At 40.2% G+C, this 119,342-nt stretch overlaps 3 protein-coding genes across 4 annotated transcripts; 2 read left to right on the top strand and 1 right to left on the bottom strand.

Moving 5' to 3' along the window:
- The first annotated feature begins 4,368 nt into the window (after positions 1-4,368).
- arhgap29a (Rho GTPase activating protein 29a) lies at positions 4,369-44,066 on the top strand. 2 transcript variants are annotated; one of them, XM_038725089.1, is made up of 23 exons: positions 4,369-4,602; positions 5,833-6,244; positions 22,608-22,751; positions 25,821-25,917; positions 26,765-26,837; positions 27,285-27,345; positions 27,802-27,948; positions 30,710-30,774; positions 30,863-30,973; positions 31,084-31,164; positions 31,893-32,075; positions 33,576-33,713; positions 33,848-34,038; positions 36,540-36,706; positions 37,432-37,560; positions 38,717-38,815; positions 38,925-39,088; positions 40,044-40,232; positions 40,585-40,722; positions 40,993-41,234; positions 41,392-41,695; positions 41,838-41,946; positions 42,100-44,066. In XM_038725089.1, the coding sequence occupies exons 2-23, from the start codon at positions 5,932-5,934 to the stop codon at positions 43,050-43,052; spliced, it is 4,098 nt and encodes a 1,365-aa protein (XP_038581017.1). In that variant the 5' UTR covers positions 4,369-4,602; positions 5,833-5,931; the 3' UTR covers positions 43,053-44,066. The 2 variants fall into 2 exon arrangements, with proteins under 2 accessions (XP_038581017.1, XP_038581018.1); XM_038725090.1 differs by lacking the exons at positions 4,369-4,602; positions 5,833-6,244; positions 22,608-22,751 and adding an exon at positions 24,158-24,776.
- An 882-nt stretch (positions 44,067-44,948) lies between these two features.
- Positions 44,949-82,567, top strand: abca4a (ATP-binding cassette, sub-family A (ABC1), member 4a). The gene is made up of 50 exons (XM_038725088.1): positions 44,949-45,045; positions 45,678-45,771; positions 45,887-46,028; positions 46,225-46,364; positions 48,690-48,817; positions 49,669-49,866; positions 53,022-53,111; positions 54,926-55,160; positions 55,692-55,831; positions 58,555-58,671; positions 59,607-59,804; positions 61,367-61,572; positions 61,656-61,832; positions 62,155-62,377; positions 63,432-63,653; positions 64,116-64,320; positions 64,443-64,520; positions 64,690-64,923; positions 65,708-65,885; positions 66,056-66,187; positions 66,355-66,494; positions 66,654-66,791; positions 67,508-67,686; positions 68,389-68,491; positions 68,969-69,174; positions 69,574-69,628; positions 69,803-69,883; positions 70,939-71,114; positions 71,415-71,539; positions 71,646-71,744; positions 71,845-72,034; positions 72,579-72,673; positions 74,899-74,931; positions 75,116-75,221; positions 75,342-75,416; positions 75,584-75,753; positions 76,222-76,399; positions 76,593-76,708; positions 77,668-77,815; positions 77,904-78,027; positions 78,282-78,411; positions 78,579-78,699; positions 78,825-78,887; positions 78,982-79,088; positions 79,210-79,351; positions 79,953-80,087; positions 80,235-80,338; positions 80,431-80,523; positions 80,677-80,926; positions 81,754-82,567. The coding sequence occupies exons 1-50, from the start codon at positions 44,980-44,982 to the stop codon at positions 81,871-81,873; spliced, it is 7,005 nt and encodes a 2,334-aa protein (XP_038581016.1). The 5' UTR covers positions 44,949-44,979; the 3' UTR covers positions 81,874-82,567.
- Positions 82,568-82,582: 15 nt separating this feature from the next.
- LOC119907318 (very-long-chain enoyl-CoA reductase) lies at positions 82,583-96,000 on the bottom strand. Its single transcript, XM_038725087.1, has 12 exons — positions 95,894-96,000; positions 92,787-92,838; positions 88,736-88,780; positions 86,139-86,242; positions 85,703-85,818; positions 85,153-85,258; positions 84,747-84,819; positions 84,609-84,652; positions 84,464-84,521; positions 84,182-84,270; positions 84,036-84,081; positions 82,583-83,920 (listed from the first exon to the last, which is right to left on the bottom strand). The coding sequence occupies exons 1-12, from the start codon at positions 95,915-95,917 to the stop codon at positions 83,793-83,795; spliced, it is 885 nt and encodes a 294-aa protein (XP_038581015.1). The 5' UTR covers positions 95,918-96,000; the 3' UTR covers positions 82,583-83,792.
- Positions 96,001-119,342: the final 23,342 nt, after the last annotated feature.

Here is a 119,342-nt window from a genome sequence, read left to right as displayed (position 1 = left end):
TAAATTAAGTATTGACAATTGGAGGCCAATTAGTCTGTTAAATAATGATGCCAAGATATTTGCAAAAAGATTAAAATTAGGATTGGATAATATTATCGATGAAGAACAATCTGGATTCATGCCTGGTAGGAATATATGCAATATATATATATGGATTGTAAATAGTAATGTATAGCACATGGCACGACCCCTAGATTTGAAATTTGTCGTTGGATAAGACAAGGTTGTCTCCTTAGCCCCCTTTCTGTTCCTTCTTGTCACACACATTATGGCTGTACACATTAAAAGAGGGCAGTTTCAAGGTAAACTGAAATTTAAATGATCTCAACTGGCGGATGATACAACTATTTTTCTGTCTAATAAAGAGGAAGTGATCAAAGCAATTGGATGTGTTGAGGATTTTAAGAATGTGACCAATCAGAAGTTGGCGTTGTCCCTGTGAAGAACACAGTTACATACCTGGGTGTAGTCATAGATAAGAATGAGAAACTCCGTAGTAACCTAAACTTCAGCCCTATAACTGAGCAAATAAAAAGAAGGTTCAACATGTGGTTGATGAGGGATCTTTCACTGTATGGTAGAGTTCTACTAAAGCTGAGGGAATATCCAGATCTGTCTATGTATCCTTATCACTGGATATGCACAAAAAAATTTGATACAATCCTATTTAATTTCATACAGAGGAATAAATGTCTTTAATTATTTAAAGAAAGATATCCAATGTGACACAAAAAGAGATGGAGGTCTGGAGGTCTTAAGGTTTGAAACATTAAACAATACTTCAAAGTTAAATGGCTAACTAAGTTAATTAAAGAAAAAGATAATATTTGGAATACCTTCCCTTTGTATTAAAATGTGACTGTAAAATCGATAAATTACCTGTAAAGTGACCAAATTTTCATAAACAAGCTCTGCTGACCTGGAAGTTAGCATAGTTTTCCACCAACTAATTTCTACATTTGAAACTAGAATAGGCATTTCCTTAAGAAAATGCGTGTGAGAGCTGCCAGCTGTTTTTTGCGATTGCTACCGCTGTCGGTGCAATGTGCGGCTCCATCAGCTAAGAGACTCAATGATGTGCTGCACACTTGTTCAGCAAAAATATGCATTATAAGTTTGCCCCCCTTTTCGTTAACATGCTGTGAGCAGGGTTTTATCCATCAATCTCTGGATCCGGAGCAAGAGCAAGACCTCAACCACCGGATTACTCAGATACATTGTGAAGGGAAGGCTTTCAAGTTTCTTTGTCAATCATGTCTTATTCTGACAAAAAAAATGGCTCCTAAGCACCAATAGAAAGCATGTTTTGCTTATAAACATATTTTCTGTGATGGCTACTCCACTGTTGAAGAATAAACTAAATGAACAGCCAAAGAATTGTGCTGTGAAAGACTTAATATCATGTTAACAATGATTGCATTTAGAAAGACTAACAACATAGAATTTTGAAAGTAACCACTGAAAGTGAGTAAGGACTCATCCATTCATTTTTAAATGCATGCAAATATTAATATAAAATCAACCATTACAGACTAAACATTCTTTTAGCAAACACCAAATACAACTTTGAAAGATCAACATCTTTTCTGCAACTTCCAGCTGAAAGTTGAGTCTCTCGCTGCATATATGCCAGAGCACTAAGCTCTTAAAGTTGGAAGAGTGGAGTCCCTGCTCCCATAGGAACCTATTCATTTTAAAATGCATAAAATAAAAAATATTAATATAAAATCAACCATTACAGATATCAACAACACAGCACCCATCTCATGAAGAAGATGTACAATTTGAAGTTGGAACCAAGTTTGTAGGCCAAAAGGTACCGGACTAGCTAGATGCCAAACAACGGCGGAATAAATAATAATAATAATAAAGAGCGAAGAGAACAAAAGTGTGAGAGCTGCAGCGTTTGAGAGATTTAGAATAAATGTTGAATATTCTTGCACTTTCTGTCAATTACATGAAGAATCCATTTGTCATTTGTTTTATCAATGTAGCCTACTGTAGTTTGGTTGGATGTTGAACTTTATATAAAAAGGAAAACTGGACAAACATCTTCAGGAAAAAGACATTCTTATATGTTTTGAAAGAAATGAGAAGGGAAAAGATGTAATTTTTTTGTATATTTAGTATTATTATTGGGAAAATTCCACATCCACAAGAAAAACTGGACTGACTCCTAACCACACTTTGGACACTTTCTCCAAGAACTGCATCAGTATGGCACCACGATTAAAAACATTAAGAACAAGAAGGCAATCAAGACTAATTATGTTTTTGACAAATTTCCTTTGGACAGTGGGTATGTATTTTGAATCCACTCTACTCTTTTTATTTATTTTGCTATGTCACTTCTTTTGCTTTTATTTATGAATTTTACTCTTTTTATACATGTAACCCTGATTGGAATTTTCACAATTTCAGAAATCTGATTTTCAGAATCTGAATTTCAGAATTTTTTTGTTAATAAATATCTGGAGAAAAAAATAAACTTTTTGTTGACGCAGTTGTGCAGTAATCGGAATTTTGGTGTTTCTGCGTTTGCTTACGTCATTTAAACACCGTTATGCTGTGCGATCATGCGCAGTGTACGCTGGTGCCGACAGCAAGTAGCCCTGTAGTGGTATTTTATTGGTTCAAAACTGGCTTCACTGCGCTCCATTCAAATCTGCGGGGTGGCTTCGTCCAACAAGCAGGAAAATGCCATCTTGCAGTGGAAAAAGCCTGGAAGATCCTTGTTACTAGACACAAGATGCCTTTGAGTGAACATACTCATACATTAAGTCAAAAAGTCAGACAAAAAAAGTCTTTTCTAACTTGTATTTTCCGTCATGTCTGGCAAATACAGTACACAGATGCAAAAACATGGATATCATAATGGGGGGAAATTGTTCATCTCAACTGTGTGATTTTATTGCCTTAGAATGACTTGTGAGAGTAACAATAAAAACACCAAATGTACTTAAGCTGCAATTAGCAATGGGGGAAACAACAGACTCTATTGTATGAAAGGAACACATTATGGTCTCTGAATTTTGATAATGTTGGACAAAATGTTTTGTAAAATGTTGTTTTTCTGCGAGAAACACCGTATGCAGAAATTAAACAACATATATCCATATATAAAGCCTAATACCCAAGCAGAGCTATGCCTTATGTATTGTGAAATAGATTCATAGATGATATAACGAGCTTTGCTTTATTTGCCGGCACTACATTAATTTCATCAGCAGATGTCAGTCATGTACACTGTGTTACTTGAAACCTCTAGTTCTGAATCCCTTTTCAGAAATCCTTTTTTTTCCTTTTTTTTTTTTAACCATATAGAAAGTCATAGATGGGAAGTCAGTATCATTTAGGCTACTGTAGGCTATCAGAAAAAAGGTTGGTCCTGGTGTAAAAGCACCTGTTTTCAGCTTGAGAATAACTTCCAATCCTGTGTTGTGATTTTTAAGTGCTGTGGAAGATTTTGCTAACTGGATATAGCTGTTTGATCACAAGCCTCTGTGGACAATCCTATGAAGGCAAAACAAGTGTTAAACACACAGATTTAAAACTTCACAATATTAAATTAAATTGTTAAACCTTAGTTAGCCTACATTCACACTGTGCATACATGATACATAGTAGGCTATCGGTTGGTAATATTTTGCACTAGTGCAGTTAATATACCAAGTTCAGTTCTCTTCCTGTAAGATAAACCACTCCTTTTTATTCTTCAAAACGATAGAGAGTTTTGTGTCTTTCTCAGGGGAATGTCCCATGTTGAAACGTTTCCTGCTCCAAAGAAAGCTAATGCGGGAAGAGCAGTGCAGAGAAGTGCAAACTGTAGCTGCAACACAGAGTTGCTATTCAAGTAGGCCTCTATATAAACTGCAGGGATTTATAACCCAGGCAAACGCAATAAACTGCTATTGCCTCTTTAGCTGTAGCGGCATGCATCTGTATCACTGTGCTTCCTGTGCACAGTAAAGTAAAATGCTAATCAGGCCAACAGTTATTGGACATTCATCGAGTTTGTTATTTTTAACAACCCTGATAGCAAAAACTAGGCCCGATTCGAAAGGTTTTAAGATAACCTATATCACAGATTTCAGGTTGGTCGAACAAGATCAAGTCTGTCAGAATAATACCGGAAGTAAATTTATTTTTTCTTTATTTTGGGATAGGCACCATGGAATGAGGACATATATTGTATTTTCCTTTCTTAACTTCTTTCAAAGTTACACCAACACACGGACACACAGCAAGTTGCTGCGAGCGTCTTTCCAGGGCATTTATTTTGAAAGGTATAACCGGAGATTTAGCGTTTTATTATGGGTCACTTGACACTTTAAAAGTCCAGACACCTGTAGTTAGGGGGCGACTCCACACAAAATCCCAAATACACACACAAACCGCAAGTTACAGCCTACATCACGTGGAGAGAGGAGGCGATTCAACACAGAGGAGCTGAGCCGGGACAGCGAGGGGTTTGGGATAAGGCTGTGAGAAATAAGGATAGCGCAGTGGTTATGGATTAATTTGTCTTTCTCAAGACTGGCCATCGTTCACTTCAACGCTTCAGGATTTTTTCTGCTGAAATGTGTCAGGATCCAACGACCGGTGTGTAATTTATTTGAATGATTTGTAACCTTTGTCTGGGTTGGTAAAAGCGGATTGCTGCTGGTAAATAAAGATTTTATGATAGAGAAGTGTCTTTGGACGTTAGTTAAGTAAGCTGTGTGCTTTTTACAGTGAAAAGCGAACTCCGTTGACATAACATAACGTTATAGTACGTTAACGTTACTTTAAAGCTAGCGAATAGCCTAACGTTAATGTTACTTGTTCGGGAGGGGGGATTAACTTACAGACCTTTTCTTTCCATTTAACACACAAATTCGGCATACCTACCAAGTATGCATGACTTCAACAAAACCCCAAAGTTTTGCTTTTTCGAGTCATTCTTCCGAGATTAAAAACGCTGACGTTAACGTTAAGCGCGGATGGTGGCCGCGACCAGTAACGTTAAGTTAGTCAGAACTGGTTGCAAAAAGTCGAGATTTTATGACAAAAAGTGTTGCTTGGTAGATTTTATGGATGCCGAATTAACTAGTCCACTTGAATGTGTCGACGGTTTAAACATGGGTCAAGCTCGTTCTGTTTTATTTAGCAATAAGCAATATATCGTCACCCTTTCACATTTTAACCAGTAACGTTAGTGTCGTGTTCTTTTAATTTCTTAAACACTGGGAGATGTGCTTAGACGCAGTGGGGATGGGAAACTGATAACCACCTGTGTTTAACTCTTCTCTATACTGTTTTTGTTCCCCCTTGCCGCCTATCTGTATAACGTAAATAAAGTTTCATGTCCTGTGAGTGTTGCATGGTATTCAGTGCCAAACATAGGCATATAGTGTAACTGTTGTAGGATAACTCCATGTTTGGTGTAACAGTTGAAGGCTGGTTTGCTCTGTCAGACTGTGGTTTGGGTTGTAATTTGTGACATTATTGTGTTAAGATCAAGAGAGACTCATTTAGTATTACAAGTACTTGATTGAATTACCCCATGCATTGTTCAACACAGAACATCATTCAAACCCCCTGCAGATTCATTGTTGTTAATTTCAAATGGAAATATGGAAAATGCACATGTTGAATATCATCAACAAATGGCATAGTAAAAGTGAAGCATGATGGTCCAGAAGAGTCCACTTTTGCCTGTTGCTGGCAGGGTGTGCGCCCTGCTAAAACCCAGCTGGAAATGTGCCACACCTGTGAAACAGCCAGTAAAGTCATTGTATTTCAAGTGGTTCTTGTTGGGATTAAGATTGCAGTCTTCTCTCTCCTTGGCAGTATCCTTCATCCCTGTTGTGGTGCAGCGCTGGTTCTGAGAACGGAGTGGATCTGTGGGATAACAATCATCAGGCCTAAGGGCCGCTGGACCGATAAGACATGCTGGCTGCCATGCTGCGCCAGAGTGCTGGTGGAGGATCAGGAGGCGGTAGTGGCAGCAGCAGCGGTGGTGGTAGCGGTGGAACCAAACTGTCTCTAGGCATCTCCCGACTCTCCAGCTCCAGCTTGGGTTCAGCAGGCCCTCCCAGTGTGTGCCCCTGGGTGCCGGTCAGGGTCTCCAAGAGCGGCTCTGTGAGCTCGGAAGGCCCAGACATCCCCGCCTCAGACCCAAACTATATTATGCAGCTGGTCAGTGACGTGCGCAAGTTTGCTGATGTGCTTCTACAACTCAAAGAAGTTTTCAACTCCAAAGGTATGTTTGGATAAGAGTGAACACTGGCATTAAGAGAAATGTGGCAAAATATTTTTGTTTTTTATGCTGCTGATTTTCTTTTTTTTTTTTAAAAGGGGCCCGCAACACATGCTCCTCTAACTAAGCAATACTTCTATGAGATATCAGTATGTCACACTAATAGATTCAAATGCTAACCTGAGCTGTCTGCTACGATTTTGAGGTAACCTGTTAAATGATTTGTTGCCACAACATTTGGCCATTGTGGATGTGGGCTTTTCAAAAAGTTACACATGTGAGTACTTCCACGTATTAGCCATGACATGTCATCTTGTTACCTGGTTTCTTGTGATTACATGAACCCTACTCTCTCTGCTTTGTGATGAGTTTTTTTTTTCTCTTATAAACAAAATGTGTACGTCCCTAAAAGTGTAAGCAGCCAAAGGGATTTATACCAGGCCGTACCTGCCAGTCAACTCTTGTGTACACACTGTTGCTTTCCCCACAATGTACACAGTCCCAGGTCTATCTACCTGTTCTGTACCGCTGTGGCCTTGGCTGCACGGTCAGTCAACCAGCCTTATCTCACTTTTAGTTTGGTTCTTGCCCTCCTTGTTTCTTTCTGTGAAGTATAAAATACAAAAAAAAATATTAATGAAAGCTTTGACCAATTACTTTAGATAATTCTCAATATTGTGGTTAGTTCTCAGGTCATGGCAAATTCAGGTAGAGTGAAGACATTTTAACAAGATATAATAAGGACTTTTTTACACATGTTGTCTCTTTTTAAATGTTCTAAATTAAACTGAAGCCACATTAATCAACAACAGCATTCCAGCAGGAACTTTTGATGCTCACGTTTTTTAGATGGAGATAAAACACCCTCTAAGGCAGTCATTTATAGGCTTCCCTTTGTCAGTGATGAAATTGATCATTTTCACACTATAAGGAAATTTAGAGGCGGGGCTAATAAGTACTCCTGTTTGATTGTGTATATTTTGTGCAGGTGGTTATTACATTCCTGACTTGGGTATGTTGGCTTTTGGACCAGACCAATATTTGTTAATCCCCAGACCTGGTAATGAAGGTCCAAATAAGATGAGCTGAAGGTGTATGTGGTGGTCGTGGAACCCGCCCCCCATTACAACTGTGCCATGACACCCAATCCTTGGAAAAAGGAATCCCAGACTTTGTTTTTTGCCTGGAGAGGTCAGTAAAGGTGCTTGACCCGGCTGGACATGTCAGCAGCGTTATAGAGAGTGGGACGTGCAGCAGGCACTTTTCAAGCTTGAGAGACTTTTCAGTGACCTGTCAGCATGCCTCGGATCAAAGCAGTTAATCATCATGTGCAAGAGATCGGCGTCTGCAGCTTTATGTGTCAAAATAAGGCTCGATTTAAATAAGAAATATACCATAGCTCCACATTTTCTGTAGCAGACTAAAGGTGATGAACACACACAGCATGCACACACATGCTCTGTGACGTGATAACATAGCTGTCATACTGGGCACTTTTTTCCTTGCTCCTGCTCTTAAAAGACACATCATATGTTAAATATGCTTAAAAAACAAACCCATGAAGAATATAATTCAGTGACTGTCATCCCACTCTTCTGCTAATGTAACTGCACACAATTTAGAGGTCCAGTAAGCAGTACCTCAATTATGCAAATGCAGTCCCTGAGATGCCAACACGTGATTGTAAAGCAAAGTATTCCCATTAGACGGCTTATTTTGGCTAAATACAGGAAAGAGCAGATTTGGGCAAATAGGCCGATTACGCTGTAGAAAACAGACCTCTCCACTATTGAGGAAAGTAGCAAAGAGACCATTGTGCGTCAGAGTCATTACAAACTCAGGGAGAAAAAAAAGTGAAGTTAAGGAGAATGTTAGATAAATCAGTGATTTCACACCGCCACACTTGACCCCATGCGAACACGGACCTCATATTGAGGTCTTTGGATTTGATTGTTGTGGTCACATCTGGTTGGTTTGTGCTTGTCATCAATGAACATCTTCAGAGTGTCATTTAGCAAGGTTTAGTACCCTAGTGCTTGCTAACAGATTGTTGGGAGGCACTGACTTGTGCTGTGATTGGATGTGATTTACCCCCCACCCCCTAATTTATGGCCATATTGTCTCTACAACACTTAACAATAGTTCAGACCTCTCATTACCTCGGCCACTCACTAAAAAGTGAACCCTCCGGATTTTTTTGTTTTCTTTTGCTTCACCACACTAGGGCCAATAGTCAAGAGCAATATTGAGCTTAGAGCCTTGTACCTCTCGCAACAGTGCCTGCATTCATCGTCAACCATGTGAGTCTGACACCCATTGTCCCATGAGGCATCTCCAGACTAGCATGCTGGTGCTGCTAACTGGCAGCTTTTGCAGAAATGATTCTTTCCCAAGTCAAGAATAGCTGTGGCCTGTGGGATTGGTCTCTGGGGGGTTTCTTCAGCCAATTCCATTAAGAATGTTTTATTTATAGAAAAAGGTTTATTTTTCTAGCAATGCACATCAACCTTAAATGGTAATTATAACGCGGTCGCTGCTCAGTTGTGGTCGGAGTCAATGACGCATGACTGATTTTTGTTTTTTTGCAAATGCCTGAGAAGAAATTGTTTATGTGCCTTTGTTGTTGTGAGACTCTCCACAGCATCTCCACAGCGGGACAGATATTTACATTCTCATTTAAGGTTCTGACCTTGTCCAGCGGCCACTTGTGAAGAACATGGCAGTAATTGGAGGAGATTATTATTTTGAAGGTTAGTCTTAACTGGGGTCACAGAGGACGTTTGGAGACCAAATGAGCTACGGAGATGGTCCCTGTGGTCTTTGTGTTTGTGGCGGTGAATGGGGCCTCTGAAGCCCCCCATTATAAGATTAGTGAAACCAACATTTGGCCCTGCCTAGCATGTCTTCATTCAGCAAACAACAGAGTCCACCACTGCTTTGAAGTTGCTGTGTTTTGCAGCAGCTCTGCCGAAGATTGTTGTGTATCTCATCTCTATTTTAGATGGTGTGAGGCTGTATTGTTGTGGCTACCTGTCTGACTGGGACAGGTGTGTCATCAGTGTTTTCATGCTGTGATGCTGGCAAGCAGAATGATAGCCAATTTTGTGCTTCAGCTGCCCAAGAATGAAAACTGCAACAGCATGCCGTTCACTCAGCAAAGCTGAGGAGAACAGGGTGAACACAGGAAAAATGTATAAAATGAACTGGTATCTGAGTCTTTTGCTTCTGCATCTGTCTGTATAATTAATTAAAGATTGATGTTACGTTGAAACGGGTCAGATGTGTGGGATTCTTTTTTAGGATTTTTAATTTAATAACTTGATGCGTTTCCCTTTTCAGTAGAACGGGAGTATCTCAGGTCAGAGGCAGCTCTTTGTTAATTTGCTGCTGCCGGACAGTGTATGTTTTTTCACTTGTGTGTTCATTGCTTTTGCACACACAGTCACCAAAATCAATAACACTTTCCCCTGGGATATCTTAAAATTAAGTCCCCCCCCCATCTCACGTACCCTACTTACCCACAGAACAAACGTCCAATGGGCTCTGTCCATTGCCACTAGGCCATCCTGCAAATGAAACTCCTAAATATTGCACAATCCCAGGAAGGATGGCTAGGCTTAATTCACAGCATGCATGAAAGCAAGGTTTTGGCACAGCTCCGTCATCATTAGTCACTGGTTTTAATTTGTCATTGTTAATGTATGACTCATAGCCCCCCTTTTCTGCTGTGTGTTTTTCTTTTGGTCATAAGCATTCAGTCATAAGTGTCCTTAGTTTATCAGTATAGGTCTTGGAGGTGGTTTGGGGGTTTAATGATTAACAAGTGCCTATTAAAAAGGTTCTGCAGGTGTTGTGTGATGTTCAGTGATACACTGTAATGCACCTGACCACTTGTTGATGATTTGGCAGTAAAGAAAATCATACGGTGGTCGCATTGACTTGACGAGTTGGATTTTGGCTTGATTTGTGTGCCTATAGTTGAAATATGCCGTAAAGAAGTGCCTTTTCTCTTTTTGGGAGCCCGTTGAGTATTCTTCCATAATACTAAAACAGTGTGGGAAAGCGATTCTGGTCGGGGTCCTCAGAGAAATCCTAGATGCTATTTTAGTGATTTGTGTTCTTAATCACCCCTTGTGAAATACCAGCCTAAAATAAGCCCTACTTGGACTTTTCACTAACCATTCCAGACTTTCTTAATGACTGTAACTGTGCTCTGTTTAGACAGTCTATCCCATTGGGTCTGGGATCCACTCTGGAGCATTGCAAGCTTCTTCTTGACTCCAAAAAGTCCCTTTTATGGTTCTTTTACTGTGCCCATACTTAAAGCTCCTGTAATTCCTCACAAGCACAAGACAACTAGCCTTCCTTACTTTAAAGATCAAGTTGCATTCATGGCTTGGGAGTCTGGTCTCTAAATTAAATTTTCCAAATATCTCTATTTAATCATACTGTACACGTATCTTGCTAACTAAGCTGCTTAACAGGATTTATTACATTACCTTAATTGTTTTGGGTGATCTTTGTTTAAAAGCACAGCTATTATCTTGGCATAAGTTGATTCAGTACTAGATCTTTGTCTTGTTACTACCCCTGGGATTAAAGTGCATTGCATGAAGAGGATTGTGACATATGGCAGGCCCATTTATCCCCACTGCCTGAGGAAACAAAACATGAAATCATATACTGTACAGAGCACCATCAGCATAAAACCTGTCTTTTGTCCACGCACAATGCATACAATAATGGCACACTGTATACAGGTGGCAAAACCATGTTGACGTGTCAAGTTTTATAGCCCAACTGCACTTGAAGATTTGTTAGTTGTTTTCAAGTCGTAACCCAAAGGAGCTCCCTCTCTGTGTCTGTCTCCTTCCCTCCCTGTGGAAAGATTTGTGGTCATGGGTACTGTTTTTGCTGCGGCAGCTTTGTTCCAGGAGGCTGTCGATGTCTGCCACACAGTAAGATAAAGCTCTCGCACTACACGTGACGAGCCATGGATGAGGGGCTACCCGTTAGAAAGTTAGTACTGGATGCTTCTTACAGTTGAAGCTTGTTGTCCAACTGTAAAGTAATAGGGATACTGAAGACGGCATTATTCTTTACTATTGTTACACATAAATCAGAACAAAGATGGCAGATTTAACCAACACCCATTTGGTTGTGTGATTAGATGACCTCCCCTCGCACTTCTTGGATTAAGGCTTTAAGGAAACAAAGATGGCAAATTTATCCTCTGAATAAGCTTAAGTAGCCCTTGAATCTGTAGTCACTAGCCCTGCATTAGATTAAAGTCATCTAGAATTAGGCAGCATTCATTTCACATCCTGCACTATTATTAAAAATATATACTGTAGTGCTTTTCAGGACACTCAAAGACACTTTACAATAAAACCAGTACATTAAGTAAGCCTACAGTAAAATAGATTAAATGGGTGTAAATTAAACAACAAACAAACAATAGATTTTAGACAAAATGTGTGGTGCAAATGATTGATCCACTTATACAGTCATTTGATTTAGATACATCCACTAGGGATGCAACATTTATGAACTGTCCTTATTGATTTTTGGCCATGTTTTGGGTTAATAACTCAAGTACTATTAAGAGAGTTTTTTTGTGGTTGAAACCCTAATTTAAAAACGATTTTTGCAGCTGAAGTTGAGTATAGTATATGAATCATAAATTAATTCAGCTAAATTATATCAATCAACATCAATAAAACAAATGCCTACAGTACAGATACTACTACTCTGGCTCTTCTTTTGCCTGTCGTTATTCAATAATAAATATAAAAATAATGATTTTTGTGGAAGAATAATTAGATAAATTAAAAGGACTCTAAACATGCAATGCACTTAAAAACAAATCAGAATCAGCTTTTATTGCCAGGTATGTTTACACATACGAGGAATTTGACTCAGGATTGTACATTGCTCACGATGTGCTTACTCATACAAAAACACAAAATCACAATAATAAAATAAAAACAGACACAGACTTCTGTGTAGACAACACAAATATACACACTACGAACAAAAACAATATAGACATATTTACAAATATTGCAGTGAGCAGAGTGCAAAGGATGCACACTGCAGGTGGCTGATTAGAGACATAGTTACTGGGTTATTGCACAAGAATTGTTCCTGACACCGTAAGTCAGAATCAGCTGTTCATCAGAGTGGGAAGAAACTATTCCTAAGTCTGTTGGTTTTGGCGTAAATAACCCCATTCTTAGATCAGCAAATGGGCAGTATATGGAAAATCCCTATATCAAGAAGTAAAATAACCGAGTGCTCTGATATTTGTGTTTTGCTATTTAAAAGCATATCTGTGTGGTGAGAGAGCACCGTCTGTTCACTGTAACTGTGTGGTATAATTTGGTGACTAAGCTTAGCAAGGGGGAATTTGTAAAGAAGAGTCAGCCATAGTGAACTGGTTAGATTCTGCAGGTGATTATTTCAGTTTTAGCATGTCATCAAGGTAAGTAATGGGTTTTAGCTTGTTGTTGTCATTTGGAAAACCACTTGGCCATTTAAAGCAGCACAGGCACTAACTGTGTTAACCCAATACAATGCACAGGTATCCCAATTCACTGGTCTTTGAGTGAGATATTGGTAAATGGGTTTTAAATCTTAAAGGTAATGTTACTGTAGAGTTGAAATGAATGTGTTACACTACATTGCGGTAGTAGAGAAGATTCCCTTAATTAAATAGAAGCAAGACATTCATGGTTAATGCACAGAAACTACCAAGGATGTTTCCAGGTAACACTTCACTGCATTAAATTTGTGATTTAGTACCTTGAAACAAAAGGGAATTCTTTGAACATAACTGAGGATACATTTATCCATTATAATGTGGAAATTACCAATTTTGACGTAATGCGATTTTAAAAGTATTACACTGATAGTAACCTATCCGCTTATCCATCCATCCATCGTCAACCACTTATCCTGCGTACGGGGACGCAGGAGGCTGGAGCCAATCCCAGCTGACATTGGGCGAAAGGTGGGGTACATCTTGGACAGGTCGCCAGTCCATCGCAGGGCCACACATAGACAAACAACCAGTCACACTCACACCTATGGACAATTTAGGGTCGGAGAGAACCCACGCAGACACGGGGAGAACATGCAAACTCCAAACAGAAAGGTCGGGGCAACCGGGGGTTTTAGCCATTTAATGTCACCATATTACCATTCTGATCAATATATAGCACTGTTATAACTATTCTGTGTTAGGTTACCATATTGTTATCAAAATATTACTATAATGTCAATAAAAAGTTTTGCCTCGTTGTGTTTCCCAATTATTACCCTTTGGTTTGGGTCTTTTTTTCAGTCTAATATTATCTAGAAATACCCACTGGTAATACCTAACTATTACCTGGCAATTACTTTAGTAATGTATTACTTAATTATTACCTCTTTATCATCAAACTATTTCCCTACTGTTACCACGTTACTACCGAGTTGTAATGTGAATTGCTACCAGTTTGGTATAGGAATGCAGTTGCTGTGCTCAGTGAAAGGAACAGAGGCCCTGTTTGATGTGGAGGTAAACAAACTGAGCGTGAAGCATAGCCAGGACCAATTGGGGTCTGCCCTGTCTTGTGAGACTCAAATTAGGTCCCACTGGAGTGTACAAAGGGCAGGGGAGGAAAGCAGAGCTATTGGGGTATGATTGAACTTGCCAAGCATACGTACAAGCAACAATACCCTTGTCTTTCTTGATTTAACTTCTCCAAACTGGTAATGGATTCTCAGAGCAAATAGTGTCTTTTCATCTAATCAATTGTTAGGACAGAATTTCTGAACTACAAAATCTGCATATTTCATAACAGGCAATGAATGGAGATGAGGCCCATAAATTGCTCTTTGGCATGAAAATGTTTAGTACCTTTAACAAGACTTGCAGATGTAGATCAGCATTGCCTCCACACTCCTGAATACCTTCACCCCCATGCAAGGCCTTTGTCTGCTCAAGCTGTTAATTGTACAACAGTGCCTTGTGCTCACGGATTGTTTTACTGGAACTGTTGAGATGATCTTCCAACTTAACATACTATTGAAATGCTAGACGTTTTTGTCCCATTTACTTTTTTTATAATCAACATTGTTCCAGTTAAATGCATTAAAAAACCTCCCTTTATGCTGCCCAAAGTTGAGTGATACTTGGAATTAGAAAGTGTTTTTTTTTACTACGTTTTACTAAATTAAATGCCTTGACAGTTAAGAGAGTACAATCATACAAAACCCATTCTCACCTAATTAGGATGCCTGTAAAGTTAAACAGTGTCCTCTTGTTCTTAATGCTGTGTTTGCCCCCCAACATCAGCCCCCTCACATCCTGGCTCTGCCCCATGACAGGTGTACTAAAGGGGCCCATCTTTGTACTTGTTGGACGGCTCTCCCAGCTCTCTGACCTGCTGATGTTCCTTTGCCTACATTACACAGCTTGGGGAGCAACTGTAGTCTCTTCAGCCTAATGCCGGACCAGTTTTGCTGCCAGCAAGAAGTTTTGTGGTGGGGGGATTTGCAGTTTCTCTTAGTTGGAAAGCATAGTTGGAATGCCAACCTTCAGAGCTTTGCATCAACAGTAGGGGGTGGTGGTGGTGGTGATGTGGGGGATATCTAGAGAGAAAGGTTGCCTGTCTTTCCTCACTGTGACAGACAGCTCCAAAGAGAAATGAAAGAGGGGGAAAAACAAATTCTTCACTCCACACAGGGTATCTCATTTATATGCGAAGGACTAAAGAGAGAAATATCCAAGGGCAAACTTGTCTGTTGACTAGAATAGATCTTGGAACATTTCACAATTCACCCTTGGATTTTAGGATCATTGTCAATTCCTTATCAGATCTGTATAAGTGGAGTTTGCAACATGTGGTAATATCTTATGTTCCTCTCAAGTAGTCAAACTAAATGTTTCCAAACTTCAGCCTTCATTGAGCATCACTTTTCCTTCACTTTTGGTTTCCTGAGCTAACAGCTAACAAGCCTGACAAAGGCAGTAGCCTGCAGAGTGGGAACATAAAAGCCCCCCACCTAGGTGGAAGGTGCTGTGTATGTAGCATAGGGCTCTTTTTTAAACGCCAGCTCTTTGTGCATGCAGTCATGGGAAAAAGAGCTTCAAAGGTGAAGCAACAGGGAATGAATCGGAATGAGCATAGAAGTCTGGGAAGGCAAAGTTCCCCTGCCTTTTACCAGCTGCATGTAATCTGCTAATCCGTAGAGTGGACCGCCGGTGGTCTGTCGACAGACGTGGACCAGGGCCACTGACCGCAGGAAGTATGTTTAGGAGGGGGAAATCAAGCCATGTGTAGGCCACCCATTGCAGTGACCCTGCTCAAGTGTTAAAGGTTAAGTGGACCCATTTTGCAACCGCCTTATAGTCGGCAAAGAGTTCAAATTTGTATTGAAAACGATTGGTTAGTTTTTAGCATTGTGCACAAATACCCTATTAATGGTGTGCTACTGGTGAGAGTGTTATGTGAAAGAATGTGGCATTTCACTTGGCCAATTATAGAAAAAACCATTTGAACTAAACAAAGGTTATTGAGTTGCACAGTGATTGATTATTAGACCCACGTTTTGTTTTTTGAAGAAGGGGACAAGTTTGAAAAGAGCCCCTTGAAAGCTAGCCTAACGCTTTTTTTCACTCACGATTTTGATGAATGCAGAATTTCTTTGAAACAATTGCGACAACAGAGTCCTGGCTGGTTATTTAAGGGTGAGTAGCTAGAATGTCCAGCTATGGTCTGACTCGGTAGGACACATCGGGAGGTTTTGATTGACACTGGTCATGGCTGGCCTGTCCAACATCCTATTTAGCCCTCTCTGCCATGAGCTGCTTCTATTTGATCACACATCTGCAGACTCAGTTGTGACATGTTTAATGATTTCACACTTGCTTTGTGGCAATAAGCACCCCTCCGTTCCCTAAAATGTTTTGAAGCATAAATAATACATTGCTCCCATGATTTTCAGTGCATGACTGAGCATAGCTAGGGTCAGAGCAAAAGGAATGTTGCCAAGTCATATTGTGTCAGGCCCTTGTGGAAGTTTTGTGCTTCAAAGAGTTAAGCCATTGATGTCAAGTCCTAAAAGTAAGGGCGTTTTCTTATGGTACACATCAACACAGAGCATCAGCATCTTTCTTGTATTATTTCTTGTATGGTAGTCTGTACATTATGTGAAAAGGTTTAGTATTACATAAAGTTTTCACATTAAATGCTTGAGTGTAAAATAGTTTGTCTCACCACAAAACAACTTTTTCTTCTTATCTAATTATTCTTCTGTCTCAGTTTTAAGAGGTGTTTCAGTTTGGTTGCACAGGACTTTCTGCAAAAACCATTTGCACATACAGATGAGCAGAGAGTCTTTAATAGCTCATAAGGAGAGTATGTTCTTGGCGTAGCCTTCTTTTTAGTAACATTGATTTGCAAAACAGTTTGGTATTACACATATTACAAGTCAGAATAGAACAAGCTCTTTCCGAGTCTGTTAGATGCAGCTCTGTTGTGCTGTGTGTTAAAACTGGACAGGTACACAAATAAGCTTGACCGTGCAGGTTAACATCGGACCAGCATAAGGGCTTGCAATTTGGTGGTGTACCAAAGAAATAATTTCACATAAAAAAACATTGTAGTGACCTGGCTAAGGGTTTCATGGCTCACCAATATTGTGTCCCCGTATACAGCGCTGACTAAATCAACAAATGTAACGTTCTTTATACATCAGATCCTCAGGACAAGATGTTCAAATGGGAGTCTATGCCCTTATGTTTGTATATTGTAGGTCCATAACATGGAATGTCGGAGAGTCTGTCGTCCAAAAAGGCATCAGAAAGTTTTGGTACTGAGGTGTCATCTTGATGGTGAATGATCTGACAATGTTTTCATTATGGATCCCCCTCCACCCCTCGCTCCTGCAACTCCCGTCCCTGCTCCCAAACAAGAGGCTGGAATGTTGGGTTTCCATGACGCTAATGAAGTAAAAACCTGGCAATGTGTTACTGGCAGCCTCTGAGCAGCTCCTGATCCGCGGCCTCCTTCTCATCAGGATCAGAGTCTGATCCCCCTGTAGCCTTCATTCACCATGGCTTATTATGCCCAGGAATGTCTCTCACTCTCTCCCTCTCTCATAACCCCCACTGAAGCAGGGAAGTGGGGTGCAGGGGTAAATTTGGGACATATCCCAAGGGAGAATACTACACCAAATAACACACAACCCCCCCATGCCCACCAAACTCCTCCCACCGATAACCATCACACATGGACAAAGACACACAGACACACACACACACACACACACACACACACACACACACACACACACTACAATCCTTCTTTCCTGTGAAAAGTGAAAAGCTGCAGTTGTGATTTATTGTTCCATAAATGCTTCATGTGGCAGGGCCATGAGGTGACCAGTCCCTCTGTTTGCTAGTGGCCCCAGGGACAAAAGTGAGTTTTCGGCACTCAAACAAGTCCTCACACGAAACGCAGTGGTCTTCCCTAGGGAAAACAGAATGATCTTCCCAGCAGTTTGTTTTTGTTTTTTATGCCAGTTTACAGATAGCTAATATTTGCAAATTGAAACACAAAATGTTCCTTTCCAAACTTCCTTTCCCGCCTTAAACATGACACAAAATACACTAGTTAGATGTTCCTTTAACCTGCCCTCCCTGGTGGGAACAAGTCTTCTGCTCTTTGTGTTTCCCCCAGAATGGCAGTTGAGGGGTTAAATAATCAGTCTCTGTACATTATCCAGTGTCCTGCTGGGCTGGTGGACGCAACCATAATGTCTTGCTAATTAGCCTCCATTTAGGATGGTCCAATAGGCCACACAACCGCCATTGAAGATTGAAGCCCATGCAGCTTTGCAAAGGAAGACCTTCTGTCTCGTGGGCATTCATGGTTTAGGATCGTTCTTAATAAACCTCAAGCTTACCCAGGCTTGATGCATCTAGGACTCAGGATTCAGTTACTCAGTTGATGAATGGGATGTATAGCCTATGTGGGGATGATTTAGGCCATTGTGTGTATTTTGTCATTGAAAGGATAATGTCCATAAATGGGATCTAAACTGACCAGGACCAATTAAGGGCTTAAGAGTTGAAGCGGCTCATTGTAAACTTTGACCCTTATCAAATTATTGTTTGTTGGGATCCCTGTATAAGGTTGTGAGAGATAAGGTCTTTGGGAAGACTGGGTTCTGTAAATGATAAACACTGGAAAAATATTATGTCAAAGGAAAATATGTTATGTATATAAATATGTATATTAACATTTTGAGTCTAAGGTACTAGGAACTTATTCAGATGTTGTTTTTAGCATTAACTCCAAATAATCTACAAGATGTGTGCCTTTTCTTTCAAGGCAGAATTCCTGTTGAGTGTTTTTATTTTGTAAATTTGATCCAGTGGAAATGGGAAAACACCATTCAAAAGATTTGGGATGGGGACTGAATACAAGAGTACATGTCATACCACTGTGAAATCATGTTTTTTCTTTACTCATTGTATACAGTCATTTACAATGACATAGTAATCCAGGCTACTAACAAAGAGAATGACCTTCTCTGTACGCCCATGTGCATTTATTGTATAGAAGTATTGAGTCTCACTTTAATGTGTGGTTGTGCCAGAAGCACACCGCTGGCCCTTTTCCTGCCTCGTGGGGAGTTGGGCAGCTGAAACAAAAGGACGAGAGGCTTTCATCATCAAAAACCACTAGGTCCTTGGCACTAGAAGAAGCTGGGCATGACATCTGATGAAGATGGATGAAGGTGGTTGCTATAGTGAAGGATAGGACTCTCCAGGTCCTGTGGAGTAATTTTTGGTGAGTTGGAAGCAACAGGGCATGTTGGCATGGAGTAGTTCATTTGGTAGCGGAACAGTCTGTGATTTGCACTTGTCTTGTAATAATTTTGGTGGTATTTAAGCGGTCTGTTTGCCAAGATAATGTTTTTGTGTGTGAATCTTTAGCAAGTGCTTGATGCTCACCTGAAATTACCTATTGACCTTCCTGCAGTGTTATTGCACCTTACCCAATCTCTCTAGACCTTTTGGGTTCATATTAAGAGGCCCATTGTTGATTTGCAGGGTGTGCTGATTGGCTGCATTTAAGTTGTCAGTAAAGCAGCAGCATGCACGACCATTTGGCACATGACTTGGCATATGACTGCTGTGTCTTATTCATTGTGGCCTATGAATGCTGCTAGAGTCCTATGAGAACGATTGAAACATACATTAGACAAAAAACGCATACAAACACATAGACTTCGTGTGGTAATCTAGCTTTATTGGACAGGAAGAAAGTGACTTTTGTTGCACATTTTGGTATTTTTTTTCAGTGTGTCAAACTGGTTGTTTGATTATTGTTGTGACCTGTTGGTCAATGTGAACTTGTCACCTGCTGGTCAGTTGGCTGGATTTCCGGGTCAGGCCTCAGCTAGCATTGTCATGGCGGCCACACAGACCCAGCATTATTAGCCCCGCTGGCGGCACTATTTGTCCCACTCCAAAAAAGAGGGCTAATGAATAAAAGAAAAAATGGGAGACAGCTAAAGTCTTTCTGATCCCCCCTTCCATGAAGGGGTAATCCGGGGGTGATCGTCAGCACAAAATGTGGCTTTGACTGCCTGCATCCATTCTTTGCGTGTGTGTGTGTGTGTGTGTGTGTGTGTGTGTGTTAACCTGTATACTAGGAAGTTACAGAAAGATCTGACCAAGAATAAACATATTTATACACGTGACTAGGATAATCACATTTGAAGCATGAAATGAAAACAAGTCAAGCAGCCTACTATGTGTATATTGTAATTACAGCCTAGGACTGGAACCTATTTCAGTCACAATGCCAATTGTGTGTGTGTGTGTGGGAGAGAGAGAGAGAGAGGAGCAGAGCGATGCCTTCCTGCTGTCTTTCACTTCCCCAATTCCCAATGTATCAGTCATCATTGGGAAAGCAACCCATGGTAGCTGTGTCAGAATCCTGTCACATGTAGTACTGAGTGTGTTTTCAATAAGCAGTAAAAAAACACCTTAACTGTAGATCATGTACTCATTGACATTGTTTCATTCATGACCTCATTCTTCAACAATGCCAAGAACACATTATCAAGGTTACTTGATAGAAAAGTACATTGTGCCCCTTTTGTAAATGGTGGTGACTCACTGATGGTAAAGTCACATTTAGTACACAGAACCACATATTTGACATGCCATGTTTTCTTTGGTTAATTGACTAGCTAACTGTTAACTGCAGAGAGAGCACAGTGAGTCATGTTTATTTATGCACTTGGCTTAGCAGTTTAGTACTATTTTGGATCTAAGTGTAGGTTTGTGTCTAATCCATCTGCCATCTCTGTTGCCATCTAGTTGCCTGGACAGACCATTGATTACTACAGTGTTGACTAGAACTGCTGCGAATGGAGGGCAGTAGTCTGACATGGCTGCCATGGTCACTCTTTCGACCAACAAAGCTGGAATGTCATGTACTAATCCTGTTTCCAATGAGGTTGCACCGTTCATTTAAAGCAGGCCAATTTTAAAGTAGCTGGGTTCTAAGTCCAGTCTGCTCATGATTAAGCTTCATTGTTTCCTGAACTGAATACACAATTCATAGCATAAAGTAGTACCTTGAAAGCTTATTAAAGCCTCTACATAGCATGATGTATAGCAGGGGTTTTCAAAGTCCAAGACTGAGGGCCTCCCCTCTGACAATGCTTTGAAAAGGTGCCCCTGCACCCACTCCCTTACTGTAAAGTTTTGCTGAGTTCCTAGATTCCTATGGGAACATGATTATGTTATTTGATCCTATAAGCACTCAACAATCGAGCCAGGATAGCCTAATAATGCTTCAGACTGCACAAAATACATATAAAAATGTTTGGTTTCAGCCCTACTTACAACATTCATCGATAAAATCGATTAATAAAATGCTTCGACACAAATTCTTTGCATCGATGCTTCGTTTAATCCATTTAACTATATACCACAGTGTTTCGCACGGACATTTATTACCGTTGCACATTGCGCTTACCTGTGTGAACACGACGTGATTATTATGGAGCTGTTTGCAAAGTGGAGGAAGAGAGAGAAAATAGCAAGGGACAAAGAAGAAAGTGTCCAAAGTATGGGATTATTTCAAGCTAAAGAAAACAACAACTCTGTAATGTTACTGTCCATCCACCGTAAAACTAAACTTATGTCACCTTGGCAACAGCACGACGGCAGCTGGAAAAAAAGCCACAGTTTTCTGCCAGCGGACCACAGACAAGGTAACAGCAACTTTAGCATTTAACTGAAATCACGATTGATTGTTGAGTTGAAGCCAAAGTAAGCCGCAGACCTCAGCTGAAAATGTACACGTGCGTTTGTTGTTCTCCTTTTTGGGCCGTGAGTTGTAACATCACAGTCATTTGTTAACTGGGTGTCGGGGAGCTGCACCTTTTAACTCACCTCCAGCTCTCTCTGTAGCTCAGACAATCCCTGCTACCTGCGTATGCTAATCCGTCCTTTCACCCATATTCTTTGTCTTTATTATCGCTATCTTTATAATAACAAACAGCTGTTTTGTGTGCAGGATCGCTCATTTCCCGTTTCACATTTCACATGTGTTTTCTTGACAAAAACTGTTTTGGAGACCAGTGTCTGGTGACACAGCCGCTGTCAGCTCCTGTAGTGTGTGTGTGTGTGTGTGTGTGTGACCCGCTGTCACCCATCAGTCACCTAAGTGTGAACGCCACAACGACTTCAAGACTCCCGTCACATTACTTGCAAGTTGTGTAGTGTGAACGGCACGGCCATCGGCCGACGCTGAAAGTCGTGCAGTCTGCACGAGCCTTTAGTATAACTTGTAGCACTCGGGTGATGTTTGTGTTTGTAAAGCAGATGTCTGGTTGTTGTTCTGATGTTTGCTGTATGACACACTATGAATTTCGGAAAGGACCAATAAATATTTATCACCTATAAACGTGCACAGCTGATCCCGTTACGGTGGGGGGGGTGCCGCCGCCAAGCAAAAGCACTGTACTTCTTAAATGACACATCGATGAATCGTTAAAATAATCTATCGAAGCTTCAAATACTAAAAAGTTAGCTGCAGCCCTAGTTGTAAGGCATTTAATGGTTTCTGACTCTGGCAATGTGGGAATAGCAATAGAATTCTCCAAAACTACTGTATCTCTGAACTTTCTAATCTCTATAACCAAATCACACACATTCAGGCTATTATCTGATTGGTCAAAGGTTAATGGATAATATAGTAGCTGTCAATGAGATCCAGTAGACTCTGTTTGGCAATGTTTAACTGCCTTTACCAATGCCATCATGTTAAGTGTGTTTGTAACTTTCCAGAGCACCAGGACTGCCTCCATCAGGCTGCCCACGAGCGTCTCGGGGAGCTGCTGCGAGTCCTGAAGGCCATTATCAGCAAACACCAGAGTCTCAACTCGGTGGATATCCTCAGTACAGCTGGAACCGTCATCGCCACGGTCAAAGGTGAGCTATGATGACCAGATATTTAAACGCACATGTACACACAACTCACAGCTTTCCTGTAAAACATACCAGCTACTCCTCCAATCGTCCTTTGGTCTGCTTTCTGTCTCTGCTTATCTAATCCCCCCCCCCCCCTTCACACTTGACAGTTTTATCTACTGGACATCCACTATTACTGTGTCCTCTCTCTCACACTGTCTTCTCAAGTCTTAAGAAGAACTTCCCAGGGAATGTTTCTGAATAGTTTTCTTATAGCTTCAAAGCAACACAGCTCTTCAGAAGTCATCCAAGTGCTTAGAATGCAGCAGCATGTGTTTAAAACCCCATACAGAGGGTAAGAAAATAATATTTGGGAGTCAGATACCTGATTCAAGAGGCAGGGAGAAGCGGGTGTCCTTTGTGCTTTGTCTGCCAGTCCAAAGGGAACTACACTGAGGAATCCTATTCAATCTCTCACTCTCTGAGATTATGATCTGGCGTGCAGGTCAGTTCTTAACTTGGCCGCCTCACAAGAATCCCTTGAGTATACCTCTTCTCAATTTGCATTGCAAAGAGGGCCGTAGAGGGGCTGCACAGCTTTTTTTGTAAGCTTTCACTTAATAAGGAATGGTGACATGGTGAAGTGAACAAAGCCAGAGAAGGCTCTGCATATGAATGTAGCTTACCTTCACTGAGATATTTGGAATGAGTCCACACACATGGGTGTGTGCATGTGTTAGCCATAACAATTATTAGGTGCATGCAACTCAACTCTTTCATGCAGTAACTTGACTATTTGTGTGGCATTGAAACATGCTGATGCACAATAGAGGCACACAGAGTAGCACCTTTTCTTTAAGGAAGCCTTAGAATTGTCCGCTTAAATGTTGTTCTATAGAGGCATTTAATTTAGGCTTTTTTTTAGCTGAAATGTTCAGCTGTCTTATCTTATTTAATAGGGACAAGTTTATATGACATGTGTTAGTGATATCTCTGTACAAGTGCATTTGATAAATAGCAAATAGATAACAGATTTAGCATTTACAGTAGCTGTTATTATCTTGTTTTATGTGCAGTGAAGCAAGCCACAACGTCTTTTCTGCCACTAGGTGGCCAGAATTGCTCACTTCTTGACTCACACATTGACAAAGTGGTATCAGCTGCACACCAATATTTCTCCTGACCTAATCTCAAAGCTGTTGATGTTACACAACATGGAAATGTAAAATTTTGTTCTACTACTATTTATGGAGTTCTGTCTGTTTTAATGTTTAAAAAATTTAAAAGATTACTGTTTGCTTGTAGATATGAAAAATACTGTGAATTATGTATTGTATTGCATTTCTACTTCATTACACTCTAAGGTACACTGTGACACTAGATCAAATAGTTGTTCATACAGAGTTTTGTCACTCTCTCCATTATGAAACTTCATATCCAGTCGTGTACAGAGTTGGTACACCTTCACATGATTCTTTATTGGAAGAAACACTTTTCCTAGACCTGAGTTCTGTGTAGGACTTTGCAGCTGACGAGTGTTTCGACAGTGTTGTGCTTTTCCAGTGAAACAATACCATTTTTCCCCGATGATGTAACTTCCACGTTTGGACCACTGGTTGGGGCCTGAGCGAGTACTGGCATTGTATTCCAGCAAGCCTCAGGATGTCCTGTTGGGGGTAGGGGTTAGACAGAGCAGGAGGAGATGTAACAGCATAAGAGAGTTGTGTGCTTTGAATGGTGTTGGCTACAGTAGCTGGGCTGGAGTTGAAAGAGGCTCTCAGGCCCCATGTACATTGGACCCTGTCAAAATCCTTTTTTGCACCCTTCCGACAGAGCCGTAACACTTCCTGTGCCTGGAGTTTTTACGTTGGATTTATTTCTCTGTCAAATGTTCCTTTTGCTGGATAGAGGAACATATTATTGGACCCCCTAAAGAGCAGTATCTTCTTCAGTGAGTGACATGTTTAGGTTCTTTGGACAGTTACTGGGCATGATCGAGACAACTTATTTCTGATAAACAGGAGAAAAGATAAACAAATGCTTGAGGTGGGTAATTGGTTGTTTTACCATTTGTAGCACAGTATACTTCTCTGACAACGCTTTCCAAAAGACCTGGATGCGATGCCCATTAGCTACCAAGGAAGCATCTTACTATTTTGTAGGCATTAGTGGGTGCTTCTCAGTCTTTGTTATGTGGCACACAAATGGAAAGGCCTGGTTAAAGAGTTAGTGAGAAAACATTTTGAAACAGGTTTTTTTTTTTTTTTTTAAATGGTTGAGAAAAGATTGCTTCAAAAACGAGTTTGGGCTGTTCCGAAGTTGTGGTTCATCCATAAGTCTCTTCTTCTATTTCTGCTACAGAGACAAGATCCTCAACATAAACTTTCAAAACAAAGTCACTAGATAAAGCTCAGTAACCGAAGACTGGAGGTTTTCTATTTAAAATGTCTACTCCATTTGGGTCTTTGAACTCTAGAAATCTCCATTGTTCTAATGGAAAGGAAAGACTGAGGAAATCATGGAGACAGCAAAGTGGTCAGTGACATCACTGATTTATTGCTTGGTGTTTGGTCTCATTTTCTGAGCATCTCCTAGTTTATTTTCTCTCTGCTCAGTCAGGACAGGAAGTTTATTGTGAAGACTGATTACAGCTGTATTTAAACTGGTGTTTTTCCTCTATTCTGTCCTCAGTCATCACTGTGTTTAGATGTACAGCAGGAAACTACTGCCTATCCAGATTACAGCTAAATATATACACTTGCAGTCTTTGCTTATCTTTTCTTAGTTAGGGTACAAAGTTGTTTTTGGATGCCTCTGAGGGACCTTTCAGTTTTAAAATGTCTGCACTTTTGAGATATGAAGTGAACAGTTCCTTAGCTCTCAGTGTGATGTGAGGTGTACAGCATGACTCAAAAAGAGATTTTCATTGACTCCATACTTGACGTCATGCACAGGATGATGAATCATGCCATGGGATGCATGCCTTAAACACAGCAATATCAATGGCGCCAATGCAGGATGTCTTCAGTATGCAGGATTTAGGTTTGCTACTCAAGCTTGACTTAATCCTACTTCATCACAATTTGACAGGGGTAAACTTTAAGGAGGTGAACGAAGAGAACAAACAGAAGCTTTTTGGAGAGATCTACACCGCTATCGACACATTGGCATTCACCTTTGGCAATGTGTAAGTATGTCATCACTGTGATTGCAATCCTCATGGCTCATTTCACTTTTGTGTGCTTTTTTACTCCATCAAACTGCAGGTAAGTTGACTGTACTGTACTGTTCTTAATCAAGGCCAGGTTTTTATTAGGCCCACTAAGTAAAAAAACACATTTTCAACAATAAAGTGCAAGACAGAATAAAATGGTACCATGACAGCAGAAATGAAGAATTAACAATAGTCACAAAAAACAGTAGGGATAATGTGGAAAATGATAAAAGTGAGCCTTAAAATTGCAAATAAAAAAGGAGAATAGATCTAGAACTAGATAAGAAAGAATCATTACAAATATTTCTGTGTACCCTGGTAACAATATGTTAGGTTTTTACATTTCAACATTAAGGAGGCACTCCAGCATTTTTACACAATCATGTGCTGTTTAAAAAAATAATAAATAATTAATAATTTTATTATAGTAATAACTGTTTTTTGGGCTTTCAATAATGGCTATTTTCAAGTGTTTTGGGCTTAAAACCTGTTTAAACATTTTAAACAGAAATCTTAGGGGAAAAAGCGGGCATTTAGGAGGAAGGGAAGATCTAATATAAGACACTGTTGAGTTGCCTTATGGAACTGTAGGATCCCATGTGTTTTGAGCTTGACCAATGCTACAGGTAAAGTAAGAATATCCCCGCCACTGCTGCATCTGTCTTTTACAAGTTCTCAAAACTAAAACACTAGAATACTCCTTTAAACTAAAACACCAAGATGATTTGAGTTAGGCCTATGTTTTAAATTCCTGCATATGCTTTCTCTGATCAATTTCACCCTTTCCCAACCCAGTCTGTTGATTTGTGTTTTCCCTCAGAGTGTCTGACTTCCTTATGGGAGATGTAGAGAATGGATCAGTGTTGGGGCTCCCCCTGACTAAGAGGAGCAGGGTAAGAAAAGTACAGTGTATATAATGTGTAGTTTTGTTTATCACTCACGAATAAATGGCCTAATTAATTCAGCAGTGAGGAATCAAATTGGCACTTGCCATCAGAACTGTAGTTAGCACTTCACATAACCCCATTCTTAAACACACATTCATCAATAGTTCAGTGACGTTCATGAACGGCAGGATGTGGCCTACTGCCCTTCAATTGTCAAGCAAATGATAAAAAATGACCCAGTAGAGTTCAGGGGATGCATGTTACCGAAATGGCCTCTGCAAATGATGAATTGATGCTATGTATTGTTGTTTTCCTGCAGTAAAGTCATAACTGCTCTAAAGGGGAAGTAAGGTTCTGATAAGCCTCGTTTTAGGCATGTTAGCAGAGTGTACAATGCTTTAAGTAGGAAATTCATTTTTCATTTTTTTTTTTGTCATCTTTTCTGTTTTTTAGTCTTTTGAGAACCTCTCTGTGGAATCTGGAGGATCCGGTCCCGAGAAAGATGATCCGCCAGGTAAGAAAGGACAACACACAGCTACTGTACTCTGGTGCTGCTCTGTGAAGTGTGGGGAGAAACTTATCCTGGCAAATGTGTTGGATAAAAGCTTATTTATAAATCGGTCTTGAGCTGACCCATTGTTGCTGCTTTGTCATTTGGGGTTATGGTTGTGCTGTGTCACTGCCATTGGAGTGTTTGTGTGTGGTTGTGTGGGGCTAGCTCTCAAGTCTTGATGATCAGTCGCCTTAACCACTTATTAATATATCCAGTAGTCGGTCTCCTGTCAGCATTACTTATCTTCAAATGGTATTAGCTCATATCACGCTCACCCAAGGTCAGTGTGGGCTTTTCTCTCTGACTCACAGTCACAGATGTTGCTAGCTTAAACACACTTGTAGTACAGGTCGCTGGCTGTCATGTTTAAGCCCATCTTCTATAACATCCCTCACGGGATTCCGGTGGTTTTTACAGAGCTATCTCCGCCAGTTCGGCCAGAAGAGGTGGACAGGACGCTGCAGCGGCAGGACAGCGGGCTGGAGTCAGCTTTGCTCTATGCCAAGGCCTGGTCCAAATACACCAAAGAGCTGCTGGCATGGGTGGAGAAGCGTCTCAGTGTGGGTGAGTTAGAGGACAGGTGGAGGGATAAATACAAGAGTATTTCTGAAGTGTAGGGAGGCAGCAGCTAAGTAGCACCTCTCACAAGTCCATAAGTCAGCTGTCGTGTTCTAGTGCCATTGACCATGTATTAAGTATGTAATTAAGTACTAAAGTTAAGTGTAGCTAGTCATGTCAGGTTATCTTTTATAAGATGTTTTGATGTACATGTCATGTACATTTAAAGTCTTAAAAAGCTGTGGCAAGATCCCCTCCACAAATGTTTTAAGACACTTAAAAATGCAGGGTGGTGATGGCGCAACGGATAAGACCATGCCTTTGGTGTGAGAGACCCGATGGTGACCCATCCACCATTGTCTCCCTGAGCAAGACACTTAACCCCTTGTTGCTCCAGAGGTGTGCGACCTCTGACATAAATAGCAATTCTAAGTCGCTTTGAATAAATAAAATTAATAAATGTAATTTGGTGTTTGTTATAGTTTCCCTACCCCAGAAAAGTCAAATTACTGGTTAAGAATTCTTAAAGTTGTATCTTTAAAAATTAATAATCTATAATTTTGCAATGTTTTTTCAGAAGTTTAACTACTTGACACAAAATTCTCCTACTTTACTGAGAAGTCCGTCTTCACTGTACGTGCACTGGAGTCCTTCCACATCACACTTAGAAGAAGTTGGCCTCGAAGCTACAGGTGCTGGTCATATAATTAGAATATCATCAAAAAGTTGATTTATTTCAGTAATTCCATTCAAAAAGTGAAACTTGATATTATATTCATTCATTATATCAAATGTTAATTTAATTTTGATGATTAAAACTGACAACTAATGAAAATCCCAAATTCAGTATCTCCGAAAATTAGAATATTACTTAAGACCAATACAAAAAAGGATTTTTAGAAATGTTGGCCAACTGAAAAATGAGTATGTACAGCACTCAATACTTAGTTGGGGCTCCTTTTGCCTGAATTACTGCAGCAATGCGGCGTGGCATGGAGTCGATCAGTCTGTAGCACTGCTCAGGTGTTATGAGAGCCCAGGTTGCTCTGATAGTGGCCTTCAGCTCTTCTGCATTGTTGGGTCTGGCGTATCGCATCTTCCTCTTCACAATACACCCGTCTTTTGGACAGCTGTCAAGTCAGCAGTCTTCCCCATGATTGTGTAGCCTACAGAACAAGACTGAGAGACCATTTAAAGGCCTTTGCAGGTGTTTTGAGTTAATTAGCTGATTAGAGTGTGGCACCAGGTGTCTTTAATATTGAACCTTTTCACAATATTCTAATTTCTTTTGAGAAACTGATTTTGGGGTCTTCATTAGTTGTCAGTTATAATCATCAAAATTAAAAGGAATGAACATTTGATATAATGAATGAATATAATATCAAGTTTCACTTTTTGAATGGAATTACTGAAATAAATCAACTTTTTGATGATATTCTAATTATATGACCAGCACCTGTAGCTTCGAGGCCAACTTCTTCTAAGTGTGATGTGGAAGGACTCCAGTGCGCGTATATCAGTCTGTGTGGAATGAATGAATATAATATCCAAGTTTCACTTTTTGAATGGAATTACTGAAAAAAAATCAACTTTTTGATGATATTCTAATTATATGACCAGCACCTGTAATTGTGATGTCACAAAATCCTACTTGCACGTTCACGCATCAAACTGTGCTTTAAGGTGAGCACAGAGAAACTGCCCTCCTTTTGCAGGTGAATATGAAAACAGCATTCTAGTGTCAAACTCTGCACAGACATCAGTCTGCACAGTGAAGCTCAAACATCCAAGTGAACTGACAATAAGCAAAACACATTTTAATGGAGGAGGGCTTTAGTTTTCACTGATAGCTATCTGAAGCAGAGTTTGAAAATAAGACGAATAAAAAAAGAATTACCAAGAAATACACTACCATTAGACTGGCAGTTGTCTTAATTTACATTATTGAACTTTGTCTATGAAGATTCTCAGTCATCCAGGTCATAGTTATCCATTGAAGGTTAAAATCAAGTGCAACTGGACTTGGTTGAAGATACAGTTCTCAGGAACTTCTTCAGTTCCTGAGAACTGAAGAAGTCCTTTGGATGAGGGACGAAACGTCTTCCAGTATCTTCAACCAAGTCCAGTTGCCCTTGATTTTAACCTTCGTTGGATATTATTGAACTTTGTTACATTTAGTTTAATCTAATTAAATCCACACTTAGCTTCAACTAGGACAAACTTTTTGGAAATATTTACTTACTAATATAGTTTTTTACAACTATACTCATGTGGCATGCTGTGCTTAGCATTTTGGCTAGAGCCACAAATGTGGGGCTTAATTAAGGGCCAATTCGCTGAGAATTTTTTCTCGATCACCTGAGCTGGAGTCCAAACAATGAAGTCTTATCCAGACTCAAGGTTGAGTGTGCAGTGTGAGAGCTTTTGTTTGGCACACCGGTTAATGACTGGTTTCATTTGGTCTGTCAACACAGTGGTACAAAGCACGCAGTCAAAGCTGTACAGTATGTTTGTTATCAGGCAAACATACATGTTTGTTTAGCACATCCCCTTTGGTTTATGCCTTATTTACTAATTTAATTGTATAGATTTGTCTCACGTCTCTCAAGGACATTGTGTGATTTAACACACACAATGCTTAAATGTTTTTTAGCTTGTCTTGTATTTAAGGAAGATCCAATGTGCAAACATAACTGACAAGTGGTATGCCAGTAGAGAGCACTAGATATGGTAAATTCAAGTAAACTTTAGTGTGGTCTATTTGCAGATATTGAGTGTGCAAAGAGTTACGCCAAAATGGCAGAATCTGCCAAGACGCTTGCAAGTCAACAGGTGAGTAGACTTGCACTGGCATTACAATTTTGCTCCCACCTTTTAGCTGTTGGGGATCGGCATTAAGACTTTCTCTTCCTCATTTAAGGAATTCATGCCTTTCCGTGAGGTCTACATGACTGCTTTCAAAAATGATATTGAATATAGCCAGCTGGTACTTCACACCGCAGCAATACTCCAAAGCAACAAATTCATGCAGGTAATCCAACAAAGCAAAAGATGCGTTTACTGAAATGGGACTTGGGTTAGATAATGGAAACAAGAGGACTTAGTGACTCTTTGTGCGGTGGGTTGTGTGTTTCTTTCCAGCCCCTCTTGGCCAGGAAGAATGAGCTGGACAAACTACGAAAAGAGGTCAAAGAGCACTGGCAGAGAGAGCAAAAGAAAATGGTGAGTTGATTGCATTTTGTGGAGGGCCACACACAGACGCATACAGAATCTAAAGATGTTTCATTTCTCTTTGTGTAACCTGCCAGGACACTCCTATGACAGAATAAGCATAATTAACTAAGCCATATAATATGGCTATAATAAGCTATATAATACTTGCTAGTAATAGTTGTACATGATTATGACTATTTAAGATTAGATTAGTTTTTATGTTAAGTACCACTAGATAAGCTCCCACGCAAAACAATCATTGAACATTAATGATTCATTTAATACTGTGATACTATACTGTAATGTAAATTACATTTGTCTCTATAGCATTATTAAAATGTATTACAGATTATTATTAACTTACATAAGGGTATGAACCGAAATGCTATATTTTTGTGTTAGCTTTGGTTAGCATCATTGGATTTGAGGGTATAAAACCCATATATAGGTTTGTACGTACAGATTTGCACAATCTGTATATTTTCCTGTGTTTTAAAGCTTCCTGTGTTTACCACAGGAAACTGAGTTAGTATGGGAGTGGTTTTCATTTAAGTTGACAGACAGTGGAAGAAAGACAAAGGTCCACTGGTAGACCTGTTAACAATGTTGCAACATTTGCACTTGTATGTGGCATATCTGGTCTTTGCACATACTGTAGGAGCAGTATGCATGGAAATGTTTGTTTGTTTGTTTGTTTGTTTGTTTATGAACTTTAATATGTGTGTGTGCATCTCCAGCATGAGGCAGACAGTGCTCTGAGGAAGGCTCGGCTGCTGCAGGCCCAGCGGCAGGAAGAATATGAGAAGGCCAAGGTGTCCACCAGTCGCCTGGAGGATGAGCAGATCGGAGGAGGAGGTGGAGCGGCCGGTGCCAAACAGCTCGAGAAGAGGCGCAGGCTTGAGGAGGAGGCCCTGCAGAAGGTACCTCACCTTCTCTTTAGGGCCTGTGGCTCTTTGAATGATTACTGTGGGCACTGAACTAGACTCATGGGCCTTTTCTGATGTTGTTTTAGCTTGTGCTAGATTATAGTTGTTGTTTTTTTAATGTTAATTATTAGATTTTTTACTTCTGCTTACCTATTTTTTTTTTACTTTAAATAGCTTTGTTTGGCATTTTAAAAGTTAATTTTACTCTGTTGCCTAATTTTTGTAAACATAATATCAGCCTCTATTACCCACATCACCGCCTTTGGCATTAACTACTCCCACAGAATAGGAAACATTTCTGCCCAGTAATTAAGACACACGCAGTCCTGTTCTAATGCACTTTTGTTGACATTTATTGGACACTGAAAGTAGAGACAGAGACGTACGAAAGGCACAACAAGAGTCCTGGGCGGGACTCAAACCCGGGATGCCATGACCATAAGGCAGACTAACCATAACAAAGACTATTCAAGGTCTATTATTCAAAGTTTGTACTGTCAGTTAAATTGTACCTTGCCGGGTCAGGTATAAAAGACAATGACAGTGTTTCCCCTAGGATTTTTTTACGGGGGGGTAGTCCATCCCCCGGAACTACGAGCGTTGCAGAGAGGGCGTGTTACGGACATGTGGTGTCGTTGTAAATGCGCCATACTTTCTCCGTTACTCTTAGACATTTTTACAGCTAAAATTACTACCTCCTGATGGAGCTTGCTACAGTGATGCTACATTCACATGTTGGGCAACGAGACCATGAATAGAGCCCTATGAAATTTGTTTTAATCTGCTTCCAGATTCCGTAATATTTTTTTCCCAAATTCCATGTTTTCTGTTTCTGTGTTTGACGATATAAAACACATTTCGTCATCAGAAAGAGTGTGTCAACCTGTGGTGGATGAATAAAATTTCAACAATTCAATAATTTACAGTGAATGCATTGATGCATACATGCACTGTGAATTGTTCCCTATCACACAGGGAGTTACCTGACAGCCTCCATATGCTGCTTAACACACAGTATAAGTAGGTCTGACGGAGGCTACTCACATGTGGGCATTGCTCCTCCTTGTTTACAAAGCCTGACCGTACTTAGCTTTTTATTTTAACAAAATATCTGTCTCCTCCCAAACAGCCACGAAAGAATGGTAGGGGAAACACTGATGTATTGATTAAGGCCTTGTTTTTAGCACTAAGCTCTACTTTGTTCAAACAATACAGGAATTAGAGGGAAGATCAATGACGGTCTGTTTGGGCGGCAGTCAATCAGGCTTAAGGAAATTGCTCTCCTCAGTTCATGTCCAAGACCATTAGCCTCTCCCATCACTTAAGCTTTATTATTTTAGCACCCATCTGAGGTGATCATCAACTGCTGCCGCTCATTTGAATTTCAGCAGTTGCAACGAAACTTGCTCCATCCAGAGTCAAAGCCTCCATATTATTTTTTTTACTAGCCAGTTATTTGAGAAGTATGATGGATTGTATTTCTTCTGTTGGCAGGCTGAGGAGGCCAGGGAGCACTGCAAAGCATGTCAGATTGATGTTGGGGTGAAGAGAGTTGATCTGGCTAACACCAAGAGTGAGATCATCACACAGATCCGAGAGATGGTCTCCCAGTGTGACCTCACCCTCAAGGCTGTGAGTTCAGATTTTTTTTGCTGTAAATGTTTATCAGACATTTTTATATAAAATTTAGGCCAACTTGACTGACAGAAATAATGAACTGCATTTTGAACAGACTGATGGTTAATGTTGTTTGTACCTTGTTTCAGGTGACTGTTAATTGGTTCCAGCTCCAGCAGGCTCAGGTTGTATCTCTCCCTGTCAACCATCAGAGTCTGTGTGAAAATGCAAAACTGTACGAGCCGGGCCAGCGCTATATCGACTTTGTCAGGGGTCTTCCCACTGATGGGCCTCGCCTGGAGTCCCACTCGTTTGATTCAGCTTCCGTGCAAAACACAGGGTGAGACATTAAGATACAGCTGCTGAGAAACACTTGGATTCAGTGGCTTATGTTGGCAAGTGATTTCAGCAGTTGGTCAACTAAAAGACTGCATTTTTCCATTACAGTAGTTAAGCTCCACAGTAAAATTAATCTTTTACAAGTAGGTCTTAAAAGAAAGCTGACAAATGATTAGGAATATTTAGAAACATTCTCATCCTTATGAACAAAGTCAGAACAGATATTAACTGTAAACATAATAAACTGAAACCTGATATTATTGTGGGGTTGTGCCTAAACTTAAACTTTAACTACATCAGCCCCCTTAGTTATGAGTGTTTGTGTTTACTTTCTCAGATTATATCAAGGAAATGACAGATTAGATCAAGGAAATTAGTTATTTTTGTAAGACCGATAAAGTGGTGGCTCTCAGAGGAGTTCACAATCCCAGACAAAGTTGTAAATAATTTTTTTAATTATTTGAAAAGTGTTTCAGTCTGTCCACATGTAATGTTGACCATCGTTTTAATATCAACAGCTTAAAGCTTGCATTAAATGATTCTGTGGGAACATGAATATTTATTTATGGTAAACAAGTGGTTGTAAATAAAGCGAAATGGGGTAAGATTTCACTGGTGAGAGGTGGAGTGATTGAGTGAGAGAGCTTGTTTTGGAAAGCGTGAAACAATTGGGTTGGCCCGGGGCTTCCCGCGGAAATGACTGCGGTCACGGGAGAGAGGAGCTGGGGCAGTGGGCTTATCATGAATTTCACTAAACCTCTGTGAAAGTTTAGAGTAGCTTTCAAACTATATACACATTGTTTCTGACTGGTGACTGATGAAAAACAGTACCCAGTTCTTGTGAAGGCTTTGGCCAAAAAAGTGTGTTTCCTTTTTGAGAGAGTTTTGTTGACACAGGTTTGCGGTGACACATACACAGATGTTAAAAAGAGAGTGCTTTGTTCTTATTTAGTTTTCTCCCTCTACCCCTGACCCCCCAACTCTGATGCCACCGATCAAAAGAATTCAGCTTGGGAGAGAGGAAGTGAAATTTAGACACATGCACATGTATCCTCAACATTGATCTAAATATAGGCTACTGACCTATATATCGTATATTGTAAGATATGGTAGGAGGCTTTCGCTTACAATGGTTGGCATGGTTTGTACATCAGCCATTCGCAAGCCTATAATCTAGGGATGCACCGAAATGAAAAAGCCAAATATAATGAAAAAAATTGCCGAACACAGAACAAGTACATTCATATTTTTGCAATTGTGCTTTTTAATCAGTGTTTCCCACAGAATTTGGAGAGAGGTGGGTGTTTTAAACTTTATGTGAATATAATCCAATTAATCTTATTTCCAAGCTGTATAGACACCTTCTTTTCAAAACTGGACGTTGTCACATGTGTATCTTCTCGCTAAATTCATACTGCAACACTTGTCTTTGTAAGAGAGAAACTGACAGGATAAAGTTGCTAACCTGCCTGTCTGCTCACTCTGGTCCGTTTCAGTTACTAAAAAGGCTTGAATACGTGTGCACTCCAAATTTAGGTGCGGCTAGCTTAATCGCCCTCTCAGAACGGAGTGACAGAATCACTCAAAGCGGGTCAGACCACATGTTGCCTTTTCTAAGAAGTCAGACACAGATGGAGTGGATGTGCTAGGAGACAATTCAGCAGAACAGTGTCTGCAAACATCATCTTTCTCGGACACTTTAAAATGCTTCCACACTACCGACATGTCAACATAATTGTTAGGTAAAATTTAATCAGTCTTTTGACTTATTAGGCCCGAACAGAGAGAGTGCGATTTTTGCTGTTTTCGGCTGATTCATTTCAGTGGCTGAACATTCAGTGCATCCCTACTGTAATCATTGTTAATCACTGTTTAACTGCTACCTTTCATGGTAAGGTGTGGCTGATCTCATGATCATTCAGGGATCTTTTCAGTACAGATGGAAGTAGAGTAGTAGTTTTAATACAATTTGATTTATAGATATCAATCTAACAAAAAGAGAGAAATCTTATTGCTAAACAGGAGTCTTATACTGTAATTATTCCTGGTCTTAAAGGTGAATATGGTCACTGTTTAACATACCAGAAATCAGTAGTTTTCTTAGGTTCGATCAAATTGTCATTTAAATTGAGAGCTTTAGGTATCTATCTAGCAACGCACAAGATTTTAAGGATATGATTTTACTCAACAGTGTTAATGAAAAGTTTGGAACGCAGTAGAACCTTTATGCTGCCATAGTCATGACCTTAATGTTTCATGATAATGACACACTGTTGTTTTAGAGGACTTTCTAACCTCCCTACAATACAATTTGGGATAAATCTTGCAGATTCAAAGATAATGAGCAAAGATAAAATATTGTACATTGTGGGTTTAAAAGTAATAGGATCCATGTTACACCCTTCAGAAATGCATGTTGCTTTAACTTCAGTAGCTCCGAGGCACTGTGAATTCACTATCAACAGTATTGTTATTTTCATTCCATCATTTTCCTCCCCCCAGGATGCCGTTCAACAAGCGCTCGCTAAGTGGCAGCCACTCAACCCACAGCAACCTGTCACAGGCATCTGTGACATCTGACCTCCTTGGCGCAGATGACGTGGACAGTCCCATCAATGCACACACCAAGATTGCAGAGAGGCGCTCCAACAGTAGCACTGACATCCAAGGTACACAGGTTGAATCAGATGGCAAAGCCAGTTTCTAGTGGTCTAATTTTTCAGTTTACAGGGCAAATGTAGAACAGACAGGGTAAAACCTTCCACATTTCCATTAGTCGTAGACCAAAATGTAGTGGAGCCACACACAAGACAAGTTGCTTTGTGAGTAATATGCAAAAATAATGTGAAGGAAACAGAAGCTTTAAACTGAAGCCAATTTCCTTGTGTTGTCATCTCCTTTTGTTTTGCTCTACTTATGTGTGAACATTGGTTCCACCCAGATCTTTTTAGGCTAATTGCTTCATCAGTGGCCAATGGGCTCACAACTTTAAGGCCCATTAGATGAAAAGTTAGTGGTAGTAAGCTCCATAGGTAAACAATACAAAAGTGCAAGTGTCAATTGGCCAATGACACTCTGCAGGTTGACGTGTGTGTGTGTGTGTGTGTGTGTGGGTGTTGTTTCAGAGGTTCAGTGCTTAGATCAAATGATGTCAGAAAGGAAAACAAATACTTTATGTAGGCCTCTAACCAAGAAATGGCATCATTTAAAGCATGTACATGCATACCCACTGAGGCCAGTTAACTATTTTCATTCAAGGGTCATTAAGTGATCTATGATTGTAATTGGAGACCAAGATCCATAACGATGTTTTATGTATAGTCTATAGTCAACATGACGTGTAAAAGTTTTTACAACATATTCACATACCCTGTTGTAATATGTTTTTATCCAGCACTTCGAATTCAGGCCCCATTTCGTCCTTGGGCCTCAGGCAGCCAGGGTGGAGGGATGTGCAGCGATTCGGAAAGTGCTGGAGGGAGCAGTGAGTCCCGTTCCATGGACTCACCCACTGCAAGCCCAGGTAGGGCCATTCAGGCAGCCAGCTTCCTTTTTAAGAGTTCATTATCCAAAGCTTACCTCACTGCCTACCCCAATTTCATCAGTTTTGTTGAGCTTTTAATTGAATTTAAAATCACCTTGTTAACCCCAGCTATCTCAAAATATCGGGCGTTATAAAAGAACCACACATTGCAGATGATAGACAGGGGGAGCATTCCTCAGCACTGACTGAAGTGCCCCTAGGGCTGGCCAATATTTTTTTTCCTGTGAAGTTGATGTTCACCCAACTTTGTTAGCGTGTTATGTCAAAATCAAGTGGCTTAGCAACCACTGAAAGTGGTGTCTCTTTGTTGAACATTGTGCAATTCTGGTAGTCTACAACACACACACAGTTGTAGATTTGGTGCAGCAATGTTTCCTCTGTTGCTATGCAACAGTAGATTTGTGTCACAATGTAACGTCCTTCTACAGATCTGCTTCCTAAAAATCAGGATGCAGAAGGCCACCACCCAGTGTTTACAGAGGAGCTTTTTATTCATTCAGTATTGTCTTATGTAGTTTAAGACCTTTTGATGTGTTCCCCTTATCAGATGGGCAGTGGACACTTAACCTGTGTGTCCACTTTCACTAATCAAAATTTGACATTGATAATGGATCTGTTGCAACTTATTATAGACATACTATTGAATACGTTTCAATATAAGTATCAACATATTTTGTGGTATTTGTAGTGTAATTTGGGTGGTAGATTGTCAGTGCATTATTAGCAATCCATCAAAATGGTGAAAATGAGAGTTTCAGTTGTACTGAAGTACCTGCAACCCCACCCACCAACCCTCCATTCAAACCCCAGAGTGTAAATGGTGTAGGAGTTTATCCCTGATGAGCCTCCACATTGGGCTCATTAGAAAATCAACGTTATTTAAATTAGGCCTATTGGAAGTAATTGATCAAACCATGGAAGTGTGAATCACCAGCAATCCACCACTGGGTATTTGATCATGAAGTAGACCACGCCTTTTTGGTACATTAAATTCAGAAAGTTGTCTCAGTCCAATGCTCATTCCCACCACTGTGATCGAGCCTAAAGGGTGCAGGAAAAAAGAAAATTGAGCAGAATTGACACAAGTTGACCCGGGAGAAGTGGACTTACTGGTGTGTTCTGCCTTACTGTTCAGGAGACTTCAAGAGGAGATTACCCAGAACCCCCTCAACCGGCACCATGTCGTCTGCTGATGACCTGGATGAGCGAGAGCCTCCCTCTCCCTCTGATAACGGTGAGTCAAATTGAACAAATTTACTATATAATATATTTTAAGAAAAGTGAGTGTCTTTTGCCGATGCTCTTTGTCCTTCATTTCCTCTTTCTCTCCTTTCATTCTGCAGGTTTAAGTGAGATGATAATCGAAACGGCCAGCTCTCCAGGTCCTTTTAGAAACACCCAGATGTCCAAAGCTGCTCAAACTCACAAACTGAGGAAGCTAAGAGCGCCATCTAAGTGTCGTGAGTGTGACAGCCTGGTGGTGTTTCATGGAGCAGAGTGTGAGGAGGTAACCTTGGTTTCTTTTCTTATTATTTTGTTTTAGAACTAATAGAAGAAAACACGATCCAGCCATGATCCTCTGTTTGGACCTTCATTAAATGTAGTGAATCCACAGCATTCAGAGTATTACAAGTTCAAGATGATCTTTGCCAAAGCTTCACAATGGCTTCTTTATCACTCACGGTCAGCAAAATCAAACAAAAACAAATGAGAAAGAGCACCTCTTCCCGCATCAAAATCTTTGAACAAAGGGAAAAGTTGAAACTGGCCACAAGCTCTCCTCAGAGACCAAATCCACCAACTGGTCTCAGTCGGGGAACAGGCAGTGGAAACTGAAGACCTTTTGTTCGTCTTCAGAGCAGTCGCCTCCATCACCCCTGTGCCCCCCACCCGTTTATTATTAAAGATCCAGTTTCTTTCCATATTTATTAGATACACTAACGATACACAAGAAAATAACAAAAAGGTTTTTGTTTTGTAAGTTTTTTTTCAAGACTCATTGACAAGACTTAAGAATGTAGCTCTGCAGGTTATTGGAATTATTCCATGGCAATAGTTCAACGGGTTACCAGACGTGAAGCTTTTCTCTTTGGCTTTTTGGTCCTAATTCAAGGACTAGTTCCCAACCAAACTACTTTTGAGTGCATATTTTAGTGCCCACGCTGTAAAAAGCCTGAACCAACTGGAACTGATTGCTTGATTGGCTTTAGAGAGATCTAGAAACAGGGTGTCCATTGATCCTTACTACCATGCAGCTTCAACTAAAGATTTTGAATGGGATATATTGGCTCATGTTTAGTTTTTTTTTTTCATTAGTTTTATCTACTTTGTATATAGTCGGTCAATAAGTGTTTGTTTGTAGTATTCGTTTGATTGTATATAATCATTAACTTAATAGTTATCCTGGTATTATCATATTGCTTCTGCTACTATAATGATCCAACATATCAACTTGTTTCCAGTGTTCGTTAGCCTGCCATAAGAAGTGTCTGGAAACCCTGGCCATCCAGTGTGGCCATAAGAAGCTCCAGGGGAAGCTTCACCTCTTCGGCATTGACTTCACACAGGCAGCTAAGAACAGTCAGGACGGCATCCCCTTCATCATACGGAAGTGTACATCGGAAATCGAGAATAGAGCCCTCAACATTAAGGTATTTTCAGTCAAAAATGAGAGATGAAATTGTTATTGTCAGGTTTATAGAATGTTTGATTGCTATAAAAATGCTCACAGTTAAAATCCTGTTGCTTCTGGTTGCAAAGGGTATTGTTACTTCTTCAAACATTTTCTCTTTGGCTTCAAAGAGGATCCAATACTATGAATCAAAATTCAACTTTCAACTTAAAGTTTGCAGCATTTGCTTTAAATGCAGATACTGCATGATGTTTGTTCCTTTGGTGTATCTTGTTAATATTCTGCAGCTGTTACCCACTTTTGCCATGGTGATCCTGAAAATTGCATCTAATTTTCCTGTGTTGAATGCATTTTGTTTTTGTGCTCTGAAGGGGATCTACCGCGTGAATGGTGCCAAGTCTCGGGTTGAGAAGTTGTGCCAGGCGTTTGAGAACGGCAAGCACCTGGTGGAGCTCTCCGAGCTTTATCCCCATGACATTAGCAACGTACTCAAACTCTACCTGAGACAGGTGGGCTGCTTTTGAAACCGTATTGAGGTGTTGTAAATTTACTTGCATCTAAGAAGAGGGTAACACAAATAAGGACATGCAATGGTTAAAAGTGTGCTCTACAGGATAAAAGCCACTGCAGTAGTATGTATTTGTCTTTGTTTATTGTTAACACTCAACTCCCACCTCTCATCCCCTAAATCTGTCCCACTTGTCTATTTACTTACATATTTCAGTTGTTTATGTTTATTGATAACTTCCTTGTTTCATTTGTTTTTCTGGTTTCCTCAGCTTCCAGAGCCGCTCATCCTGTTCCGTTACTATAACGACTTTATTGGTTTGGCCAAGGAAAGTCAGAGAATCATTGTGGAGGAACTGGAGGCACTGCGGCTCAGTCCCACCCCAGTAGCCCCGGCCCCTGCCCAGGTCAGTGTGGAGCTCAACCGGGTCCTCTTCAAGATAAAGGACCTGCTGAGGCAGCTGCCACCCGCCCATTACAAGACACTACAGTTCCTCATAGAGCATCTGCACCGGTATGGCCGCCTCAGGCAAATAACCCATAAACCACATTTCTGCTGAGTACATTATTAAATTGGTCAGTTTACAAGTAGGGATGTGAATCTCAAAATGTAAAAAGCCATTCAGTAGAGAAAAGTTCTTTAAAATTGATGTCCCCCTTCCTCTCTCCAGGGTGACCGAGCAATCGGAGGAGAATAAGATGACAGCCAGCAACCTGGGAATCATCTTTGGCCCAACGCTGATCAAACCACGGCAGGCGGATGCTGAAGTTTCCCTTTCCTCTCTGGTGGATTACCCGTATCAGGCACTCATTGTTGAGCTCCTGATCAGACACTACCAGATGGTCTTTGACACCCCTCTCAGTCCCCTGGTCAGCACCCCACCTACAGAGATTGATGCCCAACCCCGCCTCATCCACCAGGAGAAGGAACAGCAGCTGAGCAGGCACTCCAAGTCGCTGGGAGACATTAAGGAGGTGAATAGTCATTTGTTTTCATGCTAAAAATGTGATTGTGTTATTTTAATGGAATGTGGTAAGATTTTACATTAATATAATATACAATTTGTCCAATAAATGGTGTTTTCTAACATTATTCTTGTCTGTCTTACCTTTACAGCAGAGCTCTAAGGTGTATAAGAGACATTCCTCCATAATTCCTTCTTCCCATTTATTGGCTGAGGTTCAGGAGACCATGCCAAGCCTCGATGGAAGTGACTTTGAACCTGGTCAGTATTGCAATTGGTAATCGATAGAAAGCATTATTGCTAGGCCAATATTACTCTAGAAGTACTTTCTTTCCTCCTGGTCACTGGCTGCTGGATATTGTCTCCTGATTTTACTGTTGATATTTAACCTGTTGTTAATCTCTCTATTCAAAGCTGATGAAGTGGATTCAGAGACCTTCAATGGGGTTTTATCTTCAAGCGTCCCTGAGGTCCCAAAACCTGTCGAGAGAGGCCTCTGTCGTTCTCAGCATATCACCGTCACCAGGGTCAAGCTTCGACACACTCGCAACAAACTCTCCTCCCGGCCAGTGAGCATGCCAGCCGAACAGATCCTCAACCGAGGCCAAGTAGATGAGAATAACACCCGGAACAGCACTGACCAAGATGACAGGAAAGGAGGTAGTAGCGACCAGTCCATTGAAGAAGTGGACAAAACTGAGAACACAAAATTGCGAGTGGGCACACATTACCGGAGTACATTTATTGACACCCAGACGTTACGCAGAACTTGGGACAAACAGTACAAGCATGATGTTGCTTCCAGAACTGTCAGAATTGTGGCCAGCTCGTCCACGGAGAGTACAGCATTAGATGCCAGCAATTTATCAGCTTCTGTGCCATTGTCCTCATCAGCTTTCTCCCTTGGAACTGCTGGGAGCACTATAAGCACCATCTACCCAAGTAGACCTTACACCGTCGCAGTGCGACCCAGCAGGACTTTAAGAAGGGAGGACAATGTCCAAGTAAAGTACAACCCTGTCACAACAGCTTTCAGGGCTCCCAGAACTCTCCAGCCTCCCCCAGGGACCTTCTACAAGCCCCCGTCAGTGAGCAAAGCGAATGCGCTGCAGAACTGTGCACTGGCTAACAGCGCTGAGGAGGAAGAAGAGGATGATGAGGATGAGGATGAAGAATTAGGGATTGAGATAGAGGTGTCTGTAGATGAGCCTCTTGAGGAAAACATTGAGGCCGAGCAGGCAGCCATGTCTCAGTCTCCCAGCTCTAGCCCTGAGGATCTGGGCTCAAACCAGGCCAAACCAGTGTACCAGAGACTAAGACCCAGGCGCCTCCAAGAGGTAGAACATCGAGAGGCTCATTTTGTGTGAACATCTGATAGTCAGGGGCTATCAGAGATCTAAAAATGTGCTTGAATGTGAACAATGTGTGCCATATTCTCTTGGACAAAGAATAAAAAACATCTGCATTGACTCTGCAGAGGCAATTCTCCAGATGTACTATGACTGTGGGCACTGTGTGGAAATGTACCTTTGATCCTCAAAAGACAAACACGATGCACTTAAAAATGCTGTATATTTTTAACATGATTCATCAATATTTCATATACCAATCACTTGCTCAGTACAGTCTGGCATCTGGTCAGAATATTTATAAGTATTTTTGAAACTGTGCAATCACATTTTGAATATTTGTACAAAGTTCTTACAGGCTCACTATCTATGTATGTCTATATACCAAAAAACTATGTTTGAATCGTTATAATACTGCATATAGCCACAACACTGAAAAAAAAAGTTTGGTGCTCTTAGTTGACATCAATACTCTTACACAAATCTTTTTCAAATATTGTGTTTCTACCTACTGTGAGTCAGAATATTTTAAACTGTTACATTTAGGTTATAATTAATCATTTTGCTAATAACTTGTGTATAAAGCAATATAATGACATTTGTTACATGCTGGGTGTCTGTATTGGCATTTGGATATTATGAAGCACCAGTTGCAAAGGGTATACATCCACTTGTTTTTATACTGTTTAACTTGTATGGTGTCAACTTAAACTGATCTGAAAAGCTTTTGAAATGCCACTGGATTGTATAATGGCATTATCTTTTTTTTATTTTAATAGAATATCTACATTTCTTTAATAGCCAATGCTGATTTTCTTTTTTATAACTGAAGTAGTTTTATCAATAACCTAAGCCTTACAGGATCGTTGTAAGTAATAGGAAGTGCATCATTTATTTAAATGATATCAGTTTTTCATGGTAAGGTAATGTAAGGTTGACAGAATGTTGAAAAGTTCAGTGTAAAAGAACAGGTACAGGAAAACAAACACCCTTTTGTAACTTATTAAAATATATCTGACAACTCCCAACTTTCATGACGGTGTCTTTTTTTCTTTTTTTTTTTTTTTTCTTGCAGCAGCTTTTATTCAGCAGGAATTATTCTGTTATGCAGTATTACTGTATAGCAAGAAAAGCTTTATCCATGTCATACAGTCTGCTGATTATTATCAAGCAGCATGATAGTCAGTGAATGCTGAGGTACACATTTTGTTGAGTTGTAATTAAAATGTGCATATTTGTTCTTTACCAGTGGTAGGATTATTATAGAGGTAGGATTATAGGGTAAAACATACGCCAGGTGGTTAGGTCATGTAGGCCACTACAAATGGATAAGCAGTCCCCCAGCACTGAGGGAGGAGATTAAATCAATCTGCTTAAGTATTCACAAGGTCTGGATCCTAGCTGTGTTAGCAACCCCAAGGAGCACTCGGTAGAATATGTAGTGGTATGCTTTATTTATTGGGTATCAGTCTGCAGTGCAAGTGTTCCTGTGAGGTAAGTGAAATGTTATGCTGGACTTCAGCCATGCTTTGAAATTTAAAGTATATAGTGATGTGGTAACTGTAAAATAGCACAATAGCTGTAACTGGCCTAGGTTAAAGTTAATTTTGTTACATGGTCTGGGAATATGCAATAATGAGTGTTTTTGGTAGTGGCACTAGCCATAATTAGTACTGAGAGAATGTTTATAGACTGGGGAGAGGCTACAGTTGTTATGCTGACTATGTCAAGTGTCTTGAGCTCATTAACCTCATTAGTTATTGTTAGCATTCACATGGTCTGTGTAGCACTCACTGGATGAAAGGACCTCCATGATCCACACAGGAGTTCACCCACAAAATGTAGCCTTCCAAATGCCAATTTGTCAGAAATGGTTACCTTAAAACTGGTTATACACAGGTTTGTTGGCTGGTGCCAGCCCCTGTGGGGGTGAAAAGGAGCAGTCATGGGGGCAGCAAGACAGGTCAGACTCCTGCTGTGGAAGAACTGGACCATCCGCAGGAGGCAGAGGGTAAAATCCTCTCATCCATCAATTACACACTACATGCATCTCCTTAAGGGTTGCAGTTAGCTTAAAATACTATAATGTGTCATTCTTGGTGACACCAACTAATTTACTAAAACGCAAACATGGGACCGTGGTCAACTGCAACCTGTTTATGTTATGGAATAATGCAAAATTGCTATAATGAGCTACAGCGATAACCTTTGTAGTGTTTACAACAGGAAACTGACATTGGCAATGTTGCTCACTTGCAAAATGTTGACATTATCCAACTTTTTTCATCATATACTTTCTATTGTAGCTATTCACCTGTGAGTATTTATAAAATGATATATTATCTTTTTTCAGTATAAAACAACATGAACTTGTTTTATATATAACATACTCGAACTTAGTTGTAACATGCAGCACAATAGGGAGATTCATTATTAAGCGTGAACATATTGCTTTATTAGCCTTTTGTGCCAGTTTTCCAATCGTCAAATTATAGGCCTACTTACTGTATCGGCATTGACTGGAAGTCCATGTTTTTGCTTGTTTTTCATACAACAAACATCTGAACAACTCAATCACTACCCTCGCAAAACATTCAGAATGAAAGGAAGATTTGCAAAGTTTATGTTGTGCTCTTCCAACAGGTGCGTTTCTTCATGGAGATCATGTGGCCTGTTATACTGTTCATGGGGCTAGTGTGGCTAAGAAGAGTGAATCCACTCTACCGTCAACATGAATGTAAGCAAACAGCTCTTTTAATCCACAGAAAGAGAGAAATGTGTGGTCTCCAAGTGGTCCATGGCATCATCATTCATAAATATCGATAAAGCAAACAGTATTTCCTCTACCTCAGGCCACTTCCCCAACAAGGCCATGCCCTCCACAGGGGTCCTGCCATGGATCCAGGGAATCTTCTGTAATGCCAACAACCCCTGTTTTCAATACCCCACCCGTGGTGAATCTCCTGGCCTGGTGTCCAACTACAACAACTCTATGTAAGCATCACCCTGGGCTGGTGGAGGGAGGTTATTTTAAAGCAGAGGTGTTGAATTCTTATGGACATTTGATCTGAGATTAGATAGCAGAATTATGTAATGGAGTCAAAGAGTATATGTTTAAAAGTGATATGATATGCTGTTGAAATCTTTTGTTAAGCATGACTAAATGTCTGTGGTTTGTTGTTGACCTCAGATTGGCTCGGTTCTACTCGGATGCCCAGGAGCTTCTTTTTAGTGACCCAGAGCTTCTGCAGCTTGGTCGCTTCTGGGGAGAACTTAACGCCATGAGTAACTTCATGGACACCCTGCGCACCCATCCTGAACAAGTCTCAGGTCAGTGCTCTAGCCTTCATTCACATACTGCGGAGACATAAATGTCTGTAGAGGCAAACCCAAGGTCAGTGAGTTTATTCTGGTTAGTTGATGTACAACATGAGTGTACTTAGCATTGTAAGCGATTCTTAGTGTTGTGCTCCTGGAATAACTTAACAAAGAGTTTGGTTACTCCACCTTTTCTCTAAATTGTTTTGCTGTTGTATTTTGTAAAATATAAATATGATCTCATGTATTATGTTAACACATGGGCTTTTGCTGTGTTAATCGTGAGGGATATGGACAATAAATATCAAGTTGATTTTTAAAATTTTGGAACATCATCTGATCAACAACAGCATCACAGCTATATCTCACACCTTTCCCAATCAGTATGTCTGTATACCTGTACAGCATAACAGGATTACATCACGTGGGATTAAGAAAGGCCCGTAACGTAATCTGTTTATTTTCACCACAACTGTGTTGTTTATTTGGTGGGAAAGCAATTCACATGCTCCACTCTCTATGAGAACACATAGAAACAGTGATGCCATCTAAAGAAACACCATACAATCAATTCTCTGTTCACATCAATATACACATTACATGTAAATCTACACTTTATATACAGCATGTTTCCCTGCAGGCAAATAAACCTTTGCAATGGGAGTGGAATGAGGCTGAGTGCATTCCAGCCTGTGAAGGATTATGTCTAGTTGCTCTCTATGCTGCCACTCTCATGGAGAAATATGTAGATGGACTAACAGAGCGAACAGAGATATGGATCCACATTCCACACAAGTTCCCATGAGCCCTGGGAAAGAAAATTGAATCACGTTGAGAACCAAGTTATGTAATTGTTGAAACTGACTCATCATAACTGGTCATATCAAACAGAAAATGTCAATTGTTTGAGTGGATGTGTGCATTTCATGTGCAAGGCTCTTGATTATGAGTAAGTGTATGTATGTGTGCGCGTGTGCATGTCCCATTAATGCAGTGGTTCTCAAGCACGGGGGAGCATAGAGCCAATGCAGTGGGGTAAGGCATAGGGTTGGGGTGGATTGTTGAGCAGACCTAAAGCTGCATGATTCATCTGGTGACATAGAGAAACAAAAGTGCTCTGATTCTAGCAAGGCTATTTGTCTAACCTGAATCATTTGTTTATTTCAATTGCTTGAATTGTTAATGATTGATAAAAGTGAAATCCACTATTGCTGAGGTAGGGGGGCATGACCTTCTTTTGGTTCCTGAAGTGAGTGTGACAATGGTGTGACTGTGCAATGACAATAAAGGAATCTGAATCTGACAGAAAAACCTTGAGAATCACTGGATTAATGTGTGCATGCACCTGTGCCCATGGGCCAAGGTTGATATTCTCCATAATTACATAACCTCAAACAATGGGCTGCTGTCTAATGACCAGTGATGGCACCTTGGGTATTCTTAAAGGAATTGTTTGACTTTTTGGAAATAGTTAACTGGCTAGGCTAGCTCTTATTTCCAGTATTAGGCTAAACCTAGCTAACCAGATGCTTGCTGTAGCCTTATATTTAATATACAGATATGACACTGGTACCAATCTGACTCCACCAGAAATTAGCCATTGTGGTAGTTCAGGCAAACACAGAAGTTCATGTCCATGTCATTCATGTCCACAACCTTTTCTATTAATTTAAGCGACCCATATAATCTGTCCAGATCTCATTTATTCTGCTTGCCCCAGTGTACCAACTGCTCGCCATTCTTGCATCAACTACTGCCTGCAAGTAGTTTTCTTTTAGGTTTCTGAGAAATTAATCCACCGTGTATTTTATGATCTATGATGTTCCCTAAAAAGTTTGATTGACAGTTGCTATGCTAACGTGCATATCTGTCTGAACATAAAACCAAACATTGAGGTGATGACACTTTTTGGTTTCCGGTGGATGCATGAGAACATCTTCACAAGGCAAACCTGGACGCAGGCCACAACAGCACTTTGCTTGGCAGAACAAACTTTATTCATGCACAGACAGGTCAAAGGAAATAATGAGGCAGTGCAGAGGTGTCTTCACCCTGTGTTCCTATCCTTTCAACACAACAGATGTGTCGCGACTTGCTCAAAATATGTGTCGAGTATCGAGATTTTTTTTAACTTATCTATTATCCACAGCCCGATGCAAAAGGAGTTTTAATAATTGCGCGTTGCTACATAGTAAATGAATGTACAATGAAATAGAATAGGGTGTGCTTTTGTGGAGCATATTAAACAAGTAAATTTTCATTGTGGTGGTCACCCGTTGTTCTACCTGGAACAGTGCCATTGTCCTTCACATGAACTCCCTTTGTCTCTCTGTGTAGGTCGAGGAGTAAAGGTGGAGACTATCCTAAAGGACGATGAAACTCTGACATCATTCCTGCTGAGAGACATTCCTCTGACAGAGTCTGTAGTGGATCAGCTAGTCAATGCCCAAATCAGGCCTGAACAGGTACACATACACACACACACACACACACACACACACACACGCATACACATACACATACACAATAGGGTTGAAGAGTGAATTAGACAATGTGTGGTATTTATTCAACATTACTTCTGAGACATTGCTGAAAAGACTGTCACTGTACTTGACCCAACGTTTTGTCATACACACCACACTGTAGATGTCAACAACAAGTCATGTTGAGGACTCAAAAGCATTCTACAAGTAAAGACTCATCAGGAATGAATGACACATCTGATTCATGTAATGCTTGACAGTAATGTGAACTACAAATGAGTCATCAACTTTGAATTCCTGAAGTGGAGGAAAGATGGGAGTTCACATCTCTACTGATGGAGGTTTTACCATAAAAACAACTTTCATCTGATCAACATTTCACAAATTCATCAATCACCTACAGCCGGGTCACCTATTCTCGGGGCTCCAGCCTATTCCTGTATGCATTGTGCAAGAGGGTACAAGCTGGACAGGCCGACATACTGACACTGACATCTATACTTACACTTATGGGCTATATGGAGTTTCCTCTTAAAATAACCAGTTAATTAAAGAGCCAGCAGATAGAAAATATACAGCAAAGCACAACTGGCATTATGACATTATAAAGGAAACAAAGACAAAACATATGCTATACTTTCAACTTTATATTCTTTGATTTGGAGTGCATTGGGAATTTCTATTCAGCGTTTAATGCTTTGTTTTAGGAAACAGAATAGAAAATGCTAACCTGTGAAATTTAATAAAAGACATCACAGTGCAGTGATATCTAAGTCCTTGTTTGAAACCAGCCTAACCTACGTACATCTCCTGTCCCCTTATATTTTATCCAGTTTGCCTTTGGGGTTCCTGCCTTGCATTTGAAGGACATCGCCTGCAGCCTGACCCTGCTGGAGCGATTCCTCATCTTCCCCAGCCGACGAGGACTCTATGCTGTCCGCAATGCCATGTGCATCCTTACCCCGCAACGGCTACAGATCATTGAGGACAAATTCTATGCCAATGTTGACTTTTTCAAGCTCTTCCGGCTGGTCAGTGTTGGCAGGGATTGAGGGGGCTAATAAGGATGTTAGTTTAGTTGTAGGATTGAAATCTTGTCAAAGGTGTACATAACAACAATTACTGTACATACACAATATATACAAATATTAAGTTATATTATGTTCCAAGGCTCATGCTGAACGCCACAGCCTCTGGTTTACCATTTGTACTTAACCACAAAATGTGTACAATCAAAACTCCATTCTGCTAAAATGAAATTGGGAGCCCTGTCTCCCCATTTGAACACTGCTCACACCAGTGACAGTCTTTTTTAAGCCATCCATTGTTGTCTGACTGTATATGATTGGGTTGCATTTGGCAGACCCAAACTTACACAGGCACAGAAGGAGACATTTAAGTAAAAGGTTTAATGAATAATAATGGATAGGGCAAACGAAGGCATGAGGAGGGCAGGCTGATGAGTGTGGAGAATGGCTGGAGATATACAGGGAAAAGCTGGAGCTGCAGCCATGACAGTATAAAGATCATAAAAACATAATTTTAAATGATTGAAATGTTTACGAATAGGGAAGACCAGTATATAGTTGTGGTTGGATGACTCCCATTTGGGATGTTGCCATGTTTATTAGCTCATTTGCAAAGATCTTTGCTGGCTATTCACAGAAAGCTGAGCCAACCGTTGGCTGAATGACTTGAGGTTAAGCTGGCATAAGGGAAAATAGTATTTGGCAGGATATGACATTTGCAAAATAGTTATCAAACAGTGTCAGTGTTAGCCACAGTATGTGTCTGATTAATGCATTCATCTGGTTGACAAGTTAATTTATAAGAGATTTTGTTTTTTAAGTGATGTAACACACCCATGAACATAAATCACAACACCATTTTGGAAATTAAAAATGCCCCATGCTTATTTTGAAACCTTATTTAGGTTCTAAATATTTTAATGGCCTACATTTTAGAGCCATGTTTGTTATACTAGAACAAAAAAATATATATATGTAATTCCTGCTGTTTGATTAGACACAGCCTTTCTTGTGCAAGTTCAGATTAAATCTTACTAAAACTAAATCAGTTCTGCAAATCTTAGAAACAGAGATAACAGTAGTGGCTGCAGACACTGAGTGCAGGTCAAACTCCAACTGCTAACCGGGGATTTACTGTCGGAGTGATGTAATACTTTTCTAAATATAGCTTCAGACAAAATTTCAAACTGCAAACATAACAAAATTACCTCCCAAATCGAATGAACTGACATCACTGAGTTGAAGTAATTGCTTGGAAGACCTTATTCCATTTAAGCATCGGCTTTATTTATCTGCAAGAGACTTAATTGAGAGTGTGCTGTATCTCTGCCAATGTGCTTCAAATAGGTAGGGAGGATGCAGACAGCTTGCGAAACAGCCATGAGCATTAGCTGAGCTGTCTGTAAATAGCTTAGTGAAGAGACACTGCTCTGTTGAGCAACCACAGGGCACCGAGTGTAAACATGGGCCACAATGACACAGACAGCAACAATGGCTGCACTCAATTTCATCCCGGCACAGTCATATGGGACTGGGCCAAGTGTGTTGTCTGTCTGTCTCTGATTGTGCTACAGCGGCACAAAGAGAAAATGCTTTCTGACCATCATTTCTTGTGGGTTCAAACTTCATTCTTTTTTTCAAGTGCACAGTAAGCTGTCCATTATCACCACAGCCACTGAAATGGCTTAGAATATAACCCCTTGACTTTTTTAACAGGCTTTTGTCCTATCACACAATCTCCTTGTATGTATGGGCGGTGCTTTTCTTAAGCTGCTGCCATATTGTCACAGCATATATAGATATACTGTATGTCATAAAAATATCATAGCAACTGTCAATCAAACTTTTTAGGGAACATCATAGAGCACAAAATACACGATGGATTAATATCTCAGAAACCTAAAAGATTAATTTGGTACCTCATTTAATCCATACGGTTCAATTATGTGTAAATACAGTAGCTTTCTATGTGCAGCAGTTGTTTACAACGTCCCCCCCAGGAGACGTGGAAATCTTTTCAATACACAGAGTTTAGAATTTGAGGCCGATCCATATTTTGCATTCACACAATGACGTGACATCTCAAACTCAAGATTTTTGCTGCGAGCCTTTATGTTCTGCGATACCCATTTTAAATTATCTGTTTTAATGTTCTTGAGACTACAGGGACATTTATAAATAACATGCATGCTACAGCAGTTTATACATTTTGAATTTTTCAGTGGAGTTATCGCAGTGAGCACAGTCACCACACCGATAAAAGCTGGCAGGGTGAGCTGGTATCCAAGTGGACAATGGAGGCCTGGAAAGACTAGACAGCCTTTTAAATTACATGCTCGTCTAGTGGGCACTTGGAAAAGACATCTCTAAAAGAAGGATCGCTTTGTAGGACGTGCCAGTGTTTAAGTACTGTATTGTTTGTTTCATCTGCACAGATGCTGGATTGTAAACTGCTGAAAAGCAAACTCTTGAGGAAGTTTGGTGTTTGGGCTTTTTGTCCCATAGGGAATGTCGATCTGTGCTCATGGCTCTCTCATGAATCTATATGCAATAGGGAAGGATGTCTCCTTTGGCAGTTCTGTGTCTTAGCCTTGTGCTGCTTCCTGGACCTCTAGCCTATTGTGTTGTGAATTGGCTGGAGGGCAAACCAGCAGTTCCTCAAGAGAAGCAGTGCTCAGCAGATATAAGTAAAACACATAACATGGGAATGATGAAGGCAATTTTCAGGTATTTCTGTGTGGTCAACTAAATAGGTTTGCCTCTGCATATTTAATTACCTTCCCCCCCCTACATATATACAATATGTTTATTTATAAATATGTTGCTTCATGGTACTAAACAAGAACTTTTTTATTTTGTCAGACAAAAATACAAAACAGAACTTTATTTTGCACTTAAGTATGAATGTGAGACTGTATTTTGACTGTTACCAAGCCTAATCACCTCTTATCCTTTATGCTCTTCAAAACAAAGTGATGCCACTGTGCGGGATAGTAACATCATCTGTGAAATATATAATATGGGAAATATGATAATTGTGAGAAACAATTGACAGTTCACAGCACATTGACAGTTTGGAGATGAAATGTTAACACTAATTAAAAGTGAAAGTAACGTTATTCATTCTACAAAATGTTGTTTTTTTTGTTTCTCTCCAGCTTCCTCTTGTGCTGGATAATCACTCAAAAGGCATAGACATTCACCTCTGGGTTCGGGTCGTCTCTGCCGCCTCGGACAAACTGAGAGAGGTAATGGCAAAGCCCAATTAGCTCCAGTCTGTCTCCATTCAGAAGTGCACCGCCTGCTATTTTTAGCTGTCAGGAAACAGTTGCTTCCTTTTGCCTGAGTTTTTACGCAAACAGACAGTAGAGGGGATATCATTTAGTGCGCATGAGGAAGGCTAAATCCAGAACCGGCCTCTTTAGCTTCAAAAACAGATACATCATCGTTATGGAAACAACACTGAGGCTGCAGAGGCAGCTAGCCTCCAGACATGGAAAAACGTAGACATCAGTGGTGACTGACTGATCTGTTGTGTTTGTGTATGTCTTTGTCTCACTAACATGAAGTGCATGCACATTCTTATTCTTTTGTTGGGATTGCCCTCACCATCTCTTGTCACCCCGGCGCTGTGTCAGCTAAATTAATGAGACTGGGTTCGGTCCTGTTCATGTCATGTTCACTGGGAAGCTACTGGGCGCAGTTTCGTTGTCTGCTCGCCCTGCGCTGCTCCCCGCAATCATTCCCCACCGGGACCCTCACCGACCCTGGCCTGAAGACCTCCAGTGATTGAGTAACGGTGTAAACCTAAACACACACTCGGTGCTCCGAGCTCCCAGTATGGGCAGAGTAAGCTAATTTGACCAGTAGCTGCAGGCTAACTGAGCTAATTAAATAATGCAGTAGTTAGCAGCAGTTAGCTCACTTGCTACAGGAACAAGTAAAGCAATCTGTCCATCGGGAAACTCCGTAAATTGCAGAGTTGAGGCTTTCCTACAGTGGCACCCGTTCCCAGAAACACTAATTTTCAGCAGCGTCATAAAAAATAAAAAAGCTTTTCATTGGACACTAAATGAATGCAGGTCCCCCAGTGCAGGATGATTCATCAACATTTTAAAATCGTTTCCAAGAAATGAAACATACCAAATCAAGAATGCCTTCAAAACCAAATTTTTTTGTCATTGATGGGCCAGATCCTGCTATAGGCCTAGTGCATGTCATCATAAAAAAAACATTTAGGCCTAAACTTCATTTCATGGGAATGGGATATTTTATAATTGTATGTTCCTCTAAAAATACACTAAGCAGACAATCTTTGATACCCTCTTGTCTTTATTTGCGTATTTTAGTATTGAAGCAATCCAAAAGTACCTAAAAGTAATCAGGTTACATTACTGTTGTTTTCTGCTACTTGGATTACATTACTGATTACATTTTCTAACAAGTAATTGTACCGGATTACATTTTTAAAGTAACCCTCCCACCCTGCCCATTGTTTACCTTAGTATTAGCTTGGTCACTACTAGATGAGTTGTTTGCAATGGATAGAAGGTTCAGTGTCTAAATAATTTGTATTTGTTCAACTTTAACCATGCAATTTTTCGTTTACCTTTGTTGAAAACATTCAGCTTTGTGTTAAACTACTGTTTTGTTTGTTTTGGATTGTTTCCATGGTAGATTTAGTGTAGCTGACAGTCTGACATCCTGTTGGCAGGACTCTCTGTCTCGAGGATAGACAGGATCCTCGAGACAGATGATGTGAAACCACTCAGTCATTCCTGGCCTATTGAATCAAAGGTGGAAACTGTGACCATACAAGCCCAAAACTACAAAAAACAAAACGGTTATTGTTGCTGTTAGAATATAATTATATCTTAAGGAGCATAGTGTCAACCATGTGACCATATCTCCAAAATGTCAACTAATCACAGCTTAAGCAAGCTCATATTGCTACTACATATATCTTTATCATAAAATAACTTTTAAGGATTATTTGTCATGTAAAAGCTCACACCTCTCTGTTCTTATCCAAGCTCTCTTTTCCTTCCTTATCTCTCCACAGTTGTTCCAGAGGAATAGCTCCAGGGAGCTTCTCCAGGTCATGACTCCTCTCTTCCAGAACAATCTGTCCTTCAGGCAGGTGATGGCCGCTGCCTCCAGCCTGGTATGTGGCTACACTGAGGGCGCTTTCTCCCGAGTCACCTCCTTTAACTGGTATGAGGACAATAACTACAAAGCCTTCCTGGGCATCAACAACGGCAGGGCACAGGACCACTACACGTATGACAACAGCACTAGTGAGTAGACCATATATTAGTATAAAGGTCTCAGGATTTTCGTTTTTTTGGAGTAACCCTAGTCTAACTTGTCGTAAATATCAGTGGATCTTGTGGTTTAGTTTGACAGAGTCACTGGGTTGTTACACTTCAATGAATTCTGTTAGTTTGCAAGATATCAACAAACTTAAACATTTGGAATGAAATCTGGTGGAAAGTTAGTCCATGTGAAAAACAGAACAAAACAACAGCAACAAAAATAAAAAGATTCTGAATATAGTATCATCTATAGAATCACAAGGCCATTTCTCAATACTATTATATTAAATCCTTTTCCGTGTCCATTTCTTCAAGATGGATGGCTGGTGGTATTTGTATTGCAAAACAGTTTTTTCTCCTTTTCACTTACACATTTCCACCAATCTTCACCTTGTCAAATATGGTACATGGTATACAGTAATTTGATGAGCATAAAAGAAACGTATTCATTTGCCACATACTCAATATTCAGTATGATTTATCAAGTAAGTAACGCAGAACCTTTCCCTGCAGCTCCCTTCTGCAATGATATGATGAAAGAACTGGAGTCCAATCCTGTCACCAGGATCATGTGGAACTCCGTCAAGCCCATGCTGATGGGGCAGATCCTCTACGCCCCTGACTCGCCGGCTGTCAGGCAGATCATACGAAATGTAAGCAGCATTGGCCACATTTATCCAAAGCATGGTGTAGTACCATGTACCAATACATTTAAGATAGTGGAAATCAAATGCTTAACCCTGTTAATATAATATTCAAAATACAATTCTGCACATACACTGAAAGGCTTTCAAAATATATATATATTTTTTACTCTATTGCTGATTGATGGAACACAAAAGTGTTATATCAAGTTTGTATTAGAAAAGACGTGTTTAGTTTTCGGAGGTTATAAATAGTGAGAAATCTAGGGAGTTGGCAGGGTCATTAAACAAACAAAAAAAATGCGTCATCTATAGAGAAACACATTTGGGGAGATAATGAAAAATGTATAAAGAAATATAAAAGTTTCCCTTAAAGATGCTTTCTATTACTCTATGACATCCATATCTTTGATTTTCTTTGGTGAAAGCAAGCCAGTGAAGAAAGGGGATCAGCTTTCCTCATGTCATGTCCAGCCCTTTGTATCTAGATGTAGATACGTGTTGGTCAAAGCCCTTCAGGGGGGCAGCAGTCATGGATGGCTTGGCTGCAATGGAAGAACACAAGCTGATTGGCTGTGATGACTACCACACGGTCAACTGGCGCCATGGCTTTTTCAGTGTTATGTAAGCAGTATGAGTCTGTCCTTCAAGATGTGTGCTCACACACACAAAAAGAGACACACAAACACTCGTGTTTACTCTTACCCGACCTTTAATGCCCTCTTTGTTTTCCTCTTCCTTTTGGGTCTTAATTGCACTGAGAAAGTAATGACTAAGGGGTTAATCCATTACTTTACAAGACCAAAAACATGACCTCTTTTTACTTCCTCTTAAGTCTTGCACCACTTTATTTCATGAGAAACTCCATATGAAGCACCATGTAACTAAACATATGTTGTCACGCTTTCTGTAATGATGAACTATGCAGGTTTTTATCAGCATCCTGCCATCACTGATCTTTTATCTTGTTACTCTCGACACACACCGGAGAGAAAAAATCACCTTAAAGTCCACACAGGACATGTCATTCAAATTTGCATAAAAGCAGAAAGCATGACAATTCTTCACAGTTCAGTTTGATAAAATGGACGTTTTCAGAATCAATTAATTATGAGGTACAATGACAAACTTTACAGCTTAATACTTCTGAGCCCTCATTGCTTTTGGGTTTTGCGCTCAGACATGGCAGTAGCCCAACATACTGTAATATTAAGATTTAATTTAAAATGTGAATCTTTAAACCATTTTTTCTCTTCTGTTATCCAACATTTTAGCAGTTACTGGCTTTCACAAATAGGTTTGATCTCAGATCATGTGTTTATGATACTACATTTGCATTCACCAAAATGATGACTGTAAAAGTACTTCTTGGTTATGTAATAGGCATTTATTCAGGTGTTTTACAATCAGAAGTCAAGCATGCTGATAGGCACCGTATTTTCGATGGTTCAGAACCTTTCAGCAAACTACCTGATATGTTCGTTACCCTCTGGCATAAAGGTAAAGGTAGATAACAGGACACCACAACCTGAGCAGGTTGGCCGTTAATCGGAAGGTCGGTGGTTCAATCCCCGGCTCCCCCTGGTTGCATGTCGAAGTGTCCTTGGGCAAGATACTGAACCCCAAATTGCCCCTGGTGGCTGTTCCGCCAGTGTATGAATGTGTGTGAATGTTAGTTTTTAGGCTCAGTGTGTGAATGTGTATAACTGGTGAATGCAGATGTAGTGTAAAAGTGCTTTGAGTGGTCGAAAAGACTAGAAAGGCACTATACAGATACGGAGCATTTACAAGTGTTTTATTGAGTTTAAAATATAATACTTATGGAACTAAATCTGTGCTCACTTTGTTTCAACATATCTATATATATATATATATATATATATATATAGATATATATAAGTTAGGCACAAAAAACTCCAAATCTTCACCAACACCAAGAGCCCTTGACTGCCCCTTGAAGAAATCACATTAAGGAATCCCCCAGTCCTCCTACTGCTTTTGGCTGCTGTTTTAAACTGCCTCAGGGAATGAGGAAGCGCTCACTTGTGGGAACCTGACTGGGATTCACTGGGCAGGCTGAATGCATTCGGCCAGTTGTCACCAAAGGCCTCCATTGTCACCCCGGCTCCATTGTCCCCATTGTCACCCAAAATCAGACGCACACAAGAGGAAGGCGTTTAATTGGGTGTACTCTTGAGCGCTTTCATCCCCCACTGCACATGACTGAATACTGGAATAGCCGGCCTTTGGTATTTGCCACACAAAGCACTGTACCCACACACATCCAGGGTTTTAACGATAAGCGTGCAGTAAATATTTGACGATTTGGCACAGAGTGCATTTGTTGCACAGTTGCTGGTTATCTGAACAGGCCCGCGGGAATTCTTTGTGTGAGAATGTGTGTGTTGTCTTTGCAAAGCCTGTTTTCACAGAGAGTTTAATGTGGGAATGGTATGTAGCAGGAGATTAGCAGAACTGAGACAATGTGTGTATTTGAGCTTCTGAATGTTGTGTACACATATGCACGTGTATACATGCAGGTGTTCCCAACATGTTACTTTCTTCTATGCATGTGTGCAAAATGTTTGTATTTGCATATATTTCTGAATGTTGTGCATCCAGATATGGACATTTGTGAGAATAGTTGTGTGTGCATTTTTGATAATAATTTCCTGTCCTTCCTATCTTGATACACCAACACATGCAAACACACATTTCCGTCTCTTCTGTAGGCAAACACTACATTTGAGGAGCTGGAGAGGCTGAGGACGATGGGGAAAGCCTGGGAGGAAGTGGCTCCTCAGATCTGGGCTTTTTTTCAAGATGGAGTCCAAGTCAAGATGATCCGGGTAGGACAACAGCACTATTTTTGTGCCCCACCAGATATTTGACAACTCTTTCTTTGATTGGCTAGTATTCGATGCCTCCTTGGTTAGGTTGATTAAGTTTAGAGTTATGGGGGTTTAGGGTTAGCCAATCAGAGGCAGAATGGGGGGCAGGATGGTTTATCAAGTCATGTGTTCGTGGTAGAAACTTTAACATACAAAAAAATTGGAAGAATCAGTGAAGAAAATACAAGACATCATCAAAGATCACTACATTTAAATTACTTTCAACCAAAAGTTGGTTTAATATTACATTCACATACCAGCTCTTCTGTGCCTAATAGCAGATCCACCTTTGTGTTGCCATTCCAGCTGACATCCAATGCCAAACATCATCCCTTTGAAATTAGAAGATTAATGATGTTGTTGTTATTTATCCTGATCCTCACGGATCATTTTTGCTGAGATCTAAGAAGTTCACAAAGTTTCCTGCTTGAATATAGAACCATATCTTACCAAAATATTCCATCTCTTTTCTTTTTCCATCCAACCCCCTCTTTAAGTGTCTATCTTTACCTCTTCTCTTCCCTTTTCTGCCTCACTATAACTACCTATCTTTATTGTTCGTCATTGTTTGCTTGCCTCTTACATCCTAATCCTCCTCATTTTGTCAAATTTACTTTTCTCTCTTATTTCTTTTCAGTGGTTATCCTTCTCTTAACTCCCTTTCTTCCTCGAGACTTTTTGTGAAAGACAAATCAAAAAACATTGTTATTGCTTGGATTAAGTTGATGCTGCATATGTATTGCTTTATCTTTCCTTTTTCCTTGTTGTGAAAGGTTTATTGTGTTCCTACTGGTGTCTCAGCAACATCTTCCTTAGGAAAAAAAAGCTCTTGCTGTTAATGGAAAAAGGAACAGGGTAAATCAAGCTTATTCCCCTACTTCCTTTTGTTTCAGGATACCATCCGCAATCCATCTGTGATGGATTTCATTGACAGGAGTCTAGAGGAGGCGCCGTTCTCCTCCAAACACATCCTCAACTTCCTGCACAACGGCCCACCAGAGGACCGTCTACCCAACGTGCCGGATTTCGACTGGCGAGACATCTTCAACCTCACTGACCGGGTCATTCGGATGCTTAACCAATATGGGGATGTGAGTGGGCATTTCAGACATCTGTCCTTTTAGCATGTTCTTCATCTTGTTGGAGGTGAAATACCTTGCCAAATTCCACTGACTGGATTTTGTGCGTGTGAAATGTGTATCCGCATGCGTAATCATACCGACAAGTCAAAGGGAGCTCCACATTTCCATATGAAGATGAGGTGTCAGGGTTGTATTTGCTAACTTTCTTACCTTCTCTCCCATTGGACTGAGAATGTGGACTGTTTTTCCACGTTTCACTTCACCTGAGATGTCAAGCTCTAGGACAGACCCATTCATGATATAATTCAATTAAGCACAGGTCTTGTCACTTGTTGATTCCAATACCTTGGTTGCCAAACCACTATGTGGTCACTACCATTCTAGACATGATGTGAGCATTTAGATGAGCTGTCTTTGGGCTCTGCAATTTGTCCCCCCGTCCAGAGACATGGAAATCTACCCAGGTGGGCGAGAGCCAGAGCAACAAACTAGCTGTCGAGTCTCTTTTGTTTGATGCTGATGGAGTGGAGGGTGAAGAAAAACGAAAAAACCCCCGAATACATCACAAACCTTCTCTTGTGAGGGCCCTCCACATTTAGTGGACCAATGCATTTGAAACAAAGTTAAAATCACCCCTTTCCCTGAGGAGGCTAATCGGGATGAGAGGCCCATCGCACTGGGGGGTGACAAGGGGGCCACCTGGGGGCATGGCTGGGTGGATGGTTGGTGCTCTTTGTTTTTGTCCAGGTTGAAGCTTACAGCACTTGAGTGTGACAGGGAGAGTGGGAACGATTGAGGCTGATTAGATACAGCTGTCACTCCATCCACCGTCCTTTATAAAGCCACAACAATGACCGTGGGCTTGATGGCTGCTTGGCTGCCCGTTGGTGGCATGCTCGTGTATCACAGCACACAGTGGGGCTGCAGTGTCGGTAGGTGAATGTAAATGAACCCACAGTCTTTGAGGTTTGAATAATTTTTTCGGCATGTGTACATTGTGTCTGTAAATACATATATGTGTGTATTTTGGATGCACGCATGTGTTTGAACTGCTAATCGTGTGTATGTGTTTTGAGTTGGGGTGGGGGGGTATCTGTGCTTGGGATCTCAGGGGAAAATTGTTGTTTTGGAGTGTTTCCTTTTGGATCATGGCCCTCCCTATTTGCATTAACCTACAGTGAATGGCTATGTCAGACACGCTTTGCACGGAAGAGACAACCACTGCTGGAGTGTCACTGCAATTGTGGGTGCAGAGTGTGGATTATAATGACTCGAGCCAACACTGGCAACTCTGGGCTTTTCACCTTTTTAAGGATGGCAACGTCAGTCAGTCCAGACTGAAATATCTCAAAAACTATTGAATGGATTGCCCTGAAATTTTGTACAAACATTCATGTACAACAACCATATCAGTTTACACTTAATTCTGTAGATTTTTAAATGTCAGATTAACACTTGCAGTTTTCCTATGCAGTTCTGCTGATGCTCTGCTCATACACAGGGGTTCCCCTGTCTAACACCTGTCCATTTATGTGGCTGTCTCTCTCTCTTGTTTATTCTCCCTCACCCAGTGTGTAATCCTGGATAAATTTATGGCTCAGCCTGATGAAGACGCCATCACTCATCGGGCCTTGGGCCTGTTGGAGGACAGCAAGTTCTGGGCGGGCCTTGTCTTCGTAAATATGTACCCTTGGACCACCAAGGTCCCGCCGCATGTTAAGTTCAAGATCCGTATGGATATTGATGCAGTGGAACGCACCAATAAGGTCAAAGACAGGTTAGAATCAAAGTCTAAATGGAAATTATGGTTTTAGTTCAATGATGATACATTTAGAGACTAAATATGTGTCTATTGCTCAGGTATTGGGACCCTGGCCCCAGAGCCGATCCTATGGATGACCTCCGCTATGTTTGGGGTGGCTTTGCTTACCTCCAGGACATAATAGAGCATGGGATCATCAAAGGTCAGACAGGAAAGGAGTGGCCACTGGGTGTTTACCTACAGCAGATGCCCTACCCTTGTTATGTGGATGATCTGTGAGTGGAAAACATGATAATTAAGTAATGTTAAAAAAAGTTCAGTCACATTTAACAGCCATAGCAAAATTCATTGTTGACTGTCTTTTAGCTTTTGATTTTGTATGTTTTGTATAACATGTTTTTATGTGAAGCACACTGAGTCTGCATGTATGAATTGTGCTGTATGAATAAAGTTGCCTTTCCTACTTAGTTAACTACTTTTTTTGGTAGTAAACCTGATAGATTGTGAGTGTCACACAATTGTGGTGCCCCTCTTCAGTAACTGTGTCATTCTCCTCGTTCTCTCCATCCCCCTTTCTCCGTCCCCTTCTCTGTCCAGCTTCATGCTGACATTGAACCGCTGTTTCCCCATCTTCATGGTACTAGCCTGGGTCTACTCTGTGTCCATGATAGTCAAGAGTATTGTCCTGGAGAAGGAACTCCGCCTGAAGGAGACCCTGAAGGCCATGGGTGTCACCAGCGGTGTCATCTGGTCCACCTGGTTTATTGACAGCTTCCTCATGATGGGCACTAGCACCGCTCTCCTCACGGCCATCATCATGGTGAGAAAAGATTCAAGGATTTCTAAAGGTCCTTGTTCCGGTGTTATCTAATTTATTTCATGCAAACATTTGTTTGTGCAGAACACAGCTGTTTGTGTTCCCACATTGACAATGCAATGTATACATTATATGAATGGGGCAACTAGAGTGCATGTAGGCTTTCTTCTACTAAGTTCCAGCACATTTCTGATTTCCTTAATGTTTTTCACTTAATTGGTATTTAGTCACCTAGACTATTAAATGTACTATAATCCAGAAACACTTAATATACATGTGAATCTTTTTAATGATTAATCCAGTGTGTCTCTGATCGTGTTGACATCTCTGGATATAAATGTCAGGATATCACCCTGTTTTACTGTGAATCATTACCAGATTCTTGAGATAATTAACTGATAACATATGGGTTCACCGATTGCATATGTAAATCATTAATGAAACAACTGTAAATACCCTGACATCATGGGAATTATGTCACTGACTTTGCAGGTGTGGGTTGATCAATGATGAACTCTTACACAAGTCATCTTTTGTAGACAGCCAGTGCCTCATCTGACATGTTACTGCAAAATAGACTGTTGTGACCTCTAATGGAGGATTTGTGTAGAGCAATGTTTTATACCAAGATTACCCAAACAATGTCTACATTGCATTCTGAAAACACTGTGTCCTGGAGTTGAATATTTCATTCAGTTCAATCATTATGTATAACTAATGCAGCTACAAAATACCCCGTATATGTTACATTGTCATACAGTGTGGGGGGAAAAAAGTCTTTTCTAAGTTTAAAGCTATTTAAGGGGAGATTTAATAGGGAAAATCAATGTTTAAGAACCTAGCCAGTGTATCCATTGCAACTTGCTCCAAAGCAATCAAATCTCAGTTTTTGGGAAAACTTCCCCTGCCAAATTATTTACAAAAGCATTTATGTAAAGACAACTTTTTTGTCTAGTTCACAACATTAATCGGCATGTCCTTCACATTCCTAAGAAGATTCTTTGCATTGCAATTGAAAACATCACCCTGCGTCTTTGTCTCTGTCTTTGACCTATAGGGAGGAAGGGTACTGAACTACAGCAACGCCGTCATCCTCTTCCTCTTTTTGCTCACCTTTACCATGGCTACCATCATGCAATGCTTCCTCTTCAGCGTCTTCTTCAACCAGGCCAACCTGGCAGCAGCATGCTGTGGCATTGTTTACTTCACCCTTTACCTCCCGCACATCTTCTGCTTCGCCTGGCAAGACCGCATCACCAAGGACATGAAGATCCTGGTGGTGGGTGTCACGTCTCAGCATCTCTCTCTAACAGGGGAGTGTGCTTCAATTGAAAACATGCTACCAAATGTAGAGTAATTATTCATTTTTAGCTACAGCACAGGATTGCCTGCTCAGAATCTTCAACACTTGTCTCTTCTCATGTACATTATCAGATATAGGAATTGATTTTGGTATTTTATCAGCCATATTTAAAACACAGCTAGTTGTTATTCCTTAATTATATTACAGACCCATCAGATCGCAAGACACTGAAGCATTAAAACTATGCTTGACTAAACTCAAGACTAAAAGTAACTGAGTGAGTCACACAGTCTATTTTACTAACTAGCATAGCATTTCTCAAATTATGTAGTGAGGAAAATGTAGTTAAAACACTGAATACACTTTGGACAATAGATGGTTGAAGGACAGGCTTTAAATGTAGAACAAAGATGATTTTATCATTACTTCTACCCTCAGAGTCTGCTGTCCCAAGTGGCTTTTGGCTTTGGCACAGAGTACTTGTCGCGATACGAAGAGCAGGGCCTGGGTCTGCAGTGGGATAACATCCAGACCAGCCCCCTGGAGGGAGATGAGTTCTCCTTTCTTACCTCCATCTGCATGATGGGCCTGGACACTATACTGTACGGTGTGCTTGCTTGGTACCTGGACAATGTCTTCCCTGGTCAGTGCATTAGAGAGAAATGAAGGGTTTGGTCACAACTTCTGCTGTAAAAACAAATACTATTTTGATTTATTTCCAAATTTACTGTAACTACTACTATATTATTTTGCTTTTCGTCACAGGACAGTATGGAATTGGTCGACCATTTTACTTCCCCTTCCTGCCCTGTTATTGGCTCAACAGTGTGGCACCAGCTTCAGGTAAGCTTTCTTACTTAACATTTTTCCTGAACACTAATATGTCTATTTATTTATTTATTTATTTATTTATTATTATTTATTTCTAAAATAAAGAGGACCTAGACTGTTAAAAGCTTGTTGTCCAGTGACATGAGTCAGTTTTAAAATCCATCTTTGTTTTTCACCAAAGGCGGCAACAGACAGAAGTTGGATAAAAAAGCCTTTGACAACCTGGCAACCAAAGAGCAAGGAGAGCAGCAGAAAAAAGAGGAGGAGGAGGAGGAGGAGGAAGACCAAGATCAGGAGAAAGATGAGAAGAAACCCAAGACTCTGGAGGAGACAGCCTCATGTGAACACCAGGATCAGCGGGAGAGGCTGGAGAAGCTGAACCAGGCTGAGGCAGAGGAGAACCAGGAGAAAGACGGTATAATAATTACATATTGCTTGTTGTTTCATATTAAAAAAAAAAGCTTCAGCACAACTCTTTCATCACATTGAGGGTGTACAGGGCTGTTTTTTTACAGATAGGTGCAGTTTGTTAACTTCATAGCCAAAACATGTTTACGTGGTAACTTCCTGGAAGAGGGACATAATAGTTCTACAGTATCATGATTTTATTTTTACACATTGTGGCTGCATTTGATTATATATCACCATATCTGCTACATATCAGTAGGACAAATTACAGCATGATTCCAAATATAATTAATTACACATGTTAATGTAATATTTCTCCATACACTTGATTTCCATTTAGGGCTGAGGTCATCTCTCTATTTGCACTCCATTTCCCTCTCTGCCAATCAAAGTCACTGTGTGGGAAATCAATGTCCCTGTGTGTGTTTGCACTTGCTGGCATATGTGAACACACATACTGCTAGTGTCTCAGTTTCATGTTCACTTAATAAGTGATGGAAACACTTTTTTACACTGTATGACAGTCCAATCCGCTGATCTCATATGTGTCTTGCCTCTTTCATACACATTTGAGAAATAAAATTACACCTCTGTTACTTTCTGAGATGTGACGTTTGATTGTCACGTAATTTGGTTGACCTTTTTATTATTGTTTCTTTGTTTACTTGAAAGACACGTCCGCTGTGGTAGATTTCATTTTGCTTTGTAACTACGCAAACAGTCCAGAGGCATATTTACTCCTAGTTCAGACAAATTAGTAACATACATGTGGTTGTCTTTGCTGTATGCAGGTCAGCCGTTCTTTGAGGCAGAGCCAGTTGACCTGGTGAAGGGAGTTTGTATCCAGAACCTGGTCAAGGTGTTTGGCAGTAGCTCCAGACCGGCCGTGGATGGTCTTAGCATCAGCTTTTATGAGAGCCAGATTACTGCCTTTCTGGGCCACAATGGGGCTGGGAAGACCACCACCATGTACGTCACACAGATGCTGTACATGCAAGCATGCTCACCTACAACACCCATATGTGAAGTACTTCACATGTAGAAAATAGTCTCTGCAAATTACTTTTGCAGTGTCAATATGTAGCTTGGGGACATCCTGTTCCACTTTACTCATTTCTCTCTTTCTTTCTTTCTCACAGGTCCATTTTGACCGGTATGTTCCCTCCTACCTCAGGGACAGCCACCATCTATGGCAAGGACATTCGCACAGACATGGACACCATCCGACTCTCTCTGGGAATGTGCCCTCAACACAACATTCTTTTTCAGTAGTATGTAACTCTCCTCAGACGTAGAATTTCGGATTCAAATAGTTTTGGGGCATTTTACATTGTACCATAATAGTAACCACCATACAGAGTGATAAAAACAAAACAAAAAAAGGGTGGTAGTGTGTAAAATGTAATAGTTCCCCCCTCTTTTTCTTGTTTTCTATCAGTATGACTGTAGCGGAGCATATCCTCTTCTACTCGCTGTTGAAAGGCCGTCCAATAGCGGAGGCCGAGGAAGAGGTGGAAAACATGCTGCAGGATCTGGGTCTTCCCCACAAGAGGGATGCGCTGACCCAGAACCTCTCAGGTCTGTCTTATTTTGCAATAGATGATCCACACTTAGTATGCAGGTGTATAGACTAATGTATTAATGTTTACTAGTCACTACCAATGCAAACCACACACACAAACACACACACACTCACACAAATGTACTCTGTCACTACTTTATGATGTTCTAATCCAGGGGGCATGCAGAGGAAGCTATCGGTTGCCCTGGCGTTTGTTGGTGGGGCTAAGGTGGTGATCCTGGATGAGCCCACTTCAGGGGTGGACCCATACTCCAGACGCTCCATTTGGGACCTGCTTCTCAAATACCGTGCAGGTAACACTGACCCCTGCTGGCTAGAAGAGTGTACAGAGCCCTACGGTGGAGGTTTTCTACATTAGTCCATCAGACAGATTAAGACTTAGAAAAGTATTTTCCAATATCAATAGACCAATAACATACCTTTACACTCTTATATTTCCTCTAATTGTTATCATCATGCATTAAATGTCTTTGTTTTTGTCACATAAACCAACCATTTAACATTATGTTGTATTTGTAATAACTGCCAAACATGTGTTGTCAGCTAAAGTGTTTGCTGGCAGGAGGAAATATTTTGCAAATTAATATGCAGAAAATTATGAGTTAAGTTTTATTATCAGGTTTCCTTGACAACTAGTGTTATTATACATGGCATGAACTTTGCTTATAACATGATTAGAAGAGATCTGAGGTGAAAATAATTCTAAACAAAGTAGCTTGTTATGCTATATTACATCTAAGTTTTATGATGGTCGGGCCACAAACAATTTAACCAGGATCCTTCACAAAACATTGATGCTACTATAGACAACAAATCTTGATAGTTTTTCCACAAAACCTGATTGCTAAAGAACTGGGTAACTTGGAAATAACAAATGCTTCATGTCATATATTCTTGAGCCTACTGAACTTCAGAAAAATGGCAAAATCTGAATCATCAAACATCCATCCTTCTTTCATTTCTCTCTATTTAGCCATTTTTCATTGTCCATCACTATCCCATGTTGCAGGGCGCACAGTGATCATGTCCACCCATCACATGGACGAGGCCGACCTGCTGAGTGACAGGGTGGCCATCATCTCTCAGGGCCGCCTCTACTGCTGCGGCTCCCCCATCTTCCTGAAGAACTGTTTTGGCGCTGGCTTCTACCTCACTCTTGTGCGACGAATGAAACATGACACTCCAAAGGTGGGAAGTCGTGAAATGGAGCCTTGTGTATATTTGTGTGCATTAAGGCTTTCAACACAGTGGTAGCTTTAAAAGTTAAATGATACATTTGGGTTGAAGGTTGGATTAAATATACTGCTATAATTGAATTATTGTTTGGCTAGAACATCATATTAAACAGCCATTTGGCTATAGTAAATTATCAATTAAAATCCTGGTTAATAATATATAAATAGACAAAAAAAGAAAAAAGCTTACTGATATATAGATAATATATTCATACAGTGAATACATTTACAAATATATATTCATTCAAACTATATATAAATAAGTACAGGTAAAAAAAGGCTTGAAGATATATCTCTCAGACTGCAACTGTGAAACTGAGTGTAGAATGTACATTGTCATTCATAATGAATAGGTATCCTCTCCCTGCCCAGAGGGGTGTTTTATAGGGGATATTAATTGCAGAGGGCAGGAATGACTTCTTGTAGCAGTCCTTATTACTGTTCAGCTGTTGTGGATTTATCCAAGTTGTACAGGAAACGGTTACAGATATTTAACATCAGATGGACTAATACAATGGTTTCACCTTTATGATTCCCTCTCTGATTTCTATGTAAATGAATCCCTGTGAGAATAAGGGGGAGTGAAAGTGCTTGCAGGAGAGATATAAGTTAAGGAGATATAATAAATGGTTTCTGATAACATTTTGTCCTGCAGGCCAGCTGTGACTGTACAGAGGATTGCTCCTGTCAATGTTCAAAGTGTTCAAAGTTTAAAGTGAACCAGGAGGAGAGCCAGACTCCAGACAGACAAATGGATGGTAAGGTCACCATTAGTTCTACCCTTGTCTGGTGAGTTTCTGTTTTGCCAAGTGCATTGTCAGTCTTCTTTAAACTGTTTTAGTCTATTCAACTTCTAAATTAAAAATGCAATGGATCATAATGTGTTTGTCCTGTTGATGAATAGCACTTCTCTCAGTCTACTTTTTGTACCTGCAGCCAACACACGTAGAAACACCCTTTACTTACTGTGCTCACTGTACTACTGTAGGCCCTCTGTAGAACTATTAAAGGTCAATTGAATATGCAGTATGATTTATCAAATGTTTACCCTGCTGTGGTTTTGCACACCCTCTTTTTTGTGGTTTTTCTTAAAGTAAATTTCTACTTAACATGCCATGTCTCAGTTGTCAGATATATGCATATAAAATAGGTAAAGGGCAGGTAAAAAATATATTTAATTAATTAATTAAAAAGGGATGCAAGTCTGATGATTTAGCCTTATCACTTGTTTCCAGGTAACATGGAAAGCATCACAGCCCTTGTCCATCATCACGTGCCAGAGGCTCGTCTCATCGAGGCTATTGGCCAGGAGCTGACCTATCTGCTGCCCAACCGTAACTTCCAGCCTAGGGCCTATGCTAGCCTCTTCAGGGAGCTGGAGGAGACCCTTGTTGATATCGGCCTCAGCAGCTTTGGCGTGTCCGACGCATCGCTGGAGGAGGTGTGTGGAAATAATAAAAAAAGAAATGGTAGCAGTTCTAGTAACCATTGGACTGCTTGTCTTTACCAACTACATGCAGTTGTGATCTATTAGGAAATCAAAAAAGTAATTTCCGTTTTCAAATTTACATTATAGTCCCAGGACTTAAAAATATTAAACAATAGATCAAACTGACAATGACTACCCCCTCAATACAAGTAATATTTTCATTTTCAGTGCTAAACAGCAATCTGATCGCAAGTACAAAAGAAAGCAAGGAGCGTTTTATTGAGGCAATCTGTCATCCAGTCGCTGCCTGACGTTCACCTTCACAGTGATTACTCTGTTTCATAAGGATTTGTAATCAAGAGCATCTGTTAATCTTGGGTCCTGAAAATAAAATAAGCTATTTCCTTGTAGATCTTCCTAAAGGTCACTGCTGATGGGAATGCAACCAACAGGAAATGTATACAAGGTAAAAAAAGAAAAACGGCACAAAGTTTTTGTAGTGCTATCCCTTAATTTCTTTTTCTCATCCTATTGATTTGTTGTGTGTCTAAATGTGTAGTTGTAGTCTCTTGTAGGCCTCTTTTCTATCTACCCATCATGTAAATTACATCCTTTGTATCCCATTCTCTAACTCTCTCAGACAAGAAATCATTGCAACAGATCTTTCGAACTAGTCTCTGTGGATTCAACAGAGTGGCTGTTGATATGGAACTACAAAAAGGTGACAGTGGCTTTCAGCTTACAGCTCTGGACAAATGCTGCTCTTGTGGGAAAAATACATCAATATCTGTAATTTATGAGGGTTTACAGTCTATCATGGGTTGTAATATATTGTTTTGAATAAATAAATATTGTTGAATAAAAAGAATATGTGAAGGTCAACTGAGAAATTAACAGAATAGCTCGACATTTTGGGAAATGCCCTCTCGTTCTTGCTGAGTTAGATGAGAAGATCAATACAACTCACTATTCTGTAAATATGAAGCGACAGCCAGCAGCTGGTTAGCTACCTATTGCTGGCTGAAACAGTGAAACAGTACTTTCCTGTCAAGTCCCAAGATTAACAGCTAGACTGGCTACCAACACTTTAAAGCTCACTAACTAATTAGCATGTTGTTTGTCACCTCAAGTGGACAACAAAACTCCAGGAAGTTACTGTTTCCGGCCAAGAAATGCTCTGGTAGAGAAATCCCTGTAAAACCACAACTTGGCGTTACAAGATATAACAAAATTAGTGAGTTGAGGGCTGCTGGCTCTTTTTTTTTTGGTTACCTTTGTACAGAGCCAGGCTAGCTGTTTTCTCCTGTTTCCAGTCTTTGTACTAAGCTAAGCTCACTGGCTGCTGGTGATAGCTTGATTACTGTACAAACATAGGAGTGGTATCTATCTTCCCATCTAAATCTCAGATTTTCCCCAGTGTCACATTCATCTTTTAAGCATTCTTTAATTCATTCCTGAACACATGTTTAAGCAAAAGTGTTTTTCCTGGCAATGACAGTGTAATGCAGAGAGCTTCGGCTTGGGAATTTCAACACGTGTCCAACTGATGTCCATCCATCATAAATATATTTTGATCCAGAGCTTGTACTGGCACACTAACTCTAACCCTAACCCATATTAAGATTATGAACTACATCCCTAAGGCTAGCGGAGCACTGCTAGTTTTGATCACGGTTCACAGACCACTAAACATGCTTGGCTTGCTGGCTGGCCTCTTTAATCTAGCGTTCACTGCATGTGCAAATCAGACTGTGCAACTTGAGCTTTATATTCCAGAGACAGATGGGGCTTTGCACTCCAATGGTCAGGGCCCATGTGATGTCCCAGAAGGCAGTGCAGGAAGGGGATCCTACCAGGTCAGAGGCCTGTGTCTGATTATCAAACAGTTCTTCGCTCTGTTGATCAAAAGGTTGCATCATGCGACACGCTCTTACAAAGACTTCTTTGCCCAGGTAAGCCTGCTATGATTTACCGCACTGTCACAATCTTAGTAGCATTTTATGTTTTCAGTGGTGCTACAGTATACGGTATGTACAAGATCTAAATATGAAAACTAGGCTGTCTACAGTGGATCAGCAGAGGTCCTTATCTCAGTTATATTGTTATATTTCGCTTTACTGTTAAATAGTTTGGCTGTCTGAATTGGCTTGATTTCCAAGACGCATCAGGATGCTAATCCTTGTGCGAATCTTATATAATATTGTCTGTTTTTATTGTCTGTTAAATCGCACTTATGTCTCTGTCTTTGGTAGATTGTGCTGCCAGCCAGTTTTGTTTTCCTGGCATTGACATTCACTCTGATCGTTCCACCTTTCGGCGAGTATCCAAGTATGACTCTTAGTCCCTGGGTGTATGGGAGACAGTACACCTTCTTCAGGTGGGCACTGGGACTTGAATATACTAAATTAATATAGCTAAAATGTTCCTAAATAAATATTTTGATTTTGACATAGCAATGTGTACTTTTATTTTGTCCATTGCAGTAATGAGCGCCCTATGGATCCACAGATGAGATACTTTGGTGAAGTGCTGTTGGACAAACCTGGCTTTGGGACTCGCTGCATGGTTGATGAACCACTGGAGTGAGTCACCTTCACAGGTTTAGTTCACTTCACATTTTTTCTAGACTGTCCTCTGTGCTGTTCTCGTTTGAACACATGGGTCAATTTCTCCCACCGGTAGAGATTTCCCATGTAACAACATCACCACGGAGTGGGAGATGCCCCTGGTTAACCCTGTCCTGATAGATATGCTGGCTGGCCCTGAATGGAACTCCCTCAGACCATCTCCAGACTGTCATTGCAGCACACCGAAGAAGCTCACCATGCTCCCTGTGTGTCCTGAGGGAGCTGGAGGCCTGCCACCTCCACAGGTAGGTAGTTGGGTCACTACAATACGCATCACAGATTGAAAGCTATTTTGTAAAATGAGTCTTAAGTGAGGTGAAACCAGGAACTAATTGTACTAATTGTTGACTAATTGTAGGCGATGAACTGATTTCTGACTGATAACAGATACTTTATATAGGGAGTTACTATATTAAATGGAGGGAGAAGATGACTGGCATGGATGAGTTTCTCCAGATGTGTGGCTGAAATAAAAGACTTAACCTTGGCTATATTTTCTAAATTATAAAAACATAACTGAACAACTTTCTTTACATGGGGTTCAAAATACAAGCCCTGGTCAAAAACTAACCCTAGATTTCTGGCCGAGGGCTTAGCATAAGTTGCTAGTTCCCCATAGGTGGAGACTTACACACACAAAATCTACCTTCTCAAGCACACTACTGAATTCCTTCAGCACACGCAATTGCGTATTGTGCATTGACTATGGTATCACTTCCAATTCAACTGAAATCGCATACAGAGTGTGTCTCATATTAAATGTACACTGCGTGTCATTTTGTGTGTCAGAGGATCCAGTCAACAGGAGATGTTATTATGGACCTAACAGGCAGGAACATCTCTGACTACCTGGTGAAGACCTACCCCAGCCTAATCAGAACCAGGTATAAGATCCTTCGTCCCAATTCAAAAGGAAGAACTCGGAAAAGCAAAAACTGAATCTGAACTGAGAACACAACTCGCCTCTTAGGCAGATTTCAGAGTGAGAAATGCACTTGAGTACGACTTCTCTTTCTTGTTAAAAACAAATGGTGTCAGGTAGGGATCCGTAGGGATCAGACACCTCGTATAACAGTCTGAGTCAGTGGAAAAGAGAAGCACATTTTGTGGATGAAATTTTTAAATGAATACGTTGCAGCCACTGCAGCCAGTTCACGGCTGCTGGCTGAGGCCATCTACTGCACGGATTCCAAAACCTTTTGTACAGTGCCTTGCGAAAGTATTCGGCCACCTTGAACTTTTCGACCTTTTGCCACATTGCAGGCTTCAAACATAAAGATATAAAACTGTAATTTTTTGTGAAGAACCAACAACAAGTGGGACAAAATCATGAAGTGGAACGAAATTTATTGGATATTTCAAACTTTTTTAACAAATAAAAAACAGAAAAATTGGGCGTGCAAAATTATTCAGCCCCTTTACTTTCAGTGCAGCAAACTCTCTCCAGAAGTTCAGTGAGGATCTCTGAATGATCCAATGTTGACCTAAATGACTAATGATGATAAATAGAATCCACCTGTGTGAAATCAAGTCTCCGTATAAATGCACCTGCTCTGTGATAGTCTCAGAGGTCCGTTTAAAGCGCAGAGAGCATCATGAAGAACAAGGAACACACCAGGCAGGTCTGAGATACTGTTGTGGAGAAGTTTAAAGCTGGATTTGGATACAAAAAGATTTCCCAAGCTTTAAACATCCCAAGGAGCACTGTGCAAGCGATAATATTGAAATGGAAGGAGTATCAGACCACTGCAAATCTACGAAGACCCGGCCGTCCCTCTAAACTTTCAGCTCATACAAGGAGAAGACTGATCAGAGATGCAGCCAAGAGGCCCATGATCACTCTGGATGAACTGCAGAGATCTACAGCTGAGGTGGGAGACTCTGTCCATAGGACAACAATCAGTCGTATACTGCACAAATCTGGCCTTTATGGAAGAGTGGCAAGAAGAGAGCCATTTCTTAAAGATATCCATTAAAAAGTCTCGTTTAAAGTTTGCCACAAGCCACCTGGGAGACACACCAAACATGTGGAAGAAGGTGCTCTGGTCAGATGAAACCAAAATTGAACTTTTTGGCAACAATGCAAAACGTTATGTTTGGCGTCAAAAGCAACACAGCTCATCACCCTGAACACACCATCCCCACTGTCAAACATGGTGGTGGCAGCATCATGGTTTGGGCCTGCTTTTCTTCAGCAGGGACAGGGAAGATGGTTAAAATTGATGGGAAGATGGATGGAGCCAAATACAGGACCATTCTGGAAGAAAACCTGATCTGCAAAAGACCTGAGACTGGGACGGAGATTTGTCTTCCAACAAGACAATGATCCAAAACATAAAGCAAAATCTACACTGGAATGGTTCACAAATAAACACATCCAGGTGTTAGAATGGCCAAGTCAAAGTCCAGACCTGAATCCAATCGAGAATCTGTGGAAAGAACTGAAAACTGCTGTTCACAAACGCTCTCCATCCAACCTCACTGAGCTCGAGCTGTTTTGCAAGGAGGAATGGGCAAAAATTTCAGTCTCTCGATGTGCAAAACTGATAGACGTACCCCAAGCGACTTACAGCTGTAATCGCAGCAAAAGGTGGCGCTACATAGTATTAACTTAAGGGGGCTGAATAATTTTGCATGGCCAATTTTTCTGTTTTTTTTTGTTAAAAAGGTTTGAAATATCCAATAAATTTCGTTCCACTTCATGATTGTGTCCCACTTGTTGTTGGTTCTTCACAAAAAATTACAGTTTTATATCTTTATGTTTGAAGCCTGCAATGTGGCAAAAGATCTAAAAGTTCAAGGGGGCCGAATACTTTCGCAAGGCACTGTACCTACTAGTCATTTTGACACCAAAATATGTGACAAAAGGGCCTATATTTAAAAATACCGAAATGACCCTTTAAGTTACTTTACCTAAGAGCATCACTTTAATATAGATTATCTCCTGCCTATACATTTATCTAAACTTTTGTTTACACAAGAACTCTGTAGGTATATTCAGTTTTTTTTTTTTTTTTTTTTTTGTACAAAACTTTTAGTTGAAAAAGATATTTAAGAGTTGTGAACCTATTTGTGGTGTTTCAAGTTTAAAATGTTTGTCTCTTTCCAGCTTGAAGAGCAAATACTGGGTGAACGAACAAAGGTAAATTCAAATTTGGATTCAGCTGGGTCATTGTCAGATATGGTTATGTCCAAATAGGGCTGCTTTGAAATATATTACAAACTATGTAGTTCTGCCCCAAGTGGTTGTAATAGTGTGGGCTGCAGTTGCTGGTGTTGCAGTAAAGCTTTGTAGATGTCAGCAGGGTTTTCTCTGTGGTGTCCAGGTATGGAGGTATATCAGTGGGAGGACAGCTTCCTGTTTTAGTGCTCCAGCCAAAGACCATCCAGGATGTGGCAGAACAGCTGGGACGCCTGCTCAATGTTACTGGGGTATGGCTTTAAAACTCAACATTATGTGTTTGCTTATGTTTGTGTGCACTATTATCATTGTTCATTGCATAGTTATTTTGCGATTCCTTTTGTAACGTGGCCTTGAAATTTTGGTTGCAGGGCAAATACTCCAAACAAACACTGAGGGACATAGGGACATTTCTCAGGTACATGGAGACTCAAAACAATGTCAAGGTCAGTCCAATAACGCCTCACCAGCCAGAGGTAACCTTCATCACTGTGATCCACATTTCTTATTGTATAACACAATTTGATAGACTGTACATAATTTTCTCCTAAACCAATTATCAATATTATACAGCAGCAGGACTCAAAGTACATCATTCACTGTCTTTCTGTAGGTTTGGTACAACAATAAGGGCTGGCATGCCATGGTTTCTTTCATGAACGTGGCCAACAATGCCATCCTCCGTGCAAACCTGCCCAAAGGAGCTAACCTGGACGAATATGGAATCACTGCCATCAACCATCCTCTGAACCTCACCAAAGAACAGCTCTCTGAGATCACGGTGTGAGTGTCCAATGGTTGGACATGTATCAAGTACTTTTCAAACTCTGAAACTTTTCTAGGTGTTTGCAAGGAAAAGTAAGGACCAGGGTGTGATGGTTATGTAGCAAATTTTCTTCGTGATCCAGCCTCAAATAAAAGATTAGTTGGATAAACATTGTTCACTGAAGGTCACTGCTGAGAAACAAGCAATTTTTAAGTTACATTAGCTCCAGGAAACTCACATCCTGCTTCTTACACATTGGGTTTGATTTGGTCAACTTTAAAGGAAAGAAAATCCCCCTTTAGATGATCTTAAACTGGCAGATACCATCAACTTGTGATGCCAGATGCATTGTAGGAGTTTTTCCATCTGTAGATCTACTTATCCCTGTATGACTGTGGAATGTTTGTGCTTTACACCTCTTTGAGATCTCTTAACATTTGCACCTGATATTTCAGGTTGATCATTTTCCTCTGTCCTTTCCCCAGCCTGACTACCTCAGTGGATGCAGTGGTGGCCATTTGTGTCATCTTTGCCATGTCCTTCATTCCAGCCAGCTTTATCCTCTATTTAATCCAGGAGAGGGTCACCCAGGCCAAACACCTGCAGTTTGTCAGTGGTGTCAGTCCATTGGTCTACTGGATGGCCAACTTTCTCTGGGACATGGTACAGTGACCCTGTTACCTTATGAGATGTGTACCAATGCTTGGCAAATGTCAGTAACAGTCAAGGGCATGTAATAATGATGTTTATTAGAACAACCAGGGTAAAGATGCTTACACACCCTCAATAGGTTTTCTTCTTTGTCTACAAAGCTATTTTATGAGCACAGTAACATGGAATTATGTTCCTTCTCTAGGTGAATTACTCCATCAGTGCAGCGATGGTGGTGGAAATTTTCATCTTTTTTGATAAGAAGTGCTACACCTCACCAACCAATCTCCAGCCACTTATTGCCCTGCTTATGCTTTATGGGTAGGTTTTTGTCTTTTTCAGTCTATAACTGTATTATTAATTGTGAGGCTGTCGTGATCAGTTTTGACTTTCTTTCTAACACTTGACACAAGGGTAGATTTGCAGATGCCTCAGCAGATCTTTTTTTTATCATGTAGCCTAAATATGCGCTACTGTCATTACCAGATTGTTCCTCCCCTTTACTCAACAGCTCACACTACCTAATGAAACACCCAGTGACATAGTGTGTGTGTGTGTGTGTGTGTGTGTGTGTGTGGATGGATTTTGTGATTTTATTATAATATATTAACACAAAGATTTTCAGTATACCTTTTTTTTAGCCTTGTTGCTGCTGCTATTTGCTCTTGACACTAGTTTAATACACAACATAAGATGCTGTGTAGAGATGAGTTGAGGCTTCCACTCTCCTATTATTTGTTTTATGCTAAATATACTGTCTTCAAACACAAGTGGGGATGGTTTACTGATGTTAACTAGTGCTGGGCAACAATTAAAGTTTTTAATCGTGATTAATCGCATGATTTTCTGCGAATAATCACATTGTTATGCGCAAAATTGAATAATTAATTCTAAAGTAGTGTATTGCACTTTTTATACATAATTTATATGTACTGCTATATACACAAAAGTGCAATAACATGTGGTTTGCAAACACTTTAAACAAATAAGGTGCTTTTTACTAGCAGTATTGCCTTTACACAGTAGCAGTAAAATATTTCTTGTAAATCTCAACTTAAACATTAATGTAATCAAATATTAAACCAAAGCTATTAGCCACTGCCAGGGCATAACCTTTTATAGCTTGTTAAAACAAGTTGCCATCAATCAGAACCATGTCAGTTGGATTTCTTGATTAGCAGGCAGTGCTAATCAACTGATTGTGCCTAATAGTATATCATTGGGGCCATTGGCATGGTGTTAGCTGATGCGTTTTTTTGATCTCTCCCTTTCTCTTGTAGCTGGTCTGTGACACCCATGATGTACCCCATGTCCTTTATATTCAGTATCCCCAGCACAGCCTACGTCTCTTTGTCATGTATCAACCTCTTCATTGGCATCAACAGCAGTGCCATCACTTTCATCTTGGACCTTTTTGAGGGCACCACAGTAAGACCACAGGCCCTCTCTCTGTAAATTCTGTCTTCCATGTATCTAGCATATCACCGTAATTTGTGTGTGTTGGATTTCTGTGTAGGCTCTCTACAACCTCAACCAGCTGTTAAAGACCATGCTGCTCATCTTCCCCCATTATTGCCTGGGCCGAGGCCTCATAGACATGGCCATGAACCAGGCTGTGACTGATATCTACGCTCGCTTTGGTAATTACAAAACACACACACATACTCATATCCAAAAGCCTGCGACTGTCAGCCCCCATCTCAACGCACTGAATGAATGTTGGGTCGTTGGCTGCATCAGAAATCTGATAGCTTACATTTGCATTTAAGGCCCAAGCTAAGTGCAGAGTTGGTATCTTCTATTGTAACTTCCTTATGTCAAGGAAAAACACCCATCATTTTTTATAAAGTGTGAATGCATAAGTGACTGGCGTTACATTTATATATTTCTTCAGGTGAGGACTACAGTCCAGACCCCTATAACTGGGACTTTATTGGGAAGAACCTATTCTGCATGGCTGTTGAGGGATTTGTCTATTTCATCCTTAACATTTTCTTCCAGTATCGCTTCTTCCTGGATCACTGGTAAGTGTAGTAGAGCTTGAATTACAAAACCAAACTTGCCAGGTGTACTTTAGTAATTGCTCTTTGAAAAGTATAATGTAATAAAAATGCAGGGATGCTGTAACATTTTTTTCACCAGGTAACATAATCTAAATGTTGAAGTTGAGTAGTTAATGTTTCCATTGCAGGATATCAGATTGCCCAAAGCCTCCTGTTTTGGAAGAAGATTTAGATGTGGCAGAAGAAAGAGAGCGAATCTGTAATGGTGAAAAAACAAATGACATTTTACGTGTACAAGACCTGTCCAAGGTGAGATATTGTTCTTTTCAAAATATAATCAATCATGGACGCTGCACAAAATGCTCAAATCCATGTAAACAAAAAATCAACTACAAAATATCCCTCCTTCTTTTGTTCCCATCTTGCCTTGCCAGACTTACACAGGAACAATCATCCCTGCAGTGGACCGAATCTGTGTTGGAGTCTCACCTGGAGAGGTATGTTCGGTTAAACTGATACAATTTACTCCACACTGGAAACATTCTGGTCACTTTATTGTTCATCTATCATGTTTTTCCTGATCCTCGGCAGTGCTTTGGTCTCCTGGGGGTGAACGGAGCAGGGAAGACCACAACGTTTAAGATGTTGACAGGAAACATTGACGTCACCTCAGGAGAGGCCTCAGTCGCCGGTCACAGGTTAGTGATATATAATTGTTTTACAAATTGGAAGTAACTAATATGGAATTTGATATACATATTGAGGCATGTAATTTGCATTCTTATTGTTTACACCAAGCGTTTTCCCCTAAATATTCAGCATTTTGACCAACATCCTGGACGTCCACCAGAACATGGGATACTGCCCACAGTTTGATGCCATAGATGAGCTGCTGACAGGTAGAGAACATCTACACCTCTACGCCCGCCTCCGTGGAGTTCCAGAGTTTGAGATCAGCAGGGTGAGATGCAGCTTTTGCCAGGAAGTGTATCTTATATAGTATTTTATATATATATATATATATATATATATAAAATATTAAATAGTAATAGTATATTTTGTGTCTAAAATTAACACTATCGCCAAGCCTAATATATTAACCCCAGTGTCAGTCGGGCACTTCTTGTTATAGCTAAAAAAAATGAGGACAAATTTTTATTAATTTTAATTGCAAGCAGAATGCACGTCAAACACACATGTAGAAGCACATCAGAGGAGCGTAGAATGTAATTAAGGCAGTAATATCATTTCAGTAATGCCAAAATAGTTAATGACATCACTATACATACAAATGTTTGGCAAGCTTGTTCCTTCCTTTACCAAATGCAAACTTGTTTGGACAACCAGTGGGGATGTTTTCTCGCAAGAAAACACAAATAGTCATAAAGTTATATTGCTAGAGTTAGACACCCTGCAATTTGTGAAACTACAAACTGTATATAGTGTCATTTAAATGTATGACCCTGCCAAATTGTGTTCCTGAATCAAGTATATACTGTAGCTTTACTTTACTGAAGTTTGACTGAATTGTAACATGAGGCACTTCTCCTCCTCTGGCTCAGGTTGCAGAGTGGGCCATCCAGAAGCTGGGTCTGTCAGAGGATGCAGGCCAAAGTGCTGGAACCTATAGTGGAGGTAACAGGAGGAAACTCTCTACAGCCATTGCCATGATAGGCTGCCCTGCGCTGGTGCTGCTGGTGAGGCCAACACTAATGACAGTGCTGGTTTGCATTTGAAGTTTAGGGTGGGGATCACAGTTGTATGAGAGTGGTTAGATGATAGACAAGATAGTGGAAGATTCTGTGTATATTAATGTGTATGTTGTTTCTATTACTGTACATTAGGATGAACCCACTACAGGTATGGACCCTCTCTCCAGACGCTTCCTGTGGAACTCGATCATGAGTGTTATTCAGGACAGACGAGCTGTGGTCCTCACCTCACACAGGTAAACTATCTGGTGTGGGTGTTTGTGTGTGTACATGCATGCATATTTATGAGCACAAGTTTTAATTCTAATTTTGCCATCTGTCTTTACAGTATGGAGGAATGTGAGGCGCTGTGTACCCGCTTAGCAATTATGGTTAATGGATCCTTTAAGTGTTTGGGAACCATTCAGCATCTCAAATACAAGTTAGTAGTTTTACTTCATCCCATGTAATGTCATAAATTTCAAAATATATTAATATCTCCAAAGATTCATCAACAATGAATACAAAACACAATTAGCAATCTATGAAATTGCTGATCTTTGATTTAGCTTTACCTTCATCACTGTGAACATAGGTTTGGTGATGGCTACGTGGTGACCATGAAGATCAGGGCAGCTAAGCCCGGATGTGCACCAGACCTGAACCCTGCCGAAGCATTCATGGAGAACACCTTCCCTGGCTGCATCCAGAGAGAGAAACACTACAACACTCTACAGTACAAGATCTCCTCCTCCTCCCTTGCTAGGATCTTTCAAATGGTCCTGGCTAACAAAGACAAGCTCAACATAGAAGACTACTCAGTGTCACAGACCACTCTTGACCAGGTAAATGAGCACAGGAAAATACAACATAACGTATTACTATTATATTATTATGTGTACATAATTTATGAATCAGAATTTAACAGGGGTGTGCATTTTCTCCTTTCACATTTCTGTCAGGAGGATTAGATGGCTTGGTTTAGAACCAGTTAAATTTGTCAAATTGTGAATAATTCATTAACTTTTTTTGTCAAGCGGTGTGGCTCTAGTCATTGTAGTGTTGGTATGATGGTATGTTGGTTCACCACTTTGGTCCAGGCTGAAATATATTAACAACAACATATCTATAATTTGATAAACACGTTCATATTCCCCACAGGATGAATTCTAATCTCTTTAGTTATCACATTGCTTTTCATCTATTGCCACAATCAGGTCAAAAATCTAAAACGGCCAGTACTTTGGTTTATGACTAAAGCAAGTGACATTCCCATCTGCCTCAGCTATACCTTTTTGTTTAGTGCTAATTAGCAAATGTTAGCATGCTAACATGCTAAACCAAGATGGTGAACCTAGTAATCATTAAACCTAACATCAACATGTTAGTAATGTCATTGCGAACATGACAGCATGCTGAAGTTAGCATTTAGCTTAAAGCTCAGATCTGTCTGAGTCCAGCCTCACTGAGAGACAACCATGGCTGTATATTCTTAGTCTTGTTTATATTTCTTATCTTTACTTTTTGATTTGGTATTTGACTTGATAGATCGTAATCTTTCCTCATTATAATTCATATGGCCACCTGATGGTTCAAGCAAATCTAGCAACATTTTTTCATTCTTGCATGTCTTCTGCCGTCAGTTCATCATTTACCATTTATGTTCCTGTAGGTTTTTGTGAATTTCGCCAAGCAACAGTCAAGAGAGGATGACACTATTGTGTTGCATCCAAAAGCTGCTGGGGCACAGCGATATATTGACACCACACCTATCATGTCTTTGAGGAAGTGACCTTACCTCAATGACCTCAACTGGAAGACAGTCTTTGACTTCCATTTCAGGAGCCACAGTGATCTGTGACTGTGGCCTGTGCATGTGCATTGAAGGACTGAAGGCTAGTTGGAAGAACTTTAACCTCCTCTTTAAATGATTCTCTAGTGTCATCATGAAGTCCCGCCTCTAGCCTGGTAGAGACAAGCAACTGGTGCATGATCAGTTTTGGAATACTAAAAACAGAGGATGCATTTGGTTGTGTTCTACAAATTTGGAATGGGGCAGTTCTTGTTTATCCATTGTGTGTTAGGTCTTGAAATGCAGTCTGTGAAGGTGGCAGCCGCTTAAATGGGACATGACGGATTTCATGTTTGACTGATGATTTGACATGTGGCAATACTGTGCATGCTCTACTTTGCTTTTCCAGTAAACAGGGTTAGTGGGCTTTGAATTTGGAAAGTGTGGAGCATTTATGTGCCTGCTGATATGTTCCACGTTCTGCTCACCTTGTAGGCCTTGCAAACTAAATGAAACAGAGCTTTAAATTTATGACAAGGACCATAACTTTGATAAGTGTCATAAATGTTCAATATCAGGTTGTAATGGGAGCTTGATGTGAATTGTGAAGAAAACATAGGTCCTGTGTATTTTTTGCTTCAGATGCCAAGCAAGATCATCTTTTTTTGCCTTCTTTAGATATGTGAAATAAGCTCTTAGAGAAGCATAGTCTTAGCACTTTATTGATGCAGCTTTAATTGAAGCATCACAATTCTTACAAATGTTTAAAACAATCTGCAAAATCTACAATACAGTTAATCATTTTTTACAAAATACTGCTTATGAAATTAACACCGATATCATGTGATATTTTGATGCCACCAATGTCCTGTTCATTGGGCTTTATCATACATTTGCAACTTTGGGACACTGTCTGCGTTCCACCAGCACCTGGTGTCATTAGAAGAAGTTGTCACAAAAGTGGTGTTTCTGAGAGAAGCATCATGTCAAATAAAATTTAATTTTTCCATAGCATGTGGACTTTTTTTTTTTTTTACTGACATTTGTTTTACACTAAAATTCCTTGAGATTACTCACATTTAAGGAAAACAGTTTCTAACAGTTTAATAAAACCTGAGATTAAGGGCTAGTGAACCAGAGTAATTATCTCTGACTACCTGATAATCCCTTTACAATGCCAGAAGTTACAGTAACATATTCCATATTCCTCTGAAGAAAACAATCTGAGAAATACAGTGGAGGAGCTTAATATTAGCAAGATTTCAATGTGTGATTTATTGGCATTCTTCCTGAGAGCTTAAAAGTGATGCTGCACTCACAAATGGATGCCATGGCATTTAAAATTTTAGTTTGTTAATTTGCTCCCACAGGCACTTTATTATGAGCTAGATTATGTTTTATTTCTTTCAATTAAACTGAAAACTGCATTAGTGCTTCAAGTGTTCATCATTGAAAAGAAGTAACAAGACCTGTGGGCTAATATGCCACCTTGCAGTGAGAACTACTGACTGGTTTGAAAAAGGGTTGCTAAAATGCTGATGTGCCACTTTCCAACCTTTAGTCAAGTCTTGAAGGGTGCGAAAACACCCAATGATTATGTGTACCCTATGTTAACACAGTATGGAGAAGATGACAGCTATAAAGTTTTATCTAATATCGTTATTAACTTCATATCACAATGCCAAATCATACTCCTGAAACCCATTTTACTGAACAGAAAATGAAAATGTTCCCAGCTATTATTAAATGCTATTGCCATAATATTATTGCTCCCATTCTTACTCCTTTCAATTCATTCAGTGATATAAAAAACTTGCATAGTGCTGGACTCAGCAGCAACAAACATCTTTGCTTAGTGAAAAACAATTGTAGGGATATATACCCCTTATATGCAACAATACTTAATGTTTTGATCACTATTAGAGAATCAGGGGAATAATGGCCATCCGGAGGGGGGGGTAGTCCTTGAACTCCCTGCTGTAGGCTCTGTGCTTCCCTTTGGCCCAGATGGTCATTTGAATGAATCCCAATAATGCATACAATGCCACTAAAATACAAAACATACAAATATTAAAACATATACATTTTGGTACAACTATTGTTACTGGTGAAGTAAGCAGATTTACGGTAGTTCATGAAAACGTATAATGTCATGTAGATACCTGGCAGACACTGGGTCATGATGGAAAAGCCCACCCAAGAGCCAACCTACAGTAGTTGTCAAATATACAGGCAGACAGAGAGTTAAATACAAAAGTATGGGAGATATTCTTTGCCATGATATTTTTTTCTGAATGCTTTCTCTTACCTCATATGTGTAATTTGGACAGGATACAAAGAAAAATAGCCATGTGAAGGGGTTCTTAGTTGGCATAGGAAACCTTCTGACCCTGGATCCTGAGAAACGGTTTTGTAAAAAAACAAACAAAAAAAACAACACAAAACATTTACATTTTATTTTATGCAGCAGTTCTCTTCATTATGAAAATATACTGTAGGCACACATCTAATCCCTGTTTCCATGGTGGATCAACCAAAGTAGTGTTCAAATGATCAAATCGGGACAACAGAATAATGCTCAACAACTCACCTTCTCCTCTGAGATTATTAAGAGTCAAGTGAATGGAGAAGTTGCCCAGTTCACACATCTAGAGAAGAAATAAGCATTTCACACCTTGCTGTAATACATTGCTGTACAATGAATTTATGTTGCCCCTGAGTGAATGTATGCGTACCACAAATATGACTAATGCATAGTTGACTTGTAGTTCTCCATATGCTGTGAAGAGAGATAGGCGGGTATTGATAAGCTGCAGAATATGAAGAAAAACAAAGGTGTGTGTGTGTGTGTGTGCCCACGTGTGCTGACTTACATGGAGGTGTATAAAGAGGGTGGTTGATATAGTATGCCAACCAAGCTGAGAACCCCCAGTAATAGGCACAATTCTGAGAGCAGAAACAAGCAATACAGATGTATACATATGTGAAAACCTGAATTTAAAACATCATTGCATGATGTACAATGAATTAATCAATTAAAATCCAAAGGCATTGTTTACTTTGGATTTCTATTTTTGAACTAGTAAAACACACAAAATAGAAGATCTAAAATCACACCTCTCCTCATCAAAGACACTGTGCTCTGAGACTGTTGTATTCTGTATCAAAAGAATAGTCCTAAAAACAGCAGGCATGGGACAGGGAAAACGAGGCCACATATTGTAAAAGAGGTCAGCATATTATCAGAGGTCTTCTTTTCAAGGGTAGTCATGTCCTCACCCTGACTATTGTCCTGAGAGGCATGGTCCCATGGGAGAAACGATGCACAAAGATAGTCTCTATCAACCTCTTCATATAGTGGAAGGTATGACAGGCGCATGCTAGTCTGAGAGACAGAGGAGGGATGTGAGGTCAGAAGTACAAATATGTACATTTAAAGGAGAAATGTGTAAGAATTGAGACTACTCTCCACTTGGCAAATTCATACTCCAAAAAATAGGGGGCAGCATATCAGGTGCTGTTACCAATTTAGTGCACTTAGCTGTACAGCTAACTTAGCGGCTCTATTAGTTGTGCCAGACTATTTGTTGGCTAACCAGGCTAGCTCTTCACCCTTTATATTAGAGTGCTATCAGCCTTCTCATCTAAGTCTTGACAAGAAAGTGAATATGCATAATTTCCAAAACATGGAACTATTCCTTTGAACTTGTTATTATAACTGGTTATTTTATATAAAAGGAATCAAACTAATGTCTGTAAAGTTGCACCATGTCTGCAGGTTACAACACATAGCCTAGTGCTATAGTTGAAGTTTCTTTTTACCACCTACGTGACAACAGGATGGGGACTGGAGGTAAAGACATATCTGTGTGAGTAAATGTAAGGGACTCGAAAATAGAAGAGGAGGTAGGTGAGAAGGGGCCCAATGCACTCTGCCAGGAACACCTGGAAACAAAAGAGAACAGAAAAAGAACACTTTGTACTATATCTACTGGAGTAATTCAAGCTCTCAAAGTAGTTATTTTTCTCCATGACACCACCTGGCGCCGTATACTATAATGTTTTTAAAAACAATATTACAAAGGTTATATGCAAACAACCAAAAGCAAATGTGTAGGACACATATAAGTAAAATTGGTAGGCAATGCCATGAAAGGCGCCATCACATAAAATGTATTATTATTATTATTATTTATATATATGAAAAGACTGATTTCTTTTTTCAGTTTTCGTACATCAGTAATCTCTGAGTTTGCTTTTCATACCATAGTCCAACCTAATTGTGGGCCAAGATCTTTGAAGTACATTGTTGCAGTTGTCCCAACAGGTAGATTCTGTAAGATTTCATCGTCTCTAAGTGATTTTTCCTCTGAAAATGAAGGACAAAAAACAACCCAGGAAAATATTTTATCTATACAAATTAAGCTTGTTTTAAAATTGTACCATAATTCGACTTTCACATATGAATATACTAGTGCTGGGCAATGATTACATTTTTTAAATCACGATTAATCACATGATTTTCTGCAAATAATCAACATTAATCACATAGTTATGCGCAAAATTGATAATGAATTCTAAAGTAGTGTATTGTGCACTTTATGCACAGCTACATACACAAAAGTGCAATAACATGTGGTTTGCAAACACTTAACAAATAAGTTGCTTTTTACCATCAGTATTCCCTTTACACAGTAGCAATAAAATATTTCTTGTAAATCTCAACTTAAACATTAATGTAATCAAATCAAATATTAAACCAAAGCTATTAGCCACTGCTAGGGCATAACCTTTTATAGCTTGTTAAAACAAGTTACCATCAGAGTCCAGAGCCACGATCATAACATCATTACAGGAACCTTCTGAGCAACAGGTTAACATATATGAATGTTTTCTAGGTTTTTTTTCTGAAAAGGTATCAGTATGAATTGTCTTGAAGTGTTTGTACGCGACGCGCAGCACACATCATTGGAAGAGAGACTGATCCTCGCTGTTTGTGAGTAATTAATTTCTTAATTAATTAATTAATGCGTTAACGTGATAATAACGCGTTAACATGCCCAGCCATAGAATATACGTATGATTAAGTAAATTCAAGTAGTCCTGTGCAAAGCATTGTTGCTTAAACTGATGTTGCAGAGCATTTTAATGAATGTCTGATCAGTTTTTCAGCGCACGTCCTCTCTACCTGAAAGCTCACGGGGGCATAGACACAGATAATATGTTGAACTAATTGGATGACATTTTTAGAATATCCTTAGGGGTAACTGGCCCACATAGCCCAAAGTCTCTAACTCTGTGCTTTTTAGCAGCAGGATAGTCCTCATAGACCAAGAAAAAAAAAAGCCCTGTAGCATACCTTATGTCTTTCTTTATGTACATCATGCTTTGCATTAGCCTTTTTAAATTTAGGCTAACATGAACGAGAAAAGGATGCTCTGCAGTCTACCTTTTTATGGTGAAAATAAAGGACAATGTTTTCCACAATGATGGTGGCTCTATAAAGATGTGGGGTGCTTTTTATGGCTGTCACTCACTCCCACAGTTGCAATTATGGCCATTGCAATTATTATCGAACATTTTAGCCTGGTATCACCAAATGGCGTATGAATAACACCCCAATGTGTTAAATTAATGAATTAAATTAATTGCGTTATCAGAACAAATGTTTTTGCTTTTCACTTATCATTTCACACCATTTAGTCTGTACTGGGCCCTGCGATGGACTGGCGACCTGTCCAGGGTGTACCCCGCCTTTCGCCCAATGTCAGCTGGGATAGGCTCCAGTATCCCAGCCCCCCCCCCCGCGACCCTGTACGCAGGATAAGCGGCTGACGATGGATGGATGGTTGGTTGGATAGTCTGTACTTACTTAGATCGTGCAGTGACGGCGTGTCATTTTATATGTGAATGTCAGGTGACGTCATATAAAGACCGAAAAAGTCCAGAAAGGGAGTTATGAGTCTGCTGTTCTCCTCCCTACCCCTTGTGTCTATATTCTTCTCCCTCCCAGAGTGTGGCTTCTCTCTCTGGCCCTGGCTCTCCACCTCCACCTGCACACCTGATCTGCATTCTACTAATCAAGACTCTGCAGTATATCAACCTGGTTCTTCACCTCACGCCAGATCGTCAGCTTACCTCAGTGGTATTTGCGCTGCGTCCAACAAATCTCGTATAGTATATTCTATTGTTTATTTCTTGAGAGTGTGTACTTACTTTGTCTTTGACACCCCTTTTCAATAAACTTTAAATTCCTGGATTTGAATGTGCCTTGAGTCTGCTTTTGAGTCCAGTCACCTAGTCGGTTATAACAGTCGGTTGGTTGGTTGGACACTTCACATTGTGGGCGTGAACTATTTGGGATGCTGCATTGCACTTAACTGAACATAACTTAAGTCATGCCACAAATTGAATCAGTGTGACAAAACAGCAGGGCCTGTAGAGGCATATCTCTATGAATTCTGTTTAATTACTGCACACCTTTTACAGAGTGGGCTCTTTATTAAAAAAACTAAAGCTGAGCTGCATGGAAAAAAGTCACACATTACATTTACAGCTGCATTTTGCAGGAAAGAAACTTTATTGAGAATATCTAAACACATCTAAATAATAGCGAGTGAGCACAGCTGAACACTTCTTTTTGTACAAACCTTCATATGCTGGATGACTGGAAGGTAAACACAAGAATGCTGTCTGCAGTTTACTGACATTACCACACAGTATTTGTGAGTACTGGGGTCCACATTTTGACAAGACAGTAAATAGTTACCACCCACAGCAATTTGGAGCCACATAGTGCAGCTTTAGTATTGAGACACAAATACACACACGTACAGTAAATAATCACAACCTGGCTACTTACTGGGATCAAGCTTCAGGGCCTGTCTTGCTGGATACCAGTGAGGATCTGAGCAGATCAAAAACACATACACACACACACACACACACACACACACACACACACACACACACAAACAAATACAGGGTTGAACAGAGCTAGCATTGCACACATAGGCTTTGTCCTCAGGCCCAATAATAATTGATCACAATGGAATAACGTTGAGCTCTGCTGCTCTGATGGATGCTGACGGCCTCAGGCTTGGCAAACATTTGGTAACTTTTCTGACCAGACACACGCAAACAAGAAATAGCTGGACATCTCTTTATGGGGAGGTGGTGTGATATGATGCACTGTTAGATGATCCACTCAGTAGCATAGCAAGTTTATTAAACACTATATCTAAGAACCATACAATTAAAGTTTTAGTTTACAGTAAACTGTGCAAAAAATGCTAGATTAGATTAGAAGATTAAATTAAATTCAACTTTACTGTCATTATGCAGATTATGGGTACAGAGCTGATGAAATTCAGTTAATTTAACCAGAAGTGCAGAAATATAGTGATTTTAAACAAATACAGAAGTGCAGTTATGCAGTATCTTAGAATATGTACACTGGAGTTATAATATACAGATATTATACAGTATCTGTGTGTATATTAAAAGCATGTAGAGGAGAAGTGAGCAGTGTTAGAAAATGGAGAGTGCAAATGTAATGCTAACAGCAATGTAATATCACTTGCAGGTTTTATACAACTGGACTGGAGTTCTATACAAGACACTGCACAAAATACAGTCCCCTCCAAAAATATTGGAATGGTAAGGTTCCAGTACTTTTTACTACTTCCAATACTCCTTTGTTTTTGTTGTTCACTGAAGACATTTGGGTTTAAGATCAAAAGATGAGTATGAGACAAGAGTTCAGAATTTCAGCTTTTATTTCCTGGTATTCACATCTAGATCTGTTAAATAGTGATGCGTGATACCACTTTATTCCTATACGATCCAATACCAAGTAATACCCAGACTGGTATTGCCGATACCGATACCAATACTTTTTACATATTTTATTTCTAGTTCAATGTGACCTTCCCCCTCCCTCCCATTTCTGTATTTATGAGAGAAATAAGGAGTAGGCTGTAGCCTTACCAATTCAAAATAATAGCTGCATAATGACAAAACATCAAACTACTGTCATATTCTGTAATTATAATAAAAATATCCTTCTCAGAACTGCCACTTCATAACATCATTAAATTATTGTGACTTAATCTCAGATGTTTAGCGAAGTTTGCAGTGTTGCCAGAGTATTTCACTGTCTTTGCACACACATCACACACAACGTCATTATTACCTTCACAGCTAGAGTACAGCCAGACGTGACTGTTTTTACAGTCAGCCAGAGTCAGCAAGGGCTGCAGCGGCTCACTTCAAAGAAGCTCCGTCACAGAGCCGTAGCACAAGCATGACTTTGACAGGCGGAAGGAAAAGTAGTTCCTATCAACCGAGTATAATTAGACCATCCTGGTGACAGTAAGATACTTATAATAAAACACACACTCACTCCAAATGACTGAGTTTAGACATCAATCCGCACATCACTAGTGTTAAACAACTTCATTACCGTTTGTAATTAGGTGAGCAAAAGTATTGGAACAAATAATCTTAAAGTAAATAACATTTAATATTTGGTGGCATAACCCTTGCTTGCAATAACTGCCTCAAGCCTGCGACCCATCAACATCACCAAACTGTTGGCTTCTTCATTTGTGATGCTACCCCAGGCTTTTACCGCAGCTTCTTTCAGTTCTTGTTTATTTTGGGGTGTTTCTTCCTTCAGTCTCCCCCTAAAGCCCCCCTCCAAGTGTATTTTGACATATCTATGATATTTCATAGTTTTCTGAGTCACTTCCTTACAATGTTGATTACCCACATAGTTTGCCAAATATTTTTTGACAAATAGCTTAATTTTGTCCTCAAAGTTGCAAAAGTTGCTTAGTTGCTAAAACGGGGTGGTGACATATGACTATAGTAATTCCATAAGTCATAAGTCATTCTCCAAGCTTGCGCAGACACACTGTCATGCCTCCTTAAAAAACTGTCACGCCGTTACGCCTCGTTAAGTCAGAGCATCAAACCGATAAACATCGTTGTGAGCTAGCTAAACAATTTATCTTGTAATTTACTTAGAACTTATGTCTATAAGTATGTCTCTCTGTGTCTGATTGTTGGTTTGTCTTTCTAGTTTAGTTAGCTAAGTTAACTAAGTTGTAGTTAGCCAGGTGTAGTTAGCTAGCATAGTTAGCTAACAGAGGGTCTTGATTTTATTTTTTAGTTTCCTCCTCTTGGCATCTGTGTGTGCGGTGTTGGAGGACAGATGACAGAAAACGCATTGCACTTTCACCTGTCACCGTTTTATGAACATCTTGCAACATGCATTTTACTGACGGCCGTTTTACCAACGCATCGGCGGAGACAATGGTTTCAGAATTCTTTACATACAGTTCAAAAGAGTAATAGACCCCCCCCACCCACCCCCGCGGTAAAGTAAGTGCACCATAAAACGTAGTGGGAGTTATTGTGTGCAGTGCGTGACAGGACTGTCTACTATTATTGATAACAGCTGATACATGCACATTAGTTTCTATAAGTAATAGCTACTCCTGCCAGACAGTAAAGTGTACTAAACTTTACAATGTAGTGATGTTAACAAAGCATATCGTTAGTGAACACTCCAGCCTCTCTGTTTGAGAAAGAACGTTAACCAAAAATGTCAGTTAAAACTGGCTGGATGGGGGCTTTGAGGAGGTGAAATGCATGCTCTGGGTTAAGGTCAGCTAATAGACTTGGCCAGTCTAAAACCTTCCACTTTTCCCCCCCGATGAAGTCCTTTGTTTTGTTGGCAGTGTGCTTTGGGTCATTGTCCTGCTGCATGATAAACTTCCTCCCAATTAGTTTCAATGCATTTCTCCGTAAATTGGCAGACAAAATATTTCTGTCCACTTCTGAATTCATTCTGCTGCTACCATCATCAGTTACATCATCAATAAATATTAATGAGCCTGTTCCAGAAGCAGCCATGCACGCTCGAGCCATGACATTACCTCCACCATGCTTCACAGATGAGCTTGTATACTTCGGATCATAAGCAGCTCCTTTCTTTCTCCACACTTTGGCCTTTCCATCACTTTGCTAGAGATTAATCTTGGTCTCATCAGTCAATAAGATTGTGTTGCAGAACTTTTGCGGCTCATCTCTGTACTTATTTGCAAATTTCAATCTGGCCCTCTTACAGCTGATGAGTGGTTTGCATCTTGTGGTGTGGCCTCTATATTTCTGCTCTCTGAGTCTTCTTCCAACAGTGGATTGTGATACCTTCATCCCTGCACTGTGGAGGTCGTTGGTGATGTGACTTACTGATGTTTTGGGGGTTTTCTTCACAGCTCTCACAATATTTCTGTCATCAACTACTGTTGTTTTCCTTGGCCGACCTGTTCAACGTCTGTTGCTCAGTACTCAAGTAGTTTCTTCATTCCAAATTGTTGTGCTTGCTATGCCCAATGTTTGTCCAATGGCTCTGGTCGATGTTCCTTCTTTTCTCAGCTTGACAATGGCTTGCTTTTCTCCCATAGACAGCTCTCTGGTCTTCATGTTGGTTTATCCTTTTTAACAGGAAATTAAGTCTTTATAGGTTTGAACCAAGGATGAAAAGTTAGACTAGTCATGCAGAGCTATTTAATGTTTGGACAATCACCCTAAAAGGCAACACCTGGACAATAGAAACATCTGTCAGTCACATGTTCCAATAGTTTTGCTCACTTGAAACATGGGTGGGTTCAAACAAAGGTTTGTATGTCCTGAGTTGTTTAACACTTCTAGATGTGAATACCATGAAATGAAAGCTGAAATTCTGAACTCTTGTCTCATACTCATTTTTTTTAACTTAAACCGAAATGTCTTCAGTGAACAACAAAAACAAAGGAATTTGCCTTACCGTTCCAATACTTTTAGAGGGGACTGTATCACTATACCTATGTCATTGATTTACATAAAATCTGCATATGAACACTCACATGATTTGTGAAAAAGGCTCTTGATGTCTCCTATTGTTGAGTAGGGCTCCACCTGAACAGAATAAAAGCACAAAGTATGTAACCTTGATGAATTATCAGGGAAGAGGTTGACAGTGTAAGGACTACCTAAGGAGAAACAAAAGGGTAAAAACACTAGTCATGGCAATATGTCAGCATACCTTATCTAAAAAACAAAGCTGCTCTTTGGTCTTGGCATCCAGGACCTTCACCTGAAGGAAACACAATATGCACCACCTTTTTAAAGCACAAAACCCACGTAGTGAGTTTCACACACATTTTCATTCATGCCCACATATTTATACATTTGAAATTAAGTATGCGGTAAATTTGGTCTGTGGACTCGACTTGCACTCTACATACATCCTCAGCAACAAAACCCCAGGGAGTAAAAGCTGGACCTGCTTTCACATCCATCTCAGAATAAACTTTACACCTGTGTTGATTTATGTAATTTAATAACAAGTAAATAATAACTAGTAAATAATAAGTACATTAAACAATAAACAAATAATACATTTTCTCATACAGTAAGCCACTTAGCACTTTACCGCCATCAATACATACTAACAACAATGCATGTTAACTCCTTTACAATACAAACCATTCATGATATAGACACCAATATTATAATAAAGATATAATTTTTGCCCCTTTTCAGCATGCATGGTTTGAACTACATGTTACTTGGGCTGCATATGTCTACATATTACTTGTTCAACAAAAATAACTTCTCATTGGCCCTAAACGGCCAAGTATATCCAGTTTTTCTGCTCAAACACAGTATTCTGAATCTGAACAATGAGTCTGGTGGGCAAATCGTGTTGTCCTGCTGCTCTCTTACACACATCTTTTTCATCTTAATTAGACCATGTCAGCGGTGATGTACAGCATATGCAAGGAGGATGGTGTGTGGCGGCCCACATTTTGCCCTGAAAGCACTCCAGACTGTGCTGCTCAGCAGAGCTGTCCTAGCTAAATTGGTTCCCTTACTGGACAGTGTAATAACCCGCTAATGGATACCTAAAGATCTGCTGAGTGCACAGTCGAGAAAGAGAGAATGAGAATGGGAGAGAGAGAGAAAGCTTTATACATACACCATCTGCTGTTTGCCTTGCAAAAAACACAAGTTTGGTAAGTTATTTAATCCTGTGTTTTTTGTGTTTCTTATTTTACAACAGTCTAGTTGTTGACTCACAAGAAATTGTGTTTGCATTACTCCTTTCTTTAAACGAATGACACGCTTCTGAAGTTTTTCAAACCAGAAAAAAATATTTTCTGGTAAAAATATTCTGCAATACACTTCACAATTCTAGCATAAAACATCAGTATTTCATCTTGTCACTTCTTGCAGTGTTTGTTCATGCTTTGCAGGATCTGAGCACAGGACACGGAGGATGTCTCAGGAAAGTGCATCCTGGGAGATGGGTTTGTTTTGCTTTCCATCTGCTAACCTTCCCAACTGCATTGTAGGGGCACATGTTGATGCATTCACGTGTTTACGAAAGAGCATCTAGGGTGTCATTAGGGCTGTGTGTTGTAAAGTGGTGTGCACTCGGTTGTGCTGTGCCCTTGTAAATTGTATTATCAGATGCCCTTTCCCTCTCATGGGAGTACAGGGCACTGCTGACAGCACAGGTCATGCAAAACATACACACGGCTTTGTCTATGTGAGGGGAATTCAAATTCAAATGAACATTTTCTCTTTATACTGAATGCAAACTTTATGAGTTTGACATCAGTGCTGATCCGTTTTTTTATTTTCTAGCTTTAATAATTCAAGTAATGGATACCAACTGAAGAGGTCTCTCTGAACTGTAATAGCTCCTCCTAATATGAAAGCTGATGAATGTAATGGCTGATCTTGAACCACAGAATCATTACTTCAAACAATGAGCATGAAGAGTGTTGAAGCAGATTAGCTGCATACGGCTGGCCTGCGTATATCATCGTCCTTCCTGCTTTCACTCTCAGAACAGAATCAACGAAGGTAATCAACAAAGCACTCAGCTGACTCTTTGCATGCTGCCAGTTTGCCGTTTACAGTTTGCCTTATGTTTTCCACAGCATCTGTCTTAGAAAAAAAGATTGTACCTTTTACATGGTACTACTACTAAAACGTACTATTACTAATAATGTACACAGTAAAGTGACCAGGCTTTTTGGTCCAAGCGGGATACTGATTTCTGCAGCCTGACTTATGAGCCTGTGTGGACAGAATTGTGCAAAAAATCACATCTACAATGCGACAACAATATAGTATGTACTTGAGCCTAGCTTCTGACTGGGTGGCTACAAATACATGCATTCACTGTCTTGCTGAGACTTTGACGAGACAATCGATCCATTCAATATGAAGCTTCACTCAGCAGCCTCTGTCCAGTCTTTTTGCTAAGCTAACCAGCTGCTGGCTGTAGACACGTGAGTAGATCAATTTTATCATCTAAACTCCAAACAAGATCAGGCTTGAGAAACTTTTTTTTCTCACACACCATCTGTATTTGCTAATTTGGCTTGCAGCCTTTATGTAACTGTTACTGAGATGGCACACTTCCCAGTACTTGTTGTAAATTAGCTAGAGTTTATAAACCTGCTGCACTTACAGCAAATTACTTATGTACTTCTTTATTAGTACTCATAGGGCCTTGTGAAAAAAGACTGAAGGCAAGAGAAATATCAAGAAAAAGGCTCAGATTCAGTTTTTTTTATAAACTCTACTGACACTTTAAGGTCTATGGAATTCAGCAAGTTATAATTGTGTCTTTCTAACATAAGAAGTATCATAATGCTCATTTAAAACGTCATGATGTCAGCTAAGTATTGTTCCATTTGTTGTGTTCAATGTCTGATGAAATCAGTTGGTTAGTTAGCTTTTGAAGATGTTTCCAAAACTTAAAATCATAAAAATTTTGAAAAAGAAGACATTAATAATTCAACTGCACTAATGATTTCCCATATTCTATTTGATTTCTATTAAAAATTGCTCAATGTGAGTCTCTTGAGGCCTTGTGAAACACAATGAACCAATTTTTAAATTCAGAAAGTGGTAGAGGTGGTCTGACACTTAGCTACTATAAATTTAGACTTACCTCAAAGAAAGTGGTCCGACTCATGGCTGCAGATTATTATGTCCTCTGTGTACAGTGTGAAAAAATTACCTTAAACATCAATATAAGCAAACATAACACACACATATGCAGAAGTAGTTCCTTTCCTTTCGAGGACAATCCTTGGACTGACCCCTTATTCTTCCCAGCCTCCTGTTCTCCCTTACACACACTCTCTCTCTCTCTCTCTCTCTTTCTCTCTCTCTCTGTCTTCTCTGAGATAATGCTGGGACACAGAATGACTGTACTAGAGGCACTCCAGAAACCCTGCACATGCTCCCCTTCCCACTCTTCTCTCCTGCTGCTTTCTCAATGCTTTCCCCTCTATCTCTTTTTGTTCCTGTACACCAAAGTATCTTTGGAGAAAAGTACTTGGCAGAGTTCAACTTGGCTCAAGTAAGCAGATACCCACCTGAGACTGAGACAGTTGAACAGTACAAGAAAGTCGGAGAATACCGAGGGTAACAAAATACACAAGATAACACAAAGCTTTAAAGTCTCTTCAAGAACTAGGAATCTTCAGGAACACCACCCCGAATAAAAACACAAGTATAGCAAATGGATTCCATATTTAAATCCATGTTAAAACCGCCTTTGTCTTTAACTGCAGTGCTTAGTTGTGTCAGTAGAAGATGAACGTACCAGGGCTGGACTGAATACTGAAAGTGGTTGTAACTGGGGGTGAAACTGTATTTCACTAAAAGTGAAGGTATCCTTTGTTTAAGCATGCTTGAAATTTAAGTTGCAGTATGTAGTTTAGTACTTCAGTGTTCTTATTTTAAGAAGACTAAACGACTTCAGTTGTCTGTGGTGTTCTGCTCTGTAAATCGACCATTAGAGTTTCATAATCCTGTTGGGGGGCCACCAAAAACCTTATAATTCACCCTCTGGGAACTTTGAATATTTGCCTTTTAGCTTGTTCTGTGTCACTATAGTCCTATAAAAATGTTATTCAGCGCTCAGTGCTTCCTTAAATGTATTTTTAAGAACCAGGTATTTCTAGCACCCCCAAAGACAGTTCATAACAAGACAGTTTAAATGACATAAACTAGAAACTCTCAGAATATAGTTTGAAAGTTTCGAGTTTATGTTTTCTTAAGAATGTTTTCCTCTCAAAATACAGTATTATTTTGAGTTTCTATTTCATGTTTTCTTATAAAGTGCCTTTGTAAAATATGAGAGCAATGAGAGCAAGCCTGCTGGTGTTCACTCGGGCAGATAACATCAAATACTATCTCATTCCAGCGGCATGCCTCTGTGTTGGTTTTATTTGTGCTCATGTGTAGAGCGTTGCTATTTTTACCTTGAAAGCAAGAATTTATTGATAGATTCAGTGAGTGTTGTTTTTTAGCAGGTTTAACAGTATAGTGAATGCCATTGCAGCATGTGGTTTGTATCTGGCAGCTTATTATACTCGCTGCTCGATGCGAAATGATTGCCTATTTCAGTTTTTCACTTGTGCTGAATGAAAGAAGAGGTGAGAACTATCCTTCAACTGCACTTTGGGTGGTTACATAACTACACTGCATTTTCCTCTATCTGCAGGAAAGGCACCAGCTTGATTAGTGTAATGCACATCTGGATCTTACAGTAATTGTGTAGGGTGGAAATGTTTTTTTTTTTTAAATATGTATTAAGATGATTAACATAGTTTGTGTATATAAACATACATAGAACAAGGCTGAAACCTGTTTTGACAGAATATTCATGGTCAAAAGTGAACCCAAAGAAATCACTGAATTATGAATGACTGAAGCTGTTTGATCTAATAGACAACGTGTAGTTTCCCCTGTCATACACAGCCTTGGTGAGAAATGTCTCCAAGTTGTATTTTATGTTTTCTTTGCCTGAGCTGTGAGCTTTTCTTTTAGCCTGCTTTGCCCTCTAGTCTTTCGCATATGCATGCTCAGCTGTGTTTTTCTCCACTTGTCCCCTTCAAAAATGGATTCAGACAACAACAATCAAGTTGAGCTTATATTCGCTCTGCTGTTGTGCTGCCTGAGGGGATTCAATTTAAGGATGAAATGTAGCTGGACCAGACCCTGAAGGCCTCTGGCAAATGTAAACCTGTTCGAATTCAGTGAAGAATGAGACAGACAGACAGACAGACAGCAAGGAGACACTGTGTGTATTTTTTTATGTGAGAGAAATTAATGCAAAACATACAGCAATTTTAATCTCCTTACGCAGCCCTACCTAAAAATACCACACTAACAACAGCCGCCAGCAAATCAGATTTAAAACTTCCTTTCATTGGATATGAAATGAATAAATATTATAATCCTGGAGAGCCTGTAAATTAGTCTTTAAAATGAGACTACTGTCTTTGAAATAGCATGATAGCAGTTAATTGGTACACCTAGAGGAGGTCAAAAGACACATTTTCTTCTACAGGAGCTTCGTGGTGCTTAAATGGAAATGGAATAATTAAATAAATGGAAAATGCTATTTGGAATTTCAAAGCTAAGGTAGCTATTTGGATCCTAGGATGAGATGATGCACATTGTATTTCCTTAATCATGTTATGCTTCTGATTTGTCATGAAAATTTGTAATCTAAGAAAGTGGAAGAAGTTTTTTTTATCCATTAAGCCTTTTGAGAAAGGCTAAAAAGGAACTGTGTCATTAATTGTCAAGTGCATTCACTTTAGTGAAGTTCAACCCTGCAGTTTCCCCCACTTGATAGGGTATGCTTGCCTCTGAAGGTTTGGACTGGATTTTACTCAATGACCAGGAATCAATTCTTTCTTTTCCTTCTTTTATTTGAAAGTTGTCGTAGCCATAAGCAGGTAAAAAACCTTAAATACAAACACAAGTAAATCAATGAAACACATAATAAACTCAGGTAACCATAATAAACATCACCATCCAACATCAAAATACTTATTTTAAATCACTGCTCACATAATTTAACTTTAAATCCTAACAACTTTAACCCTCTACAAACACAATCCTACACTTACAGTTTTTCCCTTTTAAACTTTACAATACATTACTTTTAACCATGCTTCAAATCTCCATGATGTTAAATGTACAACACTTTAGTTTACAATTCAAACACATGGTTTTATACAAACATTTTTTCCCTAAATATAATTACATGATTCACTTTAATATTAAAATCCACCACATTTCACAAACAAACAAACGCTCACCGACTCCTTCCTCGTTCAGACAAGCTTTAGTCCTGCAGTCTCATTTTTTTCCAGTTCCTCAACACATCTTCCCAGCCTGCTTTCTATCCTGTGAATGACTCCAAATCTCCTAATTACCAGATCCCTCTCACCTGGTGACTAACTAGCTGACTGCAGCTAAGCACCACAACCAGGGAAAAAAGGGCGTGGTCTGCAGCTCAGCTTGACACCTCCCACTCGATCTTCCCACGGAAACCGCTGGAGAGATCGCACACAGTGAACTAGTAGTTAGAGATTTTCTCCTGGACTCCCATCCTGCTCCTCCACTGGTAGTAGGACCACCAACCGTCGAACGTCCCGGTGAAGAATTGTGGACTGAAGGTCCCCCCGAATACTGGAGACGCGATGCTTGGATGCAGGGAATTTGGATGCTGATGTTTCAGGCCTCACCTCCGGGATACAGGAGCTCACCACAACTCTAATATTCACATCCCGCACAATGTTTCTGGAGTCAGGGTTGACACTGATGACTCTTCCAAGCTTAAAGTGGCCCCTCAATGCATTCTGATCACAGATCCACACAATATCTCCTGTTGCGACATTCCTCTGTGCAGTGTGCCACTTGCTCCTCACAAAAAGATTGGGACCAGCAAGTTGGCTCCAGGATCTCCAGAATTTGTTGACCTGATGCTGCATTTCCTGGAGCCTCTTATAGGGATAACTTGTGAAGTCAAATGTTTTCCAATCACCATTTGCAGATGCTCGTCCCAGCAGGAGTGTATTGGGTGTGATGTACTGCACTGTATCTTCAAGGCTCTGCACCCTGGCATCAATGGGCCGCTCATTTGCCAGATTGGCGGCAAGCTGAAGCGTCGTCTGAAACTCGCTGAAACAGAGCCCTGACTCTTTTCCCAGACTTTGAAACGCCTTCTTCACCATCCGAACAGATGCTTCAGCAGAGCCATTCCGATGAGGTGAGTCAGCTGGCAGGATTGTCCAGTGCCAGTCAGTTCCATTTTGAGCTGAAGTATCCTCTACAGCAGACTTATCCAGGCTGTCCAGGAACTGATACAACTCCTTCAGAACAGACTTGGCACCAACAAAATTAGTCCCAGGATCAGACCATATTTTCTTAGGGTGCCCTCTAATTGTCGTGAACCTCTGATAAGCCATCAGGAAGCTTTCCGTTGACATTGTGTTGGCAAGCTCCGTGTGGATTGCTCTGCTGGCCATACAGCAGAATACGACTCCCCAGACTTTCATTTTGACTCTTTTCCTCACATCATCTTTGACCTGATAGGGTCCAAACAGGTCAACTGCTGTAAACTCAAATGGAGATGCTGGCCTGGTTCTCTCTTGAGGCAGATCTCCCATCACCTGCTGACATCTTTTCACTCTGGCTTTCTTGCAGACCATACATTTCTCAATAACTTTTCGAGCAATACTTTGTCCCTTGATGACCCATGCTCTTTTCCTCACCTTCAACAGAGTTGCAGCCACACCCTCGTGACCCTTGCTGTGAGCTTCCTGAACCAGCAATGTTGAGACCCAGGCGCTGTAAGGTAAGAGAGGGACACCAACTCGGTCTTCATTAAAGGCTTGGATTCGTCCACCACAAACTAGTAACCCGGTTTCTTCCTCTTTGAAGACTACCAGCCGATCTATTGTGGTTGCTGGAAAGGTCACCCCCTCTTGTGTGGCAAGGAAAAGATCTCTTAAAGCATCTTGGCGCTCCGTTGTGGTGATGACCCTAGCTGAGGAAACCGCCTCCCACTTTGGATCTCCCAGGATCTTATTTTTAGCTGCAAAACATTTTGCCGCCCTCCAGACCCAGGCGATCGTCTTAACCAGGCGAGTCAGATTGCTAAACCGTCCTTCATCCACCAGATTTCGGACAGCAGCTCCAGCAGGTGGTCTTCGATGCTCCAGATCTGGTGGCTCCCTCTTCACCTGAACTCTTGTGAGAGCCGCAGCAAATACTTTCTTCTGCATCCTTTCAACACTCTCTCTGGCAGCTGCTGATACATCCTTTGCAGACTTAATCGGCCAATCCTCAGCTGGTAGGCTCAGGAACTTTGGTCCTTTCTGCCAAGGTGAATTTTCAGCCAACTCTTTTGGGCCAGCCCCACGAGTAATGATGTCAGCAATATTCAGAGATCCAGGAATCCACCACCAATCCTGAAGTTGTGTGCTGGTCTGGATTTCTCCAATCCTGTTGCCAAAAAATGTCTGGAAGCCATAGCTCTCACGTTGAATTGAACAAAGTACTGTTTGGCTATCAACAAGGTGGTACCACTGCTTGACTTGAATTCGACCATGTCGTTCAAAGTACCTCTTTAATCGGGCGGCGAATACTGCCCCACATAGCTCTGCCTTGACTGCTTCCCCCTTGTGGTCTAGGGGAGCTAGCTTAGCTTTAGACTCCACCAGCCTCACAATCGGACCTTGGTCACAGTCCCACCGCAGGTATAGGACGGCACCGTAAGCATGATCACTGCCATCAGAAAGAGTAATTGCATCAGGCTTAGCTGGCCCGCTCACTGGTGTCAGGGCTCTAGGGAACTTGACTTTGCTCAGCTCAGCATATTCTTCAAAGAGGCTGATGGCATCTTCTCTGAGCTTCTCTGATAGAGCAAGGTCCCAAGTGTCTCTGACGGTGCTACATTTGGGTTTGGCCTCTTGAAATGCTCTCCGAACCAAAATGGCTCCTTTCTGCTTTACAGGTGTCGTCAGACCAACCGGGTCATACAGCCCAGAAACTTGGCTAAGCAACTCTCGTCGGGTCAGTGGGTCTGGCGTCTGAGTTCTCACCTCTCCAGTTTAAGGTCTTGGCCAAGTCTCATCTTTCTCCTCCTCTTTGAGAAGTTTATCCCAACCATAACATGAAGCCTGTCATCCTCCAGGGTGTAGCCGAGGCCAAGAGCTTTGTTGTCGTCCTCCTTGAGCTGATTTGGGAGGATTACAGTCTTTGGAGTAGCCTCCTGCTCCTGTTTTCCAACAGACTCCCTCCTACTTTCACCAAAAAGACCCATGGCTTTAACTTGAAACCTCCCGCCTCCAGAATTTGCTCCACATTTTCTGTGATGACTTTGAGCTGGTCCAAGTTGTTATGAGAGGTCAGGATATCGTCGACATAGCTGTCCTCCTCTAACACTCGACGCTCTTCCTCAAGATGGCTAAACTGGGGGAGATTTGCTGTCTCTCTCATGGCGAGTTGAGCGATGCAACCTGCAGGCTTGTCACCAATGTTAACCCTTGTGACTGCATACTCGCCCAGCTCCTCCTCCTCGGAATCACGCCACAGAAACCTATGCAAATGTACCTCCTGATCATCAAGCCACACCGAATTGTACATTTTCCTTATGTCTCCCAAAGCCGCAAAACGTCCCCTCCGGAACCTGAGAAGCACAGCACGAATAGAATTGAGGACGTCAGGGCCCTTTAACAGGAGATCATTCAGACTCACCCCTCTGCACTTCTGACTACTGTTCCAAACCAGTCTCACCGGAGTTGTGACTGAGTGTGGGTTGGGTGCGATGAGGTGGCTAATGTACCAGACTGGGCCAGTCCATGTCTGAAGGACATCTTTAGACAACTTCATTGCAGCTCGGCGCTCGACCATCTCGTGAACTTGAGCAGCATAGGCAGCTTTCCACTCCGACTCCCTGGTCAGCTGTCTCTCAGTCCTGAAGAAAGTTGCCTCAACTGCACTCCTGTTGCTTGGTAATGTGGCTGGATCTTCTATCCAGGGGTACTTGGCGTGCCAGTGAGGCCTCTCACTGTGCTCATCAGCAACTACATATGTGAGCCCATTCTTTACCACCTCCAACTCCCTTTCTTCAGCGAGGGTCATTTCTTTGCCGCCTGGGTGGCAGTTTCCACAGCGACAACCTCCACATTTTGGAATGCAGCCAGCACCGATACTTTCCCATTTCCACCACTCGAGGAAGCTGGATGTTGTAGTTAAACAACTGAATCCCTGAGGTTGCTGGCTTTGTTGACGATGAATGGGGACCACGCAGGTGTGTTCTTCATACTTCACAGCAGCAGTTCTCATAGACCTTGCGAAATGCATTCTCGATGTGTGAGCTGATACAGTTACCGCCTCAAACAACTCAGGATGGGTGCCAGCAACTGTCTTTCCCATCGGTCCGTCCCACAGCACAAGGTCCCCTACCGTGCGGATTTTCTGCGGGGCCAGCTGGCCTTCCTTGTGACTCACAAGGAGATGGATCTCCCTCGGTCTTGCCAGGTCGCTGAGTGGAATGTCTGGGAAGAACTCTTGTAGTTTTTTAGCTGATACATGTCTTTGAATGTCTGCAATGCTGTCTAGGCCATAGCAAACCAGCTGATGAGATCTAAGAGTGCCTCTTAAAGTGCTGACCCGAATTTTCAGGAGGTACCGCTTTGTCTTAACAAAGACTTTCATGCCTCCTACACCATGGACTACAAGCGTGATGTCTTCACTTCTAAGATTGAGCCGACCTGCTGCCTCATGGGTGATATAATTAGTATCAGAAGCTAGGTCTATAAGAGTCCCAATTTTCTGCCCAGCATTTGCGGTTACCTCCAACAGCATCATGATGACTGGCCACTCCGCTAGCCCGCTCTCTACCAGAAGACTTGAATGACTCTTTGCAATATGTGAAGTGCTCACTGCTGTATTACAGAATGCGTCCCGGCATTGTTGAGCTAACTCAGGTGAAAGTTTTCCGAAGAATTTTTCCTGAGCCTCGGTGTAATTCCTCCAGCTCTCACCTCCCACTGTGCTGTGTTTTCTCCTCCTCTGAGCCATACTGTCTCTGGGTGCCTCAGCACTGGGACACAGATAGTAGTGATGGTCTGCGACTCCCTGCTTCCCACAATCGGGATTTCTGCACAAAAACAAAGTTTTGCAGTGATTACCCTCGTCATGGACCTCCAGACATTTCCAGCAGGCTCCCAGCTTCCGCACTGCGTCCTTCTTCTCTGTGAGCTTGAGCACACGGAACCTTTTGCAGAAGTACAGCTTCTTCTTATGCTTGATGTCCCCACAGACACCACATCCAGAGAGATTGCTACTTAACTGGTTTGAGGCTCTGGTTCTAGCTTGCCTTTGCTCCGGTCGGTTTTCTTTCCTCAGCGGCTCTTCATCCCTCAATTGATCCAGCTGTTCGTAGATACTCTCTTGACTCTTGAGAAAGGCCAGAAGATAGTCAAAGCGCTTTTCTGGGTCAGTACTGCTTCTCTCAGCTGCATAGAGAAGCCACTCTTTCTTTAGTGCATCCGGCAGCTTGCTCTCAATTGACTTTGTCACCAGAGGGTTCCTTAAAGCGCCAGTGTCACCAAGATCACTCAGATCTTCAAGGGCTTTCTCCACAGCTTGGATGAGCTCAACAATTTTCCTGGGCTGGTGCCCTCTGGCAGCTGGAAGTCTCTGGAGCTGCTCAACTATCTCAACAGCGATCGCAGTTTGGCTTCCGAACCGATTCTCTAGCACACGAAAGATGTCTCCTGCGGTGTTATAATTCATCAATCGAAGATCTCTCATTACTTTCTCATCCAAACTGTCAAGAAGCTGGAACTTTTTGACTTCCTTTGAACCAGTGGGTTCTCCTTGCCTCTGGAGGGCCTCCCAGTCCCTTTTCCAGCGATGAAAGTCTCGCCTGATGCCAGTAAACTTAGGGAGGGAAGTAGGCTTCAGTCTAACTGCTGCTGTTGGATAGTTGATAGTAGCTGCACTCACAACTCTTTCGGCGTCTTCTTTAGCTTTTGCTTGAATGAACTCTGCTTTTCTTGACATTAACTTAGGGATGATCTGCTCAAGATTTCTGACCCGCAGCTGAAAATCTTTCCGTTCAGCAGGGGGAACCCAACACTTCCACTGTGTATGCAGCTCTTTTGCCCTCTTAACCAGTTTTTCCATGTAATCAAACATGAAGTCAAAACTCTCTTTACTCCCATCAGGTCCAAAGGACACCACACACTCTACTTTCTCCTCTGCAACCTTTACTGCCATCGACAGTTCCTCTTCTCCAAAGTTTGCCCAGAGTGTCTTTTGGATTAGCTCCTTGAGCTCGTTCAGTCTCGTCTCACACTCACTTGTAGTTTTCTCGATGTCGGCCTTTTTCTGCTCATTCAACCTAGGAACCTCTTCGGAATCAGTATCCAGCTTTGCCTCTACAAGGTATTGGGCCTCTACATCATCGTTGGCTTCCATGACCTTGTTGGCCTCAATTACGAGCTTTTTGAAACTGTCCCTGAGCTCCTCTTCAGGTGTGATGCCATGCATCCGGACTACGTTGTTAGCCAGTCGTGAGAATTGCCGCTTTGCAGATGTCCTGTTAGCTTTAAGCTGCTCCAGTGTCTTTGAGTCAGCCATCTTCTTTTCCGCAGGATTGGGTGAGATGATTTCCCGTTTTATCAGGCCAGGCTGGTTGCTGTTCAGGATTCTCTGCTCCAGTCTTCACAACGGTTTTTTACTGTCAAGTGCATTCACTTTAGTGAAGTTCAACCCTGCAGTTTCCCCCACTTGATAGGGTATGCTTGCCTCTGAAGGTTTGGACTGGATTTTACTCAATGACCAGGAATCAATTCTTTCTTTTCCTTCTTTTATTTGAAAGTTGTCGTAGCCATAAGCAGGTAAAAAACCTTAAATACAAACACAAGTAAATCAATGAAACACATAATAAACTCAGGTAACCATAATAAACATCACCATCCAACATCAAAATACTTATTTTAAATCACTGCTCACATAATTTAACTTTAAATCCTAACAACTTTAACCCTCTACAAACACAATCCTACACTTACAGTTTTTCCCTTTTAAACTTTACAATACATTACTTTTAACCATGCTTCAAATCTCCATGATGTTAAATGTACAACACTTTAGTTTACAATTCAAACACATGGTTTTATACAAACATTTTTTCCCTAAATATAATTACATGATTCACTTTAATATTAAAATCCACCACATTTCACAAACAAACAAACGCTCACCGACTCCTTCCTCGTTCAGACAAGCTTTAGTCCTGCAGTCTCATTTTTTTCCAGTTCCTCAACACATCTTCCCAGCCTGCTTTCTATCCTGTGAATGACTCCAAATCTCCTAATTACCAGATCCCTCCCACCTGGTGACTAACTAGCTGACTGCAGCTAGGCACCACAACCAGGGAAAAAAGGGCGTGGTCTGCAGCTCAGCTTGACATTAATTACCCTAAAATCAGCTACTGTGTGTTGACTCTTACGGGACACACACCTGCCGATTCTGACTGTCTGGCTATGATTAAATCTCTGCTGTGGTCTGCAGCCTCTGTTTGGTCTTTGGTCCCACACCACCATCAGGTCCAAAGTTCCCCTTAATTCCTTCTATGACAAATTATGTGGAAGATACCACAACATTTGCTGTTGATATTCTTTTTTCTCTCAGAAAATTTATATTAATGTTTATAGTGAGCCCTGATCTTTCCTCTTGCTGCGCAATGGGGCCAAAATGTTTACTTGCACAAAAAATTTTAAAAAATAAACTAGGAATCCAACAGGCAAACTGTCACAACATCTGTGGAGCACATTCAGGCTTCCCAGAGGACAGACCATGTCCATTTCAGACGTTCCATGTGTATTCCTTGCATGCCTGAAAACTATACACTGGTTTGACTCATGCCTAGAAAAAATATTCACAAATTCTGTAGGGCAGTGTCAGTTTAATGTATAAAGGAAGTTAGTCAATGACAAGAAAAAATTTTTGGTGATGTTTTACCTGTAAATTTTCTTCCATATGGGATGACACTGTCCTCTGCTGGTCAGTATGGCCAGTAGCTCTCATTATTATCTACTACTTTCAGCTTCCAACTTTAATGGCAGTTGCCTTCTATGATCAAAAGTCTGAGTCTACATCACAGCCAGGGCATGTGCTTGCTGGTCCAGAGGGTCATTATTGACTTTTCCATCAGTCTGCATCACACTCTAACCTCTGAGGATGCCAGCTCATTGTAGTTTGGGGATTTTTTTAAAAACTTGAAGTCATTGTTGGTCCTCTAAATGAGCGACCCACAATCTGGTGATGTGATGTGAACTTCAGATGGAAAGAGGCTGGAGGCTATAGCTAAATACAATCGGCGCACTGCAGGGTTGGGGGGTGTTGATGGTGGGTGGCAGGATGTCTCCTTCCACTTTCCCTGCCGAGACCGGAGGCTGTGGCCCTGTGCAGGACGACTCTGTATGTACACACAGGACATACATATCTCTTTTATTCGTAGCCTCTGAAGTTTGACAATGATGTGTGGGAGACAGTGTTGTGATGCTGGAGAAGAGACTAAAATGCACTGTGTATGAGAAGTATGTGTGCATTCATGTTTTCATACATAATATGACAGTGTTGGCATCTTCAAGTGTTTTTCATTTATTCCTCAAGGGTCCATAAAGGCACTTCTCTAATTTCCAAGCATACGAAGCAACTGCACCATTTTGGGGCTGAATAAAAATCTTTGGGGTGGGCCCTTGGGACTGTGTTTTAAGTTTTAATATTATGCAACATGAATCAGTAAGTATTAGTCTTACTAACTGAATTGCAATCCACCCATTTTGTGACATAGAAGGTTTGGGGCCCCTGCAGCAGTTCCCCCCACCTGGTCCCTATGTGAGCCTCTTATGCTAGTGCTTAAAGGGGTTACAGAAGCATGGACTGGAATATAAATAAGCCTGGCAATTGGCATGCCTGATGTATAACAGTCCGCCCTGCCTTAAAACTGGTGCATGCTTAAAGTAATTTATTTATTAATTATATAGTCCAACAATTAAAGTGTTCAACGTGTCCCTGCTGAAAATTCCAATCTATGAACTAATCTACAGCATAGAGACTATATATTATTCTATTATGGTCTATTACACATTATTTAATATTGTTCTCCAGTACAAATGGTGTTACTCCAGTAGGGGGAGATAGTGACCTAGCACTAGGCGAAACAGTTGTTTGATAGACCAGGGAGCTTTCCTTCATGTATTTCTGTTTGATCATCTTTCATAGATTCTGGTTTGTGTTGAGGTATCTACTATAGCTGCCTCTGCCTACCTTTTGTCCTTAATTCTTAAATGGAGTAAAGTGAACTGAAAGTGAACTGTCTGAAGTTCTGCAGCAGGTGAAAGTGAATCTGATCAGATTTTAATGTTAATGGGAAGCAACTTAATTATTATTACAGAGGAAAATTCAAAAATCCCCACAACCACATTCTGTGGTAGTAATGCAATAATACATAATATTGAGTTAAATGAGAAAGGTAAGTTGAAGTCCTCACTTATGTTTTGTGTCTACAAAGAATTTCAATCACCAAATGAGGTCAGTTTATAATCAGAATCGAAATTAAGGAGGATTATAAGTATAAGAAAGCACTGATTTGTTTTCACAGCATGGTGAGATCCTGATGTTTAGAAAAAAAATTTCTCCCACACTACATCAGTGAAGAACCAAATGAAGTGAATGGATACTACAAAGGACTAGTTGCACTAATGTACCTTCCAAGGCAAAAACAACCTTTCATTTTAATTCTGAGAAAACTAATGGGTTGTTAAAAAGAAATAATGAGAATTCTGTGAAATGACCTTAATCAAAATCCATTTGCAGGGAAAAAAGCAGACTCTAGTCTGCCAGGTAAGTCATTCACCACAATACAATGTCAGATTGATTAATTTTTGTTCAGGCTGCACAACATATTGCTGATGAACATGATTGAAGTACCCTGATCCAACACCATCAATCAATTCCATATTAGTCAAAAAGGTCAATATTTATAAAATTGTGTATATTTTGCAACTATTACCGCTAGTATTACTTCTACGGATAATAATAACCAAACAATTAATGCAGCACTCACTTTCTGTGCATTCTTTATGATCACATTTTACTCCATCACATTGACAGAATAAAAAGTTGCTCTAATATATATAACCATCACTCTGTCCCATCTACAGTAGGAGTTAGCTGAGTAAACAACTGCAACACAGTGTCTGTTGCTAACACCGCTGAAATCTGCATCACAACAAAAATGAAGTAAATGTTTCGGCACATTAACTGCAGATACGAGGTTCTCATAAGGAATGTCATTGCTGCTTTTTGTTGCCTTGTCAGTGCTACGGGGAAAAGATATTACCATTGCTGCGGAAGAGATCCCAAGTAATCAGTCAGCATATTACGATGTGTCACTGCAACCTCACACATCATTGTTTTCATTAGTTTTACTCACATAATGCCATCTTCATTGTCCAGACAGATGGTAAAGCAGTCAGTTACAGTGGCAGCCATTATAAAAGTCTTATTGCAACCCCCAGACTGTGGCAACAACCACCAGCCTAACCGCACCCCCCCCACCACCACCATTCACCTCCTCAAAGCTTGCAAAAAATGTTTATTCTTTGGCATAAAAGGATGTCTGTGCGGGTTTGTCTGTGATTTGAATGTGCCCATTTTTTTATTTTGCTGTGTATACACACAACCTTAGCCACCAGGTGTTGCATTATAGTGTACTTTATAATTAATTTAACGTGAATTTTTGACACTGCAGATTTAGCCCTTTAATGGCTGGAAGAGCACATTTTGAGTCACTATATCTTATTGAAAATATATTGAACTTAATTCAACCTGTTTAAGCCATCTCTATCATTCGGTCTAGGTATGCTGTGCTAAAGAAATCCACCAGATGTCACTGTTTCTTTAAGCAGCATGCCTTTTGGCCTTTTCAGATGCCCTCTTCACAGGAAGTTAAAATCAGCAAAATCACTGCAGACATGAAGACTATTTTTGGTGGAATTTTCAAAGGTAATATTTTTTCAACATATTATAGTTCCAGAGGAATTACTTAACAGAATTATTTAACTTGATGCAACAAAAATAAGTCTAATATAATAATAATGTTCTAAAAACAAGCTCTAACAAATGGTAAAGGCTGGCTAAGCTAATGTTGGGGGATCCAATCAAAACTAGCCCCAAAGAGATTGACTATGTCCTGGCAGTACTACCTGTCATAGGTGTTTTCAACTTCCCAGCCATGGATGACTACTGGCGCCACCAGTCACGTAGACGTAAAGAGATTCAAGCTGTGACGCCTGTTCATTCATTTTACTGATAATCAGCAGGACAAAGACAGTCTAGACTGGTTTCAGAAAGATGGCCCTTCATGGTAAAACTATGCATTTTAATAGCAACAAACTTTAGAAAACATAATATAAAATGCTAAGTTCTAAAAAAAATAAATCTGTATGATAGTCAACAGCAGAGAAGGCAACTTCAGCACTTCATCCCTTATTGCGTATTTAGGGTTTATGGGAGCTTTCATACCCTGCGATGGATTGGCGACTTGTCTAGGGTGTACCTCGCCTTTTGCACCCGATGGCAGCTTGGATAGGCTCCAGCCCCCCGCAACCCTGTACGCAGGATAAGCGGTTGACGATGGATGGATGGAGGAGAGTTCCTAGAAAACAGTATGCACTACACAGTAACTTCATTGTTTATTGAACATTTAAATATTACCAACAAGCCAAACACTAAATCAAGTAAATACTGTATTTCTGTTCTTAGCACCAGAAATAAAGTGGATCTAATGCTGAAATTTCTTTTTGCTGTTGCACAACCAAACAGATGAGCAATCTGCAGTGATCTAACGCAGCAGTTATACATTGTCTCAGTAGTTTTCCAAGTCTGTCTAAAAGGCATACAGGCAAGTACATACAGATGTGTTCTTCTTAAATACTCAAAGAACAGAAAAATGTACTTGATTTAGTGTTTGCCATGTTGGTAATATTCAAAATGTTCAATAATCAATGAAGTTACTGTGTAGTGCTGTTTTGTATGAGCTCCCCTATCAACCCTATCTTCACAATTAGGGATGAACTGCTGAAGTTGCCTTCTCTGCTGTTGACTCATTTCAGTCATGTTTTCTGAAGTTTGTTTTTATTAAAATGTATTTTTAAGTATTACCATGAAGAGCTATCTCAACAGATTGGTAGGGCAGTATATCAAAAAACTGTTGGATCTGTTAACATTTTTTGTGATTATTGTTGTTATTGCCCTAATGAAGTAGAAAAATGCATCATCCATCACTTTTTTCTTGGAGAGGACTTTAAAGGGCTATACTTATTTATCTGGTTTAATTTATTTGAAACATTTGTGCTTGAGATACATCTTTAATACGGTTATAATATTTTGACGGAAGCAGAAGGGGAGAAACACAAGAGTCAAAAATCAAGCACTAATGTGTCAAGCTGTTTTCGTTTCCAGTACTGCGTGCGAGCCCGGAGTCAGTCAAGTGACTGTATCAGTGCAAGTATAGCACTTCATGTCAAACAGCTGCTACAGCACCATTATCTGCACTTTCACAAAAAGTCCCTTTTCAGTAAAGGTGTAGTAAATAAGTGACTATAATATATCTGTGTGGGTTTGTCGATCGATACAATGACAACGATTACCTGGCAGTGAATTCTTATTTTCTGACCTGTCCTTTGTTTTGAGATAAAATAAACTTCTATAAGCTGGAGTTTTGTCACTTTATTAAACATTTTCTAACTATACATTTCACTATCAAAGCTTTTCCAACCAAAAAAGTAAACAGCATTACATTCAGGAAAGTCATTTTCGAATAAACATTGTCAACATGATCATGGCATCTACAGCAAGATGGCTGTTATTGTTTCTGACTTTTTGAGCAGATCTGAGATCAGTACGTTACATTAGTTGAGTCTACTTTTTGCAGATGCATGCGTAAGCTCTGACCTTGTGGTGAGGTGGCACAAATGGGTTTTAGGCATATTCTTTATCTGCAGGTTAGAAAAGATCCTAATCAACAATAATAAACCCATCATGCTTGCTTTTCTTGCCTGTGACTGTGAGCTCAGTTTTACTCAGTTCTCCCTTGAACAAATAACAACAACCTATGCTGGTTTAGTTAAATGAGGTTTCAAGTGATCTGTATATTGTCACCAGTAATTCTTGCTGTAATTAGGATTCTCTGAACTACCTCTGTGTAACGTTACACAATACCAATAACATGCGTATTGCCAATACATGCTTGCCAATGATGATCCCTAGCGGTACTACGTAATTATTGCAAAGTAGTGCACCAAGATTTCAGTTGATATTATTTTTTTGTTATTACTTTAATTGTTAAAGTTTTTTTCATTGATAACTTGCATCTGTTATTAAAATTACACAGGAAACACAAATTTACAGAAATTGTGAGACCATTCTACTGCAAATTCCGATAATATCAGTTGCTGAATCAAATACAACACACAACAATAATAACAATGTGTAAAACATCTGTATGAGTGTGTAGTTTATTTATTTATAGTAACAGCTGTATAACAAAAATCTACCACACCCAGTGATGAATTCCATACCTCTATTACAGTCAAAACATCCAAGGATGCCTGTTTCCATCAGGGCCCTTTCAGTGGGAAGTTTGCAAGTTCTTCATGTGTCTGCATGGGTTTCCTTCAGGTGCTCCAGTCCACAGCCATGCAGGTTAGCTGAGTTTCTAATTTGTCCATCTAAATCTAAGTGAAGTCTGTCTCTATGTGTCAGCCCTGTGATAGACTAGCCAATTGCTCCAGGCTTTTACCCTACTTCTGCCATTGTGAGCAGAGACAGGCAATCTTACCCATTATCCTGCTGACGATAAGTGGGAAAGATATATATAAGATGAATGAATAAACGGCTCAGTATAGAGACACACTTGAAACTGAAGTGAAATTGGAGGAAAAACAGAAACCAATACATATTCATTCAGTCACCAAGGCTTTTTTTCACTGTTAACAACAGAAGCTGTTGCTTAGAATGCTTAGTGGGGCTTTGATAAAATCAAATCCAAGACCTTGACCTATGGGCTTACTGTGCATGATAGCAGGCAATGAGATGTTGCACTCCTCTGACTGCCTTGTTAACTAACCTGGGAGAAAATCTAGGTGTTACACGGCAAGAAAAGACCCTCCAGTCAAAATGAGGAAATAGAAATGACCTTCCAGACAATAACCAGCAGTTTGTGGTAAAGGTCAGACTCAGAAGAGCAGGAAAGTCGAACAGCTAAGACAGACATGGGGGAAGTGAAAGCCACTGACAGGCCCACATAAAAAGAAACTGAAAACCATGCATTATTTTAAACAAAGAGAAAAGTAACAGACAGTGGAGAGAAAATGGCAAGCCACCCGTGGAAGCAGATTTTGAAAGAGTGAAGAACATGTGAAGGCGGAGAGGTAGCTAGAGACATCAGATAAGAACCAGAAAAACAAGAGGATCTTAATGGGCAACTTCAGAATTCTATTAGAGGAGAAACACAATGACGCTGAAGGGATAGGAGACAGGACAAGGACGAAGTATATGAAGGAAAATTGTGCGCAGAGGAGATTAAAGTGGGAAGTAAAACACAACACAGAGAAAATTGGAGGAAAAACTGCATGAATTAAAAATAGAAAATGTTGAAGTTGGTGAAAATGTTGCCTTCACATTTTACACTAGATGTTTCAACAAGCAAAGTTTTTTGCTTTCTTTCATGATGATAATTATTTAGTCCGAATACTGCTGCAAACAAAGTCTCCCGGTAATACTGTCAGCTACTGGAAAGAAAAAACAAAGGACAGAATAAATTGGTTGGTGAAAATGAAGTTTTATTCACCACTATAACTATATTAATGGTAATACTTATTTTTATAATATAATAAAGTACGCCTCAGTGTTTTTGTGTTGCAATCCTAAAGTGAACAAAAATACCACAAAGAGTGCCACATGGTGATACTTTGTCAAGAACCTGCCACCTGTGTGTGTTCCGGCTAAAACATTTACAGATGCTGTCTGAACAGATGGCTCCCTCTGTGACCTCACAATGGTGGTGTAGCGCCGCCATCCCATATAAAGAGCAGATGATGTTACTTGGCATGAACAACAGATTTTTAACAGAGCCAAAGGTAAGGTAGTTTTTAAAGGAATAGTTGGTGAACTTTAAAGGCGCTGGTAGGTGGGTTTTGTAACCTTTGGCCGGTGCCAGTCTAGCTGTTTCCTTCTGTTACCAGTCTTTGTGCCAAGATAAGCTAACTGCCTGCTTCATATTAAATGTGTTGAGCTTCTCATGAAACACCCAGCAAGAAAGTGAATAAGCGTATTTCCCAAAATGTCAGTGTATTCCTTTAACTTTTAACATTTGTTTCCTTTGAGTTAGACTTTAGTGACAAGGCTTGGCTTGCAGACATAGTACTGGAGCTGAGCAATTAATCTATCTTGTACTTGTACAAATATAACAGGGCAGCTAGAGATATTCAAATGTTCATTTTCTTTGGTATGTTCTCCCAGTCATTGTGGGATAATCTCATGCACAAAGACGAAAAGTACAACAAAAAAGATACTTATGCAGAGCAATAATATGTGCACACTAGAATTACCGTCCCGCCGTCCAGACCCATATAATGCATTTTATGTAGTGAAGACTTTCAAGGAATTTAATAAATTTTTTGTGTATTTTTGGTGAAATGGAAGTTCACTATATTGACATTCCAGTGAGGAGGATAAGTACTGAGAACTGACAGTGTTTTTGCTGAAAATTATTATGTCACAGTGAAGTTGACCTTTGACTTTTTGTATATAAAATGTTATCACGTCATCATTTTACCCTATTAGACATTTTTGTGAATTTGTGTCATAATTAGCGTATTTAATCTTGGTTTATGACCAAATATGTGTTTTGTGAAGTCACAGTGACCTTGACCTATGACCACCAAAATATTATCAGTTTATCCTTGAGTTCAAGTGGACGTTTGTGCCAGTAATGAAATTCCCTCAAGGTGTTCCTGAGATATTGTGTTCACTCAAATGAGACAGGCGGATGGATGGACAACCCCAATATACATAAATCCTCCGGGCATGGGTGTTGCCGGTGCAGAGGCTTAAAAAAGTAACTTTCAAAGCTGCGTACAGTACATCAAGTCAGTATTTTGAAGCTATTCTGGCATGCAGAAGGTATAATTCACCATTTTTTTTCTTTTACACTAGTACATCAGAAGGAAAAGAACAGCATGTAAACAATGGATAGAGTAAGGTCAGATTGGAGTGTCACCAAAACTTTTATCATGTCTTTGATATTCAAGACCATTTTACACCACTGGTACACACAGAAAGCTTATGTGGGTTTAGACACGCTTGTGTTCTTTATGAGCAAGACTTCGCATGTAATGTGATACTGCTTCTCTATAAGCTCCCTTGAGGAGCTCTTTTTTAAATCCCTTTGTTGAAATCTGAAATGCATATCCAACAGCATCAGCCAGTCTTCCCCTAAATCACATACCCCCTTCTGCATTTTGAAATGGTCCAAAATGACATTTGTGAACAGGTATGAGGGTATGAAAGCACCTACAACTGGATGAAGGCAAGTTCTCTTTCTATAGGCTGAAGTACGAAATCATCATTTGAATCTTTTTTATAGATTGATTCTTTAAAGTCTCTGATTTAAGGCTGACTTTTTAAAGGTACATTTTGTACTATTTTCCCACCTGGTTTTGTGTGTGTTTATGATTGTATGATATCTCAGATACGGAGAAATTCATCCTTATCTCTCAGTTACAATAAATGTTTCAGCACTGTCCAGCTCACTTGTGGTCAGTGTTTTTATTTTTTATTTTTTTATTTTTTCATTTTTTCATTCACAATGTGCATCATATCCTGAGGCAATAAATATACTTATGAAGCTCAGCGTAGGTTCAATCAAGAAGCCTATCTTTATGCCGCGTTCATTATTTCTCTCATTCTCTGTCTGCTTTTTCTTAATCAACTGACTATGGGAGTTTACTCACAGCCTCACCAACCCCCTAACATATGATGATCACAATGGGGTCTAATGCCTTAGACTCTCACATTTTTCATCGTTATTGTGCCCTGAGAGTGAATTCTCTCCTGACTGAACAGATCAGAAGTTTAATAGAAATGAACACATGAATGAAACAAATATTGATACTGTGGTTGTGTTGTTTGCACTAATGATGGGTCAGCCTGGTAGATTTAAAAGACTGCAACAGTGGTTTCACATGTTTTGGCCCATTAACTACAAATTGCATATACTTTATATTGCTGTCAACCTTTTTCCAAAGCATACTCTAAATTTCTAGATTGATTTCCTACCTACCAGGCAGCCATTAGTTTTACTTAATTTCAATAACCAAAAAAACCCCAATTGGCTTTAGATAGGCAATCCATCACAGTAAATAACCTACTGCCGTTTATGTGTAGCAGTTAAGTTGAAATGTAATAATAAACTCAATAACAACAGCACACACAGTTTGTCACTGGCCTTTCTGACAGCATAGCGCATTGCTGCAGTCAATTTGACACCTGCTGTATCAGCTCCTGGTGTCCAAGCTTTTTGAATGGTAGCTCCTCAAAACTGCAGCACCACATGACAATAAAAAAATTAATTCATTGTAATGGATTACCTGTCCTGGACAAGTTTCAAGTTCCATTGGACACAGAAATAAACAAAAAACACTGGCTGACTGGATGATATTTAATTAATTTTATGGCAAACAATGGGGAAATGTTGGTTTCACTGGATCTGTTAAGGTACCATGACAGTACATTGTCATGTAAAGGAGTCAGAGATTTATTGTGGTTTTCAATGGAAAACATTGATTAGGTTGAAAGAACAGTGTATTCAGAGTTGTTTTTTCTTTGGATGACTCATACATGTCTCATACATGTAGACACTGTGTCCTGCAGTGGCACTTTTTTGATGCAGAGTTGCTCAAGCAATTCTTGCAGTTCTGTAACTGTGCATGATGAGTTCTTTGTGGTTTTTCTTCTGTTTCTCATTTGATCTCTATTGGTGCATTAAAATCTTTTCCCTGGCGCCCTCATTATAAACTTCAAAAATACTTTTGATTGAAAAAAAAAAAAGCCAGCAGATGAACTATCCACAGCATTTTGTGAGCATGCATTAGACTGATCTTAAGATTGCTTTGGATTTCATCACACTTTCCTTAAAAAGTCTATATGCAATTATGGCACTATTATATCTTTGGAAAATCTTGCTTGGAGTATGCTTACTGCACTTTAGCTACAAAAATGCTTGGGGGTGTTGACCGACAGGAGTGCTTTATGAGTTCTACTGAGCTCGGGAGAATGCCAACACAAGTATTTAAAAAGTGATGCTCAATCAGACAGTACTGACTCAACATTTTAGCTGAAGCTAGTCATACACACCAGTTTAAAAGCTAATCTGGGCATCTGATGCAAAGTTGCTTGAGTGCTTCTGTCAGCACTGTTACTCCTCTGGGTTTGACAGTAAGAGCTCTCCTTATAATAGCCTGAGGCTGTTCCATGCCTGGGGGGATTGATTCAACACTGCTTTCCCTAGCCATGACACAAAAAATGTCCACACATTTAGACTCATCCATGGTTTATTCAGCAAGCTGCTAGCTCACAGCAGAGGCAGAGTGATTTTTGATTTTTTTTTTGTACCATATGAAAAGACAGACATCTCTGTGGGATGAGGGAGTTCATCATACTAGGTTCTTGTACTTGACACACTGTACAAGAGTTTGACACTAGTCTTCCGTTCAGAATTTGTTCATGAATATTAAACCCTGCGGAGTGGTGCAGGACAGCTTTCAGTGAAGCCAATATGTAGGCAATAGCATCATCGCTCGAGTTAACAGAACACACTAAGACCTCTACTGCATTTCATAACATATTATATCTTTTGACATGATAACAGCTGGAAATGTGAAATGTGAAAAAGGAACCGTAAAGTGATTGTGGTTCAGAGTGACAGATTAGAAGTGCTTCACCCTGTGTTAAATTCTATCAAGAGATCAAATTTGTGAGCATATTGCTTGTTATTGCATGTTATGATCTTAAAACCTATATTGCTCAAGTAGTTGCTAAGATATATTAATCATTAGATTTTATAATAATGTTGTGAATTCATGATTGAAAAGGATTGAGGATGTTTATCAGTTTGGCAATAAACCATGTGTTTAAATAAATAGATGTGTAGCGAGAGATATCATTTCATGGAAATGTTTTCTCGAAGGTTACTAAGGACTATGCTAGTTAAAACAAAACTGCAAGCGCAAGGGTGGCTGCAGGTTTGTCCTCAACAGAAAAACGACCAGGTCGCTTCAGCCACACAAAATTACGACTCCCCTTTACTTTTAATATGGCAGCGACCTCTAGTGGCGGTACAACACAAACACATGACAAAGACGGTCACGTATTACAAATAGCCAGAAAGTTGTACTCCAGTGGTGGTGGGTTGGGTGGATGGAAAGCAACTTAGCCACCTTTCACCTGGGAAACCAGCGTTTGGCTCCCCTATGAAACAACATTGATTTGTTTTTTAAATAAATTTAAGTAGCTTTTTAGCATTAGTGCTATCTACCTAACTAGCTAACTATATTAGTCTTAAAGGCGTTGACAGCCTTTAAAGAGTTGAGTCAGTAATTGTATGCATGTTGACTGGTGAATCCTACAGCCGCACAGCAAAATCCAATACACAGACAGACTCACTATGAGACACCTTCACACAACATGCTGGAAACTCAGGTAAACTACCACTGCAACATTACAGTAATATTTTTATCAGCTTGAGGTTGAAGTAATTCATGCTCGTTACATGATAATGTTACACTGACTGCATCTTTCAACCAAGGTTCAGCAATGTGAGCACAAATAAATGTATTGGATGATAACGAATAACTGTCAGTGAGCTTGACTGAATATTATAATTGAGGTGGTCGCCTCACTTTATAACAGTTAGACCGCAGTAAGTAATGTTACTGTAGTGAATGGATCTTCCACTGTGGTGTTATTATGTGCCGTAATGTTGCATTTTTGTATTTTATGTGGGTCACGAAAGTTGCAGCGGCTGAGACGGTGGAGAAGCTGTATACCTGAGTATCGGTAAAATGACAAGAAATCAAAATTGAACATTACAAAGCTGTGTTAATGCTGGCTGCTCCTGCCTTGTATCACTATCTGCTAGAATAAACAAATCGCTCCGCATTTGCTTTGTACTGTTACATCATTTCTTGCAGGCTAAAATCAACCCTTTGACATACTACCAGTGGTACACAGGATAGTAATATAGGTTGTGTTAGCTGGTGAAGTAATAGGGAAAGCCATAACGTTACAACTACACTATTTTGCACCTGACAACGTTAGCGATGCGACTACTTGGCATTAGCAAGCAAGCTAATGTTATCTAACTTAACTAAAGCAAACTAAAGCACAACATCACAATATATTTCATATACTTTGTAGTAAGTTATTTTACCTGTCCAATTGGA

This window comes from Micropterus salmoides, unplaced genomic scaffold, assembly GCF_014851395.1.
Source record: "Micropterus salmoides isolate LMB-PRFRI ecotype aquatic unplaced genomic scaffold, ASM1485139v1 Ms_hic_scaffold_1, whole genome shotgun sequence".
In the NCBI taxonomy this organism is placed as follows: Eukaryota; Metazoa; Chordata; class Actinopteri; order Centrarchiformes; family Centrarchidae; genus Micropterus; species Micropterus salmoides.
Note: the sequence above shows the minus strand (reverse complement) of the source record. Positions and strands in the feature narration are given on the sequence as shown.

Coding starts and splice junctions, on each gene's coding strand:
- arhgap29a (XM_038725089.1), top strand. CDS start 5,932: ATGCTGGCTGCCATGCTGCGCCAGAGTGCTGGTGGAGGATCAGGAGGC. Junction 6,245..22,607: donor AGAAGTTTTCAACTCCAAAG/GTATGTTTGGAT, acceptor GTAACTTTCCAG/AGCACCAGGACTGCCTCCAT. Junction 27,949..30,709: donor GGAGAAGCGTCTCAGTGTGG/GTGAGTTAGAGG, acceptor GTCTATTTGCAG/ATATTGAGTGTGCAAAGAGT.
- abca4a (XM_038725088.1), top strand. CDS start 44,980: ATGGGGGCAGCAAGACAGGTCAGACTCCTGCTGTGGAAGAACTGGACC. Junction 58,672..59,606: donor TCCAAGTCAAGATGATCCGG/GTAGGACAACAG, acceptor CTTTTGTTTCAG/GATACCATCCGCAATCCATC. Junction 80,339..80,430: donor GTGGTCCTCACCTCACACAG/GTAAACTATCTG, acceptor CTGTCTTTACAG/TATGGAGGAATGTGAGGCGC.
- LOC119907318 (XM_038725087.1), bottom strand. CDS start 95,917: ATGAGTCGGACCACTTTCTTTGAG. Junction 92,839..95,893: donor GTCGGACCACTTTCTTTGAG/GTAAGTCTAAAT, acceptor TATTCTGTTCAG/GTGGAGCCCTACTCAACAAT. Junction 84,271..84,463: donor TAATAATCTCAGAGGAGAAG/GTGAGTTGTTGA, acceptor ACCGTTTCTCAG/GATCCAGGGTCAGAAGGTTT.